General features: G+C 44.4%; 4 protein-coding genes and 1 long non-coding RNA gene across 13 annotated transcripts; 3 read left to right on the forward strand and 2 right to left on the reverse strand.

The window, feature by feature from the left end:
- Positions 1-351: 351 nt before the first annotated feature.
- On the reverse strand, positions 352-14,810 carry KRCC1 (lysine rich coiled-coil 1). Of its 3 annotated transcripts, XR_011446583.1 has the most exons (4): positions 14,540-14,810; positions 5,602-5,708; positions 4,577-4,689; positions 352-1,700 (listed from the first exon to the last, which is right to left on the reverse strand). XR_011446583.1 is itself a non-coding variant. In XM_069580364.2 (2 exons), exon 2 carries the CDS (start codon positions 1,679-1,681, stop codon positions 908-910), a length of 774 nt encoding a protein of 257 aa, XP_069436465.1. In that variant the 5' UTR covers positions 1,682-1,700; positions 4,577-4,665; the 3' UTR covers positions 352-907. The 3 variants fall into 3 exon arrangements, 1 of the variants encoding a protein (XP_069436465.1); XR_011446584.1 differs by lacking the exon at positions 5,602-5,708 and having other exon boundaries at positions 14,540-14,766; XM_069580364.2 differs by lacking the exons at positions 5,602-5,708; positions 14,540-14,810 and having other exon boundaries at positions 4,577-4,665.
- A 17,862-nt stretch (positions 14,811-32,672) lies between these two features.
- SMYD1 (SET and MYND domain containing 1) lies at positions 32,673-80,504 on the forward strand. 4 transcript variants are annotated; one of them, XM_069583189.1, is made up of 10 exons: positions 32,673-33,181; positions 46,937-47,113; positions 50,053-50,266; positions 52,173-52,303; positions 55,062-55,100; positions 57,140-57,329; positions 69,168-69,260; positions 73,123-73,286; positions 74,669-74,837; positions 76,027-80,504. In XM_069583189.1, the coding sequence occupies exons 1-10, from the start codon at positions 33,045-33,047 to the stop codon at positions 76,183-76,185; spliced, it is 1,473 nt and encodes a 490-aa protein (XP_069439290.1). In that variant the 5' UTR covers positions 32,673-33,044; the 3' UTR covers positions 76,186-80,504. The 4 variants fall into 4 exon arrangements, with proteins under 4 accessions (XP_069439290.1, XP_069439291.1, XP_069439293.1 ...); XM_069583190.1 differs by lacking the exon at positions 55,062-55,100; XM_069583191.1 differs by lacking the exon at positions 69,168-69,260 and having other exon boundaries at positions 32,700-33,181.
- Positions 80,505-86,530: 6,026 nt separating this feature from the next.
- Positions 86,531-92,361, reverse strand: FABP1 (fatty acid binding protein 1). Its single transcript, XM_069583193.1, has 4 exons — positions 92,132-92,361; positions 89,714-89,886; positions 87,453-87,545; positions 86,531-86,655 (listed from the first exon to the last, which is right to left on the reverse strand). The coding sequence occupies exons 1-4, from the start codon at positions 92,196-92,198 to the stop codon at positions 86,605-86,607; spliced, it is 384 nt and encodes a 127-aa protein (XP_069439294.1). The 5' UTR covers positions 92,199-92,361; the 3' UTR covers positions 86,531-86,604.
- On the forward strand, positions 89,309-98,825 carry LOC138436893 (uncharacterized). The gene is made up of 2 exons (XR_011255658.1): positions 89,309-89,913; positions 98,033-98,825. It is a non-coding gene; the product is annotated as an uncharacterized lncRNA (long non-coding RNA).
- Positions 98,826-119,700: 20,875 nt separating this feature from the next.
- On the forward strand, positions 119,701-141,646 carry THNSL2 (threonine synthase like 2). Of its 4 annotated transcripts, none has more exons than XM_069583194.1 (9): positions 119,701-122,568; positions 123,986-124,219; positions 126,692-126,886; positions 127,918-128,070; positions 131,385-131,615; positions 135,137-135,285; positions 135,384-135,509; positions 138,498-138,649; positions 139,158-141,646. In XM_069583194.1, the coding sequence occupies exons 1-9, from the start codon at positions 122,385-122,387 to the stop codon at positions 139,381-139,383; spliced, it is 1,650 nt and encodes a 549-aa protein (XP_069439295.1). In that variant the 5' UTR covers positions 119,701-122,384; the 3' UTR covers positions 139,384-141,646. The 4 variants fall into 4 exon arrangements, with proteins under 4 accessions (XP_069439295.1, XP_069439297.1, XP_069439298.1 ...); XM_069583196.1 differs by having other exon boundaries at positions 122,542-122,841; XM_069583197.1 differs by having other exon boundaries at positions 122,542-122,841; positions 124,073-124,219.
- The last annotated feature ends 1,560 nt before the right edge of the window (positions 141,647-143,206 follow it).

The following is a 143,206-nucleotide window of genomic DNA, read 5'->3' on the forward strand; positions in this document are numbered from 1 at the left end:
AGTTGAGAGACTTCCCCAAAGTCACGTAACAACTTGAAGGCATAGCTGAGACTAGAATTCTGGGATCAGATCTCCAGGTCACTACTCTCTACAACAAAAGAGCAGTGCTTGAATACTTGATATCTTTATCATAAAAAAGGGGATTATCAGAATGGAAAATACTGGTCAGGAAAGAATAATCTAATGCCATTTAATTTCAACTATTAATTTCAACTATTTGGAAAAACTGTGGTCATTCACAGATTTCTATCCAAAAAGTGGGTTTAAATTTACTTGGCTATTGCTCTTCCAGAAGAAAATATTCATCGAATAGGAGCAGATCATTGACACAAAACAAAACAAAACAAAAAGTAGAAATTAGAACTTTATTATATTATAAACATTTCCAGAATATAAACTGATTTTGTATTGACTTTTTAAAAACTGTATGTAACTTAAGCTTATTATAATGTATGTCATTTTCCACTTTTCAATCTAGAAAATATACTGCAAGTTAGATCTAACAGGAAAAATATCTATCTAAATTGCTTCACAGAGAAAACTAATGAATATAAAAATACCCACCCCAAACTAAAACCCAATCAAGAAATAGATTCTGTTATTCCTATTAATCCTACTTAAATATAAATGACCTCCCAAGGGAAAAATACTTCCACCATCACAGCAACCAGATGAATAAAAGCAGAGCCACTCTTGTTAAGGGAAATTACATTATGGAAAAGAAAAATGTTGTAATGATTTTAGAAAATAAGGAAAAATATTTCCATGTTGGATAGCAAGCGTACTCTGTTTCCTGTTCTCTTAGCCTTTGTACCTGCTCATGTGAGAAGAGGGATTTGAACATGAACACTGTAAAACCAAGCTTCTCAACTATCAGTTTAACCCTGGGAGAACCAATGCAAGAGCTTCAAAATCCAAGGATAGACTGGTCCCAAAGCATTTCCTCCTCTGTCCTTTCTTGGCCTTGTTCCTTTTTCTCTTTTCTGCGCTTACGTTCCTCTTTCTTAGAGGCTACATCTCGGCTTTTTTTCTCCTTCCGGTTCTTAAGCCTTTCTGTACTGACACTGACTGTTTCTGCCTCCGTTTTGCTGGTTTGGATGCTCTTGTATTTGTCTAAATCTATTTCCTCACAAGCTTTTTCCCTCTTATGCTTGGGCCGCTCCTCCTCTGGCTTTTCTCTGCCTTCCTCTGTGTGCCTTTTCCTCTTCTGATGTATGTGTTTATAACTAGCCTGATGGGCACTGGTACTATTTTCTGGGGAGAGGTGCCTGTAAACTCTAGATTCTACACTGTATGAGCTACAGTTAGACTCGTGCTGACTAAGGTTCGGGGGTACAGGTTTTCCTGAGAAACAGTCCCTGGTGAACTGAGAGTAGCTCAGGGAGTCTAGTCCCAGCCTGCTGTCATGAGCTGGTAGCCACTGAGGTAATTGCTTTTCCACTCTTTGTGAAATACTGCATGATCTTGGGTAGGTTTGGACGGTTCCATATGGGAGTCTTTGCTCAAACATTCTACACCTGGGTCTAGAGTCGACCTCTTCTTTGTACCCATAGGTTTCCAAATAATCCTCTCTCATCTTCCTGAAACAAGTCTTTGGCTCTAAGCCTCTGGCTTTCTGCACTTTGATATAATCTTCAAGTTCATCTTGAAAAGAGTCGTACGTCTTCTTTGAATGCTTCATTAGCTTGACAAGGGATTCTCTGTAGGTAGAAAAAATGAGAGGAAATTCTTCTTATTATTTAATTCTAAATATTTCCTTTACTCTTGAAGAGTCTCAAAAGACAAAGAAGCCCCTTCCCCATCCCAAAATTAAAATCTACTTTGGTATAAAAGTTAAATATCATGACATTATATGCCAAAAAGGAGCATAAGGAAGTCAAATATTGCCTACGCCACTCACAAGTAATTTCATCCTTCTCAGAAGTGAGATGAAGGAGGCAGAAAGGAGCTGACATGTATAATTCTTTTGTAGGGCTAAAAATGTAAGGCTTGTAGGGATGTATGGATAGAAGGACTTACACATCCATGATGAGTGGCCTGATCTGAGTGTTTAAATAATTTCTAAAGTTCAGATTCTTAAACACTGTTGTCTAAGAAAAGTAACAAACCATAGAGAGGTAATTTTTAAAATCTTCTGTTCACTCAAAATAAAATAAACATACATACTCACCAGACAACAGTATTGTAAGACTTAACAATAAAATTGTAAAATGGTTTGGGAATGCTAGAAATTAGAAATCGAGGTATGAGACAAAACTACTCTTAGCTATAGGGCATGAGAAAAGATGAGGGAACGGAGTTCTGTATCTTCTGCATAGGGAATTGGATTTCATTCCGTTACTTCTGATTGGTGAAAAAGACATTCTAGAATGCCTTCTGGTTTGTTCTCTATTAAAGAACTGGTGGGAGGGTTAAGAGGGAAATGGAGGTGAAAGCTTAGAGAAAAGTTTCAGAAGAAATTTCAAGCAGATATGCTAATCTTTGCTTGCTTTTTGGGGGATGGGACAGTACAACTACTATTTCTCTTTCTGTCCCCCACCTCAAATCCTGCATTACAAATATAGCAGAAAATGTACTTAGTATGAGAAGATAATATTTTTGGTGATCTGCTTTATTTCCAAAAATTATGAGGCAGTATAACCCATGTAGTTCCTTCCTTTAACAGAAACAAGTCTGACAGCAATCTAGAGTCATCAACGATCAGCTAGTTTTACTGGCAATTTGAGATTAAAAAGGAAGTTTAAATGAAGCCTAATTTGGTGAGCCAGAAAATTTAGTTCCTATTCAACTTAAATAGCAGAAAAATTTGACTAGAGAAAAATATAACATAATTATTAAACATGGGCAAAAAAATTTGACCAGACACTTCAGAAAAGAATATACACAAATGGACAATAAGCACACGAAAGATGCTCAATATTATTCATCATCAAGTAGATGTTAATTAAAACCACAAAGCAATACCACCATGTACTTACTAGAATGACTGAAATTAAAGAGATTGGTGAGGATGTAGAATAACTGGAATTCTCAAATGCTGCTGGTAGGATGTAAAATGGTATGACTACTTGGAAAATAGTCTGGTAGTTTCTAAGGAAGTTAGACATACACCTACCATATGATCCAGTTATTCCACTCCTAGATATTTATCCTAAAGAGAAGGAAGTATATGTCCACATAAAGACTTATACATGAATATTCACAGCAGTTTTATGTGTAATAGCCCCAGAAAGGAAAAAAAAAAAGCCCAAATATTGATCAACAGATAAATGCATAAATCAAACAGTGGTATATCCATATAATGGAATCAATGATAAAAAGGATCAGACTATTGATATACTTGACAAAATGGATGAATCTCAAAATAATCAAGGTGACTCAAAGAAGCCTGAGAAAAGAGTACATAATACATGATTCCATGTCCATAAAGCTCTTGAAATAGGAAAACTAACCTATAGTGATAGAGTGGTTGCCTGGGAAAAAGTAGGAGGAAGCTCAGCTGGTAAAGGATCTGCCCTCAATGCTGGACACCCTGGTTCCATTCCTGGGTCAGGAAGATCTAACGGAGAAGGGAATGGCAACCCATGCCAGTATTCTTGGGCTTCCCTGGTGGCTCAGACAGTAAAGAATCCACCTGTAATGTGGGAGATCTGTGTTTGATCCCCAGGTTGGGGAGATCCTCTGGAGGAGGGCATGACAACCCACTCCAGTATTCTTGCCTGAAGAATCCCCATGGACAGAGGAGCCTGGCTGGCTACAGTCCATGGGGTTGCACAGAGTTGGACATGACTGAGCGACTCAGCACAGCATTTTAAGGGGCATTTCTGGGGGCATGGATATGTTCACTATCTTAACTGTGGTGATCATTTCATCAATACATGTTTTAAACCTATCAAATTATATACCTGGAATATGTACAGTTTCCTGTACCTTTTATACCTCAATAAAGCTGCTTTTAAAAAGTCACTAATAAGATTAAAAAGATGTTGACAATTGTCAAAACTGGATGATAAGTACAGAAGGTGTCATAATACTGTTTTCTCTATTTTTATGTTTAAAAATGTTTTACAATAAAAAGATTTTACTTCATACTAACAGGATGGCTATAATCAAAAAGATAGATAATAAATAATCTGTTGGCAAAGAGGAGGAAAAACCGGAAACTTCATTCATTCCTGGTGGGAATGTAAAATGGTACAGCAACTTTGGAGAACAGTTTGGCAGTTCTTCAAAATGTCAAACACAGAGTCACCACACAACCCTAGCAATTTCACTCCTAAATATATACCCAAGAGAAATTAAAATCTATGTCAACACAAAAACTTGTACAAAAATGTTCATAGCAGCACTATTACTGACAGCTAAAATGAGAAACAATCAATGTTCACTAGCTGATGAATGGATAAACATAATGTGGCAATTCACACAATGGAACGTTATTCAGCAATATAAAGAAATGAGGTACTACAAAATGGTATAACATGGATGAAACTTGAAGACATGTAGAGCGAAAAAAGCCAACCCCAAAAGATTACAGATGGTGCAGAGATCAAGGAAGAGGTGAACTGAACCTTACCCTTATCAGACTGAGACCTTGGTGGAGAAATCTGATCATATTCACTCATTAATTGCTTCCGTTTTTTAGCATGAACTTTCTCCAAACAGCGAGACTGTGCAACAACCGAGGAGCTAAAAACCATGACAGCAGAGATTAAAAAAATCTATTTTTGCCCAATATTCCACTTCCTTTCACCTGAAACCAAGCAATCTTTTCTTCTAAAAAAAAATTAAACTTGCTTTATTTTGAGGTTTGAAGTTATTGAAGGTTAATTGCTCTATAATGTCGCAAGCACAATCTTGTTATAATGATTAAATAATTCAAAGTTTAGAATTACATCAACATAGATCAACCATCTGAAAACTCACAAAATGCATCTTCAATTTCTTATTTTGTTTCCTGTAAATCTGAAAGTAAAGCCAACTTTTTGAGTGTGTGTTTTGTGCTATGCTTAATCATTCAGTCATGTCTGACTCTGTGCGACCCCATGGATTGGAGCCTGCCCAGGCTCCTCTGTCCATGGGATTCTCCAGGCAAGAATATTGGAGTGGGTTGCCATGCCTTCCTCCAAGGGATCTTCCCAATCCAGGGATCGAACCCAGGTCTCCTGCATTGCAGGTGGATTCTTTACTGTTTGAGCCAAGAGGGAAGCCCAGTGTGTATTTTATCCTTGAAAAATAATATTGTTTATTTAATTTATTTATTATTTTTTTTTAATTGGGTTATTTATTTTTTAAATTTTTATTTTATTTTTTTCCCCCTTCTCTACACAAACATTTTTTTTTAATTTTAAAATCTTTAATTCTTACATGCGTTCAAGTGATCCAAAATTTATACCTCTGAATTTGAAAACAGCACTTGTGAGTTTTAGATTATTTACTCAGGAATTTTACTATATTTAGTCTGAACTAAGAGTGTTATACTTTCACTTGCTTTCAAGTCAAAGTATTAGTATAACATATATAAATAATTCAGTATAAATATGTATAATGCTTCAGTATAAATAATGCTAAAAATTGAGATGTCCTTTATTTTCAACCTACCTCATAATGTGAAATCCATTATGATTCAAATTATGGCACTAGTTCTTATAAGCCTTCTACAAAAGGTATCTGTAAAATGTTCAGTCTTTGCTCACTCAACGTGGTATCTATGAATAAAATAAGGGCAGGTAAGACATTTACGATAATATTTTCAGTCTTCAACCCTGTATCATTTCATATACCATATCAAATCTTAACTTCTCAAGTTAAGACTGCTTATAAGGCTAAAGTACTAGCTTTTTGCTCACTGGAATGGCAATTTCAATATGAAAACATTTAGTAAGCCTCTGATATTGCATATGAGCTTGAGCAAACTCCAGGAGACAGTGAAGGGCAGGGAAGCCTGGCGTGCTGCAGTTCATGGGGTCACAAAGAGTTGGATATGACTTAGTTACTGAACAACAACAAGAATGTATTTTTTAGTTCAGAAAATACTGCTCTGAAGGAGAAGTTACTGGGGCACATTGCAGTAGGACTCTGGACTTGAGGGAAACGATTTGGGGCATTCAGCCTTAGTACTTTGTGTCTTAGAGCAGACATGTTTCTGATTTCTGATCTTTGTAATTGTTAAAATCCCAGTGGTAGCATCTCTCTCCCCATGTTGGCTAACTTCTCCCATCTGGGACTTAATGTAATTGATTTACTTTTCTAAATGCAGGACTTTACATTTTACCCTGTTAAAGGTTTAGGCCACCATTCTCATCTCTGACGATCTTTAAAATTCAGATTCTTTTAATCTTGGCATTTGCTACAATACTAGTTATAATCTAAAATGGTACACAGTTTTGAACAATAATTTCTTTTAAAAGTTAAACACCTACTATAGGACCCAGTCATTACACTTGTATGTATTTGCCCAAAAGACATGAAAACATGTCCATGCAAAGACCTGTACATGAATATTCATAGCAGCTTTATTTCTTATAGCCAAAAACAGAAACAACTCCATCAGCAGGGGAATGGGTAAGCAAAGTGTGGTATATCCATACAACAGAATTATTCAGCGGTGAAAAGGAACAAAATAGCAATACATACAACATGGATGAATCACAAAATAATCATGCTGAGTAAAAGGCATGAGTACCTACTATGAGTCTACTTATAAAAGTTCTAGAAACACAAATTAATCTATAGTGATAGAAAGCAGATTGGTGGTTTCCAAGCACAAGGATGGAGGGAGGGATAAACTGTAAAGGAGCAGGAGGAAAGTGTTCAAGCTGGTGGAAATACCTGGCGTTTTGTTTATGAAAGTAGTTTCATGTCAAATACCTGCCAAAAATTCACTGTACACTTTTAATGAGTGCTGTTTACTATAAGTAAAGTAAACCTCAGTAAAGTGTATGAGAGGAGCTTAAAGATCTAACCTGAATGTTTTGGGAAAAAATTCTACCGTAATTTGTTAAACTGGATACATAACTGTGTATTAGTCGCTCAGCTGTGTTTGACTCTTTATGATCCCATGGACTGCAGCCTGACAGGCTCCTCTGTCTGTGGAATTATCCAGGCAAAAATACTAGAGTGGGTTACCATTCCCTTCTCCAGGGAATCTCTCGGACCCAATGAGTGAACCCAGGTCTCCTGCATTGCAGGCAGTTTACCATCTGAGCCACCATATACATATATACACACACAGATATTTGGCCAAGCAACAAGTGGGATCTTAGCTCCCCGACCAGGGATGGAACCCACCTGGGTCCCCTGCACCAGAAGCACAGTCTTAACCACTGAACTTTAGGGAAGTCCCTAAACTTGATCTTTAAATGTTGGCTTTGTTTCCAGGAAGATCATCCACCTAACATAGCTTAAGCCAACTATGCAGAACTACTGGTTGCCACATAATGTTAATTTTCTCACTGCTTCTAGAGCTAGACATAGGGACTCTGGAGTCAGTACTGGCACTTATTATATAGACTTGGTTAAGTTTTTCAGGTATTGTGGATCTTAAGGAAATTAACAAATGTAACATACTTAGAAGACTATATGGCACATAGTAAATGCTGTACAATTGGGCTGTTTTTATTGTTATTCGGGATTTCATCCATTTAACTGAAATGTTTTCCCAACCAATTATTCCAGTAACTGTGTGGTCAGCTGCTTGTTGTGTCTGACCATTTGGGACCCTAAGGCCTGTAGCCTGCTAGGCTCCTTTGTCCATGGGACTCTCCAGCCAAGAATACTGGAGTGGGTTGACATGCCCTCCAGGGGTCTTCCCACCTAAGGATGGAACCTTCGTCTCCTTGTCTCCTGCATTGCAGACAGATTCTTTACCCACTGAGCCATCTAAAAGCCCATTCCAGTAACTACAGAAAGCCAAATGAAGAAAAGATTATGGTTATACAGGTCAGGAGCACCTGACAGGAGTACCTAATTATTTGCATTTCAAGCTAACCTTTTTTTTTTTTTAAATGAAAGGTCAAATTTCAACTTGATTCTTACTATCTTTTCTGATTGCTGATTTTAAACCAACTCTTATAAGATTTCAGTTTATGTCCTGTGTTAATGTTTGCTATATGTACTTTGATGTCTAAAAGAATAATCAAATGTTAAGCAGAAGTACCCAATCTATTTACAAGTTGATAGGTCTCAAGCAAGAAATAGTTTGTTTCTTCTGAAACTCATTTGGAGTATTTTTCTCAGATTGGGGTTAATTTTTGTAAAAAATCTAGCAAAATTCTGAAAACTTGATGTTCCTATTTGTACATCACAAGTCTAGTTATAGATGACTATCTACAATGCCATTCACTTCCAGGAAAGATACAGTGCAAATAGAAAGAAAATGTAATCTTTTATTTGGAGAAATGAAACTGCACCTTGTTATTCAGTATCTCTACAAGGCTTGGTTTTATTTCAGTATTAACAGGTAAAGCCATTGCAAAAGCTAAAGTAATAAAAACACTGCACATGAACTACTGAGTCAAATATGAAAAATGAAAAGTATGAATTACTTGCAATTCAAACTGTCTAAAAAGACTTAGTATTTAATACAATACTAAGAACCACGCCACTTTTCCTAATTCTAGTCTTGTCAGAAAATTTGTTACACCCCAATTCAGGGGCTTCCCTGGCAGCTCAGATGGAAAATAATCTGCCTGCAATGCAGGAGACCAGGTTTGATCCCTGGGTGGGGAAGATCTCCTGAAGAAGGGAATGGTTACCTACTTCAGTATTTTCGCTTGGAGAATTCCATGGACAGAGAAGCCTGGGAGGCTACAGTCCATCGGGTCAGAGTTGGACACCACTAAGCAAGCATACAATCACCCTTTTAGAAATCTCAAAACCTGAATTTAACTTTTGCAATGTATGATATATGTTTTTAATATGCCACAATAGGTTTAGTAGGTTTGATGAGTAAATCAACTCAATCTGAGTGAAAAATTTACTAAAAATTTTCATGTCCACAAGACACTACCTGATTTGTGTTGTGATATGACATTAAGTTTTTAAAAATACTTATTAAATATCTTTAATCACTGAAGAAAAAGTGAGCAAAATTAGAATGTTAATTTGGCAAGTTTTAGGTGTAGTTTCCCTTTAATAAATTCTTCTTTAAATATATCAAATTAATGACACGGTACTACACTTTTACATCGAGTTCACTAAGAAGCATTAAAGGACATTTTCCCCACCATTTGCATCTTCTCTCAGCAATGTTATGTACTATTCACTGTACTTTGTTAAAGTTATCCAAAAGTATTGTTTTTTTATGCAAGTTAATAGTATTTTTTAAAAATCTCAATGTCTAATTGTTACTAACATTTACAGATAGTATTGGTTTTGTATATTAACCTTGTACTTTGTGTCCTTGCTAAACTCACTTATTCTAGTAGCTTTTCCAAAATTCCTTGGGGTTTTCTACATAGATGATCATTTATTGTTGTTTAGTTGCTAAGACGTGTCTGTTTTGTGACCCCGTGGACTGTGAACTGCCAGGCTTCTCTGTCCATGAAATTTCACACTGGAGTGGGTTTGCCTCTTCCTTCTCCAGGGGATCTTCCCAACCCAGGGACTGAACTTTATTCTCCAGCACTGCAGGCAGATTCTTTACCACTGAGCCACCAGGGAGGCCACAGATGATCAGATCATTAGTATCAGCAAACAAAGTGTGATTTCTTCCTCTCCAATCTGCAAACCTTTTTTCCTTTCCTGACTATACTGGTTAGGACGTCCAGGACAATACCAAAAAGAACTGGTGAGAATTGACATCCCTGCCTTGCTCCTGGCTCTTGAGATTGGCAATCTTTTAATACCATTATAACCTTAAGGAAGACTAGAGCACATTATGTATCAGGAAAGGGGTTCCCAACCCCTGGGCCACGGACAGTTAACTGTCTTGGCCTCTTAGGAACAGGGCTGCAAAGTGGAAGATAAGCGGCCAGCGACCAAGCAAAGCTTCGTCTGTATTTATACCTGATCATCACTTGCATTCCCCAGTCCGTGTAAAAATTGTCTTCCACGGAACCGGTCCCTGGCGCCAAAACTGTTGGGGAAAGCTATTTTAGACTAGGTAACCGATTCCATTCTCTTAACCAAAATATGCTGCTTTATTCCTTTTTACCAGAGGGTCAAATTTCATTTAAGAAGTTTTGAGAGATGCAGTGCATACGTTCTAGCATTATGAATATTCTTAACTGAGTTAGTTATTAACCTTGCCTTTTCAGGAAATGAAATTAGTATGTGACCTGAGTTTGCCATAGAACTGGATGACTTATATTTTACACTAATAAAATCACAAAAGTAACAGGATTTGCTATGTCACATTTCCAATGACAAAACATAAAGGAATTAACAAAATCATTACTTGGGATTACTGATTACAGATGTAATATAAAATTTATGTCTATTTGTATTGGTTGTGCTGTATAGCTTTCGGGATCTTAGTTCCCTAACCTAGACCCCAGCAGGAAAAGCGCTGATTCCTAAGCATTAGACCGTCAGGGAATTTCCTGTCTTTACTTAAACTAAGCCTTTGGTAAAGAATCCACCTGCAGTTCAGGAGACCTGGACTCGACTCATGGGTTGGGAAGACCCCTGGAGATGGAAATGGCAACCCACTCCAGTATTCTTGCATGGAAACTTTCATGGACAGAAGAGCCTGGTGGGCTACAGTCCATGGGGTCACAAAGAGTTGGACATGACTGAGTGACTGCTCATACACAAATGTTTTGAATATCAATCACTGTAAGTAATCTATGGCTAGCTAGCTCAAAGATCTTGACTAGATCAACTAACAAATTAGCTTTACTTGGGCCAAGGCAGACATTCTGAATCAGAATGTCATCAAATATGTGCCAGTCCTTGCCAAAGGTCAGTAAATGTGAATAGGTCAGTAAGAGTGACCATGTCCTAACATAAGAACCTGGTTCACGGGAGGGGCTCTAAATGGTTTCTGAATAACTATAAGGACTTATTAGCTTGATTTTCTGTCATCTGTCTCGAATCTCTGCGAAAAAACAAAGGAACACTTCAACAATTGCTATGTAAATGGGTTAGATTCAATAAGCAGTTGGAAATGTTCTTCATTCTCAAAATGAGTCTAATTTTCTTTTCTTTTAAAAAGCCAGATAAGAAAGAACTGTTTGCTGTGGTTTTGTTTCTATTGATTTCTTAGGGATATTATTGTTCTGAAAAAGGTTTTTAACTATCAAAAATATTTGAGAAACTTCTTTTAATGAATTACAAAGTGTCCCGGAAAATCTTACTACACTTTCACCATAAATGTGATGTATATTTCTTTTCATGTAAGTCTGGTCATGTGGTATTTGAGTTTTTGTGATTGAGTCTAATTTCTCAACTTCCTATTTGTAATTTATACCTTCTATATGTTCCTTGCTTGCAAATTCTTAATCCTTACTGACCTTTATTATCAAGCCTAGTTTAAGAGAAGCTCCTTCATTAAGTATTACAGCTATAGGTGAAAATGGATCAGGAGTTTTAATAGTCCTTTCAGGATCTTGAAAAGGAGAGAGGAATTTAATAATTGAAAGGATGACAATTCTTTGACACCTTTTGGAGGAATCTTAAGAAAAAAAGATACTGGCTAAGTACTAGATAAATTTTTTTTCTCTTCTGGCTCATGTACAATTAGAAATTACATTAGGCTTTTATAAATATCTAAACTAAAAATATACTGGGTCCTAGGAGTGTTTTAAATAGAATATAAAATATTTACCATTTGTTAAGTAGCAGTTAACTGAACAATTAATAAACATATTTACTTAAAAGTGACAAGAGGTAATTTTTAGGTAGTAAATTCTATTTTCCAAATCCTAACAAAATCTCAGCTGTAACTCAAAATATTTCACTACTCTTTGAATGTCACTTGACAGCCATTGTAAGTCAAAGTTTCACATTTTATAAATTGCTGTTCTAGTACACAGCCAAGCCAAACCAGTTCATAATTTTAAAGTTGGCGAGGTCCTCTATTTGGTTAGTGCAGACTTCCTCAATCTTGACACTGACATCTCATGTAGGATAATCCTTTGTGGAGGCTGTGGTATGTCTATGTTGGTGCCCTGTGCTTTTCATGTTGTGTGTGGCATCTCTGGCATCTAGCAGATACCAGTAGTACCTGTGCTCACCAAGCCGTTCCTTGTCCAGTGGCAAAAACTAAGAAAAAAAGTCTCCAAACATTGCCAACTGTCCTCTAAGGTAGGGGTGGGGCAAAAGCATCTGTTTGTGAAAGTCACTCAATTGGGCTAGTCCAACTCCCCTCCCCACAGATGACAAAACAAGTTCAGAAAGTTTGGGACTTAGTGTCATAAAGCTAGTTGAGAAATTAGCACTAGAATCTATTTAGTCAAAGACTCCTATGCCCTCATAACCACCTTGAAGCAGTACAGAAAGGTAATTGCCTGCCAACACTTTGTTTTGAACTGATTTTGTTTAGTCTTTAGTAACTGCATATATTCCAAGTCACTGCAAAAAACAAAACAAAAAAACCCACTCTGGCAAAAAGCTTCCCCCCCCCCCCCCATGAGAAACTGTTTCCAAATTTCTGTTATGTGGCTATGGAAGCTAAACTGAATTGTAGTCTTGACATCATAATAGCTCAGGCTTGTTAGTGAAAGGCAGGAAGATTGGTATGAAAGCAGAAAATTCAGATTTTATTTTTTTAATCTCAGAACAGTAATACTAACCCAGGCTGATTGAAGACACTAAACCTAGTCTTCTAAAAGTTGCTATCACTAAGGTACTTAATGAAACATCATTTGCTTGCAGATTCTGATTTCCATTTTTAGTGAATGGAATTTATATAAAATACTTACAAAATGTTCTAAGAAATTTATAATATTTTACTGTTTTGTCATTCCTTCAAGTGAAAGGTATAAAAGATTATCTAAGAGTACACAAAAATAGAGTATACTGTGGAAGATGAAAATAAAAATTATTTTAATGAAGTTATATTTACTGCAGTCCCTCAGGAAAAAAGAAAATTACCCAACAATGTTCTGCCTTCCACCAAAAATAATGTTCTCATTTTGTCTCTCTGGAGACAAAAAGCAACACGAGGCAACACTGCAATTACTAAAAATTAACTATGAAACTGAAGATGGCTGAATGTTCTACTAGAATCTTCTGCAGTGGGATCAAGCACCACCATGCAAAATCATTTCAAAACTGCCTTAAAGCCTAAACTCAGTTTGGAACCAGCAGTTTGTAAGTTCTTATAGTACTTGTAAGAATCCAAACACCTCTTAGATCGAAATGGTCAAGAAGTAGCTCTTTGTTTTAGGGAAAATGAATTGGTGAAAACTGTAAAATCTCTAGGCAGGTATACTCCTTTCAAACTTTTGCAGAGACCTGACCATATTTTAACATGGTCAAGTTTGAATGAACCAGCCCCATCGTTGAGCTCAGGTCTGGAAACGCTCACGGCTGTCAAATATTTACTGTTTGTTCTAGCCAACATCTGATGAGGATCCTGGCCTCTCTTTCATAGTTCTTACTAAAGGGTTTACAATTGCGAACTCTCCCTCAGTCTCTGAAATGTATTTGTGTCTCCTACAGCTCGGGAGTGTCTGAGTCTCACGGATCGAAAAGTCATTCCTTTGAAATGTGATGATCATGTACTTTCAGAGCCTGTCTCCCAGTTCCTGTGGGAAAACAGAATTCTCACTTCCATAATTGCCAGCAAGCTGACACTGCCCAACCCTTTGTAATTCTGCACTTCCCCGACTCTACTTGAATCCCACCCTTCCCCATTCCTTAAGACCCCCAGTCACTTCTGCGAAAAGTCGGAATGGAGCTCAGTATTTTTCCTACTATCAGTAGTTACTGAATAAAAGTTGTTTTCGCCGCCCTAACTGAAGTCCTGCTTTGACACTGGCAGGTGGTACCTATTAAAACCCACACCACTAACAAGATGAGCTTGTACATCTTGGAGGCTTGTTTTAAAGGGTGTTATCCTCAAAAAACCCGGAGAAACTCTGCGAAGTGATCCCTCAAAAACTTCACCCCCTCTTCTCTTCCTCCAGGGCCCCAGGAACCTTGGGCTCGCGTGTTTACTTCCTATTCTCCCCAAACTCCGACTCCACTTCTTCCTACGTTGTGAGTGAGGTCGCTACTTTCCGGGATGTTGACTTTCACCCAGCGCAGGTCTACGCCCTTCCGCGTCTGGGGCCTTTTCTCTCCTTGCCTCTGGCCCCATCACATCCTCCCCTTCCCTCGCCCTGACACTGTCTACAGCCTCGGCCGGGTCGCCTCTCTCCCGCTCCAACCTCAGCGCCCCCGGCAGCGGAGACGTCCCTTCTCCCTCCGCGATCCACGTGGGAGCCCGGCGCCCGTTTCCCAGGGGTGACGGGTGGGGAGGGGAGCGGAGAGCCTCAGGTCCTGTCCGGTCCGCCATTTCGCACTCTCCGGGCGCGCCGGGCCTTTACCGGGTCGCAGGATGGAGGGGCTGAAGGCCCGGGCCGCCCCCGCCGCCGGGGCGGGAACTCACCTTCTCTGAGGCAGGGGCAGCGTCTACAACTACTGTCCCCCTCCCCGCCAGCGCCGCCAGCCCGGGGATAGGCCGAGGTGGAGGTGGCGGAGAGGCAGGGACAACCGCTGCCGCACCGCCGCCTCCGCCGCTGCCGAACAGGCGGGGTAAGAGGAGGAGGAGGAGGCGGAGACCGGACTTCCTGAGGGGAAGTCGCCGCCACCACCAGCGGCTGACTGGACGGAACCGGGGACCAGGGCGGCGAGGCGCGCTACCGCGCTTGCGCAGTCTCCCGCCTCTACGAAAGCCCCGCCCTCCCGGTTGCCCTACCAACTCAGTGCGCCACTTCGCGAGTTCTCTTCTACCCTGGCTTGCATTAGCCTTTCTTTTGCTGTTGCTTGGTGTACCTTGGTGTTCCTTGGTCTTTTGCTGTTCTTTGGTGATTTCCCTGGTGGCTCAGTCGGTAGAGAGTCTGCCTGCAATATGGGAGACCTGAGTTCGATCCCTGGGTCAGGAAGATCCCCTGGAGGAGGCAATGGCAACCCACTCTAGTATTCTTTCCTGGAGAATCCCATGGACCGAGGAGCCTGGTGGGCTACAGTCCATGGAGTCACAAAGAGTCGGACAGGACTGAAGCGACTTAGCACGCATCCACCATTGGAAGAGAGGAAAAACTCCTGGGGCAGCTCGCTTTGGGAGAGTCTGAAACCAATTAGGAAGCCGGTACCCGACGATCCTACATTCAGGGCAGCAAAGGAGACACAGATGTAAAGAACAGACTTTTGGACTCAGTAGGAGAAGGCGAGGTTTTGAGAGAATAGCCCTAAAACATGTGCATTACCATGTGGTAATCATGTGTATTACCATATGCTCTTGAACCAGTGCAAGTTCAATACATGAGTCAGGGCACCCAAAGCTGGTGCTCTGGGACAGCCCAGAGGGATAGGGTGAGGAAGGAGGTGGGAGGAAGATTTAGGATGGGGGGGAGGGGGGCACGTATACTTGTGGCCGATTCATGTTGCTGTATGGCAAAAACCATCACAATATTGTAATTATCTTCCAATTAATGGAAAAAAACCCCACAAAAAAACCTAGAATTTTCCTGGTTCTGCAGTTAAGAACCCACTTTGCAAAGCAGGGGACTTGGGTTCAATCTAAGATCCCACATGCTGAGGAGCAACTAAGCCTGCCCTTGTTGCAGAGAGTCCATGTGCAACAAGGAAAGATCCTGCATGACACAACACAGACCCTGAGTGCTGCAACTAAGACCAGACATAGCCAAATGAATAAAATTTTTAAAAAATCAGAAAAATACATGCCTTCCTCCCTTGCTGGTTTTCTTTGTTAGAGCCTTTAATACAGGGTGAGAAATCCTTGGTCTTGATATGCTGTCATCATTGCTCCATAAATGACTTCTTTCTCTCTCCTGACACCCTCAGTGTATGCAAGTATACATACACACCGGTTCATTTCATCCTCTAATTCCCTGTCTCCCAAGGAAATTAATACCCTGTTGTGGTCATTTCCTTTCATATGAATATAATATATATTCATGTGATCATGTGATAAAGATATACTCATTTGAAAGGAATATATGTGTGACTGGGGAAAAAAGTTTCAATTATTTTTGAATTTCATAAGATTTACGTCTTTCTCTAGCAGTATTCTAGGACTTGTTTCACTTGCTGTTTTAAGGTACATCCAAGCTGTTGCATATACGTGTAATTTCCTCGTTTCGTTGCTGTACAATATTCCACCCATCTCCCAGTTGATGGGCACGCCCCCTGGTGCACTGTGCAAAAGTTTCTCTTCTGTATGTTCTCCTTTCCTGTCAAACTAGCATTGCCTAATTTCAAGTTCTCATTATCTTTTGTTAGAGCCAGGGCAATATCTGCCTTACTTATCATCATTCCTGATTTTGTTACCGAAAGTGGGTTCTGGGCTGCTCGGTGCTCAAAAGTCAATAAAAAGTCCAGTTTAGTGGGAAGGAAAGTTTTCTTTATTTCAGATGCCAGCAAGGGGGAGATAGGGTGGAATCTGTGGAAAGACTAACTCCTACCCTTGACAATCAGTGGACAAGAGCTTTTATAGACAGAGGGAGTGGCTCCATGCAGAAACAGCACAGTCAGCTCTGACAGTCACCTTGAAATTGGTCATCAGTGGTCTGACCAGTGTCATCTTGATTGTTTTGTGTGCTGTGGTTTGCTTGCTCAGTCATGTCTGACTCTTTGCGATCCCATGGACTGTAGCCAGGCTCCTCTGTCCATGGGGATTCTCTAGGCAGAAATACTGGAGTGCGTTGCCATGCCCTTCTCCAGGGGATCTTCCCAACCCAAGGATCGAACCCAGGTCTCCCGCTTTGCAGGTGGATTCTTTACCATCTGAGCCACCAGGGAAGCCCATGAATATTAGAGTGGGTAACCTACTTCTTCTGCAGGGGATCTTTCTGATCCAGGAATTGAACCAGGGTTTCCTGCATTGTAGGCAGATTCTTTACCAGCTGAGCTACCAGGGAAGCCCCTGGTTGTTTTAGGTACAGTTAATCTTCAGGGTGGGTTTATTCCCATTTCCTTGAGGCCAGTTCTCGGAACTGGGGCAGCTTATGTCATGGCCTACAGTCTGGTCATCATGTGGTTAACTTCATCTGTGGGGAGAAATATCTATAAGACAGCTCATAGGATACAGCTCAGAATATTATCTATACCTCTTGGGGAGGAACTAAAGGCCCATGACTTTGCTTAATGACTGCATTATTATCATTTCTCCTTTGACTGTTTTCCTTTGTTTATGCATTTTTTCACTTCTCTGATTAAATTTATTATTCGGCTAAAGTTGTTCCATTATTTTGCCCACAAAGGTCCATGTAGTTAAAGCTATGGTTTTTCCAGTAGTCATGTATGGATGTGAGAGCTGGATCATAAAGAAAGCTGAGTGCTTTCTTTCAAAGAAGAATTGATGCTTTTGAACTTTGGTGCTGAAGAAGACTCTTGAGAGTCCCTTGGATTGCAAGAAGATCAAACCAGTCAATCCTAAAGGAAATTAATTCTGAATATTCTTTGGAAGGACTGATGCTGAAGCTGAAACTAGTACTTTGGCCACCTAATGCGAAGAGCCAACTCATTGGAAAAGACCCTGCTGGGGAAGATTGAAGCCAGGAGGAGAAGGGGACGACAGGACGAGATGGTTGGGTGGCATCACTGACTCAATGGACATGAGTTTGAGCAAACTCCAGGACATAGTGAAGGACAGGGAAGCCTGGTGTGCTGCAGTCCATGGAGTCAAAGAGAGTTGGATAGGACTGAGTGGCTGAAGAAAAAGAGCTATTCCACAGACAAAGGCAGGCTGAGGACATAGTGGGGTGGGGGATGGGAAGGACCATAAGGTACTGCTACATTTCAATTTCACCCTCCAGCCTACTCTCGGTACTGCCAAAGGGTACTACCTGGAAGTCATTACTGGCTCTTCATCCAGTCAAACATGAATACTGTAGTACTGGGCTCCTGTGCACCTCGCTGATCTCATTATCTTCCCGCTGTTCTCACCTCCCCACCCTGCTCTCGCTTTATGATTCAGCAACATTAAACCTTTACTGATTCCCATAAACACCACGCATAACTCAGTTTATTGCATCTGCCCCTTCTTCCTGAACACCCTCTCCCTACTTCCAAATGAATTCCTCTTTTCCTCAGAAATAAACACTATCCTGAATTCAGCATTTCTTATTCTCATGCTCAAAAGTCAATAAAGAGGCCAGGTTGGTGGAAAGGAAAGTTTTCTTTTTTTTGAATGCCAGCAAGGGGAGAGGTAGCCTGGTTCTTTAAATTTTTACTACATAGATATGTATCCCTAAGTAACATGACATATTACTTTGCATAATTTAAAACTTTACATAAACGTTATTTTGCCTACTATACTATTTTTTGATATTAACCTCTGTTGAGTTGTGAGGTTATAACTGATTCCCTTTCATAGCTCAATAACATCCATTGTATGAATACACATGAGCTATCCATTCTCCTGTCTTAAGACTTTGGGCTTATTTCCCATTTCTAATTTTATAGACGATGCTGCTTTATCTTTCTTGTTCAGTCTCCTTATGCACACATGTGAGAGTTTCTCTGGGGGGTTATACTTAGGAGAGGGATCTACTTTCTAACTAGGAAGTCTCAGTAATACCCACCTCAAAGGATGTTGTGAAAGCAATATGAAGTAATGCAAATAAAGCACAGTTTCAAGCATTCAAACACTTATTTTTGCTGTATATGAAACACTGGGACATAAAGGGAGACATAGTCTGGTGACAGAGGATAAAGTGAAGTGTAATATGTGTGCTTCTTTAGCTCCCAGAATACCAACTGATTGTCTATACAATATCATGTTGTTTCTTTACCTCCATATCTCTGCTCATACTGCTCTGTTCTTGGGCCTGAAATGGTTCCCCGCCCCCCCCCCCACACTTATCTTTGTCTGCTACTTCTCTGAAGCCTTCCCTAATTTCCTAGGCTGCCATTACTACCCTTTCCCCTTTGCCTTGTACATCTCTATATGCATACATGTGTGCTAAGTCATTTCAGTGTCTGACTCTTTGCAACTCCATGTACTGTAGCCCGCCAGGCTCTTCTGTCCATGGGATTCTCCAGGCAAGAATACCGGAGTGGGTTGCCATGCCCTGCTCCAGTGGATCTTCCCAACCCAGGGATTGAGCCCTTGACTCCTTTGGTTCCTGAATTTCAGGCAGATTCTTTATCACTGAGCAACCAGGGAAGCTGCCATTTCCTATAATGCTCCCTAAATGGTCAATGTCTTAGATACCAGGCCTGTATTTCAAAAAGTTTTTGTTGGAGTAGAGTTGCTTTACAATTTTGCATTAGTTTCCACTGTACAGCAAAGTGAAACAGCTATCAGTTCAGTTCAGTTCAGTCGCTCAGTCGTGCCCGACTCTTTGCGACCCCATGAATCGCAGCACACCAGGCCTCCCTGTCCATCACCAAAATGCAGAGTTCACTCAGATTCACGTCCATCGAGTCAGTGATGCCATCCAGCCATCTCATCCTCTGTCGTCCCCTTCTCCTCCTGCCCCCCATCCCTCCCAGCATCAAAGTCTTTTCCAATGAGTCAACTCTTCACATGAAGTGGCCAAAGTACTGGAGTTTCAGCTTTAGCATCATTCCTTCCAAGAAATCCCAGGGCTGATCTCCTTCAGAATGGACCGGTTGGATCTCCTTGTAGTGAAATGGACTCTCAAGAGTCTTCTCCAACACCACAGTTCAAAAACATCAATTCTTCAGCACTCAGCTTTTTTCACAGTCCAATTCTCACATCCATACATGACTACTGGAAACACCATAGCCTTGACTAGATGGAACTTAGTCGGCAAAGTAATGTCTCTGCTTTTGAATATGCTATCTAGGTTGGTCATAACTTTTCTTCCAAGGAGTAAGCCTCTTTTAATTTCATGGCTGCAGTCACCATTTACAGTGATTTTGGAGCCCCCCAAAATAAAGTCTGACACTGTTTCCACTGTTTCCCCATCTATTTCCCATGAAGTGATGGGACCGGATGCCATGATCTTAGTTTTCTGAATGTTGAGTTTTAAGCCAACATTTTCACTCTCCTCTTTCACTCTCGTCAAGAGGCTTTTTAGTTCTTCTTCACTTTCTGTCATAAGGGTGGTATCATCTGCCTCTCTGAGGTTATTGATATTTCTCCCAGCAATCTTGATTCCAGCTTGTGTTTCTTCCAGTCCAGCGTTTCTCATGATGTACTCTGCATAGAAGTTAAATAAGCAGGGTGACAATATACAGCCTCCTTTTCCTATTTGGAACCAGTCTGTTGTTTCATGTCCAGTTCTAACTGTTGCTTCCTGACCTGCATCCAGATTTCTCAAGAGGCAGGTCAGGTGGTCTGGTATTCCCATCTCTTTCAGAATTTTCCACAGTTGATTGAGATCCACATAGTCAAAGGCTTTGGCATAGTCAATAAACCAGAAATAGATGTTTTTCTGGAACTCTCTTGCTTTTTCCATGATCCACCAGATGTTGGCAAATTGGTCTCTGGTTCCTCTGCCTTTTCTAAAACCAGCTTGAACATTAGGAAGTTCATGGTTCACGTATTGCTGAAGCCTGGCTTGGAGAATTTTGAGCATTACTTTACTAGCATGTGAGATAAGTGCAATTGTGTGGTAGTTTGAACATTCTTTGGCATTGCCTTTCTTTGGGATTGGAATGAAAACTGACCTTTTCCAGTCCTGTGGCCACTGCTGAGTTTTCCAAATTTGCTGGCATATTGAGTGCAACACTTTCACAGCATCATCTTTCAGGATTTGAAACAGCTCAACTGGAATGCCATCACCTCCACTAGCTTTATTCATAGTGATGCTTTCTAAGACCCACTTGACTTCACATTCCAGGATGTCTGGCTCTAGATGAGTGATCACACCATCGTGATTATCTGGGTCATGAAGATCTTTTTTGTACAGTTCTTCTGTGTATTCTTGTCACCTCTTCTTAATATCTTCTGCTTCTGTTAGGTCCATACCTAACAGGGTCCTTTATCGAGCCCATCTTTGCATGAAATGTTCCCTTGGTATCTCTAATTTTCTTGAAGAGAGCTCTAGTTTTTCCCAATCTGTTCTTTTCCTCTATTTCTTTGCACTGATCGCTCAAGAAGGCTTTCTTATCTCTTCTTGCTATTCTTTGGAACTCTGCATTCAGATGCTTATATCCTTCCTTTTCTCCTTTGCTTTTTGCTTCTCTACTTTTCACAGCTATTTGTAAGGCCTCCCCAGACAGCCATTTTGCTTTTTTGCATTTCTTTTCCATGGGGATGGTCTTGATCCCTGTCTCCTGTACAATGTCACGAACCTCATTCCATAGTTCATCAGGCACTCTTTCTATCAGATCTAGGCCCTTAAATCTATTTCTCACTTCCACTGTATAATCATAAGGGATTTGATTTAGGTCATACCTGAATGGTCTAGCGGTTTTCCCTACTGTCTTCAATTTAAGTCTGAATTTGGCAATAAGGAGTTCATGATCTGAGCCACAGTCAGCTCCTGGTCTTGTTTTTGTTGACTGTATAGAGCTTCTCCATCTAGGCTTCTCAGGTGGCGCTAGTGGTAAAGAACTGCTTGCTAATGCAGGTTAGATATGAGACTCGGGTTGGATCCCTGGGTGGGGAAGATCCCCTGCAGGAGGGCACAGCAACCCACATCAGTATTCTTGCCTGGAGAATTCCATGGACAGAGGATCCTGGTGGGCTACAGTCCATGGGATCACAAAGAGTTGGACATGACTGAAGTGATTTAGCATGCATACATATATCCATTGTATTTTGTATTTCCTTCCCATTTAGATCACCAGAAAGCATTGAGTAGAGTTCCCTGTGAAACACAGTGGGTTCTCATTAGTTATCTATTTTATATATCCTAAGGGCCTACATTTTAATCATCTTTGTATGGGGGCACTGAGTATAGTGCCTGGTAAAAGTGCTGATGAATGCATGTGGAATGAGTGCCTTCAGAACTCTTGAGAGGAAAGCAATTTGAGCTCAGAATTTTAGGAGCTGAAGGAAGAAAGATGGATGCAGGAGTGCTACTTTAGTAAGAATGCAGGGACCAGAGAGAGTGTGAAGTTTTGTCAGTGATGTAATTTTATAGGATTGTTGTTGTTGTTGTATAGTCACTCGGTCATGTCCGAGTGGAACCCCATGGACTGTAGCCCTCTATTGGAACCCCATGGACTGTAGCCCGCCAGGCTCCTCTGTCCATAGGCTTCCCCAGGCAAGAACACTGGAGTGGGTTGCCATTTCCTTCCCCAGGGGATCCTCCCAGCCCAGAGATCCAACCGATGTCTCCTGGGTCTCCTGTATTTTTTACCGCTGTGCCACCTGGGAACCCCGATTACACAGGATATAATGGACTATTCAGGAGGGAACCTGCTCCTCTCATTCTGGAAGGTGAGGGCTAGGTGTGTCCACAAACCTCTCTGATCCTGTGATTACGAAATGATAATGAATCAGCCAGTGAATGCACTTGAAAACAGTGAGCAACCCCTGGCTTATTTAACACTGCTAGGCGTTAGCTACTATTCGTCTAAAGCAGGATTGGCAAACATTTTCTGTAAAAGGCCAGACAGTAAATATTTATGACTTTGTGGGCCATGTGGTCTTTGTTGCAGATATTCAACTCTGGGGCTATAGTGTGGAAGAAGCCGTAGAAAATATGTAAACATATGAGTATGGCTGTTTCTTTAATTTGATTTATCGTTACTGAAATTTGAATTTCAAATAATTTTCAAGTGTCACAAAATATTCTTCTTTTGATTTCCCCCACTCTACCCCAGTGCCAGTCATTAAAGGATGTACAAACTGTTCTTAATTCACAGGCCTAAAGGAACATTTTCGACCCCTGGCCTAATGAATCTTAGCTCTGGGTACAAAGGAAGGTCAAATCCAATGATAAAGTGCTGTACTTTTACTAAAATAATAAGGGTGTAGAGTTTCTCCCCTGGAGTAGGAGATGCAACCCACTCCAGTACTCTTGCCTGAAAAATCCCACGGACAGAGGAGCCTGGTAGGGTACAGTCCATGGGGTCGCAAGGAGTCAGATATGACTGAGCGACTGAGCACAGAATTTCACAGTGGGGAATGAGACAGGTTGGGAGACCAGAGAACCTTTGCTAAAATGCTTGTGCCTGGACACACCTTTCCTCCGAACAGCAAAATACAAAGAAACTATATAGGACTAAAATTAACTGCCTGCATGCGCAGTTGGGGTGAACCCTGGACAAAAGATATAGAGAGACCAAAAAACCCAGCTGCCACTTTTGAAGAGCCAGGAACAAAAACTGGGTGTCAGGAACAAAAGCAGGGTACAGAGCATGCCCTCTGCCCACAACACCTAAGCCATCCCTCTAGCCCAACTTCTGGGCAAATCACCTAAGCCACCCCTCCAGCCAACCTTTGGACACATCCTTACCCTCACCCCAAATAAGGAACAAGCTTGTCCCCTCCCTAGGGGAGCAAGCAAGCAAGGGAACCTGTTGTTTATTCTTGTTCCACCCTTTGCCTTGCCTGGAAAAAAAAAAGGTCTTCAAAAAAGATTTAAAATCTTGCAGCTCTCTTGATTTGCCACTAGGTGGTGGTCCCTGCAGGTGTGTGACTGAATCTCACCAAAAGGAAGGATTGAGTGTGGTCGATCAGCTACCGTGATATTAACTCTGGCACACAAACTGTCTCAGTGGTTCAAAATCGTTACTCTGGGTTTCACTGACATCTCCACCTGCACACTTATTTCTACATATTCCTTGAATTGCAGCTTATCCAACTGAAGGGAATGCAATCACCCTCTCAAGGCCTCTGAGATTATTTGATCAAAAATTCAGGATAATAATATGAAAACAGAATATGGTTAAAGATTTTGGGGCTGAAAAAAAAAGATTTGGGGGCTGCTATGTGGAATCTGGGAACAGATTATATCCGAGATGAAAGTTAACCAGTGGCAAATTATCATATGGCACACCTTAAACTTATGCAATGTTATATGTCATTATATCTCAATAAAGCTGAAAAAAATAAAGTAAAATACAGGGGTAAATAAAAAATGAAAAAGAAAAAACAATAACAATGTCTTACAACTTATTGAATAAAATAAGAATCTGAGACTCTATACCATAAATAAATAAATACATACATAAATTAGGGGGAAAAAAAAGAGAAAGTCTCAAGAATATTGGAGTGGGAAGCCATTCTCTTTTCCAGGAGATGTTCCCAACCCGTGGATTGAACCTGGGTCTCCCACATTGCAAGTGGATTATTTACCATCTGAGCCACCAGGGAAGCCCCCCCACCAAAAATACATAAATTAAAAAAAAAAAAAGTTAGCCAGTGGAGCTTATAGTAATGGTTACTTGAAGCCCATGTTTAGGCTTGTATTTGAATTCTTTCCAAAATAGGCCCCAGTCTTGGCCACTTCATGTTAGCTTCTTCTACCATTGAGGTGCAAGACTGGGGACCCAGCAATGGTTGCCCTTACTTCTTTAGGGTACTGGGTACTCAATAGCCATAGTAATGTCCTTGGTATATGTGTATGGCCTGAGCGGGGAGGGGAGTTCAGCTAAAACCTAGGTAAATGGAACCGAAATGGAGCAGGACCCTATGGTCCTTACCACCTTCTTCCCCTCCATCATCCCACCCATGTTCTCTGCTGACCTTTTGTCTGTGGAAAAACTTCAGCCAAATAATACATCCAGGGGCTTCCCTGGAGGTCTGTTGGTTAAGAATCCGCCCATCAACGCAAGGGACAATTTCTGGTCTTGGAAGATTCCACATGCCATGGGCAAATAAGCCCACATGCTGCAACTACTGAAGCCCTCTCGCCTTGGAGTCCCTGCAGCGAGAAGCCACTGCAAAGATAAGTCTGTGCACCACTATTAGAGAGTAGCCCAGCTCTCCTCAACCAAAGAAAAAAGCCTGAGTGCAGCAAGGAGGATCAATGCAGCCAAAAATAAATAAATGAAAAGATACTTTTTCTGAAAAAACAAATCTAGTCAGAGAAGTAAGAAAATGCAGAAACAAAGAAAACCAGTCAAAGTAGACCAAATAATAATAATGTAGTCATTAAGCACAGCTAAGGACCTTTAGTTCCTTCTCCAGAGCCATAGATAAAAATCTGAGCCATATCCTGTGAGCTCTCTTACAGATACCAAACCCCCGACCAGGGGGAGAATTTAACTATATGATGATCAGACTGTAGCCATGACGTCAGCTGCCACAATTCCAAGAACTGGCCTCAAGGAAATGGGAATAAACCCACCCTGGAACTGAAGAGTAACTGTACTTAATCAAATGACGCTGGTCAGATCACCGATGACTGAGTTCAAGATGACCGTCAGAACTGACTGCTGTTTCTGTTGTTTCTGCATGCAGCCCCTCTCTCTGTCTATACAAGCTCTTGTGCCCTAATTGTCATGGGCTGGGGAGTAGTTGATGCTTTGGACAAGCATCTGCCTTCCTGACCCCTGGTTGCCAGCAACCAAAATAACGCAAACTTTTCTTTCCACCAGCCTGGCCTCTTTAATGGTTTTCGAGTGGCGAGCAGCTGGAGCCCACTTTCAGTTACAGAACCACTGTAGTCATTCTCATCATCCCCTTGTCTGCAATCTCCTAACTCAGCCGGTATTCGCGGGACCAGGGGTCCTTTGACTTGCACAGTCTCATTTTTCTTTCTTTCTTACCACCCTTCTTTATCTGTTAATAGATACATCAAAGAAAGAGACTGGATGGCTTTTAAAATCATTAACAATGGGAAAGTTTCCATCTTCTTGGAGCAGAAAAGTGCTCAAGAGAGATAGGATTGTGAGGGTCTGTGAAGCTCAAGTTTAGCATCTTAACCTCTATACCACATCGCCAAATGGTTATGCCCACTCTGGACCCTCGTTTGCTCTCTTAAGAAATGTGGAATGAATCTACTGCTTCTTCCATGCTTTGATGAATGACACTGAAGAAAGCTCTCATGTCCTTCTTGAATCTCTTCTGGCTAAACATCTCCAGTAGAGCGATAAGGAATCCACTAAAAACTCTAGATGTGCTTTTTCTGATGATGAAGACCAGCACTTTTCAACAGAGGCAGTTCCACTAGTTAGGGGCCATCTTAGAAATGTGTATGTGGAGGGGTGTTTTGGTTGTTATGATGATTGTGGAGTGCAACTGACATAATGTGGGCTTCCCAGGTGGTGCAGTGGTAAAAAATCCACTTGCCAAGGCAGGAGACATGGGTTTGATTCCCGGGTTGGGAAAATCCTCTGGAGGAAGAAATGGCAGCTCGATCCAGTATTCTTGCCTGTTAAATCCCATGGGCAGAGGAGGCTGGCGGACTACAGTCCATGGGGTAGCAAAGAGTCACACAACTGAGCACGCACATGCAAGCACTGGCATACTGTGGGCAGAAGTAGGGCTAGGGCCAGCAAGAAAGGTTGGGATCCCAGTGGGAAAAAAATGAACTGGAAGTGGGCAGATGGGCAAAAAGCCTTTGCATAAGATTTGCGTTGGTGTTTGATGCCACAGGGCCCTGTGCTCCCTTCTCCATCACCAGCCTGATAACTAGAGTCAACATCCCCTGTCTCACGGTCCTGGCCAGAGATGCCGGGTGTCCCGGGAAGTAAGCAACAGCCTTGTACTTCAAATATCTGGATATTCATTTCACTTATGTAAAATCGTATTTATAATTATCTGAGTCTAGAACACTGTCTTATGTAATCATAGATCGGTTTCTGTAAATTTTTTTAAAAAGCTGGGTCCTTTTATTTTTTAAATAGTAGTAACATTATATAAGCTAGGTGTTTTTTTTTTTTTTAATGTTGTTGTTCAGTTGCCAAGTTGTGTCCAACTCTTGGAGACCCCATGGACTGCAGCATGCCAGAGTTCCCTGTCCTTCAATATCTCCTGGAGTTTACAATGAATATATGTTATTTTATTATAATTTAACTGTCATTTTCCCTTTTCCCTTACTAGGTTAGATCAGAGTCTTAGTCCATTTGAGTTGCAATAACAAAATACCAAAGCCTGGGTAGCTTATAAACACCAGAAATTTATTTCTTACGGTTATGGAAGCTTGAAGTCCTAGATCAGGGTGCCAGCATGTTCGGGTGAAGTCTCCTTTTCAAGTCACAGAATTCTCCTTGTATCCTCACATGGCAGAAGAGAAGGGACGAGGCAATCTCTGGAGCCTCTTCTATATATAAGGCATGAATCTCATTCCTGAGGGTTTCACCTTCATGATTTAAGGATCTACCCAAGCCCCCACAGATTAATACCATCACCTTTGAGGGTGAGGATTTCTACTTATGAATTTGGAGGTAGAGGGGACAAATATTTAGACTTTGTGAAGTGAACCTGTTAGTCGCTCAGTCATTTCTTTTTTTTTTTAATTTTATTTTTACTTTATTTTACTTTCAATACTGTATTGGTTTTGCAATACATTGACATGAATCTGCCACGGGTGTATACCAGCTCCCAATCCTGAATCCCCCTCTCACCTCCCACCCCATATCATCTCTCTGGATCATCCCTGTGCACCAGCCCCAAGCATCCTGTATCTTGTGTCGAACATAGACTGGTGATTCGTTTCTTACATGATAGTATACATATTTCAATGCCATTCTCCCAAATCCTCCCACCCTCTCTCTCTCCCTCAGAGTCCAAAAGTCTGTTCTATACATCTGTGTCTCTTTTGCTGTCTCGCATACAGGGTCATCATTACCATCTTTCTAAATTCCATATATATGTGTCTGTATACTGTATTGATGTTTTTCTTTCTGACTTACTTCACTCTGTATAATCGGCTCCAGTTTCATCCATCTCATTAGAACTGATTCAAATTTATTCTTTTTAATGGCTGAGTAATATTCCATTGTGTATATGTACCACAGTTTTCTTATCCATTCATCTGCTGATGGACATCTAGGTTGTTTCCATGTCCTGGCTATTATAAACAGTGCTGCAATGAACATTGGGGTACATGTGTCTCTTTCAATTCTGGTTTCCTCGGTGTGTATGCCCAGCAGTGGGATTGCTGGGTCATAAAGCAGTTCTATTTGCAATTTTTTAAGGAATCTCCACACTGTTCTCCATAGTGGCTGTACTAGTTTGCATTCCCACCAACAGTGTAGGAGGGTTCCCTTTTCTCCACACCCTCTCTAGCATTTATTGCTTGTAGACTTTTAGATCGCAGCCATTCAGTCATTTTGACTGAATTTTGCTCAGTCATTTCTGACTCTTTTGACCCCATGGACTGTAGCCTGCCAGGCTTCTCTGTCCATGGAATTCTCCAGGCAACAATACTGGAGTGGGTTGCCATACCCTTCTCTAGGGGATTTTCCTGACCCAGGGATTGAACCTGGGTCTCCTGCCCTGCAGGCAGATTCTTTATTATCTGAGCCACCAGGGAAGCCCCAGAGGAGTTAGTAATCTATGTTTTTTAGGTTCAAGAACTAACACATTATATTCTCTATAAATTTAATTTCATACATCAAAAAGGATTTTATATAATATTTACTGTAATGTAAAACAAAGTATAATACTGTATGTGTTAGTTTCCTATTGCTGCTTTTTAACAAATTCAGTTCAGTTCAGTCGCTCAGTCGTGTCCGACTCTTTGCAACCCCATGAATCGCAGCATGCCAGGCCTCCCTGTCCATCACCAACTCCCAGAGTCCACCCAAACCCACGTCCATCGAGTCGGCGATGCCATCCAGCCATCTCATCCTCTGTCGTCCCCTTCTCCTCCTGCCCACAATCCCTCCCAGCATCAGAGTCTCTTCCAATGAGTCAACTCTTCGCATGAGGTGGCCAAAGTACTGGAGTTTCAGCTTTAGCATCATTCCTTCCAAAGAAATCCCAGGGTTGATCTCCTTCAGAATGGACTGGTTGGATCTCCTTGTAGTGAAACGGACTCTCAAGAGTCTTCTCCAACACCACAGTTCAAAAGCATCAATTCTTCAGCACTCAGCTTTCTTCACAGTCCAACTCTCACATCCATACATGACCACTGAAAACACCATAGCCTTGACTAGAAAGACCTTTGTTGGAAAAGTAATGTCCCTGCTTTTCAATATGCTATCTAGGTTGGTCATAACTTTCCTTTCAAGGAGTAAGCGTCTTTTAATTTCATGGCTGCAGTCACCATCTGCAGTGATTTTGGAGCCCAAGGAAATAAAGTCTGACACTGTTTCCACTGTTTCCCCATCTATTTCCCATGAAGTGATAGGACCAGATGCCATGATCTTCGTTTTCTGAATGTTGAGCTTTAAGCCAACTTTTTCACTCTCCTCTTTCACTTTCATCAAGAGGCTTTTTAGTTCCTCTTCACTTTCTGCCATAAGGGTGGTGTCATCTGCATATCTGAGGTTATTGCTATTTCTCCCAGCAATCTTGATTCCAGCTTGTGCTTCTTCCAGTCCAGCGTTTCTCATGATGTACTCTGCATATAAGTTAAATAAGCAGGGTGACAGTATACAGCCTTGACGTACTCCTTTTCCTATTTGGAACCAGTCTGTTGCTCCATGTCCAGTTCTAACTGTTGCTTCCTGACCTGCATATAGGTTTCTCAAGAGGCAGGTCCGGTGGTCTGGTATTCCCATCTCTTTCAGAATTTTCCATAGTTGATTGTGATCCACACAGTCAAAGGGTTTGGCATAGTCAATAAAGCAGAAATAGATGTATTTCTGGAACTCTCTTGCTTTTTCCATGATCCAGCAGATGTTGGCAATTTGATCTCTGGTTCCTCTGCCTTTTCTAAAACCAGCTTGAACATCTGGAAGTTCAAGTAACAAATTACTTAGTGATTTAAAATAACATAAACTTATCATATTAGAATTCAGTTGTCAGAAGCCAGAAACGGAGGGTTCACTGGGTTTAAATCAAAGTGTCATCAGGGCCATGCTCCTCCTGGGGGCTCTTGGAGGAGCAGCTATACCCCTGCCTTTTCCAGTTTATAGAGGGCACCTACATTTCTTTGCTCATAGCTCCTTCCTCCTTCTTCAAAGCTGATCATATAGCATCTTCAAACGTCTCTCTGACTCTGATCTTCTTGCTTCCATTGTTACATTTCCACCTGACATTGACCATCCCCCAACTCCCTCTTATAAGGATTCTTATGATTTCACTGGGCCAACTGGACAATCCAGGGATAACCTCCCTCTCTCAAGAGGTTTAATTTAATCACGCTTGCAAAGTCCCTTTTGTCATGTAAGATAATATATTCACAGGGTTGTGGAGTAGGACCTAAGTATCTTTGGGGAACCATTATTCTGTCTACCATGTTTTAAAAATTATTTATTTATTTATTTAGGCTGCACTGGGTCTTTGTTGGTTTGTGTGGGCTTTCTCTAGTTGTGGTGTGCTGGCTTCTCGTTGCGGTGGTTTCTCTTGTTGCACACCACAGGCCAAAGGTATGTCTGCTTCAGTAGTTGCAGCTCTGAGGCTCAGTAGTTATAGCATACGGATTTAGTTGCTCCATGGGATATGGAATATTCCCGAACCAGGGACTGAACTTATGTCCCCTGCATTCTCATCCACTGCACCACCCTCTACCATGTTTTAATAATATAATCTTGTTGTTCTGAAAAGGTTGAGACTCACTGAAACTAAAGCACCAAGCTTGATGCTCCATCTCTCTTTCTGACTTCGGGCAGGTAGATGTCTTCCTTGACCCTGGGTTGGGCTGAACCTGTGTCTAAAGAAGAACAAAGTTATCTCTACCAGGCAGAGCTGCTGGCTCCCAAGGGTGGACCCTGGCTGTTGCCAGGCAACGTAGGTATAGACATTCATTTGAGACTAACCTGAAGAACTCCTATTTAATCGCTTTTGTTTTTCCCGGAGAGCAGGTGATGTTTATTTTTTAGGGCACCCAATTTTAAATGTCTTAATGTGTTTTGCCCTTTGGAATAGATCAGAGTTCACTGAATTATTCTCTAGTTCCAGGCACTATGTGTTATGACCTAAAACCTGGGATACATGGAGATGGCTTCCCAGGTGGTGCTAGCTACCTGACAATGCAAGAGACACAAGAGAATTGGGTTCGATCCCTGGAAGATCCCCTGGAGGAGGGCATGGCAACCCACTCTAGTATCCTTGCCTGGAGAATCTCATGGACAGAGGAGCTTAGCGAGCTACCATCCATGGGGTCGCAAAGAGTCAGACACGACTAAAGTGACGTAGCATGCATGCAAGGTCTGACAGACAATTCTCCAGCTGCTTACAAGAGCAAAGAAGCGTCAGGAGATACAATTAGGTTGAAGACACATTAGAATTTTGAATGTATCTTGATGGTTTTGAGGAAGAAAATGGACAGAATAAATAAATTTGCTATCATTTAGTAAGTTCGGTATGAACATAGCCAAATGCTATGTCATGTCCACCGTACCTATTATCTCATTTACCAGTGAGATAGAAATTATCACCCTTGTTTTACAGGTACTATCTCAAAGTTGTCCCGCTAAGTTGCTTCAGTCATCTCCGACTCTTTGTGATCCTATGGACTGTGGCCTGCCAGGCTCTTCTGTCCATTGGATTCTCTAGGCAAGAATACTAGAGTCGGTTGCCATTCCCTTCTCCAGGGAATCTTCCCCACCCAGGGATTGAATCGGGGTCTCTTATGTCTCCTGCACTGGCAGGCAGGTTCTTTACCACTAGTGCCACCTGGGAAGCCCATGGTCCTAGAAGGCTCAAAATTCAAATGCAGACCTGTCTAACTCAGAAGCCAGTGCTTGTAAACTAGTACACTTACAGAAACCCAGAGCACAGAAATCCATAAACAGATGCATCCCAGAAACTAAAAATATTACCTGAAAAGATAAACCATAGCTCCAGATCTGCAAGCGTCTTTCTTTTCAACCTCAGTGAGAGCTGTCTGGTGAGCAAGATGAGCGGCATCCAGTTCAATAGCTGAGATTTTAGACTAATCCTTCCAATGTCCTCATTCCTGGTAAAGAAGGTATTGGTACTTTTCTGGTAGCAGACATGATGTTTAAGGGAGATTTGACAGAATGATTGACATGAGGGCTTTCATCTTCAAAGCTGCCTTCCTTTCATAACACATCCTGTGGTCCAACATAGCTACATTCATCAGAGAATGCTTAGACCTCCGTGCCCTGGGTGGGGCACTGTGGGAGAGCCAAGGAACATTAGAGAAGAGGGAGGCCCCTTGGAACCTAGAGAGTACTTAGTTGCTCAGTCATGTCCGACTCTTTGTGACCCCATGGACTGTAACCTGCTGGGCTCCTCTGTTCACGGGATTCTCCAGGCAAGAATACTGGGATGGGTTGCCATTCCCTACTCCATGGGATCTTCCTGAGCCAGGGATTGAACCCGACTCTCCTGCATTGCAGGCAGAGTCTTTACTGTCTTAGCCACCAGGGAAGAGAGGTTATATATATGGCAAAGGGTCAGATTAGCATCTGTTACTTTCTGCCAATAGTCTACCCATGGAGAAAACAAGGGGCCCATCTCACTTAAGAAAGTCCAAGCCTGACAGCTGAAGGGTCCCAGAGCAGCAAGCATCACCTCGCCTCTTCTCTTGGACCACTTCAGCTGTCTCTGCTTTGGATTGACAGAGGCATCTGGTTGCTAAAAATACCCTACTGACCAAGTGCTGCCCATTCCAACTAAAGCCGAGCACGACTGCAATCCAGGACTTAGCTACTCCTTGTAAAGGAACTTTTCCAAAATTTTCAGGCCCAATTTGAGAAGCACACCAGCCCATGGTCTTTTTCTACTTTGTCAGCTTGGCTGGGAGGTGGAGGGGATCCTTCCTGGGTCACTGTCCTCTGGCCTGCCCCATCCCGGTCTCCAGGAAAAAAAGCAGAACGGGGAGTGAGAGAGGGCCCAGGGGCTGGAGGGGGTAGGGAAGGGGAGGTGCTTGTCCATTTATAGACTTGCTCTTTGGGATGCTGAAGGTGCTGAAATAGCTGCGAGGACAAGGGACTTGGCTCAGTTTTAAATATCTGCCGAGCTGCCCGAAGACTCTGAGATGACAATAGGGGAAATGGAGAATGTGGAGGTCTTCACTGCTGAGGGCAAAGGCAGAGGTCTGAAGGCCACGAAGGAGTTCTGTGCTGCTGACATCATCTTCGCCGAGCGGGCTTATTCCGCTGTGGTTTTTGACAGGTATGGAATGTGGGTTGTTGCCTTCTTTCCTCCTGGTGATTTGGCCAATGCCACACTCTCAAATTCTTTGCTCTCAAAATTGAGGGAGAGTAGCACTGACATATATGCACTACTGTGTGTAAATAGGTAGGTGGTGGGAAGCTGCTGTAAACACAGGGAGCTCAGCCTGGTGACATGATGACCTAGAGGGGTGGGATAGGGTTGGGGTGGGAGGGAGACTCAAGAGGGAGAGGGTATACGTATACATATAGCTGATGCACATTGTTGTACAGCGGAAGCTAACGCAACATTGTAAAGCAATTATCCTCCAATTAATAAGAAAATGATCATGGAAAGGGATACAATTCATGTGGCTATTGATAATGAAGAGTACATGCACAGCTGTTTGCTGACAATACTTTTTCTGCAAAGGGTCATGGTCAATGGGATTTGCTCTGGTGCCTAGGAGGGTTGCAAAGGTGATTGAAGGCTGTAGGGCATACTCTCAGGATACTGGGCTTCCCTGGTGGCTCAGACAGTAAAGAATCTGCCTGCAATGCAGGAGACCTGGGTTCAATCCCTGGGTGGGGAGGATCACTTGGAGAAGGAAATGGTTACCCACTCCAGTTTTCCTCCCTGGAGAATCCCATGGACAGAGGAGCCTCTCGGGCTACAGTCCATGGGGTAGCAAAGAGTTGGACATTACTGAGCAACTAAGCACAACACAAGCACTCAGAACATAAGTGAACTTGCCCGAGTGGGAGTGCTGTGTGTGCAGATGGTGGAGGGAAAGGGAATGAAAAGGGGGTGTGGTGTCCAGGAGACATTCTTCTATGGAACGCTCCATATTTTTTGCTTCGGAGGTGTAATAAATATATTAGAAGATTACGTAATTTCTGAGACTTTTAAAAAGTAATTACAAACACGCAAGTAACATTGGAATCCATTTACCTTTGAAAAGTAGAATATCACCAATGACCTGTAACCCTGTTTCATGTTTCCCACCCCAGGTCCCAGTTTCCTCTGTCTTTCCTCTGAGGTAATCCTTGTTTTGACTTTAATATGTTTCCTTCTAGAATGTTCTTGTACTATTACATCTCTCTACATATATATATATATATATATATATATATCTGTACTTATCAAAATGCGTAGCTGTAGTTTGTTTTTTCTTTTTAACAGAAATGGCACTATATATATATATATATATTTTTTTTTTTTTTTTTTCCAGGCCACACTGTGTGGTTTGGGGAAATCTCAGTTCCCTGACCTGGGATTGAACCTGGGACATGGCACTGAAAGCACAGAATCCTAACTACTAGGTCACTAGGGAACTCCCAATAATATCATACTTTCGATGTTATCCTTGAACTTGCTCCTTTCACTAAACAACATGTCTTGATATTTATCCTCATGGAAACCATTAAGTCTATAGCCACTTCTTTTAAATCCTCAAAGATCTGCGTTGTTTTTTTTTTGCCCACATGTATATCTATCCATGTTGATCCATGTGCTATGGACCACCAATTTTAACTGCTGTGGGTATTTTACCGTATGAATATATGAACTTTTGAAAATCTATTGTCCCGTTGAGAGACATTTGGTGGTTTCCAATTTTTCATACAAACAAATGTTTCTGTGATTGAAATCCTTGACCATGTCCACTTGCATGCATGTGTGATTATTCTCTAGGAGAACTGGCTAGGAGAGAAATCACTGTGCCTTGGAGTGCGCAGTTTTCCATTTTAATAGGCCCTGCAAAGAGGATCTATTAAATTTACCTTCCCATTCCCCCTACAGTCCCGTCCGTACTTGCCCACCACACTTTTGCACGTGTGCGTGCTCAGTCGCTTTAGTCGTGTCCGACTCTTTGTGACCCCATGGTCTGTAGCTCGTCAGGCTCCTCTGTCCATGGGATTCTCCAGGAAAGAACACTGGAGTGGGTCGCCATACCCTCCTTCAGTGGATCTTCCCGAACCAGTAGTAATAATCTTTATTTTTAAAAAACCCTCCATTGTGATAACATTATGACAGTATTCTCTGAGCCCCCAAATTGGGGTGACCTGACTGACACTGATGTGGTCTAAATTAAGAAGGCCTCTGATAACCTCGATTTGGTGGTTGACTCACTGTATGACCATCCTGAGAATAGGCACAGCTTTTCAGAGATAATTTAAGTAGCATTCAAATTCTCATTTCTTCCTGCCCACCAAGACCTTCAGGGAAAAGGCTGAGAATGGAGTATATGGCTAGCTACAGCTGAGGAATTTAGAAAGGCTGAGATGACAGTAATACTTCTTCAGGGGGAGTGTGTCTTACTTTATTTACTTGTGTGGGTGTGTTGGGAGCAGTTGAGGAATCAATTGGATTCAGAATTAAGACAGAAAAAGCTAGAAACACAAGAACTCTGAACAACGATCTTAGTACTACTACTGAGTCACCATCTTGCCTTTTATAGAACATCCATGGGTGTCTTCAACTCCCTAAAAACCAACATTGCCAATCAGTTTCCCTTTCAAAAGTGTCTGAAGTTGAGTGGATTTTCTTTCTATTACAAGAGTAAAACTTAGGAAGAAAAAAATGTATCTTCACATGAAGCTAACATTGACATGGTTGTCTATTTCCTTCCAGCTTATTTTAAAACGTTGTTGTTGTTTATTCACTAAGTCATGTCCGACTCTTTGTGACCCCACAGGCTCCTCTATCCATGGGATTTCCCAGGCAAGAATACTGGAGTGTGTTGCCATTCCCTTCTCCAAGGGATCTTCCCAAGCTAAGGATTGAACCTGAGTCTCCTGCATTGGCAGGCAGATTCTTTACCACTGAGTCACCAGGGAAACCCATTTTAAAACATAGGTTTCATTTATTTGTACTATTAGTTGGGATCTTATCTAAACGTCGAGCATGCCCAGTCATGTCTGACTCTTTGGGACCCCATGGACTATAGCCCATGAGGCTACTGTCTGTAGAATCTTCCAGACAAGAATACTGGAGTGAGTTGCCATTTCTAACTCCAGGGGATCTTCCTGGCCCAGGGATCAAACCTCCCCCTCTTGTGTCTTTTGAGCTGGCAGGCAGATTTTTTTTTACCACCTCCCAACCTGGGAAGATTTTCATATAATGATTTAGGTATCTTCTGTGTTACTGTACTCTCTTTGTAGAGTTTAAGACTGCATACTTTCTGACCATTCCTGTATAAATGGACATTCAGATTGTTTGCATGTTTTTCTTATTACAAAAAATTCATCATTCATTTGAAATAATAACTATATAAAAACAACTTTAGTGCATGTTGCAGATAAAATGCTAATAAAATCTTATTGTTATAATAATAATAAAGATTAGGATGATTAGAGTAAATGATCTTTAAAATGATTTAAAAAATTGAAAAGATTATTTTTAAAAGTGATTTACCTAGTACACCTGAAACTAATACAACATTTCAAGTCAACTATATTTCAATAAAAAAGAAAGAAACATAGAAATTGAAATGACTGCTTCATAATTAAAAAATAAGAGATATAACCAAACTCATCACTGCAGAGATGAGGGAACTGCTCGGGTGTACCTGAGACAGCCTAGAGAAGCATCAGAGGAAAGCTTTGCTCATCCTATCTTCACTCCAATTTTAGGGTCCTGGTGAGATTCAGCCACTGTAAGGGAGAAACCTGACTGGGGAGGTAGACCAGGTGACCCACAAAAGTCACCCTATGAAAGAAGCATTTTCTAACACTGTGTTACTGCAAACCAGGCTATCTGCATTACCTTCCAAAATGAAGATTTTATCTTTAGTTGAGTAGGGCATTAAATGAAAATCTCTTCTTGCAAACAATACATGAAATATATATGTATGTATATGTATATATTCTGTGAATCATTACAGGACTTCCCAGGTGGCACAGTGGTAAAGAATCTGCCTGCTAATGCAGGAGATGCAACAGACGAGGGTTCAATCCCTGCGTTGAGAAGATCCCCTGGAGTAGGAAATGGCAACCCATTCCAGTATTCTTGCTTAGAAAATTCCATGGACAGAGGAGTCTGGCCAGCTAAAGTCCATGGGATTGTAAAGAGTCAGACACGACTGAGTGATCGAGTACACACACAAACATACATGAAGCATCACAATAAATGAACCCCTGTGAAACCACCATCCTACTTAACTAGAACATTCTATTACATTCATCTTGCCTATCTTTCCCTATCCTGTCCCATGCTTGCCCCAAAGGTAACTACAGTAGTAGTCTGAATTTTGTGTTACTTATTCCCCTGTGTTTTCAATGATAGTTTTGCCATATATGTACATATTCCTAAACAACAAATAATTTAGTTTTTATAGCTTGTTTTTCATCTTTTTTAAAATTTTATTGTTTATTTTTTTTTTTTACTTTCCAATATTGTATTGGTTTTGCCATACATCAACATGCCGAGGTGTACAGTTATAGGTGGTTTTATGCTCTTGCTTCTTTCGTTCAAATGTTCTTCTATTATTTATCCATATGGTTTTGTGTAACTAACAAAATGGGTAAGCTCTGTATGTGTATGTACCACAATTTATGTTTCCATCCTCCTGCAAGTAGTTGCTATGGGACATGTTTGTTTCTATCTCTTGGTCAACAGATACATGGGATGTGTATCCTAGGAGTGGAATTTCTGGTTCATAATGCATGATATATTTAGCTTTAAAATATAATGCTGCACTGTGTCATGTTGACTTGCAAGTTGAATTGTGTCTTTGTTAGAATAGACTGGGCTTAGCATTCAGAGCAGCTCTTCAGGCCTTTGTTATATAGCCCTTAGGTCTGGTTAAAATCGCTTTAATTTGGTTGGTTGGAAAAACAGGTCATCTGCTTAAACATAAAAGGCCAAGAATAAAACAGAGATAATCCATTGAGACCTGGCAAATGAGCAGCACTTGGGCACCAGGATCCCTGGTAGACATGGCTAATCAATCAGGCAACACCTTCTTCCTGAACTCCAACTTGGCCTCACTGTTCTTTCTAGCAGCAGCCACTGTGAATCAACCAAAACTGACGTTTAGAAGGGAGCCTCTGTGTCATGCTTTTGGGGGATTCTGAGTTTCATGCTGGAAGGGGATGAAGGCAAAGTAGGTGGATAAGGTCAATTTACCAAGGAGTCATCTTTCATGGATTTGGTCTTTGAAAGTGGGTGAGCCCCCAAGCATGGTGGATAAGCTTGAGTTGTTTAATGTTTCTCTCTTCTCCTTTTGCTCTGTACTTAATTTTATATAGGCTTAGTTGTCCGAGGCATGTGGGAGTCTTACCAGACCAGGGATTGAACCTGCGTCTTCCTGTAATGGCAGACATTCATTCTTAGGAGCTTCCCTGCTGGCTTGGATGGTAAAGAATCTGCCTGCAATGCAGGAGACCCTGGTTTGATCCCTGGGAGAAGATCCCTTGAAGAAGCAAATGGCAACCCACTCTAGTATTCTTGCCTGGAGAATTCCATGGACAGAGGAGCCTGGTGGACTACAGTCCACTGCGTCACAAAGAGTCGGACACGACTGAGTGACTAACACTAACCTTTAAAACTTGTTTTAGAATTATTATTATTTTTTTAATATAATTTTATTTATTTATTTTGGCTGTGTTGGGTTTTTGTTGTGGGCTTTTCTCTAGCTGGGGAGAGCAGGGGCTACTCTCGAGTTGTGGTACTCAGGCTTCTCATTTTGGTGGCTTCTCTTGTTGTAGAGTATAGGCTTGAGGGCATATAGGCTCAGTAGTTACAGTTCCCAGGCTCTAGAGCACAGGCTCAATAGTGGTGACCCAAGGGCTTAGCTGCTCTGCTGCGTGTGGGATCCTCTCAGACCAGGACTGAACCTATGTCCTCTGCATTGACAGGTGGATTCTTTACCACTGAGCCACCAGGAAAGCCCAGCATTATTTTGTTTGAATTTATTATTATTATTAAGGGGGTGAAAGGTCTTTTAAATATGCCTATTGGTCATTACGTTTCTTCTTCTGCAATTTGTCTATTTTCTGTTGATGCCCTCACTTAAAAATTATATTGTAGCTCGTTTGTTTATTACTACAGGGCTTCCCTGTGAAGTACAGGGAAGCCTGGCATGCTATAGTCAATGGGGTCACAAAGAGTCGGACATGACTGAGGGACTGAACAACAAAAAAGATGTTATTAGCTCCAAAGCTTTCCCTGGAGCATCTGTAAGCTTTTGAGCCCCTGACACTGAGTTTCTATTACCTTCTAGGTAGAATAGGGTTGTTGGCAGTCTGGAAGTGAAGTGTGTATTTCTTGATGACAACAGAGATGATGTAGAGTACGTGTTGGGCCATCGAGGGGAATTGGATCATAGGACACTGAAGATCTCTTCCAACCTGAGATTTTCTGAGTTACACCATTTTTTTCAGTACATGCAAGGGACTACAGTGTGGCAAGACAGGGGTGTTAGGCTAATATAGGAATAAAGCTTGTTTTGATTTAATTTAGCATCAAATACAACAAATGTACTTTTTATAAGGAAAGTGTTCGTGGGCAGTTCTAGAAGCCAGAAATACTATTCAATTTTTTCTTCTTTTTATTTGATAAAGTCCCAGATGTCTTACATTTAGAGAATCTGTAGCCTATGGGTTCCTGACTGGGTCCTTGGATCCTTAGCTAGGGAAGCACCTGTAATGAGAGGATCAAAATGTACGTGGATGTGCATGCATGCTTTTTATTTCTGGGGAGAAAGTTATTACTTTCAAAATGGTCCTCAACCTAGAAGAAGGTTGAGACCCATCAAATTCATTCAAGTCCTCTTTCTTACAGATGGGGAAACTGAGGCTTAGTGAGGCTTTCCCGGGTCACACAGGCCAGGGCAGGGGTTGAGTCTCCCAGGGTCTTGTCTGTCATCGCTTTTCACTATCCTCCCCAACCACCCAACCCCTACAAGTGGGCCTACTACTGCCTACCTAATTTTCTTTTGTTCTTGTCAATTCAATTATTAATATTTAGTCGTAATAAAAGAAAGAATATACATCTATTAATTGCAGAAGAATCAAGATCTGGTTCTGGGGCCTGAGAAAGGTTAGATCCAGAGACTTGTAGGTAAGAAACAGAAATATACATGTGACTATACAGGGAAAGGGGCTTCCCTGGTGGCTCAGATGGTAAAGAATTTGCCAGCAACGCAGAAAACCTGGGTTAAATCCCTGAGTTGGGAAGATCCCCCAGAGAAGGAAATGGCAACCCACTCCAGTATTCTTGCCTGAGGAAATTCATGGACGGAGGAGCCTGGAGGGCTACTGTCAACAGGGTTGCAAAGAGTTGGACACGACTGAGTGGCTAACACTTTCACTTTGATACAGGAAAAAAATGTTTCTAATAATAAACCAATGTATTAGTTTCCTTTGTTGTTGTTTAGTTACTAAGTTGTGTCTGACTCTTGCAACTTCATGGACTGTAGACTGCCAGGTTCCTCTATCCATGGAATTTCCCAGGCAAGAATACTGGAGTGGGTTGCCATTTCCTTCTCCAGGGGATCTTCCTAACGCAGGGAATAAACTGATGTCTCCTGCATCAGCAGGTGGATTCTTTACCACTGAGCCACCTGGAAAGCCCCAATTAGTTTTCTACTCTTGGTATAAAATATTATCACAAATTTAGTGGTTTAAACAACACAAATTTATTAGCTGAAATAAAACAGGACTATGTTTCCAAGATTTTTTTTTAGCTTCTATAGGCTGCCTGCATCTCTGGGCTTTAAAGCAGTTGTATAGCATCTTCTCCTCTGACCTCCTGCATCCTTTGTAGGACCCTAGTGATTACGTTACACTCACCCAGATGATTCAGTTTTACCTTCCCGTCTCAAGGTTCTTAATCTTAACTTCATCCGCAAGTCCCTTTTGCTATGTAAGGTAATTCATGTAGTTTCCAGGAGTAGGACATTGACATTTTGGGGGGCTATTTTTCAGCTTACTTCAACCAATAATATGCACTTCCTATTAATCCAGTTTTTCACACATGATGTTAAGAAGTGAAAAGGACAGTGAATTTTTTATTTTAAAGTTCTTGACCAACTCCTAAATAATTCTGTTTAAAGAGTTGGAAGTGCCCAAGAGAACCTATCTATCCATCTGAGCAGGGAAAATCAGAGATGAAAATATGAGAAAAATAAAGATTTTTAAAAAACGTTTTATTTTGTATTATAGTCAATTAACAAGCAAAGTTGTGACAGTTTCAGGTGAACAGTGAAGGGACTCAGCCATACACACACATGGATCCATTCTCCCTCAAACTCCCTCCCATCCAGGCTGCACGTAACACTGAGCAGAGCTCCCTGTGCTATTCAGTAGGTCCTTGTGGGTTATCCATTTTAAATAGAGCAGTGTGTACATGTCCATCCCAAGCTCCCTAACTGTCCCTTCTCCTCATCATTTCCCCCGACAACAGAAGTTCATTCTCTGAGAATTTGACAAGAAAGATAGTTTAGAACAAATTACTGTCAGCTGGGCTTTTTTGAAAATTAAGCCAGCTATGAGCTTCTTCAGGTCCAATAGAGACAGCTGGGCTTGCAGCCCATGTAATTCTATGTGGACCCATGGGAACACCAGAATTAACCATGGCATATGCACAAATACATGTGTGACCTTAATCTGGTAACAGCTGGTGGGTAAGTGGTGGGATATAAATGATGCTATAAATGGAAATAGTTTAATAAAGGGATTAGATAAGTTCCTGAGCAGATAGTTCAGAAAATGAATGAGTAACTGTGAAAGTATTCGGGCTACAGTCTTCAACATTTGCATTTGGTGTTAAGGATAACCACAGAGTAGATTTAGACATGTATCTTTAATTTGGCACTTTAATTCATCTGCAGAGGTCAGACATGTTGATATGTCGCATGACCCATAGTGAGCCGTGTTGCTAAACTTTATTAACTAATCCTTACATGCAGAAGTTTGGGGATAATAGCTTTTTAAGCAAAGATTAGGTCAAATGCCAAGTTGTCCCCCAAACAATGTCACCTTCTCTTATTTGCATCTGAAGATGTGTTCTGAGTCTGGGAAGAGGGGTTTGGTAGAGTGTGGGAGGTGCATCCAGGTCTGAGTGAGGTGTGTGAGCCTTGTCCTGGGAGCTGTGGCAGAGAAAATCTTGAAAGTTGCTATTTTAATCAAAGAAGTGTTAAAAATCTCTAGGTCTGGTCTAGGGATGTAGCACCACCTAACTTCCGCTAAGGTAAATAATTGTGCAAATGTGAATCCCTTAAGGATTGACATGGGCCATTTAAAAACAAGACTGGGGGGCTTCCCTGGTGGCTCAGTGGGGAAGAATCCACCTGCCAATGCAGGAGATACTGGGTTTGATCCCTGATCCGGGAAGATCCCACATGCTGTGGAGCAACAGAGCCCAAATGCCACAAGCACTGAGCTCTAGAGCCTACACACAGCACTGCTGACGCCCACTCGCCGAGAGCCCACGCTCTGCAGCAAGAGAAGGCACTGCAGTGGGAAGGCCACACACTGCAACTGGAGAGTGCCCCCGTCACAACTAGAGAAAGCCCGAGCAGCAACGAAGACCCAGCAAAGCCAAAAACAAACAAACACAATTTTAGAAAATGACACCAGGTGTATGCAGCAGCAAAAAGAAACTGAGTGTCCCAGCTCTGGCCACGTCTCTCCTCTCTGCAGAAGCCTCCACTGGACCCCTTCTGTCCCCTCCACCCCAGCCCCGCTGCCGGTAGAATAAGGTCTTATTACTGAAAGATGCATTCTAGGTCCCCCACAGTCCAGTCATTTTTCCAACATTATTTGCCGATAATGTGATCTTGTCAAACAGTTCCTGCTGTCCGCTAGATACACCTGCCCTGACTGCTTCCCCCATGGAAGCCCTTGACTCATGCCGGTGCCTCTCCGTGGCAGAGCACTTGACCTTCTATGTATAACTCGGCTCATCTTCAGACAGTCAGAACCGTGCCTCCCAGCCTCCTCGGTGATGGCCTTCCCAGATTCCTCCTTCCTTGACCTTGAATCCTGCAGCAGGATTCCTGGGGGGCATGCCTCACCTTCCTTATATGTGTTTAGGCTTCAGCCCAAACTGGGGACTGCTTGAAGGCAAAGTCTGTATCTTCTTTATCTCTGTCAGCTAGCTCAAGGCAAGACACATAATAGATGCTCAATAAATGCTTTTTAATAAACTTAGAACTTTTAATTTACTTTTAAAAATGGAAATATAGTAAAAAATATAAAGAAAACAAAAAATTCAAAAATTGAAGTATAGTTAATTTACAATATCATATTAGCTTCAACTGTATGACACACTGATTCAATATTTTTATAGATTATATTCCATCTAAAGTTATTACAAAACACTTGCTGTATTTCCCTGTGTTGTATCCTTATAGCTTATTTCCTTACAGCTCATTTATTTTATCCATAGTAGTTTGTATTTCTTTTTTAAAAAAAATGTCTTTACAGAAGGAGGTGGTAGGATCATGGAATCATTATCAACTACGATGAGACTTTTTTTTTTATACCTTCGTTTTAAATTTTTTATTTATTTTTTTATCTTTTGGCTGCATTACAGCATGTGGGATCTTAGTTCCCCAATCAGGGATTGAAACTGCATCCCCCAGCATTGGAAGCGCTGAGTCTTAATCATGTGACTGCGAGGGAAGTCCCAGTAGTTTGTGTCTCTTAATCCCATATCCCTATCACGACCCTTCCACCTTTCCTCTTCCCACTAGTAACCACTAGTTTGTTCTCTACATCTGTGAGTCTGTTTCTGTTTTTGTTATACTCATCTGTTGATTTTATTTTTTAGATTTCACATATACGTGATAACAAACATTACTTACCTTTCTCTTTCTGACTTATTTCACTAAGCATAATGCCCTCCAGGTCCATCCACACTGTTGCAAATGATGCCCAATAAAAAATTGTGAAAAAGAAAGATGGGGAGGAACAAGGAAGGAAGAAGGAATTTAAAACATTGTAAAGTTATCCAGGTACTTGAGGGATGCGATGTTCTTTTTTAAAATTAATTATTTTAATTGGAGGATAATTATTTTACAATATTGTGATGGTTTTTGCTATACATCAACATGAATTGCCCATAGGTATACATGTGTCCTCCCATCCTGAACCCCTCTCCTGGATGTGATTTCTTTAAGACAGATGCTCTCCCTTGAAATTTTTAAGGGGAGACCTCCTCTCAGGCTACAAGTTTTTAGGTAGCCCAGGAAGCCAGAACAGTTGGTCCAGTCCTCTCTGGCTGTGTTTTCAGAGGGCTCGTTCACCTTGCAGGCGCCTTCTATTTGCATTTATCTGACCAGGAACCAGTTATTTCCATACAAGGAGCTGAGCAGCAGCTGCCTTTCCATCCCTCTTGACTCTGACAGATGATACAACCCAGGGCTGCAGAGGAAAGAGTGAGCAGGGACCCGCTGGCTGGGGCAGGGCACACTCAGGGCTGTACACAAAGCAGGTAGGTTTGGGAGCTTCCTCTGCCTTCTGTGCTGGGAACAGTGTCAGGCACCAGGGACCCCTATGAGAATAATATCCCTGGGAAGACAGTGATGACCTATACACTGAAGGGTTGCTGTGACAGTTTAACAAAAGAGAATTGCTTAAAAATATCTCTGAAAATTGCAAAGCACTGTGTAAGTGGGACTCTTGTGGGGCCTGAAAAAATGAGCCTAAGGAGGAGAAATGTGGCTTGGTGAAGGTCATCAGCTAAGCTGGCTGGCAGAACCAGTCTTTCTCCTGGAATCTAAGATGTGGTTTTAAGTGGGGAAGGATAAATTGGGAATGTGGGATTAACAGATACACACTACTATATAGAAAACAGATACACAACAAGGACCTACTATACAGCACAGGGAACTATATTTAATATGTTGTAATAACCTATAATGGAAAAGAATCTGAAAAAGGATATATATATATGTATAACTGAATCACATTACTGTATACCTGAAACATTGTAAATCAACTATACTCCTTTAAAATAAATAAGTTAGAAAGTGGTATTAGAACTTTATTTATTTAATTAAAGTATAGTTGATGTATGATATTATATGTCACACGTGTACAATGCAGTGATTCACAAATTTTAAAGGTTATACTCCATTTATAGCTATGACAAAATATTGGCTATATTCCCTGTGTTGTACAGTATATCCTTGTAGCTTTTTTTCCCCAAACTTTAAAAATTGTAAAATGGAATCTAAAACAGATTGGGAGCCTGTAGACAACGATTTGATGGTTAACATTTGGGACCCACCATGAGTTCAGAAAGATCATTTCAGATTGATCACATTTTCTTCTTATGAACTGTAATTAAACATTTATTATAACAAAGTGATTGTAAAGACTCTGATGAGACAAAATGAAGGCAAGACATTGTTGAACTGGTGGCTGAATCGAGTCAAGGCCTGATAAGGGATTGTATACATTGTTGTAAAGGTCTCTCCATCACCCAGTATGGGGTGAGGTCTATACTGTAGTATCTTGGGGCTCTGTCTCTAGCCTACTCCTTGTTCAAGTAATTAATGGGCTGCAATTCTGCGCAATTGTAAGTAATTCTACTCTTCCTCTCTCGCTGCGAAGTCTTCAGGGAATACAAGGGAGTGAGGAAGACATTACTATGGGAATAACCTAACCTGTAAGTAGGCACTAACCTTTCAAACCCTTAAGCACTTTATGATTAACTACTGGCATTGCACCTCACAGCAGTTTGTGGAGTTGGTCACCTATCACTTCCGCTTTCTTTCTGAGCCAAGAGAACACATCACATAACACTGGTGACATCAGCAACTCTGTCATCCTTACTCTTGCCAAATGCACAGAATTATGACATAAATGTGTAGATGTCATTTTGGGTAAAACAGGTCATGTCCCATTATACTGTAGATAATTATGACTTTTTTATTCTTTGGAGAAAAGGACAGTCTATTTCAACAACGAGAAGGACACGTGACACAGAATGCTCTCTCCCATGCCATGGTGCTAATGACCTGTGACTCTCAGCAAGAGCACTATGAGGAATTTCCACCCACTCCCTTGGCTTAGAAGACAAAGTCCCCGGTTCCTAAAGGGGAACTCCTACGTTGTGATCCAGGAACACCCTGTGTCTCCTCTTATAGTGCTGCTCAGGCTGCCTGGTGACCCCAGGTTCAATTGTTCCTCCAGAACTTGTGATAGTCCCAGGGCCTAACACATACAGGTCATAAATCTATACTTACTGAATTAAACTGAAGGGTTTATATGCAGAGTTCAACAGCATTTCCTTCATTAGTTTCACTGAAAAATATCTGCCAAAAGAATAGTTACAGGGCTTCCTTGGTGGCTCAGTGATAAAGAATCCACCTGCCAATGCAGGAGACATGGGTTCAATCCCTGATCTGGGAAGATCCCTCATGCTGTGGAGCAACCAATCCCATGGGCCACAACTACTGGGTCTGTGCTCTAGAGTCTGAGTCCCACAGCTACTGCAGCCCTAGAGCCTGCGCTCTGCAACAAGAGAAGCCACCACAATGAGAAGCCCTGGGACTGCAACTAACGAGTAGCCCCTGCTTGCTGCAACTAGAGAAAGCCCTCGCAGCAGTGAAGACCCAGAAGGGCCAAAAATAAATAAACAGAATTATAAAAAAGAATGGTTACAGCTGGAAGGGACCTTTGGAAACCCAAGCCCCTCATTTTGAAAGGTGGGACTCTGAAGCTGAGAAAGACAAGGGCAGCCCACTGAGCCCATACTCAAATGCCAGTCTCCCAACAGCTGGTGTGGTGCCCCAAGGTCACAGTTTTCTCCCTCTGTTTCCAGCCTGGTGAATGTTGTGTGCCACACCTGCTTCAAGAGGCAGGAGAAGCTCCATCGATGTGGACAGTGCAAGTTTGCCCACTACTGTGACCGCACCTGCCAGAAGGATGCTTGGTTGAACCACAAGAATGAATGTTCGGCCATCAAGAGATATGGCAAGGTGCCCAACGAGAACATCAGGTGAGAGCTGGGCACTGAGGGGGGGGGGCTTTGGATTCCCAAATGTCAGGCGAGGAGCGAGGCGGCAGCAGGGGCACCACGCCTCGGTCCAAGCAAGCTGGGCTGAGAGCAAGTCAGGAGAAAGCCCCAAAGAGATTATGAGTGCTGCTTCTGTGCTCTCCCTTGGTCTGGGCTGTGCTTAGTCACTCAATTGTGTCCGACACTTTGCGACTCCGTGGACTATAGCCTGCCAAGCTTCTCTGTCCACAGGGATTCTCCAGATGAGAATACTGACATGGGTTGCCATGCCCTCCTCCAGGGACTCTTCCCAACCCAGGGATCGAACCCAGGTATACCGCATTGTGAGTGGATTCTTTACCATCTGAGCCACCAGGGAAGCCCCGCCCCACTTGGTCTGGGAAGCCCATTTATGAGGGAATTTTCACTGGGTGGAGCTGGCTGCAGACTTGTTCTATGTGGCTCCTCAATGTTTAATTTTAAAAAACTGACCTGACTATCATATAATATGGCTTATATGAGGAATCTAAAAAAAAAAAAAAGGTCCAAATATATTTACCAAATAGAAATTGAGTCACAGATGTAGAAAACAAACTTATGGTTAGCAACTGAAACTAACACAATGCTGTAAATCAAGTACACTCTAACAAAAATCAATTAAAAACTGACCTGCTTGTCAAAAAATTAGGAAGTTACACATTAAAAAAATTAAGATTTCTGGCTTCTCTTGAAAAAACGTGAAGACTTGGCAAAATGAAAGCTCAATAGCAACTAACCTCTTTAAAAAAAAAACAGAACTTTTCAAATTATCACAGCTCCACTAATCCCCATGGTTGTACACTAGCTCTCTGGACTCTACACCTGAAAGGCATTTGCATTTGTAAAAATCTCTGCGCCAATACCTTAATTCCAGAGCTACCAAGTGCAGGAGGCTCCAGCAGGGTAGGACCTGATGCTAGATTGCAGGTAGGTGCTTATGAAGCTGGCAATGGAGAGTGGAGGAGATGGGGATGGTGATGCTGGAGCATTTGAACTGAGCATTTTAACTGTGAAGTTAAAGCCCAGAGTAACTTATGGGAAACTGCCAAATGAAATTGCTTAGTTAGCTTCCCCATCCCCTGTTCCCTAGTTCCATCTGTTGAAATCTTACTTCTTCTTTTCCCCTACTCCTTCTTTTTGTAATTTCATGTGAAATTTTATTTATCTATAAATTTCCCTCTTATTGAGGTGTAATTAAGTCATAAGATATTGATATTTTAAATGTATTGTACATTGTGTTGATTTGCTATACATGTATATCGTGAAAGATCTATTTATCTGTGGTCACCCAAGACAAGCTTTCTAAGTGAGTGCCCTGCAGGTTCAGAATGCCACCACCAATCTGGAGTGGTGGGCCTCTTTCTTTGGTCTCTTCCTGCCTTCTGTAAAGGGAGAGCAGTATGAGAACCAGCACTCTGGAGGTTAGCATGGCAGGGAATGTGTATTACCCGCACTTTACTCGCCATTGGAGAGGTTCAGAGAGGGCAAGCAACTTGCCCAGAGTCACACAGTAAGAAGTGGAGTCATCAAACTTCTCCAGTGCTCATCTCAGCTGCAGGGTCAGGAGAGACACAGGTTGCGGGGGGCGCTCCGCAGAAAGAGAGAGGCAGTGGAACTTCCCTCAGCAGAGCTGAGGGGTCCCAAGGAAAAGTGAGCCTGCTGTCCGCCAACCCAGCCCCTCCGCGAGCGAGAGACAATCAGACGCGACAGGGGTTCTGTCTAAGCAGTTCCGCTTTATTGTCGTAAGCTCCTGGTTTACATAGGCAAGCAGGGGCGTTTTGCGAGGGACTTTCCATAGTTCTACCAATCAAGTTAAAGGTCAGATTACCACGTGCTTACATCATGACAGGGGTCTATGGTGATCACGCGTTGTCCACGTGCACGGAAATCAAGAGAGCCAATCAAAAATTTTGACAAACAACTTAAGCCGGGCCCTCCTCTCTTCCGCCAGGCACCATCTTAGCTCTAAACCAAAAAGCTAGCCCTTCTTTTTAAGGTTTCCCATTGAGGGCCCCACAACAGGTAACTGGACCTCACTCTGTCCCCAGACCCCTCTCATGGTTTCCTAGACCATACAATATGGCTTCCGCTTCCGTCTTTACCTTTATTTGCTTTCTTCTCCTTGCTCCCTAGCCCCAGCACCTTGCTGTTTCTTTTTCCCCCTGTTTCTTTTCACTGGACCCTGCAGCATGTGGGATCTTAGCTCCGCAACCAGGGACTAAACCCATGTCCCCTGTTGTGGAAGTTCAGAGTCTTAACCACTGGACCACTAGGGAAGTCCCCACTTTGCTGCTTCTAATCATGCCAAGCTCTCTCCCTCTCTTTAGGGCCATTGTATTTGCTGCTCTTTCCCCATCTGCACAGAGTTGGCTCCTGTTCACTCCACTGGCAGCCCTGTGCGCCTCCTCCAGCCTCCGCTGAGCACCTTGGCTTCCCCTCCCCCTCCCGCTCAGGTCACCCTGTTTGATTTTGGGCACAGCACTTAGCACCAGTTTAGATTATCTTTTCAGCTTAGGTCTCCCCGACTCTAAGAGGGCTTCCCTAGTAGTTCAGTCAGTAAAGAATCCACCTGCAATGCAGGAGACAAGAGTTTGATCCCTGGGTGTGTTAGATCCCCTGGAGAAGGAAATGGCAATCCGCTCCAGTATTCTTTCCTGGGAAATCCCATGGACAGAGGAGTCTGGCGGGCTACAGTCCATGGAATTGCAAGAGTCAGACAGGACTTAGTGATTAAACCACCAACCACCACTCTAAGAAGCTTCACGACACAAGAAATTCCATCCATCTAGTTCAGAACTGTTACCTTGAGCCCGACACCGCGCCAGGCAGCAGGAGGCACTCAGCAAGTGGTTGTGGAAAGAATGATCACAGCAAGGCCTCACTCACTCCACCCTTCTGCACAGGCTTGCGGCACGCATCATGTGGCGGGTGGAGAGAGAAGGTAGCGGGCTCACTGAGGGGTGCCTGGTCTCCGTGGACGACCTGCAGAACCACGTGGAGCACTTCGGGGAGGAGGAGCAGAAGGAGCTGCGGCTGGACGTGGACACGTTCCTGCAGTACTGGCCGCCACAGAGCCAGCAGTTCAGCATGCAGTACATCTCCCATATCTTCGGCGTGGTGCGTAAGAGTTCGCTCAACGTGGGCTGTGGCGTGGGGTGGAGGTGGGCAGCGACCCCAGCGCTGCCAGGTCAGAGAGGAAGGGGAGGCACTTCCCTCGTGGTCCAGTGGTCACTACTTCCCCTTCCGAAGCAGGGGATGCAGGTTCAATCCCTGGTTGTGGAGCTAAGATCACACGTGACCAAAAAAAACCCAAAAAACCAACCCCCAAACAAAACAGGCAATGTTGTAGCAAATTCAATAAACACTTTAAACATGATCTGCATCAGAAGAGAAAGTGTGACTGGGGAGGCCAAGAATAGCTCTGGAGGGTGAAGGAGGCCTTAGATGAGGAGCTCTCACTCAGTTCTCTTTCTGGTCTTGCTTTACTATGAGGTCATTCCTGTGGCGTCTGAAATCAACATCCCACCTGAAAACTACTCTTTATCTCCCATCGCATGTTTGGATGGTGATTTACTCTCTTGTTCATCTGCATTTCCTATACTTTCTCTACTCCACATTGAAAATGAAGACCCAGGGGGACTTCCCTGGTGGTCCAGTGCTTGAGACTTTGTCTTTCAATGCAGGGGGCATGGGTTCCATCCATGGTCAGGGAGCTAAGACCCCCACATGCCTCATGGCCAAAAAACCCAGAACAACAGATGCAATATTGTAATAAATTCAATAAAGACTAAACATGGTCCACCACCACCACCCCCCATCTTGAAAGAAAATAAAATGAAGATCCAATCACTATTTCTTCTTGCTGACCAGGCACTTTGGAAATAAGATTCTTTCTTTTTCCAGATCTAATGGGCTGATCTTGGGGACCCAGGGAGAGGAGAGTAGGGGCTTTCTGGAGAGCGCTGTCTTGAGCCACAAATCCAGGCCTCCTGAAGTCATGAGGGAGGAGGGAATGGGAGCCCAGTGGGTCAGCAGACTCAGGCTGTGGGCTATGGGAACTTGTCTCTCATCTGGCAGGCTGAGTGCCTTCTGGGCTGCTGGTGAGTGGGCTGAGGAGGGAATTCTTGTAATAAAATAGTATGATCATGCTCAGCACCTCTGAGTCCTCCCCATGTGCCAGAGCTTCTGTAATAGAGTTTTCCAGAGAAACAGAACCACAAGGGTGTGTGTGTGTAGAAAGAGAGAGAGCCAATGAGAAAGAGATTTAATGAACTGCCTCTTGTGATTGTAGGGGCTGCTGGTTAGGCCAGCAGGCTGAAAACCCAAAAAGGAGAATTGTGTTTCAAGTACAAAGGCAGTCTGCTGAAAGAATTCCTTCTTCCTTGGGGAACCAGTCTGGCTCTATGAAGGTCTTTGACTGATTATATGAGGCCCACCTCCATTGTGCAGGCTAACCACCTTTATTCTAAGCCTCCCGATTTAAATGTTCACCTCATCCAAAGAACGCCTTTTAGAAACATATGGAATCATGTTTAACCAAATCTGGCCACCACAGCCCAGCCAAATTGACATAAAATTAACCATCCCAGTGTCCCAGATATTATTTTATTATTGTACACAATCTCTGCAACATAAGAGGAAGTTCGGGGCTTTTTCTGGTGCTGCTGTGTAGCTTGTGAGATCCTATATCCCTAACCAGGGACTGAACCCCTGCCCATGGCAGTGAAAGCAATGAGTCTTAATCACTGGGCCACAGGAGAATTCCCGTCTTGGACTTTTTAAGAATACAGCTACCCCAGACTTTCAAGGTAATGGTGTAAATTGAGACTCTCTCATGGTACTAATCTTGAGGGCCATTTGGAATCACATAGAGATCAGGAGACTAACTGTTTTGTTTCCAAACTCTCTAAGCATTTCCAGAATGAGACCAGGTTTTCTATTTTTAAAAAAACTTTCAACAGCTGGTTAGTGTTCTGCACTAAGTCTGGTCTGTTAGCTGACTCTCATCTTTTCTTCTGAGCAGATTAACTGCAATGGTTTCACACTCAGTGACCAGCGAGGCCTGCAGGCTGTAGGCGTGGGCGTCTTCCCCAACCTGGCCCTGGTGAACCATGACTGTTGGCCCAACTGCACTGTCATATTTAACAATGGCAAGTGAGTATGTCTTTAACTTGGGTTGGTGTGCTGGGGATGGGGAGACAGTAGGGTATCATCTCTACATTTGACTTAAACCAAAAGTAAACTGTTGGACCTGAACTAGCATGGATTTCATCTGGATAGAAAATTGAAATTTTATTCCAGAATAAGTGTAGAGAAGACAAAGTAATGAGGAAGGTAGCAAAGTGATTTCTGAGTCTTTGTATGTTTCTTGAGGTTGCTGAGATACGTTAAATAAGCCTCTAGCTACTGTGTAATTTCGAACTTGATGCCTGAGATTTTCTATCTAGGGGTCATTGCAAAGCATCATTGGCTGAGAAGGCACCTGTCAGGAGCATGTGTTAGTCAAGTTACCAGCAGAAATCAGAAGGCACACTCAAGGGTTACCCTAAGAGAATTTAATAAAAGGGCAATTGATAGAAGTGTGGGTAAAGCTGAAGAAACTGACAAAAGAATGGTGAGGTGTCCAGGGTCTGGGCAGCAACATGAAATCATGACCTTCTCTAGAGCTAGAGGGGTGATGCAGGAAGTGCTGTTCCTGTGGCTGATGAGAGCTGTAGCCATGGGAGGGGGCCCTTTGTCCCCCAGCCCAACAGCTCAGCTGTGCCTGTAGAGAAACCAGCCACAGCTGGAACCGCAGTCAGGCAGAGAGGGAGCCAAGAGACTAAATACCCCAATTTCTCTCTCCTCCCACCTTCTGATCTCCTTCCATTGGCTAAACCAGAAGCCAGACGACCAAAGAATCTGGTGATGAAAACTTCAGAGGTCAGCCTCGCCCCCTGGAAGGCACAGATCAGGGGACTGAAAGGCAGAGAATAGAACTTGGGGTGGGGTGCAAATGGAGAAGAGTCCGAAAACATGATGAACCCTGGTTGTCCATGGTTCAGACTGGGGGAGCCTTGGGGTTGTGAAGAAAAGTGTTAGTCACTCAGTTGGTGTCTGACTCTTTGTGACCTTGTGGGCTGTAGCTCACCAGGCTTCTCTATCCATGAGATTCTCCAGGCAAGAATATTGGAGTGGGTAGCCATTCTTTTCTCCAGGGGATCTTCCTGACCCAGGGATGGAACCCGGGTCTCCTGCATTGTAGGCAGATCCTTTACTGTCTGAGCTACCGGGGATATAAGGCCTAAGAAATATTTCTTTTACTGTTAGAGACGAGCTCTTATGATGATGCAAGTTGACTATAAGCCATCAACAGTGAGCAGGTTTCCCCCCAAAGATAATGGTTTCTGGTTCTCAGCCAAGAAACAAGCTTATGCTCCAGTGGAGCCTGGACTCTGATTTCCTTTTCCTTCCTAATTCTGAAAGCAAGGGCATGCATGACATTAGGCTTTTGAGCACTTGAGAAAGTCACTCAAGACAGGAAAGTTTATTTTGGACCTAGATGACAATCTTTTCCCAGTATATTTGTGTTTCCCTTCTTAAACCTCTTGGGGTCCCTGGCCTGGACTTCATGGAATCCTCCCCAGAAGGACTGGTGTCTGGAGTTACCCTGGTAGGTAGAGAGGATCAAATTCACAAGTGGGACTGGTCTTTCTGTGTACCCCTCCCATAAGTGGTGGTGACCCAATGCCCTTCTTGTCACAGCCACAGAAACCTGGGGGCCCTTTCTTCAGATCATCACCGGTGTCTGCTCTGGCTTTGAAGCATCCACTAATTTTGAGCAGGCATGTGGTACCTGAGCTTCTTGGCTGTTGTATGAGAGAAGGTGCCTTTGCAGTAACAGTCTAGGTGCCTGCCATAGTGGAAAGAATACTGGTTGTGGTGTTAAGAGTTCAATTCTAATCCCAGCAATTTTTGCATACTACCTGTGTGACTGGTCTCCAGACACATTCAAACTCTTCCCAAGACAGACATCAAAAGAGGCCACCCTTATGCCCAAGATGCTTGTTTAGAGAGATAATAATATGTAGCTTCCCATATGGTTTTTTAGCACTCTACCTTACTTATTTATGGAAGAATGCCTGCAGGAATATTTATTTCATTAAAGAGAAATTGATGTTGTTCAGTCACTTAGTCGTGTCCAACTCTTTGTGACACCATGGACTGCAGCACGCTAGGTTTCCCTGTCCTTTGCTATCTCCTGGAGTTTGCTCAAACTCATGTCCATTGAGTCAATAATGCCATCCAACCATCTCATTCTCTGTTGCCCCCTTCTCCTCTTGCCTTCAATTTTCAATTTAAAGAGAAATTAGCCATAGTAAACCATCCAAGGATTGTTTGATTCTGCTTCTTGGTGGCAATGCACCTGGTGACTTGAAGTTGAAGCCCTATTGGTGAACCACTCAGAAGACCCTAAGTCTCTGAAGGGCTACTCCAAGCCCAATTTGCCCATGATTTGGCATTCAAACTTGACTGGGCAACCAGGAGCATCTTTCATGAATGGTTCATATGCTTTTTTTATTTTTTTGCCCTGCTGTGGAAAAATATGGTAGCCCTCTACTTTTGAATTCATTGTCTTATGACAGTCTCATTGCCAGCTTACAGATGAAAATACCAAGGCCCAGGGAAGGGAAGTACCTTGCCCAAGGCTGAGTCCTTTTGAACCCAGAACCTCTCATTCCATATCAAATGTACTTTCCATTATACCAGGCTATGTCTTGGCAAGGGAGCTCAGCTGGAAGGGGTTGGGAGAGAGGTGGTTGTGCTGGCCAAAGCTTTGACGGCATAACCTGGAATGCTGTGCACTATTGCTAGCTGTACGGGACGAGCCGATGGTAATGATTTCCACTTGGGTGTCTGTTTTGTTTTTCAGTCATGAGGCAGTGAAATCCATGTTTCATACCCAGATGAGGTGGGTCAGTCTTTGAAAACCTCCCTGTTCCTCTGACCCATCTCCCTCACGTGCCTGATTTGCTGGGACTGCCCCTTCCTGAGACCCCTTGGTTGCTATCTGTAATGCCTGTCTGCTCCCCCAAATCTCATCTTTGCTGAATGCTGTATGTTTAATGCATCTGTGTTAATCATCTTGTTCCTCACCCACCACTACCTTCTGTGCTGTGCTTGCTTTTGCTCCCTTTCTTCCTTCTCTTTTACTCCTCATTTCTTTCTCTCCTCCAACTCCAAAGTATGCCAGTCCCTTCTGGGCCACGTCTTCTTAGAAAAATACACATGATTCCTCTAAACCCTGTTTACCATGAAATGAGGACTGTTGATATTACTGACCTACTAAAGGACTCTGTGTTTGTTCATGACCTCCAATTTCTCACTCAGACTAGTTCTAAAAATGGTATCTGTAATTGTGATGTTTTTGGTAAGTATTTATTCATGTATTCTCTTTATGGCTTCTGGGCCAAATATGAATTAATGGCCAGTGTGATATAATAAAGCTCTTGAGTTCAAAATCTTGGCCCCATTGCCAAAGTGCTGTGGGACCTTCAGGGAAGTTACTTCACCTCTCTGGGTATCAGCATCCTCATCTGTGAAATGAGGAGGTCAATGCCCTGTAGCTGGGATATATTAGGATTCTAAGCAGAGCTGTGTGAGTAGGTCATCTTGCCCTTCTCTCCTTTTGCTTTTCGCTCCTTCAGTAACAGTCAAAAATTAGGGTGGAGATGAAAGGGAACAAGGGACTAAAGATGACAGTTTTGCCGGTCTCCATATAAGTTGTGTGTGTGTGTGTGTATGGTCACATTTATTGGGCATGGCAGTGTACCCCGCTGTGAGAGAAGGGGTCACCTCAGATACCTGGACACACGCATCCCTGTGATTCAGCTGTTCCTTGCTGGGCTGTCACCTCAGAACATGTGACAGGTGTTGCCTCTGACTGAGACCATCCCCTGCCTTTCACATGGCATCTGACTCAGCCTCTCTGGGAGGTGAAGGGAATGACCGTGGACCTCTCTGCAGATGCTTTCCTAGCCCTCCGCATTCTGCCACTCACTCTCTAGGTGATGGGTTCTCTCTGGGAAGGAAGGTGCCAGGATCTTGGGGAGCTACAGGAGCACAGCTTAGATACAGAAGCACAGTTTGCTGGGCTTACTACTCTTTCTATAGCTTCTGGCCTTGTGGGTAGAAGATGCATGGCTGAGAGGCCCACGGGCTGGTCTCTGCTGGTTTGGCTTAGCTGGGTGTCAGTTGTGCAGCGGCCTTTTGTCTTCAGCACATTCTGTCTCTATTACCTGGTGAGGTGTGTAGTGCTGTAGGTAACTGGAGGCTCAGGTCTAGGCTGGAAGGTGGTTGAAATGTCATCTGCTTTCTCTAATCCCCCTTCAACCCCAAATCCATGTCTCCAAGTAAACAAAAAAGTGAAAAACGCAGTGGGCTACTAAAGAACCAGCCTTTAGTTGCCTTCAGAGATCTCCAAGCATAACTCTCCCCATTTAATGTTGGCCTGAACCATTGGACCAAAAGTTTAGATAGGCCAGGGCTTATAATTAGACACAAAATGGGCTAAGATTGTGGGTAACTGAATATGCGTGTTTCTGAGAGAAGCAATTCCTGGCTAACCAGACATGACTATTAAGTCTTCTCTTGCTTGAAGTTTGTACCTTATTATTTCTCCCTTCCTTTGTTACAATCAGTGGCTAAATGCACAGGGATAATTGCAGACATGGAAGCTTCATATGCTTTTATGACCAAGCCCAGCTCTCTACTGGGAGTCTATTTGAGCTGATTTCAGAGCAACAGACTGAATGGAGCAGATTTGTTTGTTATGACAAGCAGAACAGACCTATTCAGAAAACTGTCCTTTATGTCACAATTCCCCCTTTTGGAGGAATGTTTTCTCAGACTGTTAGTGGAAGTTGTCCTTGAGGTTCAACTCCTTGAAACCTTGAAGAGCATATATCCCACCCTGGATTTGATTGACTCTTCTCCTTTACCTTGGTCCAGAATTGAGCTCCGAGCCCTGGGCAAAATCTCAGAAGGAGAGGAGCTGACGGTGTCCTATATCGACTTCCTTAACATCAGTGAAGAACGCAAGAAGCAGCTGAAGAGACAGTACTACTTTGACTGCACATGTGAGCATTGCCAGAAGGGGCTGAAGGATGACCTCTTCCTGGGGGTGAAAGACGACCCGAAGGTACATGCAGCCCCACTACTGGGGTGCTTTTGAGCATCTTCCTCAAGAGCTGGACAAGGGTGGATTCCCCAGCTAACTAAGATGCCCTTGCCTTGCTGATTGGTGGACAGAGCATCACAGATGGGTCCTAGCTGGTGTCTTGGTGCCACTGCTTGCCAAGTTTTTGAGTCTGGGGAAGTAACTCTGTTTTCTCAGTTGTAAAATAGGAATATGACATCCACTGTGAGGGGCTGTTATGAGGATTAAACAGGATGATCTATGTAAAAGAAATGGCATAGAGAGTAGAAACTTAGTAAATTTAAGTTCTTCTTGGCCCCTTGCACATTAAGTGATGCAGAGAGTTTCTCATAGAGAGACCAGATGGGCAAAGAGATTTGTTGTCAGATTATCACAAATATGTTCCTAGTCTTATGGAAATGGGCAATGTGCAGACTAGGTGATATTGAGATTAGCTAAAATGTTTACCTCCTGAGTAGCTCTTTCCTCATCAATGGTGAAACCACTGAGCATGGAAAGTCTTATCAATGAGGAGGTCGGGGACTTGCTGAATTGGAAGAGCTAGGCTGCTAGGTGTCAGAAGAGCCAATTAAAGCAGCAAGCCTTTTATAGCTTCCTACAATGTTAAAGCATGAGGCTGAGACTAGAGTGGGCGCCGATTCCCCCAGTCCATTCCTCCCCCCACCCCCCACCATGGGAAGGCATGCAGGTGGAGGGTCAGGTCGATCAGCACAGATGTGAGGGTTGGCTCATTGCTGAGGGACACAGAACTGAAGGCTCCGCAGTTTTATGGACCCTGAGGCATGTGAGTGAGGGGATGGGAGGTGCGGGAAGAGTTAGGAGTGGAAAAGTCCTGGATACGGAGTCAGAATGAGGAAGCATGTCTTAAAATCCCCCAAAGACTTCCCTTGTGGTCCTGTGGTTAAGACTCCATGCTTCCAATGCATGGGGTATGGGTTCCATCCTCAGTCTGGGAGCTAAGATCCTACATGCTATGTTGTGCAGCCAAGAAAATACTAAAAAAGAAAAGAAAATCTCCCTCAACTCCACTTTTACAATAAGCAGGCCTCAGTAGAGGCTCCTGAAGAAGACCTCAAGACCTCAGTTAATCAACTGTACTTCAATTAAAAAGAGAGAGAGAGAGAGACTTAAGAATGAAGGCACCTGGGTCAGGAATGCCCATATGTGAAGAGAGTGACCTGCCAGGATGGGCCTGAGCCCTTGGCTGCACCTCCCTTCAGAGACTTCGGTGCACTGGCCTTGCACCAAGTCTTTCGTGGGGAGGGCAGCTTTCCCTCCTACCTGTGTGGCCTGCCAGGTACAGCTTATAGTCAGCTTTGAAAAAGCACATATAGGTTTTTAACTGGGTGCCAGACTCCTTGGAGAAACTAACTCAGTATTTCTGTATAATGCACAGTCCATCAGTGCATTTGAAGACACAAGTATACTTGTGAATTAACTTAACTTCTGTATTCTGTTGGGCTTCCCAGGTTGCACTATTGTAACAAATGCACCTGCCAAAGCAGGAGACATAAGGGACTCGGGTTTGATCCCTGGGTTGGAGGAGAGCATGGCAGCCCACTCCAGTATTCTTGCCTGGAGAACCCCCTGGACAGAGGAGCCTGGGGGACCATAGTCCATAGGGTTGCAAAGAGTCGGACACGACTGAAGTGACTGCACGCACACATACGCTGCACCCTGTGTGTTGGCAGACACTTGTCTCTGGTTAGAGCAAAGGCTACAAACAAAACTGACTTCTAGGTTCAGAGGGTGGGACCCACTCAATTACTTATGGCATCAGTGCTACTCTCCCCCACTCATTTCTCTCATCCCCAGGCTATTCTAGACAATTTTTTTTTTTGCCACTAACTTATTTTCATTTTTAATATGTAATATTTTTTTACCCTTTGACCAAGCTGTTCTAAGAATTACCCTGCAGATATACTTGCATACATGCATGGGTATATGTGTAAAGAGATAGGACATTGTGGCATTGTTGGAAACAACAAAATATTGAATGATATCTAAATAACCACCAATAGGGAAATATTTAAGTTAAGGCAATACTTCAAAGTCACTAAAACTCATGAGGTATATCTTTATGTACAAATATGAAAGGAGCTCTATTTCTTTTTTTTTCATTTATTATTTTTTAATTGAAGTATAATTGATTTACAGTGTTGTGTTAGTCTCTGGTATACAGCAAAATGATTCAGTTATACATGTGTGTGTACATGCTAAGTCGCTTCAGTCGTGTCCAACTCTGTGTGACCCTCTGGACTGCTGCCTGCCAAACTTCTCTGTCCATAGCACTTTCCAGGCAAGAGTACTGGAGTGGGTTGCCATGCCCTCCTCTAGGGGATCTTCCTGAGATCCTGTGTCTCTTATGTCTCCTGGACTGGCAGGCAGGTTCTTTACCGCTAGTGCCACCTGGGAAGCCTACACACACACACACATAATTCTTTTTCCTGTTTTTTCCCATTATGGTTTATCATGGGATACTGAATATAGTTTCCTGTGCTATGTAGGAGGACTTTGTTGTTTATTCATTCTATAAACAATAGTTTGCATCTGCCAGCCTCAAACTCCCAATCCTTCCCTCCCTGCCCCCTTGGCAACCATAACTCTCTTCTCTGTGTCTGTGAGTCTGTTTCTATTTTGTAGACAAGTTCATTCATCTCATATTTTAGATTCCGCATGTAAGAGGTACCATATAGCGTTTGTCTTTCTCTTTCTGGCCTACTTCGCTTTAGTATGATAATCTCTAGGTCCATCCATGGAGCGGCACATGGCTTTTAAAATCTCTGAGTAATATTTCATTGTATATAGGCACCACATCTTCTTTATTCATTCGTCTGTTGAAGGACATTTAGGTTGTTTCTGCATCTTAGCTGCTGTGATTAGCTGAGCTCTATCCCTTTTTTTAGAAGCATTTCTTTATTTATGTTTGGTTGGGCTGGGTCTTCCTTGCAGCACACAGGCATTCTCTAGCTGTGGTAAGCAGGGCAACCCTTCGTTGCAGTGCTCAGGCTTCTCATCGTGGTGGCTTCTCTTGTTTCAGAGCACATGCTCTAGATGCTTCTCTGGTTGTGGCACACAGGCTCGGTAGTTGTGGCTTGTGCACTCTAGAGTGCAGGCTTAGTAGTTGTGGCACATGGGCTTTAGCTGCTGTGTGGCATGTGGAATCTTCTCGGACCAGGGATCAAACCCGTGTCCCCTGCATTGGCAGGTGGATTCTTATCCACTGTGCCACCAGGGAAGTCTGAGCTCTCTTTCTTAAGGGAAAAGAGTTAAGGGGCCAAACATTGACATATGAGTTTGTTTCCTAGGGCTGCCATAACACCCAGGACCCCATACAGGGTGACTTACAATAGAAATGTATTGTTTCCCAGTTCTGGAGACTACAATTTGAAATTGAGGTCTTGGCTGGACTGGTTCCTATTGAGGGCTATGAAAGGAGTATCTGCTCTAGGCCTCTTTCCTTAGATAGTAGATGGCCCTGGGCCTCTTTCCATGGTCTTCCCCTCATGCATGTATCTTTCTCTTTACCTGGCATTCTGTTTATGAGAACACCAGTACCACTGGATGAAGGGGCCACCTTTAATTAAGTATGACCCCATCTTAGTTAATTACACCTGCACGGACCCTATTTCTAAAAAAGGTCATGTTTTGAGGTACTAGGGGTTAGAACTGAAACATATGGATTGAATTTGGGAGGGGAATGTAACACTGTATGCAAATTAAAATTAAATTTATTTAATTCTTAAAATTAGAGGTGACACATGCACTCATACAGACACACGTTACCCACGTGTGTACAAGGAGAAGTCAGTCCTGACACAGGGCAGGATACAAAACACTCAGGAATGTGTTCTTTTAAAAAAATTGTTTACTTATTAATTTATTTTTGATTATGCTGGGTCTTCATTGCTGCATGTGGGCTTTCTCGTTGAGTTGCAGTGAGTGGGGGCTATTCTTCGTTGCAGTGCACTGGCTCTAGAGCACTCGGGTGTCAATAGTTGCAGCACGCAGACTCAGTAGTTGTGGCGCACAGGCTTAGTTGCTCAGTGACATGTGGAATCTTCCAAGACCAGGGACTGAACCCATGTCCCCTACATTGGCAGGCAAACTCTTATCCACTGCACCACCAGGGAAATCCCAGGAATGTGTTCTTTATAGGAACAACCCCATTTTCACAGAATCAAAGGTTCTATATTCCAGGTAACGTGTTTTGGCTTGTATGTGTGGGGCACCGAGCTCAGTACCACAGGAGGAACAGAAAGGAATAAGCTACTGTGCCCACCCTTACCCTGACCTTCTAGAACCTGCAGGTTAATGTGTATCTTATCTGCAAGCCAGCCAGCCTTCCCACCTGCTGCCTGGACTGAGTAATTTTTTCATAACTTACTTCTACCACTACCTAATTTTTAAGATGCAAGATCTTCTTTTCTCCCTTCAGAAATTAAATGAAATAACTGTAGTTATTTCTTTGAATCTTTTGAAGTTTCTTTTTACAGAAACCAAGTTAAGGTATTAGTTTAATTATAAATTTAGTACAAATGAACTCAAAATAAATTAGATAAGAAACTAAATTACTTATTATGTCATGGAATATCTGTTTCTTATCTAATTTATTTTGCGTTCTTGCATGTGTGCTAAGTTGCTTCAGTTGTGTCTGACTCTTTGTGACCCTGTGAACTGTAGCCTGCCAGGCTCCACTGTCCATGGGATTTCCCAGGCAAGAATACTGGAGTAGGTTGCCATGCCCTCCTTTAGGGAGTCTCCGCGACCCAAGGATCAAACCTGTGTCTCTTTATGTCTTCTGTATTGGCAGGCTGACTCTTTACCACTAGTGTCACCTGGGAAGCCTCTTTGAGTTCCTTAGTACTAATTAATTTATTTCCCATTTACTTATCCTGAAAGGACGCATCTATGCTCATATAACGGAGAAGGCAATGGCACCCCACTCCAGTACTCTTGCCTGGAAAATCCCATGGACAGAGGAGCCTGGAAGGCTGCAGTCCATGGGGTCGCTGAGGGTGGGATACGACTGAGCAAATTCACTTTCACTTTCATGCACTGGAGAAGGAAATGGCAACCCACTCCAGTGTTCTTGCCTGGAAAATCCCAGGGACGGGGGAGCCTAGTGGGCTGCTGTCTCTGGGGTCGCACAGAGTCGGACACGACTGAAGCGACTTAGCAGCAGCAGCATGCTCATATAATACACTGTACATGTAGATTTTAATATTTTTGTATATTTTATACATTTTTAGGAGTATATCCTTATACACACCCAAAAATCTGTAGTTACATTTTAAGATCCTGAAATCAGATGTGTTGTTTTTTCTTTTTTCCATTTAAACTTTCTATTTTTTATGGGAGTATAACCAATTAGCAATGTTGTGTTAGTTTCAGGTGCACAGCAGAGCTACCCAGCTATACGTATACATGTATGTATCCGTTCTCCTCCAAACTCCCCTCCCATACAGGCTTTCAAATTTTTTTATATTTACCTAGCAATACCAATAGTTAAGTAGGTGATGTGCGGCTGTTAGTTCCTGCCCCTTCACTTTAGATAAGCTGCTACCAGATGGTGACCATATGCCCACATCTTCCAATCTGAATTGAAGAGCAGACATCTCTCTTGATACAAAACATCAATGATTTCTGCTTGAACCGACCTGGATTCAAGGCAAAAGCTTTTTATTTTTTTTATATCAAAAATAAAGAAATAACTTGGGTTTTCATGGTGGCTCAGACAGTAAAGAATCCACCTGCAATGCAGGAGACTTGGGTTTGATCCCTGGGTTGGAAAGATCCCTGGAGAAGGGAATGGCAACCCACTCCAGTATTCTTGCCTGGTGAATTCCATGGACAGAGGAGCCTGGTGGGCTACAGTCCATGGGGTCGCAAAGAGTCAGACATGAATTTGGTTTCTCTATTAAAATAAAGGAATAACAATGACTCAACCAAAACAAGTGAGCAGAAAAAAATTTTTGAGTATAATTTTTTAAAAGCAAGTGCATTTGAAGACGTAATAAAAGGCTATTATAATATAGCAGACTGGAGAAGGGAATGGCTGCTGCTGCTGCTAAGTCACTTCAGTCGTGTCCGACTCTGTGCGACCCTATAGATCGCAGCCCACCAGGCTCCCCCGTCCCTGGGATTCTCCAGGCAAGAACACTGGAGTGGGTTGCCATTTCCTTCTCCAATGCATGAAAGTGAAAAGTAAAAATGAAGTTGCTCAGTTGTGTCCAACTCCTAGCGACCCCATTGACTGCAGCCCACCAGGCACCTCCGTCCATGGGATTCTCCAGGCAAGAGTACTGGAGTGGGTTGCCATTGCCGAATGGCTACCCACTCCAGTATTCTTGCCTGGAGAATTCCATGGACAGAGGAGCCTGGCAGGCTGCAGTCCATGGGGTCACAGAGTCAGACACTACTGAGTGACTAACACTTTCACTCCCCCCGACCCCCCAATATTATAGTGGAAAGGACACTGGAGAAAAAAATTAGGAGGCCTGTGTTCTCATTCTGGCTGTGACCCTGAATGTCTAAGCTTGGGCAAGGTTCTTCCTTGTGGGTTTCAGTTTCCTCATCTGTGAAGTAGGGCATTGGACTATCTTATTAACAGTTCCTTCAGGCTTTTCTATGATGTCATCACAATTGCTTTTATTTATTTAAATATGCTTTATCACAGCCTGATAAGCTCCTCTCTGTACACCAGCCTTTGTGACTCAACTTCAAACCTTCAGCTGGCATCAAATTGTTTCTGACTCATTTATATATATATATATATATGTTATATATATATAATGTAATATATACACATAGAGCTGGATAAAAATAAAAACCAAATATTTTAAAAATAGAAAATAACACCAATTTCCCTCAGTTGTAGCTTTGTACCCTCCTTGTTTAAGTTGCTGTTTTTTAAATTTTTTATTTTTTTCCTCTGTCTCCAGCCTTCACCTATGGTTTTCACAATAGGAATATTTCAGTTTTTCAAGTTTGGGGAGCCACTGTCCCTCTTTCCCTCCCCTCCTCTTCTTTTGGTTCCTCCTCTGGTGCCCACCTCCCGACCCCCTTCACCACTAGCTCCTCCCTCTTCTTCTCTGACTCCTTTCTCTTCCTCCCTATTTTCTATTAATCTTGGTGCTCCAGGAGAGTGGAACCTCTCTCTGTGGGGTTCCTTAAATCCTATCTGCAGATCAAGTTTTCCTGCCTTTACTCTGAAAAGAGAGCCGAGTGGAACAGCCCATTTCCCTTCTCAGAATAGCTTTATCACATGTTGCATGGGTCAGTTAACAACCTTTCAGCCAGGTTGTTTTGAGAACCTTGGCAGTTGCCTCCTTGAAAAAATTTAACTCCCCTCAAGAGCTTAAGTAGCACTTTTTCTTACAGCATCAAATTGAAGAAGATTTAAAAAAAAATGCTTTCTATGAGATGCACTTTATTTTTTTAATTTGTTTTTAATTGGAGGATAATTGCTTTACGACATTATGATGGCTTCTGCCATACAACAATGTGAATCAGCCATAAGTATGCAGATGTCCCTCCCTCTTGAATTTCCCCCCATCTCCCCATCCCACCCCTCTAGGTTGTCACAGAGCACCGTGTTGACCTCCCTGTACTATACAGCAACTTCCCATTAGCTACCTATTTTCCATATGGTAATATATATATTTCATTGCTACTCTCTCCATTCGTGCCACCCTGTCTTGCCCCCTCTGTGTCCAAGGTCTGTTCTCTATGTCTGCGTCTCTATTCCTGCCCTGCAGATAGGTTCATCAGTACCATTTTTCTTAACATCTAACAGCTTGGTATTCTCTGAGCCTATCCTGCAAGTTATTGATTACTTGAGAAGATTCACTAAGAATTTTGAATATGATGGAACTTACAGTAACTTGGAGACTAGTAGTCATCAACTAGATGGGATTTTATGAGCCAACACTTGGGCAACAAATGATAGATGAAACTGAAGATGTAGGTTTGATGGATGGATGATACGATACACCTCTGGACCCTACTTACAGGACTCTGCACACTAGGCAAGACCTGGACTCGTCTCACTAAAGTTGATTCAAATGGGCTTAGGGAAGCAGCTGCTGCTGCTAAGTCGCTTCTCTGTGCGACCCCATAGATGGCAGCCCACCAGGCTCCCCCATCCCTGGGATTCTCCAGGCAAGAACACTGGAGTGGGTTGCCATTTTCTTCTCCAATGCAGGAAAGTGGAAAGTGAAAACTGAAAGTGAAGTCGCTCAGTCGTGTCCGACTCTTAGCGACCCCATGGACTGCAGCCTACCAGGCTCCTCCGTCCATGGGATTTTCCAGGCAAGAGCACTGGAGTGGGTCGCCATTGCCTTCTCCGTAAGGAAGCAGACACACACTGAAATGATGTGGTCTGGGACCAAGACATGACCAGTTAACTAACGGGGCTGAGTAGCACTCAGGTGGGAAGTCAACATTTGGGTCGTCAAGCAGGAAGGCAGCCAGAAATCTCAGCCAAATCAAAGGTCAAGCTGAAGGTTAACCCAGGAGTGAGACCCAGTGGAAGGCAGAGCACTGACGTATGCATCAACTGTCAGGCTGTGAGGCAAGTACAGAAACAAACACAGAATTGTGGGGAAGCCCAGGCTTCCCTGGTAGCTCAGACAATAAACAATCTTCCTGCAATGCAGCAGGCCTGAGTTCTATCCCTGGGTTGGGAAGATCCCTTGGAGAAAAGAATGGCAACCCCCTCCAATATTCTTGCCTGGAGAATTCCATGGACAGAGGAGCCTGGCAAACTACTACAGTCTATGGAGTCACAAAGAGTCAGTCATGACCAAGTGACTGACATTTTCACTTTTCAGGTACAGAAGGATATGGAAATGAAGGTAGTTAGAATTGTAGGGATAATGAAGAATTCTGCAGGAGTCAAAATAAGTGGAGGGGAGGGGAGAAAAAGAAACATAATCCCACTTCTTTAAGTGATCCTGATGTTGAAGGAAGCTTTTCTTGGTTGGCAGCTCTCCTACTGCAAGGTGAACACAGCAGAGCTGGCTCAAGGCAGCTGGGCGCCTGAGAGAAGACCCTGATCTCCACTTATGGAGGAGGGTTGTTTTTAAGGGAACGGATGCCTATTCTCTTAGTTTTTGATAGTTCAGGGAAGGTGACTCCACAAAACAATTTAAGCAGAAAATCTAAAGAGTTGTTGACCCCAATTCCTTATGGTTAAAAAAAAAATTGTATACTTGGAGATCTGATTAAATAAATTAGTCTAGCTTCATACAGTAGAAAATTCTAGTTATTAAAAAGGCAATATCGGTGTTTGGTTTTATTTTAGAAAGCAGTTACGGGCTTTTTTTTTGCCTGGGATAGACCATTTTCCTTAGAAAATTGGTCTCATGCTCCTTTCCCTCCAGACTGTTATGCTTAGAACACAGAATGAATGAGCTCCTCATGTGGGCAGCAGGATAATATTTGCAAAGTTCTTTAAAATGCTTGGCAGCTTTGCTTTCATATTTATATGGGGAAATATCTACTGTTCAGTCACTAAGTCGTGTCCAACTCTGTGCAAACCCATGGACTGCAGCTTTCCAGGACCCCCTGTCCTTCACTGTCTCCCTGAGTTTGCTCAGATTCCTGCCCATGGAGTCAATAATGCTATCTAACCATCTCATCCTCTGCCACCCGCTTCTCCTTTTGCTTCAATATTTCCCAGCACCAGGGTCTTTTCCAGTGAGTCGGCTCTCTGCATCAGATGGCTAAAGTACTGGAGCTTCAGTTTTGGCATCAGTCCTACCAATGAATATTCAGGACTGATTTCCTTTAGGATTGACTGGTTTGATCTCCTTGCACTCCAAGGGACTCTCAAGAGTGTGCTTCAGCACCATAGTTCAAAAGCATCAATTCTTTGTCATTCAGCCTTCTTTATGGTCCAACTCTAACATCCATACATGTCTACTGGAAAAACCATAGCTTTGACCATAATGAGTGAAAAAAAAACAGGCAATAGAGAGAAATATGTTACTATACCAGTTAGAAGAATATGATGCTATTGACGTAGACACACTCATGCATGTGTGAACATGCAGGACCAAAGTTCAGCCAGTGTAAGCTGATATGGTCACATACACATACTATTGATGTGTCTGTGCCTTTGATCTATCAGTGCTTTCCCTATCCTAGTTGTTAAATATTTAAAATATTATTCCTGTGTATATGTATTAGAAAATACTCCTCAACATACTGTGTCCATCTTTGGGTGAGTTTGGAGATTTCCGCTTTTTTTCTCCATATTTTTTCATATGTTTTATTTATTTTTTTACAGTTTGCATATATTAATTTTACAGTCAGAATAAATAATAAAGATATTTTTATTTTGCAAAAAATTATATCAGATTTGCCTAAGCAAAAAACTATTTTTTTTTTTCCCCAGAAAAGAGCTTCTGATATTGGTAAGCATTGCAGGCAAACTCTTTCTTTGGTCTTTGGGAAATCTGGCACTTTTTCTTCAAAATTATGCTTTCATGAGAACTGGCTTCTTAATTACATCAAATATCAAATATTCCAATGTTAAAACCTCTAATATCAAAACCTCATTTTTGTTTTTCAAGATTGCTAGACTGCTTAGGCAAATATAGGAAGCCTAATTGGTCTAGATTTCACAGCTAACAAGTTCTTCATGATAGCCGTTTTTTTAAAATCATGCATTCATTTACTTTGTGGTGTCAGGTCTTCACTGAGGCACACTGGGCCTTTTGTTGCAGTGCACTGACTATAGTTGTGGCACTTGTGTCTTACTAATTGCGTCATGCAGATTTGGTTGCTCCTGGGCATGTGGGATCTCATTTCCCTGACCAGGGATCGAACCTGTGTCCCTGCTTTGTAAGGTGGATTCTTAACCACCAGATCACCAAGGACGTTCCATGATGTCCTTTTGATCATCCTAGGAAGTATGAGCTGGATGCAGAGACACATGAAAGGGTTGACAGCCCATAGCCACAGGGCCCTGTTTAATGAGTTTCAGTGGCAAACTGGAGTATGATTTTTTTTTTTTTTTTTTGTCAAACCCTCAGCCTCTGTCCTCAGACCTGTGCTGGCCAGTATTTGGGTGAAAACAAAAATTCAAGGTCATACCTATAGAATATGTGGTTGATTTGAAGTCAAGAGGAAGAATGGCAAACATTTTGAGTGATAGAATACAGTAAGAATCCAAAATGCCAGGGAAAACACAACAGGGATTAATGTCAGATTCTTCATTGGGGTCTATAAACCCAGGCATGAGCTGGGCTGGGGAATGTGACCCAGCAGCAAGGCTCTGGGACTTGGTCAATGGAAAATGCAATGTGCATCAGAAGCGTAATGAGGGAGTTGGAAAAACTATACGGATCCTGAGCAGCATTTACAGAAATGAAGCTTTCACAAGGAGGAAGGCATTAATCTTGTACTACTACTAAATGTCAACAAGAGCAACTGAACCTATTTGCAGGGCAGGAAAGAGATGCTGACATAGAGAACTAATATGTAGACATGGTTGGGGGGAATGGGAGGGTGGGACAAATTGGGAGATTGACATGTATACTCTGCCATGCATAAAAAGAGAACCAGTGGAAGCCTCCTCTAGAGCACAGGGAGTTCACTTCGGTTCTCTGGGATGGGGGGGTGGGTGCGAGGGAGGTCCCAGAGGAAGGCGGATATATGTACACTTATGGCTGATTCACTTCGGTGAACAGCAGAAACTAACACAACATTGTAAAGCAGTTATACTCCAATTTAAAAAAATGTTGGCTGTTCAGAGATGCGGTGGGTTGTCTCATGAAGGGGCCTCCAACTCAGTGTCCCTCCCTTTCCCAGCCCTCTCAGGAGGTGGTGAAGGAGATGATACAATTCTCCAAGGATACACTGGAAAAAATCGACAAGGCTCGCTCTGAGGGTTTGTACCACGAGGTAAAAATTCATTTTTATAGGGGATAGGGGTGGGGAAGAGGGCAGAAGGGTTCTCTAGTAAAGGAGGGAAATGGTGGGGGGGCAGTCAAGATGGGGAGGCTACCAAGCAGGATTTTTTTCTGGAAGATGTCCCATGATTGAGACCATGACTCTTCTTGCCCTTAAGCCATGCAGCCTCTTTTAGAGTTTGAGGAAAGCACAGGCAGCCTGACAAATGTCCCTGGGGTTTGGGGGATGGTCTATAATATTTTAGGTTGGCATCAGGGACGGAGGAATGGAAATGGCAGTGGATGGCTTGCTTTCTGGTAACTGAACGTGTGTCCTGCCTACAGTTTCCGGGCTCTTGTAACTGTGCATTCAACCCTGGCTCTACACTAGAGCCAAGCTCTACACTAGAATCACTGAAAAATACTGATGCTCAGGACAGTCCTTCCAGAATCTCTTGGAGTGGAACCCAGACATCAAGATTTTTAAAGCTCCCACGTGATTTCAATGTTCACCTAAAGTTGAGACCCACCACCAGCACTGACCTGCAGAGCACTTACTTGCACTGAATTCACTCAGGCAGTGTGTTGGAAATACAGATTCCTGTGTCTCACCCTCTGAGATGTGATTCACCCAGTCTGCAACAGAACACAGGGATCATCACAGTATTTTTTTTTTTCCCCTCCAAGCTCTTTAAACAACTTGTGTGGCTGGGTTTGGATGCCACTAGGAGAAGGCAATGGCACCCCACTCCAGTACTCTTGCCTGGAAAATCCCATGGATGGAGGAGCCTGGTAGGCTGCAGTCCATGGGGTCACAAAGACTTGGACACAACTGAGCGACTTCACTTTCACTTTTCACTTTCATGCACTGAGAAGGAAATGGCAACCCACTCCAGTGTTCTTGCCTGGAGAATCCCAGGGATGGGGGAGCCTGGTGGGCTGCCGTCTATGGGGTTGCAGAGTTGGACACAACTGAAGTGACTTAGCAGGGTGTGGCAGTGTGGGAGATTCATTTCTGTTCATTTCTGTCAGCTTTTCCGTTGTCTTCATTCTTCTTTCCTCACTCATTCACTGCCCATTTTTGAGCCCTTATTGAGGTGACCAACACAGGACATGCTGCTTGCCTCCCAGGAGTCTGTCAAGTCTCAGGGAGAGTCCCACAAACAAAGTGTTACTGTACAATATAGAAAATCTAGAGGTTTGAGGTAAGAGCTTCAGCTCCTGGTTCCATTCCTCTGTCCCCTCTTCTTCCTCATTTGTCGTCTTCTGTGCTCAAGCTGGGCAGGGCCAGATGTAGGGCTGGACACTGCCTATGAGCTCATGATTGTTTTCAGGATGGATTGTTTGTTAGCTCACACTCCATCACTCCCCTCTACCCACCCAGTTGCCCCAGGGGCCTCTGGGAGAATCTCAGAGAAAACTAATTTCCACTCATTAGAAATGGAAAGAATTGTGTGACGTTTCTTCCATGAGATTAGCAAGGGAAAAAGAAGAGAGCTATGAACCACTAAAATCTAGAAACCATCTGACTTTGTAGGGCATCCCTGAAGCTATGTCTACACGTGAGTTAGTCAGGAAAGCCTGCCTCCAAGTCCCTTGGGATTGAGCCCATCTTCTTCCTCACCAGGACCAGTGTGGCCTCCTTCTAGTCAGTCTCCTGGACCCTCTCTCTGCCAATCCATCCTGTACACCTCTAGCAGGTCATGACTGTCCAATGTCACTGTGCATAAGGGCCACCCGGGGGCAAATACGAGCTACAGATGCTAGGGTCCCTCCCCTAGATATTTAATTTTTTTGGTCTGGGGTAGGACTCAGGCACTGGGATTTTAAAAAGCTCTCCAGGGACTTACAGAGAGTTTGTCCCAGGGGTACCTGAGTGCACACTGGTATCACTAGTCCAAATGATGCATTTTATAGCCATAGAAGTGTGGAAATGGAACCATAGCTTAGATTCTACTGGTTACATCACCTACCATACCACACATATCCTCCTAGCCTAATAAAATGTTTTATAATGCTGTCAAAGGCTCAGGTGAATCACAGCTTTATAAGCAATACTTCATGAGAAGGGGCTATATCCTCCAGCATGTGGTATCCTCTTTATGTTTTTCCAGCTTTATTGAAGCATAGTTAAGAACTAGAAATTTTACTTGTTCCAGGTGTAAAAAAAAAAAAAAATCTCTCCAGATGATTCCAAAGCACAGCCACGATGGAGAATCATGGACATGATGGTTAAGATAAAGCTTCATTGTTTGGTTTGAATCTTCACTCCATCACTCAGTCTCTGTGTAACTTCAGCAAAGCACTTACCCTCTTTGTGCTTCTGTTTCCTCATCTGGGAAAATGAGGATATTAGCAGCACCTCTCTCATCATGCTGTTGGGAGAGGAAGTAATGTGTGAATATAGCTTTTATAACTCCCTACTGATTTCTTTTTTAATTGGAGGATAATTACAATGTTGTGGAGGTCTCTGACATACATCAATGCCAATCAGTCATAATTATATATGTATCTCTTCCCCCTTGAGCCTCCCTCCCTGACACATTCCACCCTTCTAGGTTGCCATGGAGTGCCAGGCTGGACTCCCTGTGTTATATAGCAGCTTCCCGCTACTTATCTATTTTACACATGATGGTGTATATATGTCAATGCTACCTTCTCAGTTCGTCCTTCCCTCTCTTTCCCCTATGTGTCCATCCTTTATATCTGTGTCTCCATCCCTTCCCTGCAAATAGGTTCATCAATACCACTTTTCATATTCCACATATATGCATTAATATATGATATTTAATTTTCTCTTTTTGACTTACTTCATTTCACTCTGTATGACAGCTCTAGGTCCATCCACATCTACAAATGACCCAGTTTTGTTCCTTTTAATGGCTGAGTTCCTTTTAATATACTATTGTGTGATTCCATTATTCTTAACCAGTTTTATTTAGGTTTCTGTCAATTGCTAAGGAAACTCCTGACTAGTACACATACATACAGCAGATAGGAAACTTAGCTCATGTTTGTCTGGCCACCTTCCATGCATATCATCTCACCTCATCCTCATATGGCAGAGGTACGGACACAGAGAAAGATGTCTGCATCTCCATCCCTTCTCTGCGAATAGGTTCATCAGTACTGTTTTTCTAGATTCCATTTGTTGTTGTTCAGTTCAGTTCAGTCCCTCAGTCGTGTCCGACTCTTTGCAACCCCATGGACTGCAGCACTCCAGGCTTCCCTGTCCTTCACTTCCCTGTCCTCCCAGAGTTTGTTCAGACTTGTGTCCATTGAGTCAATGATGCTATCCAACCATCTCATCCTCTGTCATCCCCTTCTCCTCCCACCCTCAATCTTTCCCAAGGTCAGGGTCTTTTCCAATGAGTCAGCCCTTCGCATCAGGTGGTCAAAGTATCGGAGCTTCAGCTTCAGCATTAGTCCTTCTAACGAATATTCTAGATTCCATATATATGCATTAATATGCAATATTTGTTTTTGTCTTTCTGACTTACATCATTCTGTATAACAGGCTCTAGGGTCATCCATCTCACTACAACTGACTCAAATTCATTTCCTTTTTATGGCTGAGTAGAATTCCCTTGTATATATGTACCATTCATCTGTTAACAGACTCCATACGAACTTCTATGGTAACTCCTCATCCTGCCGTGTCAGTGCTGTGTCCCACTGTTACCCTTTCCATGCCTACATCTTAGCCAAATGGGAACCATTTTTCTCTTCAAATCACAAGCTGGTGCTTTCCCATCTCTGTTAGCAGTTTCCTCAGTCTTCGAAGCATGAGTGTCCAGCGGCATCATGATGCTCCCGTATGTGAATTAAGCTTGTGCTCTGGTGCAGTGAGTACGGACAGGGCTTGTGTCTCCTAGGTTGTGAAGTTATGCCGGGAGTGCCTGCAGAAGCAGGAGCCAGTGTTTGCCGACACCAACATCTACACGCTGCGGCTGCTGAGCATTGTTTCCGAGGTCCTCTCCTACCTGCAGGCCTTTGAGGAGGCCTCACACTACGCCAGGAGGATGGTGGATGGCTACATGTAGGTGACGATCCTGGGGCTCAGGTAGTCTCCAGAAATGTGTCTATTTCAGGGATGGTAAGAAGATGGCAGGCATATCACTATATCCCTCCTTCTGGCACCCACAGCAGGCATTAGTAATCGATCACCATCCTCTTTATGACTGAACCTCTTTATCATGGTGTACCCAGCAATAATGTCCACATAATCAGATCTGATACTTGAGATGAAATCTGTGTGTCAACCTTTGTCTTTCCCACCTCCAGGTTGTTTATTATTTGGGTGGCATCTTCTGCCTTTGGTTTCCTTAAGGCTAAATCTGGCTTGATTTTTAAGTGCCTAGAAAGGTTCCCCCCACCCCCAACCAATCAACCAATCAACAGAGGCAATCTTGCAGCTTTAGAGTTTATCAAAAGGAAAAAGAGAGGGACTTCCCTGATAGTCCAGTGGTTAAGACTCTGTGCTTCTACTGCAGGGGGTGAGATTTCAATCCCTGATTTGGAAACTAAGATTCTGCAAGCCCCACAGTGTGATAAAAAACAACAAACAAGCAAACAAGAAACAGAGAGAGAGAAGGGAAAAAAAGAAAGAAAATAAAAGAGGTGTGGGCCATCCTTGCTTATAAACTGTAAAAGGCAACTTCCTTGCCTTTCCTCTGCTAATGTCATCTCTTGCAGTATGTGTCCACATTGATGTGTGAATTTGTATTTCTGGACAAATGAATACTTTTGCATAAGAAAGTTGTATTTTTTTGAATGGAGGGTACCCTCTTCAATCCATGGAGGGTACAAAAGGAGGGTACCAGGGAAGTAAGAATACTACTTTGTCCCATGAAGAACATTCAAATTATTTTTTCCCCTAAACTTCTTAGCTTTTTCCCAAGGAGAGGTTGGGTGCTCCTAAAGGCTGCCAGCTCCCAGTACTCAAGTTCCAAGTACAATCCTGACCCCGTTTCCCTGTGAGGATTTGGCTCAGTGGCCCAGGTCAGAGTCTCCATCTCACAGCCTCACCACGTGGGTGTTTGGTATCTGACTGCGGCTCTGTGTGCCTCAATCTGTCTTTGATGGTGGATACCTCCCAGGGCTGATGGGAAAGCAAATGGACTTAATCAGTGAGGTCACTTTGTTTAATTTATTTATTTAATTTTGGCTGCCCTGGGTCTTCATTGCAGTGTGCCAAGGCTTCTCTCTAGTTGTGGCACCCAGGCTCTCTAGTTGCCCCACAGGAAGTGGGATCTTAATTCCCCGACGAGGGATTGAACCTGTGTCCCCTGCATTGGAAGGAGGATTGTTAACCACTGGACCACCAGGAAGGTCCCATGGTCCCTTGTTAGCTGTCAAATGCTGCGCAGATGCAAGGCAGGTTGGGAATATGGGTTATGATTACTTGCTATGTCCTTACAGGAAGCTGTACCACCCCAACAATGCCCAGCTGGGCATGGCCATCATGCGGGCAGGGCTGACCAACTGGCATGCTGGCAACATTGAGGTGGGGCATGGCATGATCTGCAAAGCTTATGCCATCCTCCTGGTCACACATGGACCCTCTCATCCCATCACCAAGGACTTAGAGGCAAGTGGCATCATGGGGCTGGGCTGGGCTCTCTGAAGATGAAAGCTGAGTACTAGATTCTGCTTTTGCAAAGACCCTAGTTGCCTGCTAGACCAGGAGGAAATTCAGACATGCTTAGTCTTTCCTCTCATTTTACACCTGAAAAAACTGAGGCCCAGGGAAGGAGAATAACCTGTCCTTAGTCACAAAGCAAGTGGATGGCAAAGCTCAGACTTGAACCCTAAGAGCTCAGACTTGAACCCTAAGATGCTCCAAGTCTGGACTGAGAAAACCTAATGGTGTGCATGTGTGTGTAACACGTACATTAGAAAACCTGCTACATGGAGTAGAGTCAGAGAGCACAGGCTTTAGAATCAGACTGCTGGGATCCAATTCCTGCTTTACCACTTTCCAGCTGTGTGGCTGCTAATACTGAATGTATGGGCCTCAGTCTCCTCATCAGTGAAATGGAGGAAAAAGACAGGGTTGGCACAAGGGTTTGATGAGTTGGTATGTGAATGGCATGCTCTTCATAGCTACTGGTTTCCTTTGTGTTTTGAAGACTGATTTATTTGAAAGTAACAGAGTCCAAAAGACTGTCCTCAGGCAGTGGTATAGGGAAAGAGGACAGACTCTGGCATCATAGAATGTAGGAGAAGACTAACTTTATGTCAGTATATTAAGCTTGTCAAATAAGTCATTGTCACCATATTCACTGCTCTGACCTTAGCCCTGCAGCGAAGCATGGCCCTTGATAAATATTTCTTGAATTAACATTACGAGGGTGAGGGTTTTGCTATGTGTCACAGGCTGTAGTCTTCCTGGCACATTATAAAGTACAAGGGCATCTCACCCGTTTCATGTATGAACAACTTGAGGGCTGAAGGGATTAAGTCCCACAATGTTAGATGGGACTTCAGTGCAGGAGCCAAGGTTCAAACCAAGGTCCCCACCTGGCACTTCCTAAGAATAATCTCTGCTGAGAACAGTCCCTCAAGCTACTCTCTCAGTGGTTCGTGTGACTGCCTCTTCCTAACAAATGGAGCCCACTGTCAGGACATTCGGCCCCCAGTGGATGAGTGTGAGTGTACATGCGTGCATGTGTGTGCAGGGTGTGCGTGTGTCCTCTCCAGGAGGGCCAACCTAAGTCAGAGACCGACATGTCCTGGGGCTTTGCCATCACAGTTTTTGATGTATCCGCGTCCCACAGGCCATGCGGATGCAGACGGAGATGGAACTGCGCATGTTCCGCCAGAACGAATTCATGTACCACAAGATGCGCGAGGCCGCCCTGAACAACCAACCCATGCAGGTCATGGCCGAGCCCAGCAACGAGCCGGCGCCAGCTTTGTTCCACAAGAAGCAATGAGGACCTGCATGGTGGGGGAGGGGCGCCGTGGCTGGGGGACTGGGGAGACATCCTGGAGGTGGTGGGTTTCTGGGGAGACCCTTGATGAGGAAATCAGGGTAAAGGGCAACTTTGTTGCCATGGAACGTACTGCTCTGTGATCCCTGGTGTCATTTTCTTTAACTTCAACTGAGTCCAATTCAGTTTAACTCTATCCCAGCCCAGCCCAGTCTAACTCATCCTACAAATGTTTATTGGGTGCTAGATCTTAGGTATAAAGAGGTCCCCAAGGTAACTGGGGAGAGGAAACATAAACAAGACACAGCGTGACAATAAATGCAGTGGTAAGCTCTATGGAGAGAGGGTATGTGTCTAGGGTGTGTGTGTGTGTTGTCGTCGGGGGTGGGTGTGGGTGTCCATGGAGGAGATGACCTCTGAGCTGAGAGTTGCAGGTACCTGGAGTCTCCGTTGTTTGCTCACCTATCTGTGCAGGTGTCTCAGGGATATTCAGGATTTGCTGACTGGAATGGGTGTTATCCAGTTTCCACAGGTGACTGTGGAGTTATGAAGGAAGGGACTGTGTTTGGGCCATGTGGGTCCTACTCAGAGAACTAGAACCTCTTTAATAAGGGTGCTATGCAGAAGGAGATGGAGGTTTGCTCAAGCCACTTGAGGCCTCAAAGTCTGTGTTCCCAGGATTATTCTGAAACTACTTTTAGAACAGAGAGGGAGTGGCTCCCTTCTCCACCCTTTATGTCAAGCCCTGTGATTCCCATGCTCTGGGAGTAGTTGGATGTTAGCTGAGATTTCTCTGGCCCAAGTCTCAAGGGTGAAGCTGAGGGAAAAATTTGGAAACCCACGTACCTGATAATCATGGGTCCAGCAGAATTGGATATTTGATTTGGTTACATGTGCCTGGGTGGTCTATATCAGCTTAGACTTCATCACTGATGCCCAGGAAATCTCTATTTTTAGTTATGAATAATTATGACTTCTTTGGGTTAATTTCTTTCATTGTCCATACTCTGAGTTCTCTGCTTTTCTTACCAGAGACACTTCACACTTAGGTTGGGACCTCTTTGGGGTATGATCAACTTGCTCTCATCTCCTGGGGAGCTGCTCTTGATTTTTCACTCAAGAGTGAGGGTCTTGGGAATCAACCAATCCAGCTGTCCCATTGGCCTGGGACAGTTGTCCTAATTGTGCTCTTGTATCTTCTGGGAGCCCAAACTTCTCACTAGTGTTTTGGGGGATCCTGGACCAAAACCCTCTTTTTGGGAGTGTCACCAAGTGTTCTATATCCTTTGGAGCCACCCTTGACCCCAGAGCTCTGACTAACATCCTGAAGTCACATGATCCCCCCAGGACCTTTATTTGTCACCTGTGTCTAAACAGTCACTTCTTCCATCCTTACACCCCTTCATCCTCAGAACAATCCACTACCTCCCTTGGAACCTAACAGCCCTGCCAATGTGCCAAAATCTTTGTCTAAAAAGTTCTGCAAAGATGCCAACTCTTTGCAGGATACTTGTACCTGGCACTTGGCTCTTTATTGAGGACACCTGCTTCTTTAGAACTTTCACTGGGAGAGGGACAGTTCTTCTAAGCCCACATACTACATGGCAAAGGATGGAACCAGCCCTCTCCCAGGGAGCCAACTGTGCCAGTTCAAATGGTCCGTCCCTCTTCTAGTCTTACTAGGTGGCCCTAGTGGTAAAAACTGGCCTGCCAATGCAGGAGACCCTGGTTTGATCCCTGGGTTGGGAAGATCCCCTGGAATAGGAAATGGAAACCCACTCTGGTAGTCTTGCCTGGGAAATTTCACGGACGGAGGAACCTGGTGGGCTACAGTCCGTGAGGCCACAAAGAGTTGGACATGACTGAAGTGACTTACCCTCATCTAAAACCTTCCTCAAAATCTCTTTCCTTCTTTGTCGCTCTTATCTGCCACACTGCCGGTCATTCCCCAATATTCCTGGTCTGTTTCCCATCCCCTCTTCCTCAAATTAGGTGTCTGTCTTCCTTTTGGCCCATGCCCTCTTCCAGCAGAGTTCTGACCTAGATTAATTCAGCTGTCTTAGTTTCCCTCCGTTGTACCTGGAGGTCTGTGCACAGCCAGGAAAATGGCACCTTTCATCACAGGTTCCTCCACAGACTTCTCTCCAACCTCGGCTGGCCTTGGGGTGCAGCCCAGACGTGCTCCTGTGCCCCTCACTGGCTCCCCCTTTGCCCAGTGGTTATTTCAGGCCTTCACTCCTGTTCTTGAGTTCTCTGCTTTCAGCAGGCCCTCAGTGTCTGCTTCATGGAGGGGCCAGGAGATGGGATTTCCTCAGTTTCCTCTTCCCACGTGGGTTCACACATGTCACATCTGTGCTTGTCCTTCCCGTCCCCGCCTCCTCACACCCCCTTCTCCTCCAAAGCCAAACTGTCCACCTGTGCCTGGGAGTCCTGTCCCCTCCTGGGTCTTTGAACCTCGCTTCCCCTGTATTCTCTCTCATCTTGGATTCTTCACATTTCTGGCTTGTTTAAAGCAGTTAATTGACAGGTGGGGGACTCATAATCTTTACGGTTAACTATTTTCTAAAAGGCTTTGTCTCCCATGTTTATTAACAACTCTTTTTTTAAAAAAAAATTTATTGATTTTGGCTGCATTGGGCTTTTTTTTTTTTTTTTTTTTGGTTGTGGCACATAAATTCTTACTTGAGCACATGGGATATATTTCCCTGACCAGGGATCGAACTCAGGCCCCCTGCATTGGGAGCATGGAGTCTTAGCCACTGGACCACCAGGGAAGTCCCTCTTTTAAAAAAATGCTTTTTTTATTGTGGTAACAGTTACATAATATGAAGCATACTATTCTAACCGTATTTAACTGTACGTTTCAGTGGCACTAAGTACATTCCCATTGTTGTGCTAGTCTCACCATTGTCCATCTCCCAAATTTTTCACCTTCCTAAACCGAAGCTCTGTCCCCGTTAAATACTAACTCCCCTCCCTGCCCTGCCCTGCATCTACCAATGTACTTTCTGGCCCTATGAATTTGACTGTTCTGGGTACCTTGTATAAGTGGAATCAGACAGTATTTGTCTGCACCTACTGTATACTGGAATTTAGCTTTCTTCACTTTCCATTTCTTCCTGAACCCACTGCAGAATGAGCATGGCTCTTTCCAAGGTCGACTCATGGCAGGACATGAACTTTGTATTGTTTCGCTTCTCTGATTCAGTTGGCATCACAGCCCTTGATTTCTGGGCACCACATCCTTGTAATGATTCTCTGTTGAGATTTCTCTCCTGCCCTTGACAGGCTGGTATTTCGAGCTGGTTTTGTTCATTCTGGTCACTCATCTCCCGCTGCATACCTTCCCCCAGGAGCTCAGCCAGGCTCTTTGTTTCCTCACTGCCTCAGGGCTTCCCTGATGGCCCAGATGGTAAAGAATCTGCCCGCAATGATGGAGACCCCGGTTCGATCCCTGGGTTGGGAAGATCCCCTGGAGAAAGGAATGGCAACTCACTCCAGTATTCTTGCCTGGAGAATCTTATGGACAGAGGAGCCTGGTAAGCTGAAGTTCACAGACTCGCAAAGAGTCAGCACTACTGAGTGACTAACACTTTCATACTTTTGAGGCTGATGTCCTTAAGTCTGTACCCTCTAACCTTGTTCTTGAACATGAGCCCCACATATCCTGTCAAACGATCTGCCCCTCAAACTCAGCATGTCCAAAAGGAAACTCTTTCTCTTTCCTTTCTCCCCACTCCTGCACCTGTTCCTCCTCAACACCCATTGCCCCCACGGAGAACATCTGACTACTGGTCTAGTTACTTCCTGAGTATCTACTTCATCTGGGATTTAGCCATGGGTCCTTGGGTGACCCATGTCCTCCTGTTCCTCTCTGAGTTTTGAAACATTGTGTCTAAAATATGTAAAACCTATCACTCCTGTTCATCTTTCAGCACCCACTTTGGAAATCACCCCTTCTGCAAACCCCTTCCTGAAAGCTTTAGATTCAGCTGGCTGCCTGTCTGAGTCTGCCATATTACCCTTGAATCTCCCATCATAACATTCTCCTCACGACCTTATATCACCTTTTTACTTGTCTGCCTCCTTCATCAGATTGTAAGCCTCTGGAGGGCAGGAGCTTTGTCCCTTTATTCATCTTTCTATCCCCAGAACCTAGCACAGGTCCCAGGACATAGTAGGTGCTTAGTTAATATGTATTGAATGAATGATTAAGTGAATGAATTTGCTTAGATCAGAGCACAAGAGACATAGAACTGTGTATCTTGAGTTTTTATTATAGCAGTCCACAGAGGCTATTAAATTTCCATGTTTCCAACAAATGTGTGCAGCTTCTTTCTTTCTGACAGTCTGTTTAGAGCAGTGTTAATAGACCTCTCTGTCATGATGGAAATGTGTTTTATCTGTGTCTAGTACGGTAGCCACTAGCAACATGGGACAACTGAGAACCTGAAATGCATCTAGTATGAGTGAAGAACTAAACTTTTAACTATTTTATTTCAATGAAAATAGCCAATGTGGCTAGTGTCTACTGTATTAGTGCAGTTCTAGAGAATTCTTCAGTGTAGTTTTTAAGATCATGTACACTGACACAAATTAATTTCATATCAGTGGTCCTGATATTAGCTAGATGATCTTGGACTGGTTATTTCATCCATGCTTCAGTTTCATTATTTCTACATACCATGGAGTGTTACTATAAGAGATGCGTTTTTATTTTTTATTTATTTTTAAATTTTTCTTTACAACAATCCGAATTATTGTAATTAAGATAGTTGTCCACCATGGGGAACTAGTTAATGTCCCCCAGAGTGAGGCAATTGAGGCTTCAGGAGTATCCATAGCCCCGATCATCTTGTCCATGTGTTTAGAAAAATAGTAACATTCGTGCTCATATCAGGTATATATGTACAGCATTGGGTATGAATAATGGCACAAGTTCCTCCTCGTGCAGCTGTCAAAATATCTAAAGCCAATCTGTTTTGTAAAACCATCTTTCTAATTTGTGCTTGTTCAGCATTAAGAGCTGAAATAGCTTTTTGAGAATCTTGCAATGCCTGTTGAGTAAAATTAGTCAAAGTATCTACTCATAGCATAACATCTGTAGTTCCGAAAGAGGGAACAAACACTGCAGCCAAATAATCATACCAGTGAAATATAGACCTTGCCCACTGAGTTTTAAGGTGCAGTAAATTAGCAGACTTTTCTGAAAGCTCTGAAAATATAAAGCCATGAGTAAAGGCTAGGCCTAGGGTACATCTTCCTATCCAACCATGGGGAAGCCATGCCCATTGGTAAGAGCCACATATCCAATAGGTTCCATTTGGAGCAAGCCAGCATGACTGAGATATCCAGTCCCAATTAGTGCCTGGCCACACAAAGGGAGCACCTGAACTGGGGTTGGAAAACACGGGAATGATTACATTGCATATTTCCTGAGGCAAAAATCCCAATTGTTTCCAATCATTGTAATTAAGTTGTTGGCTAACTTTTGGGGATGGCTCTGTTCTCAGCATATAGGGGCAGTAGATATTAGACATCCTTTTTTAGGAGTTAACCATATAACCTCATCTCATATTTGATAAACGTCAGGGAAAAAACCATTAGATCTAGACCTATTTGCCTTATGTGTAGCGAAATAGTCACTAAACTGAGACAATGTATAATCAAAATTAAAAGTCACGTTATGTCCATAGTTAAAGTACAAAGTGTTGCACCAGTCCATTTTAGGGTTGTTAGATGTCATCAGTTTAAGAAGAGGCATCACATATGATTGTTGTCTAAAAGTCTTTTCCTTGAAGTGGAGATGTCCACCACGGGAAGCCTTCCACTGATGAAGAGGGGAGTGCTCCATAGACCCAGCAGTTAGACCGATTATGAAATGCTGCTTAGGAGTGAGCCCAGGACAGGAATGCATTGTCTTGAAGATCAAACGGCAGACTCAAGATTTTTGGAGTCAGCAGAAGTAGGCTCACATAGATTATCAGGCCCACCTGAAAGGTCTAAAGTCAGAGCATAGAAAGTAAAGACATAAAATGAAGTCACTTAGCTCCAGTCAGGGTGCCACCTCTTAACTCGAGTGTGATGTACCCACAAATCAATTCCTGGCACTTTGACAGCTCGGTTCCTGGCTCAAATAGAGGCTTGCTTGACTCAGAGGCTGGGTCAGGAGTCGTCTCCCAGAGTCCATTAATGCCTGTTGAAAAGCTTTTGGCTCATCCAGACAGTCCCATTACGGAAGCAGATAGGGAAGAAAGTGGGCCAGGGGCTTCAATAAGCATGGAGTAAGTTGTCTCCAGTGTCTCCAACTGGCCACCATTCACCATCTTCCAATGGATACCATGGCCACGCAGTATCACATAGGAAGACCAGGTGTGTCTTCTTTAAGCCCTGGGCATCAAATCTATCCCAGTTTTTCAGGATACAGTTCAAATGAGTGAGACTGGAATTGTTAGCTCCCATCTTGTCCTGAAGAATACCAGACGAGCCCCCAAGATGAAAGGTTGTTGCTGAATCATGCAAAGAGGCCAGAATCCTTGGCCTCCAGAAGAGAAGAATTCAATCTGGGGCCAGAGACTAGGCTTGATTGCTCAGAGCTTTCGTGTAATAAAATTTTATTAAAGTATAAAGGAGATAGAGAAAGCTTCTGATATAGACATCAGAAGGGTGTAGAAAGAGTACCCCGAGATATTTTTCTAAAAATATATATCTCTTAGAACTGAGCCTGTCCCATCCTAAGTGGTCCATGAGCATTCCACCCATGCTTCTGTTGGGGTGTCCCTTCCCCTACTAAGAAAGTAGAGCTGAAGGACAGAGACAAGCAGTGGTGTGATAGGCCAGCTCAAGACAGTCAGCCACACACACCTCTTCCCACCTCTGCATAGCATCACACTGATAACCTGCCATTGGCCTTGGTGGGAATATTTACGTCATGGTGATCGGTTGAACTTTAGAAGAACACATTAATTTGTAGTGTTATCAACCGATAAAAGTGGAGTTTGCTACATAGATACAGCAGAATAGATAGTTAGAAAGATCATTAAAGAGTCAAGGGTGAACTCTGCATTCTGAAACCTCTGTCATCCAGTGCCACACCAAACAAATTTAAGACCTCTGATTACTACACTTCATACTAAGCCTCTTGTCCACTGCCCCACAAGTGAATTGACAGGCATGTATTAAAGGCCAGATATAACCTTTAACCTGGATGGCTCAGGTGTACTTCTCTTAAGGACGCAGAAAGAAGTCAATAAGGAGATCCTTGGGGAAGAACCTGTGTCTTGTCTTTCCCAGCTTCTAAATGCTTCTTCTAGAATGCCCACATTCCTTGGTTTGTGGTCCCCAGTCAGCAGGATATCACTCCTTCTCTGATCCTCCTGCCTGCCTCTTTCGCTTAGAACTCTTGTGATTTCATTAGCCCCAGTGGGATAATCCAGGATAATCTTCCCATTTCAAGGTCTTCACTTTAATCATAGGGTCCATGACTCAGATCTGGCTACTACCTTTTTCTACATGGTGTGCGAGTTAAGGACATTTCTCCATGTTTAAATAGGCTGGAAAAAAAAAATCAGAGATTTCCCTGGTATCTTGTGGTTAAGAGTCCACCTTCCAATGCAGGGAACATGGATTCAATCCCTTGTCTGGGATCTAAGATCCCACATGCCTCAGGGCAACTAAGCCCTCAGCTGGAGAAAGCCTGTACACTGCAACAAAGATTCAGCACAACCAACATTTAAAAATAAATAAAAAACGTTTTAAAAAATCAAAAGAAGAACACATTAAAATGATATGAAATTCAAATTTCAGTGTTCAAAAATAAAGTTTCAGTAAGACACAGCCACACCTACCTGTTTGAGAATCATCTGTGGCTGCTTCAGTGTTAACCGCAGCAGAACTGGGGGGCTGTGGCAGATTCTGGGTGGCCCACAAAACTGAAAATATTTACTTTCTGGCTTTTTACAAAAGAAGTTTACTGATCCCTGTTATAGAGACTTGAATGCCATTTATGGAGTTTGACTCTCGTGTATAAGTCAGTGAATTGGGATGCATTATGACCAGTGCTGTGTTTAGGGAAGATGACAGTTTGTGGAATGAAGGTTCACACGTAACAGAGAGAGGCAGGGAGTTGCCATTGTGGCCTGTGATACTATGCAAGTAAAAACTAATTGGGCTTCAGCTCCAGAAAAGGAAGGAGAGAAGGTGGGAAAGATGACAGAATCATTTGTTCATCAAGGTACATTTTTTTTTCAGAAGTGAATTTCTGGAAATGTATTATTAAAAAAAAAACTTTATATTTTGTATTGGGGTATGACTGGTTAACAATGTGATAGTTTTAGGTGAACAGCAGAGGGACTCAGCCATACATACACATGTATCCCTTCTCCCTGAACTCCCCTCCATCCAGGCTTCCACATAACATTGAGCAGAGTTCCCTGTGTTGTAGGTCTTTGTTAGTTATCCATTTTAAATACAGCAGTGGGTACATGTCCCTCCCAAACTCCCTAAATATCCCTTCCCCTCACTCTTCCTCCTGGCAACCATAAGTCTATTCTCTAAGTCTCATCAAGGCACATTTGTTGAGAGATTTCTGTGGGCTGGGTGCAGTTCTGAGAGCTGAGGGATGTAAGATAGAAATTCCAGAGCTTGGCAGCTCTCTGGCTGGCTCAAACAACTGACGTTTGTTCTCTTAGAGTTCTGGAGTCCAGAACTTGAACATCAAGGTGAACAAGGCTCTGCTCCTTTCACGGGAGATAGGAAAGGATCTTGTCCCGGTCTCTCTCCGGGTTTCTGCTAGTTCCTCAGCTTGTGGTTGCATAACTCCAGTCTCCACACGGCATACTCCCTGTGTGCATGTTTCCATTTCCATAAACTTCTGCTTTTTTTTTTTTTTAATTTAACTGTGCTAGGTCTTAGCACGAGGAATCTTTGTTGTGGCATGCATGCAAGATCTTTACCTGTAGTGTATGAGATCTAGTCCCCTGATGAGGGATTGAACCCAGACCTCTTGCATTGGGAGCGTGGAGTCTTAACCCCTAGATCACCAGGGAAGCCCTCATCTTGCTTCTTCTTGTACTCAATCATGTCCAAATCCTTACAAGTCCATGGACAGTAGCTTGCCACAATCCTCTGTCCATGGGATTCTCCAGGCAAGAATAGTGGAGTGCATTGCCATGTCCTCCTCCAGGGGATCTTCCCAACACAGGGATCAAACTCATGTCTCCTGCATTGGCAGGCAGATTCTTTACCACTGAGTCACCTGGGAAGCTAGAAGTCCCCATACATTTGTCATTTTTATAAGAATACCAGCCATATTGGATTAGTGGCCTGCCATAATCCAGCATGACCTCGTTTTACTTACCTAGTTACATCTGCAATGGCTATGGCTGAACAAGAAAGGAAATGGCAACCCACTCCAGTATTCTTGCCTGGAGAATCCCAGGGACAGAGGCGCCTAATGGGCTGCCGTCTGTGGGGTCGCACTGAGTCGGACACGACTGAAGTGACTTAGCAGTTACATCTGCAATGGCTATGGCTGAACAAGAAAGGTCACAATCAGAGGCTGAGGGTTAGGACTCTGACATGTGAGTTTTGGGGAGATGCAACTCAACTCATAACAGTTACCAGAGCCTGGTACAAGGTACCGTTTGGGGAAACACCCCTCTTCTCTCTTAATCTGCTTTGCCCACAGCCCAGAAGGACTTTCTAGAGGTTTCTCTGTCCACTTCTTGTCCATTGGGTGGTTCAGGGCCTGCTCCTTTTGTTCGTGTCCCCAGGTGGGTGGGGCTGGTGGAACTGCCAAGGCCACACTTGTGGGCATGGCTTCCCTTTGCCTGTCCAGAGATCCTGCTCTCTCTGCCCACGTGGGAGTGACCTAGTCCACCACACAGCCTCATGCTCCAGCTCCTTGCTGTGTGGCTGTCCAGTGGGACATGTCATTCCAGGGCTGGTCTACAGATCCAGCCACATCATGTGTTCCTTATAGGGTTGCCTGAGTGGACAGCCTGGGGTCTGCTTTCAGGGTGAGAATCAGACCTAACCCCGCAGGATGTAACATGTAGATGGTCAAGATTTAATGAAACTAGAGGTGATCAGTGTTCAAGAACTCCATCAAGGAAAAGCCATCAAGAAGAAAGGACATTTTGGGGACTTCCTGGGTGGTTCAGTGGCTAAGACTCCCAATGCAGGGGGCCCGGGTGCGATTCGTGCATGCTACAACTAAGCTGGTGAAGCCAAATAAACAAAAAGAAATATTAAAAAAAAAAAAAGAAAGGCAAGACCAGGTCCATTTCTCTCTCAGTCTCTCTCCTTTACCTCCCCATCCCCTTCCTCCTTTAAGCAAAAAGAAAACTTTTTTTCTTAAAACAAAGTTCACTTTATTACATTAGTTGTACACACTAAAAGAATATGAAATGCAGACTTTGTCTAAATTCTCTTGCTGACTCTCTTGAAGACAATGTCACCCTTCGTCATGGTCTGAAAGCCAGAAAAGAAATCATGAAATATTCGTCTGATGTAGAATTATAAAGGATAGTTAAGCCCCCAGTATGCTAATATACACAGCAACTCAGAGATGCCTCTGTTCTCGATAGGACCGGAGGAAGGATCGGCAATCTTTTCTAAAATCCCATGCCAAGTCTTTGTCGCTTCCTCACACGCAGAGCTGTCCTGCCTTTTACAGAATTCCTTTCTACATCAATGACTTAGAGCAAGACCAGTTCAATCCAATTCAATTTCTCAACATTTCATTGAACACTTCTTGCTCTTGCTCATTCTCTAACTTGTGTCTGACTCTTTGCGACCCCATGGACCGTAGTCTGCCAGGCTCCTCTGTCCACAGGATCCTCCAGGCAAGAATACTGGCGTGGGTTGCCATTTCCTTCTCCACAGGTGCCTTATTGGCATTCATTGCAAGATGGTAAGAAATGTACAAAACCCCTCCGTCTGTAATGAGAGTGGCTCCTCCTAGGGTTGTGCAGTGTATCACCATGGATATCAGTCTCGTGAGACAGATCCAGTTCAGAGGAACCCTAGCCCTGCCATTTCCTGGCTCTATGCTGCCTCAGTTTCCACATTTAGGAAATTCAGCATTGGTGGCAAGAATCGAGAGAATGTGTGAAACTGCCTGGGGCACAAAGGATGCTCAGGGAGTAGTAGCAGAGACTGAGCCCAGGAAATCGTCACTGCTCTTCACGTCTCCCCTGACCCCCGACTACCCTCCTCCCCACCCAGCCCCAAGTACTAGGACCCCCAAGCTGAGAGTGCAGACTTACACTGGTAACAGTGTCACCACTGAATTCAGTCACAGACTTGATGCCCTTGAAAGTCGTCACCAGTTTATTATCACCTTCCAGCTGAACCACCGTCTGTAGGGGACAGAAGAAATAGCCTGGGAGGAGGGGTCCAAGAGGGAGTAACTCTCTCGCTAATGAGGTTGGCTCCCCGGCATGGGACTCTGCTTACAGCAACCAAACCCCCTTCCCTGGCTCTGAACAGAAGTGAGGTCATGTAAGAACTGAAGAAAACAGCAGGGCTTCTTTTGTCAGACTTTTCATTTATGGGGTGGGATCCAGGAGTCAGCATAGGATGGCTAAGAGGTCTCAAATCAAACACTGAAATAAAATCAAGTAACAATTCTCCAAGTTAATGGAGGGAGAAAGTAATAAGATTCAAAACACCGGCCGTTTGGGAGAACACCTGTCTTGGTTTTGTGTTGCGTTATGTTATTCCTTCTAGCACCTTCATCTTTCCTCTTGTGGTCACCTTTTCACACATCCAGGGAAACCCAGCAGGGAGCAGAAGATACTGGCCAAGGTTAAAATTTGCCTCCAAGATGGACAGCTGGAAAGGGCCATGGCAGTTTGCCCCTTACTGTAGGCGGATAAGAGAGTTTCCCTTCTAAAATTTATCATAGGTTTCCTGACCTGTAATGTTTTATCTGGGGAAGCAGAAGTCAAGAGCCACTAGAAAAGGTTAAAAAAAAAAAAAAAAAGACCAATGGTTGTGCTGAGATAGATGCACAAAGTTTTCTGGGGTCGGGGATGCTGGGGGAGAGAAGTGAGGATCTCTTCTCGGTGATGCTAGTATTGGCATGTGGGGTTTGGGAGGGAGGAATAGAGACCCTTTGTGAGGGGCACCCCCTTGCCTGGATCTCCCTGCCACCGCCTGCCCACCACTCACACATCCTACCCCCAGCTTGAGTTGCATACCTTATCCGCAGCCCAGTAGAGGTGATGCTAGCTTACCCACTATCTTTGCTCTGGGAAGTGACTGTGCCCATTTCACAGATGAGGTAGCGAAGACCAGGAGTCACTGACCAACCTGCAAGTCTTGATCTGAAGGCCTGTCTGGGGCCTTGGTTCTCTGGTATAGCTAGCACCTCCTTCAGGAAGTCCCTCCCCATGACCACCAGCTCTAGGCTCGGCAAAGCCATTTCTTTAGGCTGAGGGATGAACTGAGGGCTCTATTAAGGTTTTGCACTGACTCCCACTTGCTTGTTTCTGGGCCTGGGAGAATCTGAATCTTAGACTCCTGCTCCGGGCCTGGTTCCCCCATACCCTCCACATGGGAGAGCTCAAATTCTCCTCTAGTCAAAGCTATGGTTTTTCCAGTAGTCATGTATGGATATTAGAGTTGGGCCATAAAGAAGGCTGAGTGCCAAAAAATTGATGCTTTTGAACTGTAGTGCTGGAGAAGACTCTTGAGAGTCCCTTAGAGTGCACAGAGATCAAACCAGTCCATCCTAAAGGAAATCAGTCCTGAATATTCATTGGAAGGACTGATGCTGAAGCTGAAGCTCCAATACTTTGGCCATCTGATGTGAAGAGCCAACTCTTGGGAAAAGACCCTGATGCTGGGAAAGACTGAAGGCAAGAGGAGAAGGGGACTACAGAAGATGAGATGGTTGGATGGCATCACTGACTTCAAAGGACAAACTCAGGGAGATAGTGAAGGACAGGGGAGCCAGGTGTGCTGAAGTCCATGGGGTCACAAAGAGTCGGACGTGACCGAGCAACTGAACAGCAATAACAGATTCTCAGGCCAGAGTTTCTCCAGGAGGTCCCAGGAAACTGACACCTTCCCTAAGAGCTTCTTTCTTAAGAGCTGGTTTATTTTTTTATTTTTAATTGGAGGATAATTGCTTTACAACATTGTGTTTTTTGCTTGTGTGTTCAGTCACTCAGTTGCGTCTGACTCTGCAACACCATAGACTGTAGCCTGCCAGGCTCCTCTGTCCATGGGACTTCCCAGACATGAATACTGGAGTGGGTTGCCATTTCTTCCTGACCCAGGGATCGAACCTGCGTCTCCTATGTCCCCTGCATTGCAGGTGGATTTTTTATCCACTGAACCATGTGGAGACAGTATTGTCTTGGTTTCTGCTATCTCTCTGCCTTTCCACCCCAGCTGTGGGTTCAGAGATAGGGTCTCAGCAGTAGGAATTATGAGCTGGGAGCCTTGAGGGAGGAAGCCTGGGGCCAGGCTCTAGGAAAAGTTCTAGAAGCAGAGGGTGGCTGGAGGGGGCGCCTCCTACCTTGATCTTCTCCCCAGTCATGAACTCCATCTCACACTCCTCCCCCAAGGTGAACTCATTCTGGATGACTTTGGAGCCAGCGGTGATGATGAACTTGAAGTGCTTCCCATTCTGCACGATTTCCGACACCCCCTTGACATCCTTCCACTTCTGGATGATGTCATCGGGCATCCCTGGAGGGAAGCATTGAAGGTTTAGAGGTGGGTAGAAGTAGGAGTGGGGCATCCTGGTGGCTCAGTCGGTAGAGAATCTGCCTACAGTGCAGGAGACCCAGGTTGGATCCCTGGGCTGGGAAGATCACCTGGAGAAGGAAATGGTTACCCACCCCAGTATTCTTGCCTGCAGAGTCCCATGGACAGAGGAGCCTGGTGGCCTACAGTCCATGGGGGTGGAACCACTAAACAGCAGAGGTGGGACCTCCAAGCTGGTGGTCACAAGAGAAACCCCGTGGTGAGAAGGGGGAGGAGAGATCCCTGAGGCCTTGGCACTTCCTGGAGCCCTGTGAGCAAACTGAGCTTCGACCTCTGAAAGGGAAGGTCAGTGGCCTGACTTGGCCTGACCTCAGGTGCCCACTATCTTGCCAGTTTGGTTTGTTAAAAAAAGAAAAAGTCAGTTCTCTGCCCTGGAGAAGCTTTCCTCGTCTGAGCACCTGCTTCTTACTCGCTCTCCTTCCTCCGTCCTCCCTGTTTAAAGCTCAGAGACTTTGCTCTTTGAGAGTAAGTATTTTTTTCCTCCGCACTCAGGGTGACCATCAGCTTGTCCCCCAAGCCAGGTCCCTCCTGAGAGTGAAAGGGAAGCTCTTAAAAATTATGCCAGGATGGGAGGGAGATTCAAGGGGAAAGGGATATACATGCACTTATGGCTGATTCATGCTGATGTATGACAGAAACCAACACTACATTGTAAAGCAATTATCCTCCAATAAAAAAAATTAATTAAAAAATTATTCATGGACAAGAGGCATCACAGCGGGATCGTGCCTGACAAGCCTATGCCCCCCATCCCTACCTCCACCTCTGCCATCAAGGCTTTTAAGGAAGATGGACCAGGAGTCCCTTCTCTGGGGCCAGAGTGTGGTGAATATCAGAGTGTCTGTGCTGTCATATGAACTGAGGCTCAGGAAAACCCGGTGCACTGACAGTGATGGGGAGGCTCCTGTTGCCAGGTGAGGGGTGCAGGGACAAGAGGTGTTGTGTTGTGTCCTACAGGAGAAGATCCCAGCTCTCAGCCGCCCCAAAAGGCTTCTTATCTCTGCCTTTGCTATCTTTCCCACCGCCTCCTGCTCAGCGCTCTTCCTTGTCTCCCCACCCCATTTGCTTCCTCCCCCTGCAGCACAATCTCCTCCTCTAGCCCCCAGAGGTCACCTTCTCATCTCCCAAGGCCCAAGGCTCACCTTCGCTCCTACCAAGCCTTCCCCTGACATCTTCCCACAGCCGCCACATCCTCCTGTAAGTGACTCAGTGAGGTGGGTGGGTGACAGGGATTTAAAGAGGGGTCCCTGGGAACTAGTGCTAGCTTTATATGTCAACTCGGTTTGGGATTATGATCTGTGTGACCCCGGTTGGCATTAGTTGCTCTTTCAAGGCCTTCATTGCCTTGCCTGTAAAATGGGAAAAATAATAGTGCCGAGCTCAGAGTTTTTGGCGAGGACTCAACCTGGTGGCTCATACAGTAAAGAATCGGCCTGCAATGTGGGAGACCTAGGTTCTATCCCTGGGTCCAGAAGATCCCCTGGAGAAGGGAATGGCAACCCACTCCAGTATTCTTTCCTGGAGAATTCCATGGACAGAGGAACCTGGCAGGCCACAGTCCACAAGGTTGAAAAGAGTTGGACACGACTGAATGAGAGGAAGCTAACAACAGGAAGTTGCCTGTCTGGGGCTTTAGCACGAGGTCTGGTGTTGAGTCAACACTCAGGACACATTAGGAGAGGCTATGTTGCATTCATTTCTTCTCTTTTTTCTTTCTCCAAACTGTGACCTTGGAAATGTGGCTCATTGTTATGTCTTTGCGGTATCTGCTCAGCACAGCACTCTGCTTAGCGTAGCACTCTGCTTAGCGTAGCACTCTGCTCAGCTTAGCACTCTGCTCAGCGTGTGGTTGGCCTTGAATCAAAGTTTGTTAGAAGGATGGAGAAAGGAATGAGTGAGTGAATGAACACGGTCACTCAGTGAGGTGGCCGTGGAGGCAGCTTCAGTCTAGATCAGATCATAGTTCAGTGCCATTCCCACTTTCCTAAGGCACAGTCTTGTCCAGGAAGGAATAGCCCAAGACTGCACAGGGAACCTGCAGAACATGATTCCAAATCTGCAGGAAGCTTGAACTGCTCCTCCTGTCTGACTTCAGGACCCTGACTGGCCACCACCTGCAGGGCCAAGCCTTCATGGCCATGATCCCCAGCCTTGGCCCAGCACTCACCGACTGCCTTCATGAAGGCCTCGTAGTTCTCCTGGGTCTGGACTTGGTATTTGCCGGAGAAGTTCATGGTGGCGGTGAGGCTCTCTTCACAGCTGATCCAACGCTCTTCTGGCAGGGCTGCCAGTGTGGGCCGGTGTGGGCTAATTTATAGGGGGCTCCTTCCTCTCCAAAAGTCGGTCACAAGTCATCAGCTGTCGTCTCCTTTATGGCCAGGGTCAAACATTAACTCTTGAGAGCAATGGTCAATGATAAAAAACAGGATGGGCCTGGCAGCAGATTGCTCCAATTCAGCAAACATTGGTGAGTGTCAATCAGGTGCAAAGCCCTACAGCCCTGCAGCCTTTAAGGTGCTACTTTCCTGTGAAGTGTGTGTGTGTGTGTGTGTGTGTGTGCGCGTGTGCATACATTCCTATTGTTGTTGTTGTTTAGTCACTCAGTTCTTTTCGACTCTTTGTGACCCCATGGACTGTAGCCCACCAGCTTCCTCTGTCCATGGGATTTCCCAGGTAAGAATCCTGAAGTGGGTTGCCATTTCCTTCTCCAGGCAATCTTCCCAACCCCGGGATCAAACCCTGGTCTCCTGCATTGGCAGGCAGATTCTTTACCACTGAGCCACCAGAGAAGCCCATACATACCTATACACACAAACCTGCATGTGTGTTCATGTTCACATGTATGTACACACGTATACATGTAGGGGTGTGTGTGTGTGTTGGGGTCTAAATCTAGATGCTCCAAGAAAAATACCAAAGAATCCCTTCAGTCTCAAAATGTCACTTTAATTACATAACCTTTCGATCTCTTCCCATCTTTAAAAATTTTTTTAAATTAATTTATTAGAGGATAATTGCTTTATAATATTACATTAGTTTACATACTATACACTATGTTGCTGGACAACATCGTGAATCAGCTGTAAGTACACACATATCCCCTCTTTCTTAAGCCCACCCCTCTAGGTCATCACAGAGCACTGAGCTGAGCTTCCTGTACTATACAGCAGCTTCCCATTTGCTGTCTATTTTGCACATGGTGATGTATATATATGTCAACGCTACTCTCTGTTTGTCCCCACTCTCCTTCCCCCACTATGTCCATGAAGTCTTCCCATCTTTATCTTCACACAAACTTAGTTTTTACAAACCTGTCAGCAGCCCCTAGAGCTGCTTTGTATTCTGGGAATCCCTCCTTGATGCCCACAGGTGCACAGTCTCCTTTCAGAAGTGCAAAAGGATACCTTTAAATCAGACATGTGGAAACTGAGATGCATTTAATTAGCCAGAGACTAGTTAGGAGAAAGAAGAGGGTAGGACCTCCTGGATCAACTGAACCTATCGGGGTATCCATGCCTCCCTGTTGGCTTCCACGGGGCTCCCTCTGCCTCACTTTTCTTCTCCCCTTGGTCATCTTCTCTGTGAATCCTCTGGGCTCAGAGAGCACGTTGCAAATATCTATATTCTCATCCTACTGGGATTTTTTTTCTCTAAGTCTTCTTTTCCACTGTACCTTTTCTTTGGTATTCCCAACACACAGGCACATAGTCAACATCCAGTGAATGATGAGTCAGCAAATAGAAACGGTCAGCAGACAATGAGGCCACCTTGTTTCTCGTTAAACAAAAACAAGAGATAGAGTAGTCAGGTTGGTCCGCCCTATCAAACTACTGAATCATTGGGGCTGGGCAGCCAGGAGATTGGGGTGTGTGTGTGTGTGTGTGTGTGTGTGTGTGTGTGTATCTAACAGATTTGTGCCTGGCTGAAAGTTTAGCATGAGCGGATGTGAATAGGGCTGGTACTGTGGACCCCAGGTCAGAGCCAGTGACAGTCTTCCCACCCCTGTGGTCTCTCTCCCTTTTCTGCAGTCCTGGTCTGCCATTCCAGCTTGAGTCTGAGTGGATGGTGGGAGATTTCAGGCAGAGCTCTCTCTGTTTGCTGGATAGTTCTCTCCCCTGCTGGGGGATCCTATCTGGTCTTACTTGTAGCATAGTCACCAAAGTGCTCACTTTTTCATCTGCCAGACTGGCAGCCCTCCCCACCAGAACTCTGCACCCCAGAACTTGCTGGGCTGCTGGGCCATCTGCTCTGCAAGCCTAGAAGCCCTCAGGTTCTGACTGTGCATGAGGTAGGTGAGTAGCTGAGGACTCACGACAGGGGACACCGGTGCCGCAGAGCAAGACTAACAGGGTGTGTCAGCCCACGGTAACGGTGTGTTCCCTTGCCTCCAGCCCTCTCACAATACTTTCCCAGAGTTCAGACCTGTTGATCCAGCAGAGCACCTTAGAAGTCCACGTGCTCATGCCAGAGCCTGGCTTTCCAGGCAGGTGCCCTAGCATACATCCTGCCACGGGGAGATCACTACCTACCGAGCAGTGTGGGCAGGCGGTAGTGGCTGACGTGCCCGAGGATCTGGCACGAGTAAACCTTTTCCTTCAAGTGCAGAGGCGGGCTCTGCTCTGCCCTCCCTCTGACAGTGCCTGGGACACAATATGCTTTCCAGGCCACAAGTCAGCACGGTCCCTGGAGAACGTTAAGCAGCAGACTTGTATGCTGAGAACTCAGAGCCATTTTTAGTCACCATGAATGCTCTGGCACTGGGATGGAAGTGGCGAAAATGGCTCAGAGAGGATGACGGCACAGCCGCCGCTTGCCTTGTTCTGAACTTTAATTGTGTGAGTCACTTAGTTGTGTCCAACCCTTTGCCACCCTACGGACTATAGCTCACCAGGCTCTTCTGTTCATGGAATCCTCCAGGCAAAAATACTGGAGTGGGTTGCCATGCCTTCCTCAAGGGAATCCTCCCAACCTGACCCAGGGATTGAACCCAGGTCTCTTGCACTACAGGCAGATTCTTGACCATCTTAGCCACCGGGAAACCTTAGGTTCCTTTAAATGTCTTATTGTACTGAGGGTCTCCACCAGGTGGGACGATGGTTTTTGAGGGGGGTGGGGGTGGGATATGTAAGGAAGTAAATGGAGAAGGGCATGGCAACCCAGTCCAGTATTCTTGCCTGGAGAACCCCATGGACAGAGGAGCCTGATGTCCTACAGTTCATGGGGTCTCGAAGAGTTGGATACGACTGAAGCAACTGAACACACACACACACAAAGAAGTAAAATCCATTATCTTAAGAACTGGAATCAGAATTCGTCTCAGAGAGGAAACTCTGTGTGTGTGTGTGTGTGTGTGTGTGTGTGTGTAAGACAGAGAAAATGATCAGATAAGCTGCTTGGGAGAGAGAGCGAGGGAGCTGGGGAGGTGTTCAGTGAGGCAGAGATGATGAAGCAGGGCTGTGCTGATCAGGAGATGTAGAGAGAGACACTGGTTGCATCTTCTTTCTCTCTCCTGGATGGTTGGAGAGAGGAGAGAACAGGGCAGCATGCAGAAAGGAGAGGGGCCAGCGAGAGGGTATGGGGTGACAGGTCACTAAGGCACCCCCAGGCACAGGGAGGTTTCTAGGAGGACTGACGTTGAATCTGAAGCTGCTTATTTGCTGCCAAGTGAATCCCCATCCATCTTTCTTTAATTATCTCTCCAGCTACCTCCATGTTATAGTAAAGTATAATTCTTGCATCAGTAGATGTGCAAGAGGAAAATGATGAGGGGCTGAGCTTCACTTCTGGGTTGATATAATAGAGCCGAGACGGCACAGTGAAAACAAGAAGTATTGAGAACAGTACCTGGTACTGAAAGCAAGAAATACTGAGAACAGCATGTGGTACTGAAAACGGTACCAGGAAGACCAGTTGCCAAGGGATGCAATCCCTCAGGGATCTCCCAAGATCTTAGGCTGGGTTTAGGAGAAATTCAAGCTAATTTTGTTCAAATCCCAGAGGACCATCCAATCTCTGCTGGCATCTGGGTTACATAGGCTATTGTTGTTTAGCTGCTCCGTCATACCTGACCCTCTGCAACCCCGGGGACTGTAGCCCACCAAACTCCTTTCTTCATGGGATTCTCCAGGCAAGAGTACTGGAGTGGATTGCCATTTCCTTCTCCCTGGGATCTTCCCAACTCAGGGATCAAACCCAAATCTCCTGCATTGGCAGGCAGATTCTTTACCACCGAGCCATCAGGGAAGCGCATGTAGGCTAATGCCCACAGGCTGACAGCTGGCGTGTGTCTGTCTAATGACTGTGCGGTGGTTGAGCCTTGTGCTAAATTCATTTATACCTGAGACCTCCTCCCACCTTAAAACCCTCCCTGCTCTATCGGGAGGACTACTGGCAGTGCCCTGGGCACACCACACTCTCGTATGCAGTCATGCCTGCCTAACACCCCTCCTCGGGCAAAAGGATACCTGACATAAATTCCACATCTGGACTCTCCCCTTAACCACGAAAGTCAAATGCCACACCCACAGTGCTGCTCAGTGGGCCCCAAGGTGGAGAGGGGGACAGAACATCATAAAATTTTCTTCATAAGGCAGGACAGTATCAGTCCCAGAGAATTCTCAGGAAGCCTGGATTGGCTACCTTTTCTCGTGTCTGAGGGAGAGCAGTGCCTAAGAACCAACTCCCTGCAACCCTTCCACCTGCCCTGCATTCCCTGCCTCCCCATCCAGGCAGCACTGAGTGTGACCAGCTCAGAAACTGGGCAAGGGGCTGGCCTAGCTGCTGGAGACCCTACAGCCCCCATGCGACGGGACAGCCTGACAGAAGCATGTGGACTAAGACTGCAGATATGAACCAAGGACTTCTGCCCTCCCCCAGATGCAAGACAGGGAGCCTCTCAGGCCGCCCCTGATAGCCTGCTCTTGGCTAGACTCTGTGTGTGTGTGTGTGTGTGTGTGTGTGTGTCTTGAAGCCACAGAGATTAGTGGCAAATTTTAACACTTGTAAATGGTTTTCCATAAAATTAAAAAGGGTAATGACATCTCTCGCCCATGAGCTAAGTAAACACAAAAGGAGATAAGTCCAATTGTGATGACAAAGTTCAAGTGGCTTCCAAGAAGAAAAGAAAATGACTCCTATTTCACAGGCTCAGCTTCTGATTTTTGTCCACTCAGAGACTGCAGCCCCCTTCGAGCCCCACCAGACATTCTTTCTCCTTACTTTCCCTACTAGATGAGCAGTGTGGAGGCATGGGGGCAGGGACAGCCTCTTGATAGCCAGAATAAGACCGCCATTCATTTGAGGCCGAGCTCCTCTGCACTTGGATTTGACCCCAGGATGCCTGCAGCGCCAGTTTGCCCAATTTCCTGGGTGTTTTGGGAGATGCCACATGAGCCATACTTCTTTAGAGGCAGGGCTGCGGGAGGGGAAGGACTCGAGTTTGAGTCTAGCTCTCCTGGCTAACAGATGTGCGACCCTGAACAAAAGCACCGAGCTTCTCTGGGGCTCCACTTACTTATCTGTTGAATGATCCTGACAGTCTCTGCCTCCTGAAAACACGGTGTCAACCTGTGTCACCTTCAGGAATGTGAAGCTCCTATCAGAGGCAGGGGTCACAGCACTTTGCATCTGCTTCTGCTGGGTGTCCAGAGGTATCTCAGCTCAAGACCAACTTTTATGTTGATCTGACTTGAGGACAGGGCTTCCCAGGTGGTTCAGTGTTAAAGAATCCCCGCTGCCAATGCAGGAGACGATGAAAGTTCGATCCCTGGGTCTGGAAGATCCCCTGGAGGAGGACATGACAATCCACTCCAGTATTCTTCCCTGGGAAATCCCATAGACAGAGGAGCCTGGTGGGCTGGCTACAGTCCATGGGGTTGCAAAGAGTTGGATGTGACTGAGCATACACACACACGCAAAACTTGAGGACAAGCTTCCTTCCCATCTCCCTGGGCCAGTGGGTAATGTCTCTAGGTGCTCCAGGCTCAGCTCACTGCTTACTGCTCCAACGTTCAGTTCCTACGGAGGTCCTGGCATCAAGGGATTTTTCTTTCTTTTCTTGCAACCTCAGCTGTACGTCGGAAACACTGTTATGGTTCAAGCAGCAGGTTCACCGTGAGGGAAGACCTCGTATCAGCTTCATCGGCCACGTCATCGCTCCTGCAAGTCTCTTCTTCCTGTCACGTGCCTTTTCAGATCCTTCGGGTGGGATTTCAGGATGTACATCCTTCAACAAAAATGTTTAAAACACCTTCGTAAGCCTTGCTGATCATATTCTATTCTGTCTCTTCAATCGCTGTAAACTCCTTAAAGAATCTCATCCTACAGCTTCCCTGGTGGTCCAGTGGTTAAGAATCCACTTTGCAATTCAGGGGATGCGGATTCCATCCCTGGATGGGAAACTAAGATCCCATATGCTGAGGAACTACTAAGCCCATGCACCACAAGTAGAGAGACCCCGTGCGCTGCAGTTACTGAAACCCACATGCTTTAGTGCTGGCACGACACAACTAGAGAGCCCACGAGCTGCAACTCCTGAGCCTGTGAGCCACAGCTAGAGAGTCTGTGCGCTGCAATGCAAGATCCGACACGCCACAACCAAGACCTGATCCAGTCCAATAAATGACATGCAACATAAATAAATGTTAAAAAAAGAATGCCCTCTCATAGCAACTGTCCAGTACCTAGAATGGGAACCACTCAACACCCTTGGCCTTTTAGATGTCTTGCCTGCTTGAAGAAGTCACTAGGGGAGCACAAAGAAACAAACAAACAAAAATTGTGGGTGGTAGTTTGCCCTGTAAGAGAAATCACACTTACACAGACTATACTAAAAAATGTATTCAATAAAATTTCCTTTTCTACAGTAATGTTTTGGACTATCCCTATGATAAAAAGTGAGTGCTTCCTGTGATTCACTTTGGGCCCACAGTGAGTTTACTGTGACACAGTAAAGCAGAAAATCTTGTGAATTACATGGGAGGCTGTAGCACTAACGTGAGGGCTAATGTAATCAAGGAAGAACTCGAAACTTATCTGCAAGGCTGGTTTGTAAAGCTCCTGTGCAGGCTGTAAAAGCTAATAGTGTTTGCTTGCCCTGTGTCCCTGTGTCCTTGTGTCCCTTGCCCTCTGAGTGTTGGAAGCTTCCAGTTGGCTTCAAAGTCAGTCAGCCTGGCACTTCAAAAAGAAAGCTCCCCTCAGGCAACCCTTGACCAACTGAACACCCCCGCCCTTCAGCCCTGCATTCTCTGTGTCTTTGGGCCATGAATTAGCCGTCATTTAGAGTCAGAATGGTCACCCTGCTGACATTGCTCAAGGCTCAACTCTACAGTCCCTCTGCCTGTAGCCCTCCTGGGGGGCTCATCTCCTCTAGCTCGACAACTTCTTTCGTGATTTCTATTCAGTTCCATGAATTCTATGACATTAACAGTGAAAATGCACCTTCCACTAACTGACTAAGTACATGCTTTCTCTGTGAATGGACCTGGAACCTGTCATACTGAGTGAAGTAAGCCAGGAAGAGAAAAACAAATATTGTATATTAACATGTGCATGTGGAATCTAGAAAAATGGTGCAGATGACCTATTTGCAAAGTTGAAACAGAGACACAGGTATAGAGAACAAATGTGTGGACACCAAGGAGAGGTGGGATAAAATGGGAGATTGGGACTGACATACGTACACTACTGTGTATGAAACAGATAACTAATGAGAACCTACTGTACAGTATAGGGACCTCAGCACAGTGCTCTGTGGTGACCTAAATGGGAAGGAAATCCAAAAAAGAGGAGATATGTTTCTAAATATGGCTGATTCACTTTGCAATACAGTAGAAACTCACACAACATTGTAAAGCAACTATATCCCAATTAAAAAAATGAAATTTATTACTGTATCTTCAAAACGATACTCTAGGGTAAGCATTATTATTCCCATTTTTCAGATGAGAGAACTAAGGTGAGAAGCGGTTAGTAATGGCTACCCAAATAGGAAGCTGCCGAATAGCAGCATGAACCCCATGTGTTGGACCCCTAAAGCTTATTTTTGACTTTTATTTTTTCCATACTGTAATTCTTTGAACTTTTTATTTTGTATTAGGGTATAGCCAGCTGACAATGTTGTGATACTTTTAGATGCACGGTGAAGGGACTCAGCCTTACATACACATGTATCCATTCTCCCGCAAATCGCCCTCCAACACTGTAATTTTAAAAGGAGTATCTTGGTTAATCCTTCCAAAATTCTTCTAAACCAGAGATTATCATTGCACTTTCCGTGGAACATGAGTCTAGAAAATGTTGATAAGACAACAGGCTAGGTGCTATTGACCTCTTGAGTCACTGATTGCTGGGTTACTGTCGGTTTAGAAATGTCCTATTGCTCTAGACCAAATAACCAGACAGTCCATGTGCATGAAGCAAGATTTTGAAGAAATGAAAGGTCCTGAGGTTACTGCTGAGCCCTTGTTCATCAGAGGTGCCCTGCAAAACACATTTTATTGAATTTTAATTCTTTAAAGTTAGGATCTGCTGCTCTTCCTGTATTCGATTTACTGGGATATTTCACTTGGGCCACTCTGTAAGCGCTCATCTTGGGCTCCGTGGTGATCATGTGCACCACTCTGCTCCCTCCTCCAGGGTGGACTTTACCCAGCCTCAGATCCCACAGAAGCCACAGGCATCAGCTAACTCATCTACTTCTTGACTATTCACCCAACAAGTGACACGCTGACCTACTCTATGAAGTTCCCGCACAGGTTATACTTTGAATCTACAAAGGAATTCACTGAGCAGGGGAGTGTGAAAGAGGCCAAAGCTGCCCTTTGACTAGCATGGAGTTTAAATGATACTTCGGAATGTAGGGGATGATTAAATTAAGAGTAAGAAGGGATTTTCTAGCCAGGGAAGGAATCAAGATAGTTTCACGAATGCAGAACAAAGCATGCAAAGACGTGACAAAAGACGCTGTTGCGGAAGGAAGGAGATGGAAGCGTCCGTAGGAGAACCAGACAGCTGGGGAGGGAGGCCACAACCAGACGGTGATGTGGAGGTTGCACTATAGCCTCTAGACTATAGTTTCCCAGAATGGGATGTATATCAGCACAAGACACGATTTAAGATGGGAGACAGGGCTTTCCCAGGGGCTCAGTGGTAAATAATGGGTTTGATCCCTGCTTGGGGAAGATCCCGCCTGCTGCAGACAGCAGCTAAACCCGTGTACCAGAACTAGTGAACCTGTGCTCTAGAGCCTGGAAGCCGCAACGACTGAAGCCTGAGCACCCTAGAGCCTGTGCTCCACACCAGAGAAGTGACAGCAATGAGAAGACTGAGTATAGTAACTAAAGAGTAGCCCCCACTCACCGCAACTAGAGAAAAGCTCGTGCAACAACGAAGACCCAGAACAGCTAAAAACATAAGTAACTGACCAAATAATTTTTCCCCAAAAAGGTGGGAGATAGATGAACAACTTAAATATGAATAGTTCTGCACTTAGTCTAACATGTATTAGACAAACATACACCAACGTACAACCTCATGGATATTATTGCTTTGGACAAGGTCAATTTGCTTCTTTTTTAAAAGGGGTCACTTAGAGAAAAATAGTATATAACTAATAGTACAGGAGTCCAGTATGGAAACAGATATTACCCTAGGTATTTCAAATGCAGGAATTGAATACAGGATATTGGTTACCAAGGTGTTGGAAGAGCTGTAAGAGCAAAAGGAAGAAGGGGATTCGAAGCTGGTGATGCCCCTGGGCTGGAACCCAGAGACATAGACTTGCCTCTGCAGTGTTGGAGGTTGTAGGCACCTTCAGTACTGGGTCCACCTTGGCCTGGCGGCTGGAATCTAGAGCCACTGTACTCGTACTGCCACAGTAGCAGCCATGAGAACTTCAAATGAGGAAGATTGCCTCTTCCTTCTGACGTCCAATTGTCTTCTGGTTGCATGATTGGCATACCCTACATCCTAACAGAAAAGCAGCTGGCAAAGGCATTCAGAAAATATAATTTGTAGATCCCAGTCCCCAAAACACAGAGCAGAGTGGTGAATTGAGGGGAAGGGGCTGAGAGACACAAATAAAGAACTGGCATAAGAACATAGGGAGATGGGACAAAAAGATGGGAAATTGATATGCTAGTGAAAGAAATTTAGGATATTACTGTGCTAGGTGATGGAAAGTCAGCCAAAGTTCTTAAGCAGAGGAAAGATAATCAGATTTGTGATTTCGATAGATTACTCTTAGAAAGCATGAAAGATGGGTTGGATGGAGAGAGAACTTGAGGTGGATAAGTAGATAGGAAACTCCTGTGAAAATTCTGGCAGGAGAGGATGAAGATCTAAATGTGGGAAGAGGTGAGTGGGTGTGAATTGGAGAGCTATTGTGTGACTGTAACTGAGAGCATTTGGGGATCCATCTCAGATGGTAAAGAAGCTGCTTGCAATGCAGGAGACCTGGGTTCCGTTCCTGGGTCAGGAAGATCCCATGCAGAAGGAAATGGCTACCCACTCCAGTATTCTTGCCTGAGAAATCCCATGGACAGAGGAGCCTGGTGGGCTAGTCCATGAGGTCAGAAAGAGTTGGACACGACTGAGCGACTAACACTTTTGCTTTTTCACTTTTGTAGGTGGTTGGGAAGGTATGGGAGGAATTGAAGATGTTCCTGAAAGCTCCAGTCTGGGTTACCATGGTGATGTTAACACCATCCATCTGCTCAGGTGGGAGATGTAGGGAGAAGATGCTGAGTCCTGCTTCAAGGCCACAGGTGCAAGGCCTTGTACCAATGCCACAGAAGTGGAGCCCAGAACCAAGGTCACCTCTGAAGTTGACTGAACCCCTTTGTAAAATTTCCAAAAGCCCCCGTGATCATCACCAGTAGGCTTCCTGACCCCAAATTAGGTAGAAATATCCACTCCAGTAATCATCCTATAGTGTCTTAGTCTTAGTCGCTCAGTCATGTCTGACTCTTTGCAATTCTATCGACTGTAGCTCACCAGGCTCCTCTGTCCATGGGATTATCCAGGCAAGAATACTGGAGAGGGTGGCCATTCCCTTCTCCAGGGGAGTTTCCCAACCCAGGGGCTGAACTCAGGTCTCCCACACTTCAGGCAGATTCTTTACCACCTGAGCCACCAGGGAAACCCCAGCCATGCTCCTAATGCCAGCCTTCCAGCAGGAATTTTCTGTCTTGAGGGTATAACAATTGGCTATTAAACCATGAGAACCATCGACTCGCCCTGGTCTGTCAGAAGTTTGCTTTGCAGTGCTCACATTATCACTGCTCTTTGTTCTTAATAAATTCACTCCCTTCTGAAATGCTCTGTGTCTGGAAATTCTTTTCCAACCCACGTCAGGACTGCCTCCACCAAAGAAAATCATCTGAAGACAATCTTCCTCCCCTTTTCCCTTTTTGCTCCTCCTAGCTGGAAGTATTTCCTCCTCACTCTAGACTCCAGTTGCTGCACCCCTCTCACTGTTTATATAGCTCTATTTTACAACCTCTCCTGGTTTTATGTCTTCTCCTCCCTCTGATGCATGGTGCTTGGTAATAGGGTACGAGCATTCATCCTTGTCTCTGCTACTGGGCTTTCATAGTCTCTGGCACAGAGTCAGGATCAGTAAATGTTTGATGAAAATAGCAGTGGCTGTAATAATGTAATGAAGCTATTTGTGTACTTGGGAGCCCTCCCTTCTCTGCTCTCCACTCATCTTCAGTTCCTAGTAGGTTGTTTGTACATAGTCACATGTCCATGATGCCTTTAAAATACCAAGGGCAAAATCCAGCATCTATGTCAACAGCTCAACAGAAACAGTCAAAGCAGATGAAAGTTGTTTAGCAGAATTCCTTCAGGCTGCCTTGTCACTTGACCCCTGTGCCAGGCTCCCCTACCTGATAGGATTCTCTGGTTTCATATATGTATCATGGGCTCAGCAAGTTCTGATTAAACTTTAAAATGTAGTCTCCACTCATTTCAAGGGTCTGTGACCTGGAATATCCTTAACCCTAAAGCTTGACCTTATTTTGTTCATAAATGAACATCCTCCGCATTGATATTCTCTTTGTAGTGTTATTTAATACAATTTCCCCCAAAAGGAGTTGGGGAGAGGATAAGGAAAATATCCGCCAGTAGAGGATTGTTTACATAGATTATAGTCCATGAACAAGAATCAATGCATCCTGTTTTGAAAATATTTCCAAAGATGTATTACTAAGGTAATAAAAGGTTGTTGTTTAGTCACTAAGTTGTGTCCAACTCTTTTGTGAACCCATGGACCATAGCCTGCTAGGCTCCTCTGCCCATGGGATTTTCCAGACAAGAATACCAGGGTGAGTTGCCATGTCCTCCTGCAGGGGATCTTCATGACTGAGAGAATCTTCCTGACACAGGGATTGAACCAGAGCGTCATGCGTTGCAGACAGATTCTTTACCACTGAGCCACCAGGGAAGCCCCAATAAAAGGTAGTTATAGAAAAAATGCATAATATGATTTCATTTAAAATTTTAAAACCCAATAACCATGGTCATAGATGTGCATACACCCATGTGTGTGTGGAGAAAGTCTGGAAGGAAGTGTTTATCCCAGATAGTTCATGGGTGTGACCTGTGAAGAGAACAATGGGAAGGTACTGCTTACTTGCTTTTATTTGATTTTTTCCCCACAACGTATTTAGTGTCTGATAAATAATTAATTAATTGATTAAGATGAGGCAGTCATTGCCCTGTGAGAAATACTCAGCGCAGTCTCTCCTTCTGCTAAAGGAGTCTTCTCCTTCCTGGCTCCTTCCGGTGGTGATGAGAACAGCTGGGGACCAGTCAACTCCCAGATCGAGACCACCATGCTAGACTCAGAACTGCAGGGCCACCCTGCTCCTCTAGCATGCCCTTGACTCTTACAGCTATCCACTACACAAGGCTAACACTGAACATTCACTATTACTGGCTCACTTATACGAATTATCCCATTTATTCAATATGTTAAAATCTACTTTAGAGATGAGCACTGTGAGGAATAAAGAAACTTACTCAAGCTCTCCCAGGTGAGAAAGAGAGAAGCCAGGATTCAAAACCAGGGATCCGTCCCTGCCAAGGGAAGAGTCTGGACCATCCCTATCAATGACATCAGTTCAAGATGAGAAGTCAGACTTCATCAGATTTCCCAGGTGCATCAAGAAGCACAGGGATTGATATTCACCAAATGCATAGGAATCATGTATAGAAACCAGGGCAGATGGGTTCATTAATGTGAGAACCATTCTAATCTCCTTATAGATACTGGACCTAGGACTGACTCCACTTAGGAGGAACCACTGTCATGCCTTCTTCACTATGCTTCCCACAAATGTACAAAAATTGGGATGGCTTCACAATAAATGATATCTCACTAAATGGTCTGTAGTGTTTTTGAGGCTGCCAAGAAAGATCTCAAAGAGCTGTAAGTTCCAAAAAGTTCAGTTCAGTTCAGTCCCTCAATCGTGTCCGACTCTTTGCGACCCCATGAACCGCAGCACGCCAGGTCTCCCTGTCCATCACCAACTCCTGGAGTTCACCCAAACCCATGTCCATTGAGTTGGTGATGCCATCCAACCATCTTATCCTCTGTCATCCCCTTCTCCTCCTGCCCTCAATCTTTCCCAGCATCAGGGTCTTTTCCAATGAGTCAGCTCTTTGCATCAAAGTAACCCTGAGCTATTCTGTAGACCCACCAATGGGCATGGGAATACCAAAGATTCCATTCAGTCTGAAGCTAAAGGGAAAATCTTTGAACTCCTTCAATAATCACCTCTCCCCTCATGCTTCAAACTCTGGTTGAGTTATTACAATTTTGAGTATTGTGCCATATGTGAAATAGATAGACAGTGGGAATTTGGTGTATGACTCAGGGAGCTCAAACCAGTGCTCATAACAACCTAGAGGGGTGCGATGGAGTGGGAGGTAGGAGGGAGGATCAAGAGGGAGGGAACATATGCATACTTGTGTGTGATTCATGTTGAAAAATAGCAGAAACCAACACAATATTGTAAAGCAATTATCCTCAATTAAAAGAAAAAACTGAGAGAAAGAGAAAAAAAATTTTTTTGAGTACTGTGGACTTTAGATTAAGCCATAAAGTTTCTGCAAAAAGCAAAATTCTTACTTTTAGTCTGTTGAACTATGATTGGGAGGATTTCAACTTTCAGGAAACAATAATCATAGTATTAAATCAGACGTACAATGATAAAACCAGATATGAAACTTTTGGGTATGTAATGACACTTCTATTTCTGTTTTCTTTTGTTTATTATTTGTAAGTTTCTTGAGGACCAGGGGTATATGTTTATGCGCATCTTTGGAACTTAACAAAGTTGCTGAGAGTAGAAGCCACTCAGGACACGCCTGTTGAATGGCTGAGTGGACAGATAAGAACAAAACAAATGCTAAAAATTTTGCCTGCCAGTGGCAGCTCTTTCTAGCATTTGTAGCCTGATGAATCCTTAATTACACAGCATAAAGGAATTACCTGTGCCTTGAGTGAATATGAGAGAGGCTTGGAGTCTGTTTAGTAATATCCTTATAAGCATTTCACAGAAACTGTAAAGCTCACTAACCTTTGGAAATAGTTGGGGGCTTCCCTGGTGGTTCAGTGGTTAAGAATCCACCCGCCAATGCAGGGGACACAGGTTTGATCCCTGATCCGGGAAGGTCCCATGTGTGCCTTGGGGCAACTAAGACTGTGCACCTCTGAGCATGTCTGATAAATCAAGTACTTTTTGTATCTGTATCTATATCTATATCAATCTAAAGAGAAGCGTTATCTTTATAACACTGTCATCTCGTCAAATGCATATCTGCATATCCTCTTATATTCTTTGTTGTTGTTCAGTCACTAAGTCATGTTTAACTCTTTGCACCCCATGAGCTGCAACATGCCAGGCTTCCCTGTCCTTCACTGTTTCCTGGAGTTGGCTCAAACTGATGTCCATTGAGTCAGTGATGCCACCCAACCATCTCATCCTGTGCCACCCCTTTCTCTTGCCCTCAATCTTTCCCAGCATCAGGGTCTTTTCCAATGAGTTGGCTCTTCATATCAGGTTGCCAAATTATTGGAGCTTCAGCTTCAGCATCATTCCTTTTAATGAATATTCAGAGTTGATTTCCTTTAGGATTGACAGGTTTGATCTCCTTGCAATCCAAGGAACTCTCAAGAGTCTTCTCCAGCACCATACTTTGAAAGCATAAATTCTTCAGCACTCAGCCTTCTTTAATAGGATTCAAAAATTTCCCCAAATCAGGAATTTGCTGATGGTCTAGCTGTAAGGACTCTGCACTTTCACTGCCAAGGATCCTTCAAGCTCCATGGCATACACACACACACACACACACACACACACACACACACACATATCAGTTCAGTTCAGTTCAGTCGCTCAGTCGTGTCTGACTCTTTGTGACCCCATGAATCGCAGCACTCCAGGCCTTCCTGTTCATCACCATCTCCCGGAGTTCACTCAGACTCACGTCCATTGAGTCCGTGATGCCATCCAGCCATCTCATCCTCCGTCGTCCCCTTCTCCTCCTGCCCCCAATCCCTCCCAGCATCAGAGTTTTTTCCAATGAGTCAACTCTTCCCATGAGGTGGCCAAAGTACTGGAGTTTCAGCTTTAGCATCATTCCTTCCAAAGAAATCCCAGGGTTGATCTCCTTCAGAATGGACTGGTTGGATCTCCTTGCAGTCCAAGGGACTCTCAAGAGTCTTATCCAACACCACAGTTCAAAAGCATCAATTCTTCAGGGCTCAGCCTTCTTCACAGTCCAACTCTCACATGCATACATGACTACTGGAAAAACCATAGCCTTGACTAGATGGACCTTAGACGGCATATTAATGTCTCTGCTTTTGAATACGCTATCTAGGTTGGTCATAACTTTTCTTCCAAGGAGTAAGCGTCTTTTAATTTCATGGCTGCAGTCACCATCTGCAGTGATTTTGGAGCCCAAAAAATAAAGTCTGACACTGTTTCCACTGTTTCCCCATCTATTTCCTATGAAGTGATGGGACCAGATGCCATGATCTTCGTTTTCTGAATGTTGAGCTTTAGGCCAACTTTTTCACTCTCCTCTTTCACTTTCATCAAGAGGCTTTTTAGTTCCTCTTCACTTTCTGCCATAAGAGTGGTGTCATCTGCGTATCTGAGGTGATTGATATTTCTCCCAGCAATCTTGATTCCAGCTTGTGTTTCTTCCAGTCCAGCGTTTCTCATGATGTACTCTGCATAGAAGTTAAATAAGCAGGGTGACAATATACAGCCTTGATGTACTCCTTTTCCTATTTGGAAGCAGTCTGTTGTTCCATGTCCAGTTCTAATTGTTGCTTCCTGACCTGCATACAGATTTCTTAAGAGGCAGGTCAGGTGGTCTGGTATTCCCATCTCTTTCAGAATTTTCCACAGTTGATTGAGATCCACACAGTCAAAGGCTTTGGCATAGTCAATAAAGCAGAAATAGATGTATTTCTGGAACTCTCTTGCTTTTTCCATGATCCAGCGGATCTTGGCAATTTGATCTCTGGTTCCTCTGCCTTTTCTAAAACCAGCTTGAACGTCAGGGAGTTCACCGTTCACGTATTGCTGAAGCCTGGCTTGGAGAATTTTGAGCATTCCTTTACTAGCATGTGAGATGAGTGCAATTGGGCGGTAGTTTGAGCATTCTTTGGCATTGCCTTTCTTTGGAATTGGAATGAAAACTGACCTTTTCCAGTCCTGTGGCCGCTGCTGAGTTTTCCAAATTTGCTGGCTTATTGAGTGCAGCACTTTCACAGCATCATCTTTCAGGATTTGAAACAGCTCAATTGGAATTCCATCACCTCCACTAGCTTTGTTCGTAGTGATGCTTTCTAAGGCCCACTTGACTTCACATTCCAAGATGTCTGGTTCTAGATTAGTGATCACATCATCATGACTATCTGGGTCATGAAGATCTTTTTTGTACAGTTCTTCTGTGTATTCTTGCCACCTCTTCTTAATATCTTCTGCTTCTGTTAGGTCCATACCATTTCTGTCCTTTATCGAGCCCATCTTTGCATGAAATGTTCCCTTGGTATCTCTAATTTTCTTGAAGAGATCTCTAGTCTTTCCCAGTATGTTCTTTTCCTCTATTTCTTTGCACTGATCGCTGAAGAAGGCTTTCTTATCTCTTCTTGCTATTCTTTGGAACTCTGCATTTAGATGCCTATATCTTTCCTTTTCTCCCTTGCTTTTCACCTCTCTTCTCTTCACAGCTATTTGTAAGGCCTCCTCAGACAGCCATTTTGCTTTTTTGCATTTCTTTTCCATGGGGATGGTCTTGATCCCTGTCTCCTGTACAATGTCATGAACTTCATTCCATAGTTCATCAGGCACTCTATCTATCAGATCTAGGCCCTTAAATCTATTTCTCACTTCCACTGTATAATCATCAGGGATTTGATTTAGGTCATACCTGAATGGTCTAGCGGTTTTCCCTACTTTCTTCAATTTAAGTCTGAATTTGGTAATAAGGAGTTCATGACCTGAGCCACAGTCAGCTCCTGGTCTTGTTTTGTTGACTGTATAGAGCTTCTCCATCTTTGGCTGCATAGAATATAATCAATCTAATTTCAGTGTTGACCATCTGGTGATGTCCATGTGTAGAGTCTTCTCTTGTGTTGTTGGAAGAGGGTGTTTGCTATGACCAGTGCATTTTATTGACAAAACTCTATTAGTCTTTGCCCTGCTCCACTCCATATTCCAAGGCCAAATTTGCCTGTTACTCCAGGTGTTTCTTGACTTCCTACTTTTGCATTCCAGTCCTCTATAATGAAAAGGACATCTTTTTTGGGTGTTAGTTCTAAAAGGTCTTGTAGGTCTTCATAAAAACCGTTCAACTTCAGCTTCTTCAGCGTTACTGGTTGGGGCATAGACTTGGATTACTGTGATATTGAACGGTTTGCCTTGGAGACGAACAGAGATCATTCTGTCATTTTTGAGACTGCATCCAAGTACTGCATTTTGGACTCTTTTGTTGACCATGATGGCTACTCCATTTCTTCTGAGGGATTCCTGCCCGCAGTAGTAGATATAATGGTCATCTGAGTTAAATTCACCCATTCCAGTCCATTTAAGTTTGCTGATTCTGAGAATGTCGATGTTCACCCTTGCCATCTCTTGTTTGACCACCTCCAATTTGCCTTGATTCATGCACCTGACATTCCAGGTTCCTATGCAATATTGCTCTTTACAGCATCGGATCTTGCTTCTATCACCAGTCACATCCACAACTGGGTATTGTTTTTGCTTTGGCTCCATCCCTTTGTTCTTTCTGTAGTTATTTCTCCTCTGATCTCCAGTAGCATATTGGGCACCTAATAACCTGGGGAGTTCCCCTTTTGGTATCCTATCATATTGCCTTTTCATACTGCTCATAGGGTTCTCAAGGCAAGAATACTGAAGTGGCTTGCCATTCCCTTCTCCAGTGGACCACGCTCTGTCAGACCTCTCCACCATGACCCGCCCGTCTTGGGTTGCCCTGCAGGCATGGCTTGGTTTCATTGAGTTAGACAAGGCTGTGGTCCTAGTGTGATTAGATTGACTAGTTTTCTGTGAGTATGGTTTCAGTGTGTCTGCCCTCTGATGCTCTCTTGTAACACCTACCATCTTACTTGGGTTTCTCTTACCTTGTATGTATATTTATATATTTCCCCACAGAAGTGTCATGTGTTTTATAAAGTTAATTTCTCGATGTTTTAGAGGTTTTGCTAATATTATGTTTTGTGCTCAGTCCCTTAGTCATGTCCAGCTCTTTGTGACCTCATGGACTGTAGCCCATGAGGCTCCTCTGTCCATGGGATGTTCCCAGCAAGGCTAATATTATAGATGTATCATATTTTCTATTGTATTTTTTAATTAAAGGCTAATTGCTCTACAGAATTTTGTTGTTTTCTGTCAAACCTCAACATGAATCAGCCATAGGTATACATATATCCCCTCCTTTTTTTTTTTAAATCCCCTCCCTTATCAACCTCCCCCCCCCCATCTCCCATTCCATCCCACCCCTCTAGATTGACACAGAGCCCCTGATTGAGTTTCCTGAGACATACAGCAAATTCCCATTGGCTATCTATTTTACATATCGTAATGTAAATTTCCATGTTGCTCTTCCCATACATCTCACCCTCTCCTCCCCTTTTCCCATGTCCATAAGTCTATTCTCTGTCTGTTTCTCCATTGTTGCCCTGTAAATAAATTCTTCAGTACCTTTTTTCTGGATTCCATATATATGCATTAGAATACAATATTTATCTTTCTCTTTCTGACTCACTTCACTCTGTATAATAGGTTATAGGTTCATCCACCTCATCAGAGATGACTCAAAAGCACTCCTTTTCATGGCTGAGCAATATTCCATTGTGTTTATGTACTACAACAACTTCTTTATCCATTTATCTGTCGATGGACATTCGTTTGCTTCCATGTTCTAGCTATTGTAAATAGTGCTGCAGTAAACAATGGGAAACATGTGTCTTTTTCAATTTTTGTTTCCTCAGGGTATATGCCTAGGAGTAGGATTGCTGGTCATATGGTGGTTTTATTCCTAGTTTTTAAAGGAATATCCATACCATCTTTCATAGTGGCTGTATCAATTTACATTCCCACCAACAGTGCAAGAGCATTTCCTTTTCTCTACACCCTCTCCAGCATTTATTGTTTGTAGACTTTTTCATGATGTGAAGTGATTTCTCATTGTTGTTTTGATTTGCATTTCTCTAATAATAGGCAGCATTGAGCCTCTTTTCATGTGTTTGTTAGCCATCTGTATTTCTTCTTTGGAGAAATGCCTGTTTAGGTCTTTCCCCCACTTTTTGATTGCGTTGTTTGTTTTTCTGGCATTGAGTTGTATGAGCTGCTTGTATATTTTGGAAATTAATCCTTTGTCAGTTGTTTCATTTGCTATCATTTTCTCCCATTCTGAGGGCTGTCTTTTCACCTTGGTTATAGTTTCCTTTGCTGTGCAAAAGCTTTTAAATGTAATCAGGTCTCACTTGTTTACTTTTGTTTTTATTTCCATTACTCTAGGAGGTGGGTCATAGAGGATCTTGCTTTGATTTATGTCATCGAGTGTTCTGCCTATGTTTTCCTCTAAGAGTTTTGTAGTTTCTGGTTTTACATTTAGATCTTTAATCCATTTTGAGTTTATCTTTGTGTATGGTGTTAGGAAGTGTTCTAATTTCATTCTTTTACATGTAGTTGTCCAGTTTTCCCAGGACCATTTATTGAAGAGGCTGTCTTTGCCCCTTTGTATGTTTTTGTCTCCTTTGTCAAAAATAAGGTACCCATACGTGCATGGGTTTATTTCTGGGCTTTCTACCTTGTTCCATTGGTCTATATTTCTATTTTTGTGCCAGTACCATACTGTCTTGATGACTGTAGCTTTGTAGTATAATCTGAAGTTAGGAAGGTTGATTCCTCCAGCTCCATTCTTCTTTCTCAAGACTGCTTGGCTATTCAGGATCTTTTGTGTTTCTATATAAATTGTGAAATTTTTTGTTCTAGTTCTGTGAAAAATGCCATTGGTAATTTGATAGGAATTGCATTGAATCTGTAGACTGCATTTGGTAGTATAGTCATTTTCACCATATTGATTCTTCCTACTCAGGAACATGGAATCTCTCTCCATCTGTTTATGCCATCTTTGATTTCTTTCATTAGTGTCTTATAATTTTCTTATATTCCCATTAATACTCTCAACTTTCATTCTGGGATGTGGTTTCAAAAGAATTCGATTCTGTTGGATCTTTAAGATTTGATAGGCAGGATGGAACAGTGCTCTGACTAGGAATAATTATTCCCCAGTAGTGAGATTAGCTCTTTCAAAAGTAAGTATTCAGTTCCCATGATTCATGTTGTAGGAGCAGGCACTATTACCTCTAATCCTCTGGCTTGGTTCTTTCCTTGGCTTTGGAGTAGTTCCCTTGCTGATCAGTTCTCTGGCAACACTTGAAGATCCCTGGGATTCTCTGCCTGTGATGCTCTCTCCTCACTAGTCCTCTGTTTCACAAGCTTTCATTGACTTAGTCTTCCTGGACGTTCAGTATTGTCTCCTCAACTCAGGGGGTTCACCAAGGTCAGCCTGGGTTTCCTCTGCTTGTGCCATCGTCTAGGAACTCAAGGCAGTAAGTTGGGACAATCATAAGACTTGTATCATTTACTTTCAGCCTCTGCAAGATTATCACTGTATGCTGCCCAGACTTCTGAAAACTGTTGCTTCACATATTTTGTCAGGTTTTTTTTTTTTTTTTGGTTGTTTTAGGCAGAAGGGTTGATTGTGGCCAGAAACAGAAGCCCTCTTTCTCTCTTTAAAAAAGTTTTTTTGGTTTTGGGTTTGTTTTCTTATTTTCTCTCTTTCTACTTAAACAAAATTTTAAAAAATATTTATTTACTTGGCTGCATCTTGTCTTAGTTGCGACATGCAGAATCTTTTTGTGTGGTGTACAGGCTCAGTAGTTGTGGTGCACAGGCTTAGGTTCCCTGCTCCATATGGGATCTTAGTTCCCCAACCAGGGATCAGATCCTTGCCCCCTGAATTGCAAGGCAGATTCTTAACCACTGGACCATCAGGGAAGTTCCCTCTCTTTGTAATTACTGATAATCATATAATCTTCAAATAATGACAATCTAATCTCTTCCCATCCAATTCTTATACCTATTATTTCTTTTTCTTGCCTTATAAAGTTGGCCAGGACCTCCAGAGCTGTGATAACAATAATGGTAATAGTAGGTCATCTTGCCTGATTTCTAATTTAAAGTTTTCATGTTTTTACCTGTGATGGTTGATGTAGGTTTTAGCCAATAAACTTCACTTGCTTCAGTCTGTTTCATTTGAGTTCAGTGAATCTTAACACAAAAATATGCCAAGTATTCCTTTATAGGTGCTGGGCATAGAAAGATGCAGGTGGTAGTCTTTGAGGAAAAGTTCATAGCTTAGTAGGAAAAGCAGGAAGCATCCTTGGTCCCTCGGGACTCACAGGAAGCTTAGCTACTAAGGTCTTGGCTGGGGAGATTTCTATCTTGTTTGTATCTGTGAGTTAGTGACCAACTCTTCAGTTCCATAAAAAGCAGAATGAAGTGCCCATTTAGCATATATCAGGAAAGCCTCATGGACAGAGATTCTAAAGCTGATATCCAGGTTGAATCCAGCCCTCTCCCCCAACCAGCCTGCCCATAGCATCCAGAATCCAGATCAACCTTGAACATCAGAAATTCAAAGGACACATTCTTTGAAAACATTCATTCCAAGAGACTGTAACCAAGAATCTAGGGGACCCAGAAGGGTCTAGGAACATTCTGAAATTGTGTACAAAGTATCATATTGCATTTTTCTAAAAAGATGCTCTTTTGACTCTCAACTTTCTCCTCTCAAAACATGCAAGAAGTGATCCTTTGTTAACTTTAGGAAACAGAGAAGTGAATTGAGTGGCTCAAAGTCCCACAGCCAGGAAGGAGTGGAGCTGGAATAGAACTTGGGGGGCAGCTCCACCCCACTCTCTCCCCCAGCTTGGAACCTAGAATAGAAGCCCCCAAAGTGGTCCACCGAGGTTTTGTACCATGTTCAATATCCAGATGTCTGAATCCACTGCAGACCCACCAGTTGGATCTCTGAAGGTGGAGCCTGAAATCTCCTCTTGTGTTTTGGGGCACAAAACAGTTGAAATCTAGGACCTTTCCTAGAATTTTAAAATGCACATCAAAACATACCTAGGGCTACCTTGATGGTCCAGTGGTTAAGAATCTGCCTTGCGACACAGGGAACACTGATCGGGGAAGATCCCACTTACTGTGGAGCAGTTAAGCCTGTGGGCCACAACTACTAACCCGTAGGCCGGAACAACTGAAGCCTAGAGCGAGTGCCTAGAGCCTGTCCTCCATAAAAGAAGCCATCACAAAGAGGCCTTCACACTGAAACGAAGAGTAGCCTCCACTCACACCAACTATAGAAAGCCCATAAACAGCAACGAAGACCTGCCACAGCCAAAAAATAAAATAAATAAGTCTTTTAAAAAAAAAAAACAACACACCCAATAAAAGGTAAAAGTAATGAGATCATTACAGCCACTTTCAACTTTTAGCTTTTTTTTTTTCCTGATACTTTTCTACACATTTCTAAATAACACGTTTTATGATTGTTCCTTTTTCTTCTTTTCCTCCTTTCATTTCTTTTCTGGCTTTAGATACTAATGATATCAATGACTCATTATCATGGAAGATTAGGATCACGAGGCTTATTTGGTGGTTTTCAGGTGTTCAGTTGGGCACACCTCTGCATCTTGCTATCAGAGGATGCCCCAGCCATGCCCCTTAGCACCTGCCACGGAAAGTCCAACCTCTCCTCACCTTGCGGAGTGTGGGCAGAACATGCACAAGTAACAGAAGATGGTGCCAACTGGAGACCATGAAAAAAAGTATGTATAACATTACCGGTGTATATACCAGGTCCCTGGTCAGGAGATGGGGATGGGGGCGTAGTAAGAAAAGATAGTTCTCAGTGGTGGTGGTCCAGTGGCTAAGAGTCTAAGCTTCCAGTGCAGAAGGTCCGGGTTTGACTCCTGATCAGGAACTTGATTCCACATGTTGCAACTAAAGTGTTCACATATGGCAACTAAAACCCTGCGTGAGGAAACAAAAAGATATCACATGCCGCCACTAAAGATCCTGCATGCCGCAATGAAGACCAAAGATCTCACATGCTGCAACTAAGACCCCTGAAGACAAATAAATATATAAATACACACAAAAAGAAAATTCTCACAGCAAAACTCTAGTTTTGCCAATTTTCTTTTCTTGGCCACAGCAGGCAGCTTGTGGGATCTTAGTTCCCTGACCAGTGATCACACTTCTGGCATGAGAAGGCAGATTCTTAACCACTAGACCACCAGGGAAGTTATACCAATTTTCTAGGAAAACATTAGGCAGTAATTTCCAATCACCATGAAGAGTCATACTCTAGTATTTGCCTAGTTTTTCAGTAATTTTGGGTGGTGGATATAAATGTCATATATAAATTTATGAAGTAAAGTAAAAGAAATGGAAAACCCTATTGCCACAAGATTTCTGGTTTTGTCTCCCTTCCCCCACTAAACCAAAATTGAATCTAGTTCAATTGAAAACCACTGTAGCAAGCACGCTTGACTGAATACTGCCCTCTAGTGGCAATGAATGTAAACACTCTGGTTTATGCTGGAATCAGGAACCAAGAGTTGGAATTCAGGGTTGGTGGTACCATACAGGAGAGAAGGGAGTCAAAGGCTCCTATCACTTAAATTTCTGCATGGTGTGACTGTGTAAAAGACGCCCTCTTTTGCTCCACCTAAAGTTGCAAACTCGAGTCACCCAGGCTGGACCAGGGGCCACCTCTTCCACGAAACTCTGGCTACATCTCCTGAGCCCTAAATATATGCGGTGAGCCAGGCCTGTGCTCGCTTCCCTTGGAGCACTTGTCGGTTGGACTGTGTTCCTCTGCTCTGCAGACTATGGGATCAGGAAGTGCAGAGCCTGGCCCAGTGCCTGGTACTTTGTTAGGTGCAGTGTGTATATATATATATATATATATATAATATTTAATTATTGGGCTTCCCTGGTGGCTCAGATGGTAAAAGAATCTGCCTGCAGTGCAGGAGACCTAGGTTTGATCCCTGGGTTGGGAAATCTCCTGGAGAAGGGAATGGTTACCTACTCCAGTATTCTTCCCTGGAGAATCCATGGACACTATATATATATAACATATTTAACTATGCATCATATACATATAGATTAATTATATATCATATATATTACACATAATTTATGCAATAAAATGCATGAATGGCAGAGTAAATGTTTATCACTTTACAATGTCAGCTCCAGAGAATGAGAGTTCTACTCATCTGAAATCATTTTCTAAATGAGGAGGATGCGGTACAGGGTCGCACAGAGTCGGACATGACTGAAGCGACTTAGCAGCAGCAGCAGCAGCAGCAGTAGCAATGCTCTGCTCACACCCTACTTCAGGAAGGAAGAGCATTTTCCTCAGCTGCTGGGAACCCTTGGGAGAAGACTTTCAACCCAGGAAGCTAGGAACCCCTGGGAGAAGATCTTCAACCCATAGCCTTCTTTGGAGATTCTATCAGTTGATGGGACAATTGTAGACACTGATTGTATCGGCTTCATTCAAGGTCATACCTCCCCCAGGGCAGCCGTGTACAATGACTGACAGATGTCAGAGTGACTTATAGCATCATATCTGATTCCTGAAGACACTGTGATGTCTCCAAGGTCTGGCCTCAGGGACCTTCTTCCCCAAACAAGGGTAACTTGCCCCATTCTTCGTATGTGCTCAGTCATGTCCAGCTCTTTGTGACCTCGTAAACTGGAGGCTGCCATCAAGGCAAACACGCTGTTCTCCCCTCCCCTCCTACTACTTGGGATACACCTTCAGTGCTCCTGCTCCTTCCTTTCAGGAAGCTCCGCTGAGCATCATAGATTTAAAAAACGTAACCTAGGGACTTCCCAGGTAGTCCAGTGGTTAAGACTCTTTGCTGGCAACTCGGGGGGAGTGGGCTCGAACGCTGGTCTGGGAACTAAGATCCCCTGAGATCCCACATGCTGTGTGGTGCAGCCAAAAGATCAACCAACCAATCAATCAAGTAAAAAGAAAACTGTGTTTTAAGCTGTGCCCCTTGCCCCTGTGCCCCTGTGTCACTCACATGGTTTCCTGACCTTGGTGCCTGCCTTCCTTCCCTTGGCAGATGTTTTATTGATGCTGCTTGTGGCATCCCGTTGCGAGATAGATGGTCAACAAGTCCTGAATCTCCCTCAAAGTTTTCAGACAAATACTTCCCACCTTCACTCTCTCCCTGTCAATTCTACTTAGGAAGAAGCTGCTAGAACAGGGTGGGCAAACACCTTCTGTAAAGGGCCAGAGAATAAACATATGAGGCTGTGCAGGTATGGACAAAAAATGTCACCTGTCTTACTGGGAAACAAAGGATATTGGAGCCATCAAACCTTCAGCCACTGCAGCCTGCATCAGACTATACACCCCAAGGGGATTCACACTGGAGAAAAGCGGGATACTGGCCCTAGACAGCTAAGGTGCATATCAAAGGAGTGATTTCAGTGAATCCAGACTCTTACATCTTCCTATACATAAGTGCTAAATTCATTAACTTGACATGTCTGATTTCCTTTTTGACAGTCATCTCTTAATGTTCTGACTACCTGGTTTCTGTTCCAGCTCTTCTCTTACCTCTTTGGAGCAGTGTTTCAGAGCTATCTGAGAGGCTGCCTCCCAGGCTTAACTTCTCAGTAAGTCTGCCAAACAAAGCATAATTCTCAGCTTTTGTACATTTTTTTCCCAATGGACATGGGCCACAGAGTCTATGGTGCAGACTCTGTGCAAAAGCTGCCATAGAAGGTACTCAGACGAATGGGCACAGCTGGGTTCCTGTAAAACTGTATCCATGAAACCAGGCAGTGGGCCAGACTTGGCCCGTGGGTCATAGTTTGCTGACCCCTCTCTGAGACAGTTGACATCTGCTCCCAGCCTAGCTTGATCTATGACAGTCCTGCCTGACTCGTGTCCCATGTTGTCTCAGGCTTGTTCTCTGTGATCTTGACCTGTGTCATCCACATGGTGTGTACAATACCTGTAATGACTTGATGGTCATCTATTATTTCTTAACTCACCTGAAGTAATAAATTACATATTGACCTTACTCTATTTTGCCTCTCTTCAAATTTGTTGAAAGCCACACATAACCACTCAGAGTTATTGTTTAGGTGCTAAGCCATTTCTGACTGCAGCTTTGTAGACCACCATGTTCCTCTGTCCATGGGATTTCCCAGGCAAGAATACTGGAATGGGTTGCCATTTCCTTTTTGAGGGAATCTTCCCGACCCAGGGATTGAACCTGCATCTCCTACATTGTCAGGCAGATTCCTTACTCCTGAGTCATCGGGGAAACCCTCACTCAGAATAGCATTACTCTTTAAAAGGAGTTAACTGGTTGTTTTTATTCCTGGCCATGTGCTGGTAAGAAGTTTGGGACTAAGAGGCACCACGAGGAAGGGAAGGTATCAGGGTAGAGACAGTGTCAAACATCTCCATCACAGTAGTAATGTCTTCCTTCTTCTTTAAGCAAATACTTTATCAAGCAGTTACTATATGACAGACACTGTTCTGAGCACTGGGGATAAATCAGAGAATGGAACAAAACTATCCTATGCTTTCTGGGGATCTTCCAGTATGGTGAGGAGAAACCAGTGACCCTCTAGATTGTCTGGGGGTGATAAGTTTATGGAAAAGAGTAAAGTAGGGTAGAATAGGTACAGACACTATAGGGACAGACACTCAGTTGTGTCCGACTCTTTGTGACCTCATGAACTGTAGCCATAGCTCCTCTGTCCATGGAACAGTACTGGAGTGGGTTGCCATTTCCTTCTCCAAAAGGTACAGAGTAGGTGATTAAATAGTTCATCTCACTGAAAGATTTAAGTGAAGAAAAAAGTACGGGAACCTCTATAAGTTAATGATCACTCAAGCAAGCAGATTTGGGAGGGAGGCACAAGAGGGAAGAGATATGTGTATGCTTAGAGCTTGTTCACATTGTTGTACAGCAGAAACTAACACAACATTCTAAAGCAATTATACTCCAATTTAAAAAAAGAAAGTAGATTTGTTTAACCACAAAACCAAGCAGGCTTGCTTAGCAACAAAACCATGTAATAGAACCATAAGACACACCCTAAAACAGTAAAACAATGGCGGCATGAGACCCACACCCTGACCAACGAGCTCACCAAGCGGATGATTCCTAGGACAAACTCCTCTGCATGCACTAAAAACAAAAATATAAGGAAAAAGTGAGATGGTTTACCACTTTTAACATACGTTACTGCCTTTTTGCTTATTTCCATTGTGCCATGATAGCACACCAGGCCTGCCTGTCCATCACTAACTCCCAGAGTTTATTCAAACTCATGTCCATTGAGTCGGTGATGCCATTCAACCATCTCACTCTGTTGTCCCCTTCTCCTGCCTTCAATCTTTCCCAGCATCAGGGTCTTTTCAAATGAGTCAGTTCTTCGCATCAGGTGGCCAAACTATTGGAGTTTCAGCTTCAACATCAGTCCTTCCAATGAATATTCAGGACTGATTTCTTTTAGGATGGACTGTTTGGATCTCCTTGCAGTCCAAGGGACTCTCAAGAGTCTTCTCCAACACCACAGTTCAAAAGCATCAATTCTTCGGCACTCAGCTTTCTTCACAGTCCAACTCTCACATCCATACAAGACCACTGGAAAAACCATAGCCTTGACTAGACAGACCTTTGTTGGCAAAGTAATGTCTCTGCTTTTTAATATGCTGTCTAGGTTGGTCATAACTTTTCTTCTAAGGAGTAAGCGTCTTTTAATTTCATGGCTGCAATCACCATCTGCAGTGATTTTGGAGCCCACCCCCCAAAAAAAAGTCTGACACTGTTTCCACTGTTTCGCCATCTATTTCCCATGAAGTGATGGGACCAGATGCCATGATCTTAGTTTTCTGAATGTTGAACTTTAAGCCAACTTTTTCACTCTTCTCTTTCACTTTCATCAAGAGGCTCTTTAGTTCTTCTTCACTTTCTGCCATAAGTGTGGTGTCATCTGCATATCTGAGGTTATTGATATTTCTCCCGGCAATCTTGATTTCAGCTTGTACTTCATCCAGCCCAGAGTTTCTCATGATGTAGTGTGCATATAAGTTAAATAAGCAAGGTGACAATATACAGCCTTGACGTACCCCTTTCCCTATTTGGAACCAGTCTGTTGTTCCATGTCCAGTTCTAACTGTTGCTTCCTGACCTGCATCCAGATTTCTCAGGAGGCAGGTCAGGTGGTCTGGGATTCCCATCTCTTTCAGAATTTTATTGTGATCCACACAGTCAAAGGCTTTGGCATAGTCAGTCAAGCAGAAATAGATGTTTTTCTGGAACTCTCTTGCTTTTTCAATGATCCAGTGGATGTTGGCAATTTGATCTCTGGTTCCTCTGCCTTTCTTAAAACCAGCTTGAACATCTGGAAGATCACGGTTCATGTACTGTTGAAGCCTGGCTTGGAGAATTTTGAGCATTACTTTACTAGCGTGCAAGATGAGTGCAACTGTGCGGTAGTTTGAGCATTGTTTGGCATTGCCTTTCTTTGGGATTGGAATGAAAACTGACCTTTTCCAGTCCTGGGGCCAACTGCTGAGTTTTCCAAATTTGCTGGCATATTGAGTGCAGCACTTTCACAGCATCATCTTTTAGGATTTTAAAAGAGCTCAATTGGAATTCCATCACCTCCACTAGCTTTGTTCCTACTGATGCTTCCTAAGGCCCACTTGACTTCACATTCCAGGATGTCTGGCTCTAGGTGAGTGATCACATCATCGTGATTATCTGGGTCATGAAGATCTTTTTTGTACAGTTCTTCTGTGCACTCTTGTCATCTCTTCTTAATATCTTCTGCTTCTGTTAGGTCCATACCACTTCTGTCCTTCATTGAGACCATCTTTGCATGAAATGTTCCCTCGGTATCTCTGATTTTCTTGAAGAGATCTCTAGTCTTTCCCATTCTATTGTTTTCCTCTATTTCTTTCCACTGATCACTGAGGAAGGCTTTCTTATCTCTCCTTGTTACTCTTTGGAACTCTGCATTCAAATGGGTATATCTTTCCTTTTCTCCTTTGCTTTTCGCCTCTCTTCTTTTCGTAGCTCTTTGTAAGGCCTCCTCACACAGCCATTTTGCTTTTTTGCATTTCTTTTTCTTGGGGATGGTCTTGCTCCCTGTCTCCTGTACAATGTCACGAACCTCCCTCCATAGTTCATCAGGCACTTTATCAGATCTAGTCCCTTGAGCTATAGGGGAACCCCTAGAATAGATCTATGCTTAATAAAAAGTGTTTTCCTACAGAACGATGTCATGAATCCCCGTGGATTCTGAATTCCTGACGCACTCCTGAGAAGTTCCTGAGAAACACAGGGCTCGTCAACCTTGAGATTTTTGCAGGTGGGAAGCATGAAGCCCAGCGAAGCTAGGGGCCTTTCTTCTTTCCACCTGGCGCTCAGTTTTCTAATCTGAAACATGCGGCAATATGGTACTTCCAGGGCTGCAGTGACGATTAAGAGGCTGAATAAAACGTTTAGCAAAGTGGTTTTCAGTTCAGTTCAGTTGCTCAGTCGTGTCCGACTCTTTGCGACCCCATGAATCGCAGCACGCCAGACCTCCCTGTCCATCACCAACTTCTGGAGTTCACTCAAACTTACGTCCATCGAGTCGGTGATGCCATCTAGCCATCTCATCCTCTGTCGTCCCCTTTTCCTCCTGCCCCCAATCCCTCCCAGCATCAGTTTTTCCCAATGAGTAAAAGGCCAAATGTGGAATACAGGTTCCGTCTCATTTTCATTCCCTCCCGTTTCCTCCTCCACTTATTCCGCCCTCGGCCTCCTACCCATGAGGCCCTGCTCATCCTCCGACCAGAAGCCTGGATGCTGCCCGCCCACTCCCGCCCTCAAGACCGGAGCCTGGCACTCCTGCCGCTTCCGGAGCCTGGGACTGGGTAACCACGCCGCCCCGGCCCCTGCAGCCCTCGCACCATCCAGCCCAGCCGGCTGATTTCGGGGTGGGGGTTGGGGTTCCGCCCCACGCGAGCCGGCGTCCCAGCCGCGGAGCCTCCCGCCGGCGCGCCGGCCCTGGGGCCCCTCCCCGAGTCGACCCCCGCCCCGGCCCCCGCCCCGCGCCCCCAGGCCATCGCGGCGCCCTCTCAGAGCTCATCTGTAGCAAGACCGAAACTTCTCGCCATTTCGCTCAACCCTGTCTTCAGCGTGGCTAGGTCGGCCTCCCTGCCCCCCCTTTTTTTTCAGCCGCTAGTTCGGGCGCTGCGACTTGGAGGAAACCTGGGAAGGTTAGGGTTCCCGACGCTTCGAAAGTTTTGCAGGATTTCTGCAATTCACGGAGAGCCCCGACACTAAGAAGCCTTTTGGGTTTTCCTAGGCTGGGAGTGGAACTTTATTCCGCAGGCCTGATCAAAAACGCCTTGGCCCAAGGCCAGGCCAGCCAGAGGTGCCAGTGACTTGGAGAGGCTGGCGGCGCCTGCCATGGCCCTGCCTTGGCCACCATCCCAGGGGCGCAGCGATAGCCACCTAGGATTCGGCCGCCCGGGTTTAAGTCTCCGCCCTGCGCCCATCCTTGCTCAGAAAATCTCTTGGCCTGGAGGAGGAGCCCTTCTTAAGATGTTTCCCTGCCTTGCGGCCATCTCTTGTTTCCTTTGCCCTTCATCCAGATTATTGGTCGGGTATTTTCTGACCCATCTCCACCCTGGAATAGGGCCCAGCGGAGTCACAGGGGCAAATTACAAAATCATGCGCCAGAGGTCATTAGTCCAAGCCAGGCGCTCGATTTTCTTGGTTAACTTCACCAATTCACCACGTCCTGTGGCAGCTGCTTCTGCTTCTGGGCCTCTCTATCTGGTTTGTTGTTGCTGTTCAGACTCTCTGCAACCCCCATGGACTGCAGAAGGCCAGGCTCCTCTGTCCTTCTTTATCTCCTAGAGTTTGCTCAAACTCATGTCCATTGCATCTGTGATGCCATCCAACCAGCTCATCATCTGCTACCCCCTTCTCCTGCCCTCAACAATTTTGACTCTCAGTTTTCTAGGTAGCGCCAGGGGTAAAGAACGCCTGCCAATGTAGGATTCATAAGAGACTCAAAGTTTCATCCTTGGGTTGGGAAGATCCCTTGGAGGATGGCATGGCAACCCACTCCAATATACTTGCCTGGAGAATGCCATGAATAGAGAAGTCTGGCAGGCTATAGTCCATAGGGTCGCAAAAGAGTTGGACACGACTGAAGTGACTTAGCACACATGCATGAGTGATGGCCCAAGGGTTAGCTGAGGGAGCTGGGCGTACTTGGGCTTTGCCCCGTGGGGTAATGAGCTTGGAGACTAAGTGCCTCTGGGGCTGGTCCCTCTGCAGGCCCCGGGATCATGTGGTATGTCAGCACTCGGGGGATGGCCCCACGAATTGACTTCGAGGGGGCGCTCTTCTCTGGCTATGCTCCAGACGGGGGCCTCTACATGCCTGAGGAGCTTCCACAGCTGGGCAGAGAGACACTGCATGAGTGGAGCACGCTCTCCTACCCCAGCTTGGTGAAGGAGCTGTGCAACCTTTTCATTGGACCTGAGCTCATTCCTAGAGATGACCTAAATGGTGAGTGCCCCTCTACCTTTCTACTCTCCCACCTCACTATTCTGCCAGCCCAGACCCCAGAGTTGCAAAGTCATCATTTAACCCCTGGGAAAGCCCTATATTTCCCAAAGTTTGGCTTCCCAGGTGGCTCAAATGATAAAGAATCTGCCTGCACTGTAGGAGACCCAGGTTTGATCCCTGGTTTGGGAAGATCCCCTGGAGAAGGGACTGGCTACCCACTCCAGTATTCTTGCCTGAGGAGCCTGGTGGGCTACAGTCCACGGGGTCACAAAGAGTCAGACATAACTAAATGACTAACAAGTCCCCAGTCATATTTCAAACTTTGGAGTTTTTCCCAGACTCTGAAATCCCAGAACTGAAAATATTCTCAAAGAGTTTCATCCATTCCAACTCCCACCCCCAGTGTGGGGAATGCCAAAGTGATCGGCAGAGAATTTGTTTTTAAAAAACCTTTTCAAGACTAGGGATTTCACCATTGACCTTGAATGAGATGCTTGAATATTTGAATATTTCCTTCTTGCATATACTTCAGCATTCCTGGGCTTCCCTGGTGGCTAGATGGTAAAGAGTCTGCCTGCAATTCGGGAAACCTCGGTTCAGTCCCTGGGTTGGGAAGATCCCCTGGAGGAGGGAATGGCAACCCACTCCAGTATTCTTGCCTGGAGAATCCCCATGGACAGAGGAGCCTGGCGGGCTATAGTCCATGGGGTTGCAAAGAGTCGGACTCGACTGAGCAACTAAGCACAGCATAACACAGCACATTTATAACACATAACACAGCACAGTATATAAAGCACCCAGACCCACAGATTGCTACTTTATTTCCTCAAATGGTAATTCCAGAAGGGACTTTGAGAGTGTTCTGGACCAGCTCATTTCAGACTGTTATGTGCCTACAGATTGTCCCTGGGAATCTTGTTAAAATGCAGATTCTGATTCAGTAGATCTGGGGCAGGCCTGAGAATTCTGCATTCCTATCAAGCGTCCAGGTTTCCCTGGTGGTGCAGGGGTAAAGAATCTGCCTGCCAATGCAGGAAACTCAAGAGATGTGGGTTCTTGATTCCTGGGTGGGGAAGATCCCCTGGAGGAGAAAATGGCAACCCACTCCAGTATTCTTGCATGGAAAATTCCATGGACAGAGGAGCCTGGTGGGTTACAGCCCATAGGGTTGCAAAGAGTCAGATATGACTGAGCAACTGAGCATGCATGCATCAAGCGTCCAGATGATGCTAGTGCTCCTGGTCCATGGACCAACTGTATAATGTAATCAATAACCTAATGGTGAGAGTTTGAGACTGAAAAGAACTCAGAATGTAGTTTGGGACTTCCCTGGTGATCCGGTGGTAAAGAATCTGCCTGCTAGTGCAGGGGACACAGGTTCGATCCCTGGTCTGGGAAGATTCCACATGCTGCAGGGCAACTAGGCACGTGCGCCACAACTACTGAAACCCGGCTCACCTAGAGCTCGTGCTCTGCAATAAGAGAGCCCACTGCAATAAGAAGCTCGCTCGTGCAACGAGAGGCTAGCTCACTCACTCCAACTAGAGAGTAGCTCACCCACAGCTACTCTGGGTGTAGTAAAGATAAATTAAAAAAAACATTCTAAATGTAGTTTAGTGACCAGCACTGATGGCATTGCCTGGGTATGTGCTAGAATTCTCATTACTTCCTCTGACTTACTGATCCAAAACCTGCATTTTAAGATCCCAGGTGACTGGTTTGCCAATTAAAGTTTAAGAAATGCCACTCTAGATGGGCTTAGCTTTAGGTAGGATCCCAAGTTACTGGCATCACAAGTGTGAGATTAAGTAATGCAAAAACAAAGAAACAACTCTATTTTTAGGGAGGAAAATTAGAAGAGATGAGATACTTGATTTGTTTCTGGCATGACTGTTTAACTGAATCTCTACTGGAATACATGCACACAAGAAATCCAAATGGTGAAGAAATCTATAAAGTAAAAAATGAAAGTCTGGCAGCATCAATTCTGCTGTCTGGGAGAATCACTGTCAGGAATCCACGAACAGTTTGGTTCATATCTTTCCAAACTTTTCCCCCTAAGATAATACAATTGTATTCATACACAGTATCCTTTACGATAAAAATGTCAGGTCTTTTTATGTGGTAACAAGATAGAAAATTCAAATTTAAAAGTGTAAAGAGACTAAGAATGAACTTGGAGGACAAGTGTGTGTGTATGTGTGCGCGCTTAGTTGTGTCCGACTGTTTGTGACCCCATGGACTGTAGCCCATCAGGCTCCTCTGTCCATGTGATTTTTCAGGCAGGAATACTGGAGTGGGTTGCCATCTCCTCCTCCAGGGGATCTTCCCAACCCAGGGATTGAACCCACATCTCTTGAGTCTCCTGCCTTTGCAGGCTGATTCTTTCCCACTAGCGCCACCTGGGAAGCCCTGGAGGAGTACTAGAGAATGCCGTTTTCACTGTACGATTTCCCTTCCTTCCCCTTGCAGATCTGATTGATCGTGCCTTCAGCAGATTCCGCTGCAGAGAGGTGGTGCATCTGTCCAGGCTGAGGAACGGGCTGAACGTGCTGGAGCTGTGGCACGGGGTCACCTATGCGTTTAAGGACCTGTCCCTGTGCTGCACAGCACAGCTCCTGCAGTACTTCCTGGAGAAGAGGAAGAGGCACATCACCGTGGTTGTAGGTGTGCATCGTGGGCGTGTGCCCCGGAGCCCACAGCGCCCCAGCTGGCCGGTGTCCGCCTAGGGGGTGCCCTCCACCGATGTCTCCTGGGGAGTGTATTACTGATTCTTCTAGAGCGGCTTTCTTTAAAAAACAAATTGATGTATCATACCATGTGAGTTTCAGGTAGACAGCACAGTGATCCAGTTATATGTATCTATTGTTGTTGTTTAGTCGCTAAGCTGTGTCTGACTCTTCTGCGACCCCATGGACGCTATCTAGCCCACCAGGCTCCTCTGTCAGTGGGATTTCTCAGTGTTACAAAATGTTGAGTATAGTTCCTTGTGATATACACTAGGCCCTTGTTGCTTATCTGTTTCATACATGTGAAGTGCTCAGTTGTGCCTGACTCTTTGCGACCCTGTGGACTGTAGCCCACCAGGCTCCTCTGTCCATGGGATTTCCCAGTCAAGAATACTGGCTGCTGCTGCTGCTAAGTCACTTCAGTCATGTCCGACTCTGTGTGACCCCATAGACGGCAGCCCACCAGGCTCCCCCGTCCCTGGGATTCTCCAGGCAAGAATACTGCAGTGGGTTGCCATTCCCTTCTCCAGGAGATCTTCCCGACCCAACAATCAAACCCGTATCTCTTGTCTTTTTTTGCATTGCAGGTGGATTCTTTACCCCCTGAGCCATCAGGGAAGTCCTGTTTTAAATATATGTATATATATGTTAATCCCAACCCCCTAATTTGTAGAGCAGGGTTCTTAACGTTCTCTTGTGCCATGGACCCTTTTGACAGACTGATGGGAGGCTATGGAATCTTCTCAGAATAATAATATAAAAAAATAAAATATATAGATGATATGGTGTCAACTTCACAGGTGCCTTGATTTGTATCCATAGGTCTCTTGGAGGTTCAAGGACCCCAGGTTAAGTACTGGATTCCTACCCCCCAGGGTATCCCCTCACTTGGCAACTGTGCTTTTAAGGGCCAATTTCTTTCCATCTCCCTTTGTCTAAAGAGGAGGGTTCCTCCTTCTTCCTATCCAGGAACTTCTGGGGACACAGGAAGTGCTGCCATTGAGAGTGTTCAGGGGGCAAAAAATATGGACATCATTGTTCTGCTGCCCAAGGGTCACTGTACAAAGATTCAGGAGCTCCAGATGACAACAGTGCTAAGAGAGAACGTCCACGTGTTCGGAGGTGAGTGTTGGGACTAAGGTTCTAGGCACAGTGTGGTCCTGCCTTGAGTGGCTCTATGTTGGGAGATGGACTGGAACCAAAGTAATCAATTGTCTAGCTGAGCATCCTGCTTCCTCTCCTTCCTCTCTCCTTCCCTTCCTTCATCAGTCATATTTTGAGGTTGGAATATGCCCCAACTTAGCCCTAAGTAGGCTCATGGCTACCCAGTCTAAGAAACTATTGGAGGTGACTGGTGCATAAACCATTACTAATAAATAGTACATCCAAGGAAGTGCAGGTTTAAACCCATACCCCAAAGAATGCTACCTCCATGCATATTCAACCTGTTTGTGCCATGTCTGCAAGGCAGCCACCCAGAGCCATAGCCTGAGCCAGATAACTTGGATTTTTTTCCAGGGCACTGAAGTTCAGAGGGCAAAAACACATTGCCCTCTGAGAGAATGTGTTGTTACATGTTGGCAGCTCACACCCTCCCTTGCAGTGTTGAATCAACTAATGCATTTGGTTAGCAGGTCTAAGTATTTAAAATAGGAAGCTACTCAGTGGTACCTATGGCTCATGACTCCTACTTCCTGAGCCACATCATGAATCACAGCATGTTATGGTTGCAGAAAGGCAAAAAAAATCTTAACGTCTGGCCATCTATTCTGAGCGCATTTAATCATTATGAAGCCCAAGAGTATAGGCAGGCAGGGTGAGTGTGAGTGGAGCCATACTTTTTATTGTGGGCTTCCTTAGTGGTTTAGACAGTTAAGAATCTGCCTGCCATGTGGAAGACCTGGGTTCAATCCCTTGATCGTGAAGATCTCCTGGAGAAGGGAATGGCAACCCACTCCAGTATTCTTGCCTGGAAAATTCCATGTACAGAGGAGCCTGGCCAGCTACATACAGTCCATGGGATTGCAAAGAGCTGGATCTGACTGAGCAACTAACACACACTTGTATACTTTTTTATTTCTACCTGTCACACCCCACTGCACCCCAGAGAGCCCCGAGGAAGGGATAGGAAAATGAGCAATAGAGATCTTGGTGAAGTTTTATGCACTGTGGCCTGGAGCAAGCTGTTTAGGTAGCCTGACTTGGTTTGGTCACTCACCTAGCAGATAACAAATGTAGTAAGAGAAAACCCTCATTCTATAGCTGACTTGGCCTCCTGTTATAATCCCATAGATGATGTTTCATATAACACCAGTTTTGTCAAGGACCAAAAACACAGTGAAAACAACTGCTACCCAGGGGAGTAGTGTGAGTATTCTTTGTCTATTTGTCAAGAGCAAACAAAAAGCCTCTTCTACTCTTTCCTTTAGCAAACCCATGTACATTCCAGTGAAAAGTGTATTGTTTAGCTAAGGCAAGTGTTGGCAGAATTAACCTGGGTAATCCATTGCCCATATCTGGCCACATATTGGGCTTCCCAGCTGTTGCTAGTGGTAAAGAATCCACCTGCCAGTGCAAGAGATACAAGAGATGCGGGTTTGATCCCTGGGTTGGGAAGATCCACTGGAGTAGGAAACGGCATCCCAGTCCAGCATTCTTGCCTGAAAAATTCCATAGATAGAAGAGTCTGGCAGGCTGCAGTCCATGGGGTCGAAAAAGAGTTGGACGTGACTGAGCAGAGCATCTGACTACATTTTCCTGCCGTCATGGCAAGATTTTAATGCACAAGATTCAGGTTCCTAAGGGTTCCTAAACCCTAAGCACCAGAATTGCTGTTTATGGATCTGCGACTGTCTTTGCCTAGAATCAGATCAGAGAATAGCTTTTTGTGCCTCTGTTCTGGATCTGCATCCTTCTCTCCTTGTATAGAGATGTTGGAAGGCTTTTATCTAAGGGCGTGTATAGAAGCATCATTCCTGATCATGAGTCGGAGAACAGTGCATAGTAGGAAAATGTGGCAGACATGTGGATGGTGATAAATACAGTATGTCATAAATGTGCATAAATTAGTTTGTATTTCAAAACAGTACCATTCAAGTTCTTCCTTTCCTTTCTGGAATCTTCTGACTTGGTTTCCAGGAGGATATGCATTAGTTCAGGAGCTAGCAGTGGGTGTGTGTTTTCTCCTGGACTAGGGAGCTCAGGGAGCAGAGATGGGTCACCTGGATTATTGTGTCTTAGATACTGTTTTCTGAAGTCATTAATATCCATTGTACATTATATACTCAATTCTTCTTAAGCACAGGATAATCAGCCAATGCTAGTTATATATTATTTGGGTTGTTTTTGCCTGGAAATAACAGAAAACCTAACTCAGACTGACTTGAACAGGGATATTTTCCAGCTCATGTACCCGTAAGCCTAGAAATGGAACAGGCTTCTGACTGGTTGTTTCACTGCCTTCTGGGAGCCAAGTATTCTTGGTTCCATCTTCCCCAGTTCTCAAGGTTTTTGTGGTTCATGATGGTTACTGAAGGTAACCAAGTCTCTCTTCCTGTGGCTGTCTCTTGAAAGCAGTGAATCTTTCCCTTGAACCCAGCAAATACCCACCTTGTAACACTGATCTGGAGAGCCCTGCAGCCTCAGTGCTACTACCTGATGAAAGGGGAAGTGACTGGTAACCTCCACGCCTACTCTGGCATTTACCCCCCAATAATCTTGTCCCCCTCTGGCCTCCAAGTTTGGATTCAATGGAAGAATAGACCCAGGTTCTAGATAAGAGATTAATGTTGGCTTGATTGCTGGCTGGGTTGGGTTGAGGGGTGCAACTTGGACTAGGCGTCAATTTGCCCAACAATTACCCAATAATTCATCCATAAATTAAAGTGCACCCACATCCAGCTTAAGGAGAAATCCTGCCCATACCAGATTCCCTGCCATGTAGGAGCTGAGGGCAGAACCTCCACCCTTTTATCTAAATGAGGGAACAAGGGCAGACCCCACAGAAAGAGCAGCTCTTTCCCCTCAGCCCCTAATGGAGAACCATGGAGTAAAGCTCAGCCTGTCACCATCTTCAGTTCAGTTCAGTCGCTCAGTCGTGTCTGACTCTTTGTGACCCCATGAATTGCAGCACGCCAGGCCTCCCTGTTCATCACCATCTTACAACCTAATAAACTATCCTGTCCTTGTTCCCAGAGCCTGGGGAAGAGGGCATGGACTACAAAGAGGAATTCTTCCCCCGGTGTCCCAGAAGGTTGATATTTAATATCTAATTTTAGGTAATGGTGGAAACACTGGAAATGTGACCACAAGGATATGAGCCATGTGTTGAGTGAAGGTCCCAGTGGGATGGGCTCAGTCTGAAAGGCCTTGGGGCACATGCTGACCGTCTGGGGGTTCTCCATGTTCCTGACAGCTCCTTCTCTCTCCCCTGACAGTGGAGGGTAACAGCGATGAGCTGGATGAGCCCATCAAGACGGTGTTTGCTGACGTGGCCTTTGTCAAGAAGCACAACCTGATGAGTCTGAATTCAATCAACTGGTCCCGGGTCCTCGTGCAAATAGCCCACCACTTCTTTGCTTATTTCCAGTGTGCGCCATCCTTAGACATGCACCCCCTGCCCCCTGTGGAGGTGGTTGTGCCAACAGGGGCTGCCGGTAACCTTGCAGGTGAGGAGACCCCTGGACAGAAATGGGCTTTCCAGAAAAATGTCCATGGTCCTTGTCCTCCCAGCCACCCTTTGGCTATAACCTAGGTTGGGTCTTTTGTTGTTTAGTTGCTTAGTCATGTTCAACTCTGCAACTCCAAGGACGGTAGCCCGCCAGGCTCCTCTGTCCATGGGATTTCCCAGGCAAGAATACTGGAGTGGGTTGCCATTTCCTTCTCCAGGGGATCTTCTCGATCCCAGGATTGAACCTCGGTCTCCTGCATTGGGAGGTGGATTCTTTATCACTGAGCCACCACGGTCAGGTTGGGTCCTAGGTGATGGGGAACTACACTAAAGAATCTTCCAGAAAATGTCCCCCTGACTTCCTGGGAGGATGTCCCGGCCTTTTGCCACAGGGGGAGAGTAACAGGTTAACCCCAGTGTGCTCGGCCGCCTGATCTGATGTGGCGCTCAGCAGAGTGTGGGGAGATGAGGTGAAGGTTCAGCTGCTGCTCCTGGATGGCAGAGCCCTCTGCCAGGAACGTGGACTTTCCTCCCAGCCCTGGCCAGCTCCTGCCAGCTCCCTGCTCTGAGGATAAGGGCTCACCTGGCACAGCGTGTTCTCAGAGACCGTGTGATGTGGAAAGAGTCCTGGACTTGGTCTTCTGGCTCCAGGTCTGCCCTTTACTATTTGAATGGCTGTCCCTTAGGCTCAGCTCCTCGGCCATCAAAGGGAGATTGGACTGCTTATCATATCTCTCAGGAGGAGGCGCAAATTAGATTCTCTGTGTGTGAACTTTGTGAAGGTTGAGTGCTATAAAGCTGCGTGGCATGAAAATCATTTCCTGTAATTTATAGGAACGTTGATCAAGGACTGACTACGTGTCAGGCAGTGCTCTGAATGCTTCCCTCATATCAATTCATTTAATCCTCACATGGACCTATGAGGGGCACGATACTGTTACTTTCATTTTACAATGAGGAGGCTGTGGCACAGAGAAGTCCTTGGACAGCCTGTCCTTGTTTATGCACTGGTCAGTCCCAGGGCCAGGATGGTAGCCTGGGCAAGCTGGCTTCAGAGTCTTCACCCTCTTGAACTTATGAGGCTGCCTCTTGATGGACCTGACTTTTTTCTGATGGCTCTGTTACTGGCATCGCTTCCGATGGGTGCCCAGGTTGGCTTAGGTGAGACCATGAAAGCATCTTAGTGCTCAGGAGTCTTTCAGCTAACACAGGGATGGAAAAAAATGAGCAGGCTGTTAGACAAGGACGGTTTAGCCTTCTTCCCCGTCCATGGAGTGAAGCCCACCACACTGCCCATTTGCATCACCCCCCAGGAAATGGTACCACCTGCCTGTGCCCTGTATCTGCCACAGTGCCTGGCACAAAAGCCACGTTTGCAGAGGGATCTCCGATCTAGCCCCACTCCATCAGGAACCAGCTGCTTGGCTTTAAGGCCCTGGACCTCCTAAGCCTCCATTGTTCCCCTGTCATACAAGGATATCATGGCATTTCCTGAGGAGCTCATGAAATAAGGCTGTGAACGTGCTTTGCAAACCTGAGTGACATTAGGTGGTGTGGGCATCCCTAACTCCTTTTACTTACTCATAGAGACAAACTATTCCCTCTGGGCTCTCCATCTCTCGGGGTGAGGCATTTTATTTGTTTCATGCAAACAGGAGCTGCTGTTAGGGTGGACAGTGGCTGCTGCGCCGTCCTCCCTCGGCCCCTTTCCAGGAGACTCAGCCTGAAAGCACTGGTTCTTAGTCTGGGGGCTCAGCGTGTGCTCCAGACTTAGACAGACTTCTAAGTTCACATCCTCACTCTGCCACTTAGCAGGCTCTGAAAGTGAAAGTATTAGTAGCTCAGTCGTGTCCAACTCTGTGACCCCATAGGCTGTAGCCCGCCAGACTCTTCTGTCCGTGGGATTCTCCAGGCAAGAATACTGGAATGAGTTTCCAGTGCCTTCTCCAGGGGATCTTCCCGACCCAGGGATTGAACCTGGGTCTCTCAAATTACAGGCAGATTCTTTATCATCTGAGCCACCAGGGAAGCCCAAAGCAGGCTTTGGGTGGGTCATTTCAACTTCTCAGAACCTCCGTTTTCTCTTCTGCAAATGGTGTGTGTCAGTACCTGGTGGGGGCAGGGTTTGGCATGGAGAACAACATCAGGGCACAGTAACCCCCTCCTACTCTTTCCCCCCTTTTTTGTTTTGGTATCAGCTTTATTGCTCTGTGATTCACATACTTTACAATTCACCCATTTAAAGTATTCAGCTTAAAAATTTTTAGTGCACACAGATTTGTGCAGCCATCACCATAATGTTTTAGAGCATTTTCATCACCCTAAGAGGAAGCCCTGTTCCCATTAAGCAGTCATTCCCTCATCTATCCCAGCTTTAGGCAGTCACTAATCTATTTCACTTCCATAGATTTTCCTATTCTGGACATTTTATGTAAATAGAGTCATTCAATATGTGGCCTTTTCTGTCTAGCTTCTTTTCACTTAGCATAACATTTTCAAGGCTCATTCATATTGTAGCACATGTTAGTACTTTATTCCTTTTTACGGCTGAATACTATTTTATTGTATAGATATATCACATTTTGTTTATACATTTAAGAGTTAATGGACATTTGGTTTGCTTCGGTTTTTTAGTTATGAATAATGCTGCTATGAACATTTGTGTATATGTGTTTGTGTGAATCTGTTCTCAGTTATCTTGAGAATATACAAACAAGGAGTGGGTTTCTGGGTCATACTGGAACTCTGTGCTTAACTTTTTGAGGAACTGCTGGACAGGTTTCCAAAGTGGCTGCAATAGTTTACATTCCTACTAACAGTATATGGGGGTTCCAATTTCTCCACATCCTGACCAAGGCTTGTTATCATCTGTCTTTTTGATTCTAACCATCCTAGTAGGTATGAAGTGGTGTATCATTATGATTTTGGTTTGTGTTTTCCTGATGACTAAAGATGTTGAATGCGCTTCGCTGGTGGCTCAGTGGTAAAGAATCTACCTACCAATCCCTGGGTCAGAAAGATCCCTGGAGGAGGAAATGGCACCCCCCTCCAGTATTCTCACCTAAAAATCCCATGGACAGAGGAGCCTGGTGGGTTACAAATGTTGCAAATGAGTTGGATACCACTTAGTGACTAAACAACAGCAACAGTGATGTTGAGTATCTTTTCATGTGTCCATTGGCTATTTGTATATCTTTTTTGGAGAAATGTCTACACAAGTCCTTTGCCTATTTTTTAATTGGATTATTTGTATTTTTATTGTTGAGTTGTAAGAGTTCTTTATATATTCTCGGTTCAAGTCTCTTATCAGATATACGATTTGCAAATGGTTTTTCCTATTCTGTAGATAGCCTTTTTATAGTGATAAATTGATAGTGATATATTGATAGTGTCATTTGAAACACAAAAGCTTCAAAAAGCACAAAAGCTTCTTAATTTTGATGATGTTCAGTTCATCTATTTTTTCTTTTGTTGTCTGATTTTGGTGTCATGTCTAAGAAACCATTGTTCTCTCATAAGCTGGGTGCATCGCTCAGAAGATGGGGCTGCCCATTCACCTGGTCGTGGCAGTAAACAGCAATGACATCATCCACAGGACCGTCCGATGGGGAGACTTCTCTCTGTCCGAAGTGGTCAAACCAACCTTGGCGTCAGCCATGGACATTCAGGTGGGATGTGTGTGCAGGTCTGCCCCAGGTGTTGGTTGGGTGGAGGTGGACGAGGGCTGAGGTCAGCGTGACCCCTGGGACCCTGCCTGTCTGCTCAGGTTCCCTACAACATGGAGAGGATCTTCTGGCTGCTGTCTGGCTCTGACAGCCAGGTGACAAGAGCCCTCATGGAGCAGTTTGAAGGGACAAAAAGTGTGCGTCTACCCAAGGAGCTGCACAGCGAGGTCAGTCACCACTCACACGCCGTGGAGAAAGGAAAGGGCACAGCCACGAGACCAGACCCGGGGTTTGAAAATCTTTTCAAGCAAAGGAGATGCTTGGGTATTTTTTTGAGTACTTGCTATGAGCCTCACACTTCTGCAGTTTATGAGGATTTATTTTTTGAATGGGGAGAGGTGGTTGGTTTAGAGGTTATTGGTTTAGAGTTAGATGCATGTAACTCCAAGCCAGTTATGAGACCTTGGATTAGTTTCTTAAACTCTGTACCTCAATCTCCTCATCTGTAAAACGGGAATCATGAGAATGCCTGCCTCATGGCATTGTTGAAGATTTAAGTCCATCAAGCGCTTTGTATAGTGCCTGGGAATATAGGGCTTAAGATATGTGTGTGTGTGTGTGTGTGTGTGTGTGTGTGTGTGTGTGTTAGTCGCTCAGTCGTGTCCGACTCTTTGCGACCCCATGGACTGTAGCCCGCCAGGCTCCTCTGTCCTTGAAATTCTCCAGGCAAGAATACTGGAGAGGGTTGCCATTTCCTTCTCCGAGGGCTTAATATAGTAACTATCATTATTTTACCCATTATTGTTGTTGATTTCCAATAATAACAACTGGAAGCCATTTTCTCTATCCAGTATGTGCAGAGACTATTGTTCAATTAACTTTTAAAAAAAATAAAGGAGAGGGAGTTTCTTGGCAGTCCAGTGGTTGGGGCTCTGTGCTTGCACTTCAGGGGACCTGAGTTTGATCCCTGGTCAGGGAACTCAGATCCTGCAAGTCACAGCACTGCCAAAAAATTAAATTCAAAAAATAAAGAATAAGGAAAAATTTTGTCTCCAAATGGATAGGAGTCTAGGGCTCAATTGCTCAGTTGTGTCTGACTCTTTGTGACCCCATGGACTGTAGCCTTCCAGGCTCCTCTATCCATGGGCTTCTCCAGGCAAGAATACTGGAGTGGATTGCCATTTCTGTCTCCAGGGGATCTTGCCGACCCAGGGATTGAACCTGGGTCTCCTGCATTGCACGTGGATGCTTTACCGTCTGAACTACTAGGAAGCCCTCTAGGGAGGGATTGCTTTTATTTTAATGTCACCTGGTGATGGAAACTTATTTAATATCAAAAAAGGATTTCATATATTGAATTTGACTATGATTTTCTCTACCACAATCCTACCAACTGGTCATCCAGACTGTGTATACTTCCAACAACAAAGGACCTTACTACCTCACATCAGCTGTAGTCATTACAAAGTTCTTTATGTCAAGCCAGAATCTGTTCCTTCTAGCTTGTGTACTGGTGAGCTGATTCCCATACTTGAAGAGAATCTTCCTTTACCTGCTAAGCCTTCCTGATTCCTTTAGCTACATGATATAAATTGCATGGCGTAATTTTGAGTGGTTAATGTCCATCTTAAAGAGTTGTTCCCAGAACTAGATACAGTTCTGTGGACTCAGTCAGTCATACAGACTGGTGTGGACTTTGTCTTCTGGAATCTGTGCTTCTTTTCCTCTCCTTTTTTTTGGCCGTGGCCTGTGGTTCCCCACCGGCGATCAACCCTGCCCCCACACTGCACTGGAATCCAGGAGTCTTAACCACTGGACCACCAGGGAGTCTTCCTATGCTTCTTCGATGCAGCCTGTTTTAATCAGTTTGGACTGCTGTAACAAAGTACCACAGACCGGTGACTCATAAACAATACAAATGTATTTCTCAGAGTCCCAGGGACTGGAGGACCGAGGCCAAGGTGCAGGCATCAAGGTCAAGGCTGGATTCTGGTGAGGGCCCCTTCTGGGTGGTAGTAGGCCTCCTTCTTGTATCCTCATATGGCGGAATATGAGACACTAATAAAGATACTAATTCCATTCATGAAGGCTCCACCCTCATGAGCTAATTACTTCCCAAAAGCCTCACCTACAAATACCGTCATGTTGGGGTTAGGGCTTTAATAGGTAAATTTGGTGGGAACACGACTATGAAGACCATAATACAACTAAAGTTCAGCTTATTTAATGGTTTGTTTTGATATTCCTTCTCCTCATGTAAATGAGATGCTACATGAAGACAGACACCATATCCCCTGGTCCTTCATTCTCTCCCTGGCTGTACATGTAGAAGTTACTCCATCTGCTGAAACAACATTCATTCATTCATTGATGTTACTTACCGACCATGAGCCAGGAACTGTGCTTGGTGCTAGAGATACAAATATAAATAAAACACTCATTGTCTGCTGTGAACCATAATGGGTCAGGAAGATGTCTAAACAATTTATAATAACCTGTGGTTTCTATTGGGCTTCCCAGGTGGCGCAGTGGTAAAGAATCCACCTGCCAATGCAGGAGACATGGGTTCGCTCCCTGGGTTGGGTAGATCCCCTGGAGAAGGGAATGGCAACCCACTCCAGGATTCTTGCCTGGGAAATCCCATGGACTGAGGAGCCTGGCAGGCTACAGTCCATGGGGTCACGAAGAGTCGGACATGACTTAGCAACTAAACAGCAGCAACATGGTCTTTATTGATTGAAGTTGATTATATTCATGGTTTCTGGCACAAGCAGTGCATTTTCAGAGAATGATCAAATAAACGATCTACACCGAGGGAGCACTGAAAAGGGAGTCTTCCTTTTTCTGAGGTAGTGGGCAATTTTCCTAAAGGAAAGCTGGAGATCTGGGTGGAAACTGATGGGAAGCTATTCCCACACCTACAGGGAGGGGGCGCACTAACAGCAAAGCTCTAGGAATGCTTGAGTGCCCTTAGCCTGTGTTTCCTGCTGATTCAGAGCCAAATTCTAACCAAATGTATTGACCTGAAACTCAAACGTGTGCTTCCTCTAACTTGAGTGAATCTGTTTAAAACTGGGAAACATGGGAAACTAGCTTTTTCTCTGAGCTGAATCTGAGCCATTCCATCTGAACATTTCGTTTGAGTTTCTGGTGTGTATCCAGATGGTTGTATTGGGTAGTGGGTTTTTGGTCACCTCCTGCCCACTTCCCCTCAGCTTTCGGAGGCAGTAACCTCTCAGTCAGTGTCGGACGAGGCCATCATCCAGACGATGGGCCGCTGCTGGCAGGAGAACCAGTACTTGTTGTGCCCTCACTCGGCCGTGGCCGTGAGCTGCCATTACCAGCAGGTGGACAGGCAGCAACCCAGGTACTGGTGGTGGGCGCCTGAGTGTCAGGGAGGGGGGACCCCTGGGACCTCTCTGGGCCCATCCTCTTCCCCAAGCAAGGGGCACAGGAATGTGAACAACTTCCTTTTTTTGGGGGGAGGGGGAGTGCCCCACATGGCGTGTGAGATCTTAGTTCCCTGACTAGGGATCGAACCCGGGCCCTCTGCAGTAGAAGCACAGTCTCAACCACTGGTCCACCAGGGAAGTCCTACAAATGGGTTTTATGAGCATAGTGGGTGCTGAGTGAAGGTGTGTGCTGAGACTGTGGTCCCGGAAGAGGGAGCTGGAACTCCAAAAAGGAGGAGCAGTTGGCTAGCAGGGTCATTGCAGAGATGAATTCAAGGGACCAAACCTGTTTTTTTTCCTCTCTGTCTCCACCCTACCTCTAACCTTCCCCTGTTCCTTCTTCTCCCTCCTCACCTTCTTCCGGTACCTGTCCCACTATCTATTGTCTTCCACCCCCTGTTTTTACCTCCCCTCTCTCCCCAGCCCTCCCCGCTGTTGTCTGGCTCCCGCCTCCGCAGCCAAGTTCCCAGAGGCCGTGCAGGCTGCCAGGCTGACCCTGGACACCCCGGCCGAGATCCTTGCCCTGGAGCACAAGGAGGCACGCTGCACCCCAATGCGGAAGGGCGACGACTGGACACGGATGCTCCGGGACACGATTGAGCACCTGAGCCGGCAGTGGCAGGGGCGCTTCTTGAATCTCCCGTCATAGCCTTGCTGGAGATGGCTTCCTTTAGGCCTCAGACCCCGGGAGGTGTCCCCTGTGAGCCGCCCAGTGTACCTTCTCCCCATTAAGGGTCTGTGCAGGAGGTTCGCGGGGGGCTGCTCCAGGGGTGGGGGTCTGGAGCCAGCGGGCATGCTCTGTTGCCAGGATGCTCTGTGCTGTCTGATGTTGCGCCTGATCCCCTGGGAGGCGGGGAGGGCTCCTGCAGATGTTGCGGGGGGTGCACTCCCACCGCTGGGCAGTGCAGGAGCATTGCTGCTGCCTGTGAAAGTTTCAGTGGATAAGAACGTGCCTGCCAGTGCAGGGGACACAAGATTGATCCCTGGTCCAGGAAGATCCCACATGCCAGGGAGCAGCAAAGCCCCGGCGCCAACTCCTGAGCCTGGGTGCCTGGAGCCCGTGCTGCACGAGAGAGACCGCCACGGTGAGAAGCCTGTGGACTACAAGGAAAGGAGCCCCCACTTGTAGCAACTAGAGAAGGCCCGAGCAAAGCAACGAAGGATAAGTAAATACATACATACATAAATAAAAATTTAAAAAAGAAGTTGAGTTCAGGGTCAACCTTGACTCTAAGATTTTGGACCCCAGGCCCTAAAACCTATGCAGGTGGGGACTGCTGACTCCGTTAGCACAGGTCTGGCTTGAGTCTTAGCTTATCTGATCCCCAAACCAGATCAGAGGCCTTGGCCTGCCTTGTCAGAGGCTTTGTTGTTGTGTTTAGTGGATAAGTTGAGTCCCACTCTTTGCAACCCCATGGACTGTAGCCTGTCAGGCTCCTCCTGTCCAGGGGATTCTCTAGACAAGAATACTGGACTGGGTTGCCATTTCCTTCTCCAAGGGATCTTCCCAGCCCAGGGATCGAATCTGTGTCTCCTGCATCGGCAGGCGGATTCTTACTATCTGAGCCACTAGGGAAGCCCAACATATGTGTACTAAACTATGTATAATTTCCCTGGTGGTCCAGTGGTTAAGACTCCATGCTTCTAATGCAGAGGCGCAGGTTCGATCCCTGGTCGGGGAAGTTCATATAGTGTGGCAAAAAAAGAAAAAAAGGATATATATGTATATAAACTACACAAACTGTGTGCTAAAATAGACATGAAGAAATAATAACAGCACTTACATGTATGTCTTCTTCCCCCTCTCCAATGGATTGCCTATGGGCCTGTCTTTGGTAGTCCTGGTTGAGCACCGTGCCTGGTGTATTCTGGAACACGCAGGAACAGGGACCATAGCTCCCCTGTGATTGCACATCTACCAGATACTAGGTGATGACTCTCAAAGTGTGGTCCTTGGGTTTCCCCAAAATGCAAACTCCCAGCCCCCATGGCACCCCACTCCAGTACTCTTGCCTGGAAAATCCCATGGACAGAGGAGCCTGGTAGGCTGCAGTCCATGGGGTCGCTAAGAATCGGACACAACTGAGCGACTTTACTTTCATGCATTGGAGAAGGAAATGGCAACCCGCTCCAGTTTTCTTGCCTGGAGAATCCCAGGAATGGTGGACCCTGATGGGCTGCCATCTATGGGGTTGCACAGAGTTGGACACAAGTGAAGCAACTTAGCAGTAGCAGCAACCCCAACCCTAGAGCACAGCAAATCTGTGGACATAGGTGGGGTGTCTTCAGTCCTTACAAATGCCCCCACATAAGTTTCCACCCTCTAATTTCAGGAAACCCTGGTAAGTTTATAAATAATTGTCTTTTACAGGGAGATATGCTTTGTTTCCACGAGGGCATGCTTTCTTCCTGCTACTGTTTTTATGATCTAGCCTACACTGCCCAGTTCAGGAACCACCAAACATTTGTTGAGTCCTTGCAATGTGAATAGTCTGAACTGAATTTTAAAATTTTAAATTAATTTACATTTAAATGTCAAATTACTTGATTCAGTTATTGGAAAACTTTTAAGTACGACTGGAAAAATGCAGGTCATGTTGGATCTGCTTTTTCAGCTATAAAATTTATGAAGTACATAAAATACTTTGTTTTGGAGTATAGTTGATTAATGTGTTAGTTGCAGCTGTACAGCAAAGTGATTCAGTTTACATATACTATACATGTGTCTGTTCTTTTTCAAGAAGATTCAGTGTTCTGATTGAGATGTACCACAAGTATAAATTACATGTTGGATTTCAAAGACATCTAATGAAAAGAATCTAAAATATCTCATTAGTAATTTTATATCAATGATCTGTTGAAAGGATGGTGTTTTTATGTATTAGGTAAAATAAAATATAATATTAAATTAATTCCTTTTTTTTCCTTTTCTTTTTCTAAGGACATTTAAAGTTGTATATGGGGCTTGCCTTTGTGGCTCCCAGTGTATTTCTAGAGACAGCAGTGATCTAGAGCTTAACCTTGGCTTTGTGTGTACATGAACACACTACAGATAGTTGTGGATTTGCTTATATTATTGGGTTCAAGTCTCGTGTGGATTGAGGGAGGGGGTTAGACAAACACGAAGACTGCAATATCAACACAACCCTCAGATCCTGGACCCTGGGAGCCCCTTTGGATGGCAGGTGAGGCAGGCACAGTGTGGAGAGATTTTGACCACTAGAGGGCACTGTTGCAACTACTCTGAGGCCTGCTGTGAAAGGACCCAGTGGCCATCTAGCCACCAAAGCGGTCTTCTCCCCAGAGTTAAGGGGAGTTTGCGACGGACATGTACACGCTGCTGTATTTAAGTGGATAACCAACAAGGTCCTACTGTATAGCACAGGAAACTCTAATCATTGTTATGTGGCAGCCTGGATGGGAGGGGAGTTCAGAGGAGAACGAAGACATGTATGTGTACGGCTGAGGCCTTTTGCTGTCCACCTGAAACTATCGCAACATTGTTAGTCAGCCATAATCCAATATAAAGCCAAAACAAAGCTGCCTGCCTTCGCCCTGAGGTCTACAGGAGCTTCTGGTCGCCCAGGCTGATCTCTGCCTGCCACCCCACATCAGAACTTCCAGGCCTGCATCTCCGTGGTGTCCAGGGGCTTGAAGGGAGAGGCCAGAGGGCACCCTCTTACTAAAAAACTTGACACTGAAGCTTGGCATTCAGTGCAGAGAGAGCAGGAATGCTGGACACACAAGAGGATGCGGGAGCCTCCTAAAAGAATGACCACAACCCTTACAGCCTCTGAGACACTTGAAGAGCAAACATAATGGAGCCCCCTGAATCCACTTATCCATCAGGCATGACAGGCCTGATACTTCGGGGTCATGTTTAAGAGGTCCATGAAGATACTTTAATTTCTTTTAAAAGCTGAGGAGGGCATGGCAACCCACTCCAGTATGCTTGCCTGGAGGATCCCCATAGACAGAGAAACCTGGTGGGCTACAGTCCACGGGGGTCACAAGGAGTTGGACATGACTGAGTGACTAAGCACAGCACACAAAAGGAAACAAATGACTATAATCTGGCTTGGATTGTATTTGTGTTTTACCAACACACAGTACTACAAAAATTTTTTTAATATTTTTGCCCACTGAAAGCAAAAGTGCCCGGGGCCCACCAAAGTCATAATGCAGCCCTGAAAGGGCCTACTGTATACCAGGTGATATTTCATCAAATCAACTAATTTAATCCTGATGGCAAGTTGTGAAATGCATGTTACTATCAACTAGGTTTTTAGAGCTTAAGTAACTTGTCAGGATGGCACCAAGAGGAAGCAGAGGGGTGGGACCTGAGCCCCATGTGACTTCAAGTTCAGGGTGCATTTTTCATCCCCCAGGTCATAAGGAGCTGGGCACATTCTGCTCTGGTCTGCCATTCTCCATCCTGCCCCAGACCGTGGCCCTTCTGCTGGGTCCTCCTC

Source organism: Ovis canadensis, chromosome 3, assembly GCF_042477335.2.
Source record: "Ovis canadensis isolate MfBH-ARS-UI-01 breed Bighorn chromosome 3, ARS-UI_OviCan_v2, whole genome shotgun sequence".
In the NCBI taxonomy this organism is placed as follows: Eukaryota; Metazoa; Chordata; class Mammalia; order Artiodactyla; family Bovidae; genus Ovis; species Ovis canadensis.

Coding starts and splice junctions, on each gene's coding strand:
- KRCC1 (XM_069580364.2), bottom strand. CDS start 1,681: ATGAAGCATTCAAAGAAGACGTACGACTCTTTTCAAGATGAACTTGAA.
- SMYD1 (XM_069583189.1), top strand. CDS start 33,045: ATGACAATAGGGGAAATGGAGAATGTGGAGGTCTTCACTGCTGAGGGC. Junction 47,114..50,052: donor GTGCCCAACGAGAACATCAG/GTGAGAGCTGGG, acceptor CCTTCTGCACAG/GCTTGCGGCACGCATCATGT. Junction 52,304..55,061: donor GTCATATTTAACAATGGCAA/GTGAGTATGTCT, acceptor TTTGTTTTTCAG/TCATGAGGCAGTGAAATCCA.
- FABP1 (XM_069583193.1), bottom strand. CDS start 92,198: ATGAACTTCTCCGGCAAATACCAAGTCCAGACCCAGGAGAACTACGAG. Junction 87,546..89,713: donor TGACTGGGGAGAAGATCAAG/GTAGGAGGCGCC, acceptor TGTCCCCTACAG/ACGGTGGTTCAGCTGGAAGG. Junction 86,656..87,452: donor GTGGTGACACTGTTACCAGT/GTAAGTCTGCAC, acceptor TCTGGCTTTCAG/ACCATGACGAAGGGTGACAT.
- THNSL2 (XM_069583194.1), top strand. CDS start 122,385: ATGTGGAATACAGGTTCCGTCTCATTTTCATTCCCTCCCGTTTCCTCC. Junction 126,887..127,917: donor GCACATCACCGTGGTTGTAG/GTGTGCATCGTG, acceptor CTTCCTATCCAG/GAACTTCTGGGGACACAGGA. Junction 135,286..135,383: donor CGTCAGCCATGGACATTCAG/GTGGGATGTGTG, acceptor CTGTCTGCTCAG/GTTCCCTACAACATGGAGAG.